The sequence below is a fragment of the Diceros bicornis genome, chromosome 19, assembly GCF_020826845.1.
Source record: "Diceros bicornis minor isolate mBicDic1 chromosome 19, mDicBic1.mat.cur, whole genome shotgun sequence".
Lineage (NCBI taxonomy): Eukaryota > Metazoa > Chordata > Mammalia > Perissodactyla > Rhinocerotidae > Diceros > Diceros bicornis.
In genome coordinates this window covers 33,877,586-34,021,467 of record NC_080758.1, presented here as the reverse complement: position 1 = coordinate 34,021,467, position 143,882 = coordinate 33,877,586, and the positions used below count along the sequence as shown (strand labels likewise).

Below are 143,882 nucleotides of genomic sequence, written 5' to 3'. Positions count from 1 at the left end.
CAAACTGGGTCCCAGAGAAACCAAACCAACCCTTCTTGGGGACTCCTGGATCTGGTTTGAGCCTGCCCCTGCTCCCAGACTCCTTTGAGGACCCTCTCTCCTACCACTTTTTCATCTAAGCCTTCCTATGGACTGGGGCACCTTCCTCCTCATGCTAGCTCACCATTCAGCCTCCAACCATCCCAGGACATGGGAACCACCTGGCAGGAGGATCAGATTCCTGGGAATCTGCCTCACTGCACCCCTTAGCCCTCGGCGCTTGCTTTGGCTGACTCCCTCTGTTTCTCAGGCTTGGAAAGGTAGTGTGAGGCAAGTGAAGATGGGGGAGGGCTGGGAGGAGGTGCCAGGCCTGGAAAGGGGCAGGCACAGGCCCAGAGAGGGAGGAGGAGACAGGCAGTGAGAGTGTTAGCAGAAGATCACACTGTCTCAGTGGGGAAGGAGGAGCTGCAGAGGCTGGGGTATCTCTGGCCCTCTCAGTGGGTGGGGCCAGGGGCAGGGGCACCTGGGAAACAGACTTCCCTCTGGAATTCAGAGTTGAGCTGCTAAGTCACTGGCTCCTGGAATCTAAACGACAGGACTGAAGACTACAAAGGAGCATCCAGGGGTGCCACACTCCAAAAGGACAGCTTCCCGGTGAGTACGACATACTGCTGGACACATGGACTCCTGGCCTCAGTTTCCAGACTCTTTCTCACTGCCTTGACCCCCAACTAGCAAAAGGGAGGCCCTTCCCAGGGAACTTGGGTGGTTGTTCAGAGACCTAGTGGTCAGCAGAGACAGCCCGGGCAGGAATACTCATCTGCAGAAATGGAGGGATGTCAAGCAGTGACCTCAAGGCCAGACCTGGTTGGAAATAGTTTTGCCACTCCCACACCAGCCCCAGCTGTCTGATCTACCCCTGCCTGATCTGCCAGCTTCCCTGTGCAATCCTGGGTGCTCCAGAAACGCCACACCTAGAAGCCTTCAGCCATCCCCCTGGGCAGGGCTGACCTCAGAAGCCCTAGCTTTTGTTAGGACCAACGTGGGACCAGGAAATGCTTGACACAGGTTCCCAAGCCTCACAGGACTCCTTTCTTCCCTGAAGGCAACCCTGAGTGCCCTCCCAAGAAAGAGACCCCAGAACTTATTTTTAAATGTGACCTGCAAACCAGGTCACATGCAAACTGGACTCATCTGTGGCTGCGCAGTTCCAAGGAGAAAAATTAGGGCCACTGAGTTTCACTGGAACTGATAAAACACTTCCTAAAGTCCCATGTTTATATCCCAGCAGAGCTTCTCTTCCCGACTGAGGTCGTTAACTGGCTCGTTATTAATAGACTTGATGCAGCAGCGTCTGGGGACCTGGGGAGTTTACAGGGATAAAGGGCACATTTCCTTCCCTCCGGAAGCTCATGGATGGGGACAAGTAAATGGAGAGAGTTACTGGGAGGTTCAGGTCCAAACCGGACAGATGAGGGAGGTCTTCCGCAAGAGGTCACCTGTGGATTAGCATCCAGAGAATTAGGGGGAATTGGAAGGAAGGGCATCGCTGGAAGAAGGAAGGGCAAGAGGCGCCACGGTGTACGTGGGGCAGATGACGGAGGAAAGCAGACAGGGCAAAGTCACTGCACACCCAGTGACACTGGGGAACGTCCCCCACCCTTCAGGGAACATCCAGGGCCTGTGCTCCTCCGCGGAGCCCGGAAGTAGGGGGGCCTATTCGCTCCTTCGTTCGGGGTTTCCGCTGGATTTAATGACCTGTCCGGCTTTTCTCTCCGCAGCCACGCGCCATGTGGGCCTTGCTGCTGCTGCTGCTGCTGCTGCTGCTGCCGCCGCCGCCCACGGCGCTGCGCCTGAGCCGAGCAGGGCCTCCCCAGGAGAGGGCCCCTCTTTTCCGGCTCACTCAGCAGGGCCCCTGGGGGAGCGGGGCCAGCAAGGCCACGGTCTCGCCCTGCGAGGGGCTCCCCGCTGCGGGGGCCACGACCTTGACCTTCGTGAACCGTAGCCTGGCGCGCCTCCCCGGCTGCCTGCCGCCCGCGCTGCGCAGCCTCGACGGCAGCCACAACCTGCTGCGCGCCCTGAGCGCACCGGAGCTTGGCCACCTGCCGCACCTGGAGGTGCTGACGCTGCGCCACAACCGCATCGCCGTGCTGCGCTGGGGCCCCGGCGGGCCGGCGGGGCTGCACACCCTGGACCTCAGCTACAACCGGCTGGCCGCCCTGCCGCCGTGCGCCGGGCCCGCGCTGCGCAGCCTCCGCGCGCTGGAGCTCGCCGGGAACCCCCTGCAGGCGCTGCAGCCCGGGGCCTTCTCCTGCTTCCCCGCGCTGCGCCTCCTCAACCTCTCCTGCACCGCGCTGGGCCGCGGCGCCCAGGGGGGCATCGCCGACGGGGCCTTCGCTGGAGCGGGCCGCGCGCCCCTGGCCACGCTCGAGGTCCTGGACCTCAGCGGCACGTTCCTCACGCGGGGTGAGTCCGGGGCGCCCCGGGATTTCAGAGCCAGGCTGCGCATGCGCTCCTGGGGCAGGGCCTTGAACTTCCTCGAGGGGTGGTGACCCGGGTGGCTAGCTCAGTGTACCGCTCAAAAATAACCCCACCTGGATTTCCTGAGCCAAGCTAACCCTGTTCGAAGCGCCACACAGGGGTTAACTCCTTGAGTCCTAAGGGGTGGGAATGATTATCTCAGTTTCACATATGAGGGAACCAGGGCACAGAAAGGTCAATGACTGGCCGCGGTCTCACAGCTCGTTACGTGGTGTCTCCAAATCCAAACCCAAGAATTCTGGGTCCAGAACCCAAACGTTTAGCCACTCTATTCTACAGCTACCCAGCGGAGCTGGTAAAGACTTGTAGAATGGAGACGTGGACGCATCGCCCCGGGGCTAGTTAGCATCAAACATGCAGTTAACGTGAAGCAACTGATGCGAGGAGCTCATCTCAGGAGGAATTCAGTGATTTTTCTACTCAGTTGGCTAAAATTGTGTCTGTGACTGTTGAATCATTCAAACAAGACACAGGAGGGAGGTGAGAATACTGGTCCTCCTTTACTTGGCGTGTTTACACTTCGATTCACAAGGTTGGTTTTATTATTTTTTTACAAACCCTTCCTGTTGTCTATAATCACCTCTTCTACCACAAAGAGAAAGAGCCAGAACGGGAAACAGAGAGGAAGGGGCATGTTATCCATTTATTAGCAGAGCCATAAAATTATGTTTCTGGGCCTCCTCCAGGCTTGCTCCTTCTCTTCTCCTTACTGACCTTTCTCAGAAATTTCCCCACTCCTGGAAGTCCTGTGAGTTGAGTTTGGGGTCTTTCTGTGTGAAGCTGAGCAAAAGGGTGGGGCAGCAGGAGAGTTGGAGACAGTCCTGGGTTCAAGTCCTGCTCTGTCCTTTCCCAGCTGTGTGGCCTTGGACCAATCATTCTCCTCTCTGGCCTCAGCCGCCTCAGGCTGGAAGGAAGGACTGGTCATCTCTGAGGGCTCTTCCAGCTGAAATGTCCCATACATCTGAGATTCCCAAAGCTGCCAACTGTGCCTTTGCTCAGCAATGACCTTCATGATTCATCTTGTCACTCTTGTTGTTTCCTCAATGCCGTGCCAGCCTCCTGTGTTTGTGCCTTCCTGGGTAGTGGGCAGTTTTCCCTCTGTGTTTCAGTTCAGTCAGGGTGGATCAGAGACCTGCCAAAGCTGACGTCTCTTTACCTGAGGAAGATGCCCCAGCTGACGAGCCTGGAAGGAGACATTTTCAAGATGACCCCTGACCTGCAGCAGCTGGATTGTCAAGATTCCCCAGCACTTACCTCTGTCCATACACACATCTTTCAAGACACTCCTCGCCTACAGGTCCTTCTTTTCCAGAAGTAAGTGTTTCTGAATCACATGACCGATTTTTGCCCATTACACTATGTTGAATGGGTATAATTATTTTATAGAACAAACCAGATCTTAATTCTCCTCCCACTGCTCCTTCAGATCCTCTCTGGGGTTTTATTTTTCTTCATCCTTTGGGTGATATCTTGGGCAGGTCCCAGATAGTCCATCCAGCCTAAAACCATTCAGTTCAGTCCTGTCCAGAGTAATATTAAAACCCCAAACTCTCATGCATGTGAAGTTTCCTTTAAACCCAGGCTGAGAAACTTACAGTGGGAAGAGGGGATGAGGCATCAGGTTCTTCTCTATTTCTAGATACCCCTGCTTCCCCAGGTGCTTATGTAAGTTAGCCCCTTGCAGGGTTTGAGTCGGTCTAGAGAGGAAATGTAAGTGGGTAGAAGAGTCCTCTTGTAGCTGGATCCTGGGGTTGGTGCCCTCTCGCCCAGTGGATGTCCAGAGTGTCACTACGCCCACCCTCCTTCCCAAGAGCAACTACTGTCCTGACTTCAACAGGAAGGGCAGCGTCCCTTTGAAGATGATCCCTGGCCCCTCCTTTCTTGTGGGCCGTCATCTGGGCCCTGGGAAGCAGGCACCTTTGCCCCAACATCACTGTCAATGTAGCCACCTCTCTCTTTTGTCTGCTAGCCCCAGTCACAACCAGAGCTTCACTTTGGGACTTGTCATGAAGGAAAAGGAGGTAGAACATGCAGAGCAGTTAGCTCAGTGCCTGGCAGGGGGTGTGTGTTCTATAACATTAGTGAAGATGATGGTGGTTGTGATGAAGGTGATGGTGATGATGACGGAGATGGTGGGAATGGTGATGGTGATGATGTTGGTAATGCTGATGAATTGCTGATAGTGATGGTAATGGTAATGATGATGGTGGTGGTGATGATATTGATGAGACTGATATCATCTCTGGCTCAGACTCCTCCTTGGAGCTTCAGACTGATGCGGCGTTGTGTGTAAGGAATGCGATGTGGAGCCAAACTGCCTGGGCTCAAGTTCTGACTCCACCACTTACTAGGTGTGTGAGTTGAGGCAAGTTACTTAACACCTCTGTGACTCATTTTCCTCATCTGTGAAATGGGAATAACAACCAAATCCTCCCCCACTGGATTGTTGTGAGAGGAAATGCTTGGATATGTGCCTAGAACAATGGCTGGCAAAGCACAAGAGGTTCATATTATTATTATTAGCAGGCACTTGCACTGGATGTCTCATAGGTCTCTCAGCGTCACGCAGACAGTTAGATGCCTGAGCCTGGAGCTCATCAGAAGGCCTGGGCTGGAGATACCTAACTGAGCATCCTCAGCACAGAGATGGTGGAGGAAGCATCAGGTGATGACGGTGATGATGCTGATGGAGATAGTGGTGGAGATACTAGTAACAATGATGATGTTGATGGTGCTGATGGTGGTGGTGGTGATGGTGGTGGTGATGATGACAGCAGAGCCCTTGCTTTCAGGGAGCTCACAATTCAGTGTAGGCAGCAGACATCTGCCAATCGTCACAGTACATTGTGATCAGTAACAGAGGCACACACCACGTACTGTGTTATAAGACACGTGGAGTTAATGATCAGACTGGAAGAAGAATATAATTGATCCATACCTTCAAACTCACCAGGTGAATGCCAGCGGAGAAAGGCAACCCAGACTCGAGAGAAGCAGGCATCCCTGGTTCAGAGTGGTGACTGCTTCCTCTCATCCCTGCACTTCTCAGTTCACTGCAATCTGACCACCCGCTTCAGCTGCATGATTGAGTGGAACCAGTGGCATTTCAGCTGCTAAGTCCAGTGGACGCTTCTCTGTCCATTGAGCCCCTTGTTGATTCTTTCCTCCCTATTCATCCTCTCTTCCCGTTGGTCTCAAGATGCTGTCCTGGTGCTTCTCCAGCCCTCCTGAATAGGCCTTCTTAAGGTCCTTGGCTATTTCCACTTCTTCTAACGTTTTTGCATGTCATTTCTCACTCTATGTGCTTACTCCAGCACTGTCTCCACAGCCATGTCTGATGCTTCTTCCACCATCTCTGTGCTGAGGATGCTCAGTTAGGTATCTCCAACCCAGGCCTTCTGATGAGCTCCAGGTTCATGTATCTAATTGTCTGCTGGATGCTGAAACACCTATGAGACATCTAGTGGAAATGTCTAGTAATAGTAATAATATGAACCTCTTGTTCTGTGCTAGGCATTGTTCTAGGCACATAGCAAAGCATTTCCTCTCACAACAATCCAGTGGGGGAGGATTTGGTCATTTCCCCCTTTTCACAGATGAAGAAACTGAGTCACAGAGTCATTAAGTAACTTTCCCCAATTCACACAGCTAGTAAGTGGTGGAGTCAGGGCTTGAGCGAGGCAGTTGGTTCCACATCTGATAACCTTAAACAATGCTGCATCAGTCTGAAGCTCTAATGAAGAGTCTGAGCCAGAGATATAAATTTGGGAGTAGAAAGATGAAATTTGAAGCCATAGAAGTTAATGAGATCACCAGGGAAGGATTTAGAGAAAAGAGGGCCCAGGATTGGGCCTTAAAGAACCCCAACTTTTAAAATCAGGAAGAGGAAGAACCAGGAAAAGAGAGCAAGAAGATATGACCAGTGAGACAGGAGAAAACCCAGGAGGGTGTGATGCCCTGGAGGCCAAGAGAAGAAAGTGTTTCAGGAAAGAGAGAGTGGTTGGAAGAACTGAATGCCATTGGGAGGCCTAGTCAGCTGAGGACAGAGAAGTAACCATAGGGTCTGGCAAAATGTGGAGTGTGGTGACATTCATTCTCAATGGAGTCAGATGGGAGAGGATTGAAGAGTGAGTGTAGGTGTAGACGACTCTTAAATTTGGCTCCCCAGTCTCCAGGTCCTTTCTGGTTTCCATTCTCAACAGCTCCCATGCCAGCCCCTTCCCATGCCAGCCCCTTCCCATCCACCCAAGCTGTAGGTCAAGTTCTCATCATTTCCTACCCCTCTTACCAAGGGCCTTCTAGTCAGTGACTCTGCCTTCAGGGGCCCACCCTTTAGTGCGGGGGTCTTAAACTCTTCTGTGCTGTGGACTTCTTTGGAAGTCTGGTGAAGCCTACAGCCCTTTCTCAGAAGAATATTCTTATATGCATAAAATAAAGTATATACGATTACAAAGAATCCAATTATAGTTATCAACATATTTTTAAATATGTGTTTTAGGAATGTATGTGTGTGTAGTGTGCTCCTTTATTTAACACTTCAAATAACAAAACTCAGCAGCAGGACCAATAACTTCCATAATTTTAATGATTATAAATGACAGGAAACTACTGAAAAGTGATATGGAAATATCTGTGATTTCTATTGGTGATTCACCTCTGGTTTGTTGCCTTCATTCATCATTGAAGCGAATGGTAAATTTCAGTTAGAGGTTTGTGAAAGTAAAGAAGTAATATCCTCCATCCAAGTTCACAGACCCTGTCTTCATGGACCCCACGTTAAAAACTTTTGTAATCCAGTCACTACATTCAGCTAACAGTTCTGTCTAAATTATAATCTGATTGAGTCTCCTGCCAAATGAAAACCTTTCAGTGCTTTCCATGGCCTGAAGGAGAAGGTTTAGCTCCTTGGCTGGCTCATCCTAGCCCCCTTGCCGCACCACCCGTGCTCCAGCTGCAGAGAAGGAGCCACTTCCTTTCTGGGTGCTCTCAAGCCTCCGAAGCTCATTAAATGCCACCTCTCCTGCTGGACCCTCTCTCCCCCTCCTCAGCCTAGCCTGCCCCTGGCTCTCCTTAGCTCCCCCACAACCTAGGCTATCTATGATAAACACTGGGTGACGTTTGGGTGCCCTGGCATAGCCAGCACCCACTGGAGAAGGGCTGGGAGCCTTCCTGACTGCTCTGCCAACCCAGCGTGCCCAAAGCCCTCCACAGCCCCCTCCGACAATGCTATATGCAGGAGGGAGAGGCCCTTGGCAATATTTCAGCAAAGGAGAGAAAAGAGCTTATTGAGGAGAGCAAATGTAAACTTCTTCCACACTAGGGCTCTGTCACTTCAGAAGCAGAGAACACCCAAATGTGGACCCGCATCGGGATGTGAGCTGGGCTCTCGGCTCCTCAGCGTGTGGATGGTAATGCAACTTGTCTTTACCACCTGAAGGTTGCATTGGTGGTAGAAGGGGTAGCCAGATAAGGAGAGGACTCATTTTCCTTATCTGTAAAATATTATCTACCTCAAAATATTATGTGAATTGTCATAATGATATCAATGAGATAATATATGTAAAGCACTCAGCAATGTTACCTGCTCGAAAATATGGTAATCCTTTTCCTCTCCCCCTTCAGACAGTAAGAAAAATATTTCCTTTGCACAATGAAGTGCTAAGTCAACTCCCATTCTAAGAGTTCCACTCTAGCTCTGTGAAATCTGCTAAAAACAAGCGTGCACACATATATATTCATATATGTGGGTGTGGCTTAAGTTTCAATATAAACGGCACACACATATATGTGGTGTTCCAGAGGGGACAACTGTCAGGTCCCCAGCTGCCAGGAGGGTTAGAGCAGATCTGGGTGGTGGGTCTTTCCTCACCCAGCACGTCAGCATCTCCCCCAGAGCAGTAGGAGAAGGCAGATGGTTCCCAGGCAGATGGAGGAAAGCCAGCCTTTGGAGGGCAGAGACCTGAAGGTGAAGTGCAGCTCCCATTGTTCATGAAGAACTATAACTGAGTATGTGTACAAGAGGCCAGGAGACTCGGGGAGTTGAGAGAGTTAAAGCCAAACGCTCTGTGAGACTCTAGGGAAGAAAGAGCAGAGAGTTGGGAGGGGACCTCGCATTGTTAGGTGTAAAAAAATGGCCCCATCCTCCCATCCCTGTAGACACACCCCTTTGCAATGTGACTTTGCAGCTCCTCCCATCAAGAGGTGGAGTCTATTCTCTACTCCTTGAAGCTGGGTTTGGCCATGTAACTTGTTTAGGCTGGTAGGATGTTAGCAAATGTGATGTAAGCAGAGACTTGAAAGCAGTTGAGGATTGGAGCTTTCTCTCCTTTGCTCCACTGTGTGCACAAGCCTGGGGTAGCCTCCTGGGTGATCAGAGACACGTGGAGAGAGGCCCAAGCAAACACAGTTGAGCCTCCATATATGTGAGGCCATCCTAGATCTTCTGGCCCCAGCTGAGCTAGCCCACAAGAACCACTGAGCCAACCCACAGGATCATGAGAAAGGATATTTACTATTTTAAGCTACTAGGTTTTAGGGAAACTCAGCAAGAGCTACCTGATACACTTCAGTAAGGCATCTTCCGAAGGACTGGTGTTCAGTGCCATCAGCTGCAGTTCAACTGCAATAGTATACGTTGAAGAGTGTTCTCATTAATTAAGAATCTCTGCCATTTCTTGTGACTGGCATGTAATAATATCTTACTTTTGTGTAGAGATTTACATTTATAAACACTCTCATCATCACAGATTCTTTCTGATATAACCAGCAGGCAGGAGAGTAGTGTCCCCATTTGATATGAGGGACGATATTGACTGGGTTGGGTTGGTATCTCCACTTTACAGATGAAAAAAAATGAAGTCCAAGGTCATTAAGGGTTTGCCCAAAGTGATATCATCAAAACCCCTACAGCATAATTTTCCCATGACACCACCATGACTCTGGGAAGAGTTTTGACCTGATTGTAAAAGCCTGACTTGATTGATTTTTGTGTATTTCAGCTGCAACTTGAGTTCCTTCCCTCCTTGGAACCTGCATTCTTCCCAGGTCCTATCCATCAACCTCTTTGGCAACCCCCTCACTTGCAGCTGTGAGTTGTCCTGGTTCCTCAAGGATGCAGAGAGGGTTGTCTTAACCAGGTAACACATTCACAAAGCAGATGACTGAGGTGTGCGCTGAAGTTCTTGCAGCTTATATCTTGCTCATGTAACCGTGCTGGGCAGGTTGGCAGTGTTGGGTGGGGCGGCCCTTCTCCTTGTAGTCACACTCAGGGACCCTGATGAAGGAGGCCCTGCCTCCATTACAGCCAGCCAGAGGGGCAGAGAGCACGGAGGAGCAGACGTGGGAGGTTTTAATGGGCCAGGCCAGGAGGAGATGCTCATCACTTCCACTCATATCCCATTGGCCAGAGGGCAGTTAGCTACACCTAACTGCAGTGGAGGCTGGGAAATATAGTCTAGCTGTGTGCCCAGTAGGAAAAGGAAATGGTTTAAGTGAACAGCTAGCTTGTCACTGCCAAAGCGATGTTATCATTGCCCTATTATACAGATGAGCAGATTGGGGCCCAAAGAGGGGAGGTACTTGCTTAGATTCATGCAGCCTCTGGGTGGAGAAGGCAGGATCTACCTTCCTCTAAAACTGCGCTCTTAATTTACCACTGGGCCCCAGTGAGTCCCCACGACAGAGCCTGGCCTCCTGGGTCATTCAGTCCAAGACAGTGGGCTTGCAGAGCTCTTGTGGGGCAGAGGAAGTCCTATGAAGACTTCCCATTGACCGCTGGCTGGAAGAGCTGTTTTTGCAGTGGGGAGCCACGTCCAGCTGGCCACCAGGAGAGGATGAGGGCTGAGGACACCTCTGGTCTCGAACACCCTCAAACCAGCTCCACCAGCTAACCTGTCCTCCTTGCAGCTCACTTTGGGAGACCCCCCCCCAACCTGTGGGGGTTCTTTCTCACCTCCCACTCAAGCCCGGCTGTGAAGTGGGGCTCAGTCTGCCCCCTTCTCCCTTCATGATGCCTCCAAAGACAAGCACCCAGACCCTTTGCAGTGAAGGGTCTCACTGTGGTATTAATGAAGAGGGTTAGAGTGCAGGCTCTTCACACCACTTACTACTGTTGATTTTGGCAGTGTTATTTAACCTCTCTGTGCCTCTACCTCCTCATCTGTAAAATGGGGATACTAGTGCCTACCTCATAAGGTAGTGCAGATTAAATTAGTTGATACAGTAAAGTGCTAACAACAGTCCCTAGCATGTGGCAAGCACTAGGTAAATGTTAGCTAGTATGAGTATTGTCACTAGTACTCACGGCAGGAAGCAGACAGGAGAGAATAGAACGGCAGACTACACTGAGAGAATCTGGACTGCCCTTCACAGCGCTGGCCCCGGGTGTAGCCTCGGGCACTTGCTAGCTATGGTGTCTTGGGTGGTTAGTTCTTCTTTCTGAGCTTCCAGTTCCTTCTCTGCCCAGTGGGAGTGATGAGGGGAACCTCCTCCACAGGTTGCCCTGAGGGTTAGTGGGGTGAAGCATGTAGGGTGTGTACCATGTGAACCTGACAGACGTGGTGGCAAGGCTTGGTGAGAGGCATTGCCCGCACTGAGGACTCAAAGGCCAGCACAGGAGCAGCCCTGATGCCAAATGCCTTCTAACCGGTTGGCCTCCCCTCCAGGGCAGCAGACACAGTGTGCACACCAGCTGCAGGATCCAGCGGCACCTTCTCAGCCCCTCTTTTGCTCTCTCAGCTGCCAGGCGTGTGCCATTCAGACCAAAGCACCACCCTCCTTGATTCCAACCCACCCTCCCCTGTCCTCTCCACCCTGGCACCATCTACGCAGGGTCCCTCCACCCTGAAGGGCACAGCCCCGCCCACTAAACCTGCGGGAGGCCGCCAAAGTGTCACCAAGGCCCCCTCCCTGCCTGTGGATTCCCCCACTGGAGCTGCATGGCAGTACAGCAGTGTCAGGGAGGGGACTACCCCCTCCACCTCCACAGTAGGTTCCAGCAACTCCAGAGATCCCCCCCGGGCTGCAAGCACAGCTGGGACAAAGCACCAAGAAGAACATGCTGCCTGGCTTGCCCTTGAGCCCAATATCTCAGCTGCCTCCACCGCCTCAGCCAGCAAGCTTGGTCTCTTCCCCACCTCCGGGAACTCAGTGAGCACACCCCAGGCCGACGGGAGGACGCAGGCCGCCCTGCAGGCTCCCCACCCGAGTCCTTCTGAGGGCAGCGTTCCCATCTTGCTGTTGGACGACGCCGGTGAGGAGGAGGAGGAGAGGGAGAAGGAGGAGGTTAGAGCGCCTCCTCAGGATGTCCCCTGTGATTACCACCCTTGTAAGCACCTCCAGACCCCGTGCGCAGAGCTGCAGAGGCGCTCGCGGTGCCGGTGCCCTGGCCTCAGCGGGGAAGACACCGTCCCAGACCCTCCCAAGCTGCAAGGGGTGTCAGAGACCACCGACACGTCCGCGCTCGTCCGCTGGTGTGCCCCCAACTCGGTGGTGCACGGGTATCAGATCCGCTACTCCCCGGAGGGCTGGCCGGGGAACCAGTCGGTGGTGGGGGACATCTATGCCACCGCCCGGCAGCACCCTCTGTACGGGCTCTCGCCGGGCACCACGTACCGCGTGTGCGTCCTGGCGGCCAACAGGGCGGGCTTGAGCCCGCCGCGGACCTCGGGCTGGAGGGGGCCGTGCGCCGCCTTCACCACCAAGCCCAGCTTCGTGCTCATCTTCGCGGGGCTGTGCGCCGCCAGCGGCCTACTGCTCGTCAGCGCCCTGCTGTTGGCCGCGTGTCTTTGCAGGCGGGGCCGGACGCCACGCCGGCAGCGCTACGACACGCACGTGGTGGCCTACAAAAACCCAGCCTTTGACTACCCGCTTAGGCTCCAGACCTGCAATTAGCCCAGCTTCCCCTCCTCCAGTCGAACTCGAGCTGAGAACTGGCTGCCACCGCGCAGAGAGGAAGATACAGAGGGTCAAAATGGCCCCGTCAGCTCTGCAAGTCTCTAGTTCCTGTGAAGCCAGCACTGCTTGGGCACACGCGGAACTCGGAACTTGCGGCGCAGAGTTTCTCAGTCCAAGGAACAACTGCCTTCCCTTCCTTCTACTTCAATCTATTTCCAGAAACGTGATGGTTGGTCCACATCAGACCACTGCCACTGGACATTCGTGTGTTGTTTTATTTGGGTTTTTCGGCAATCAGTGCCCCTCAGGGTCCAGCAGAATAGAATTGTGTGTGGAAGTAGGAAGGGATAAAACAAATCTTTTGCCATATTGGAAGTTACATCCTCAAGTCATTTCAGGGATATTCCTCATGGTCAAGCTCTAGCCAAGGGACGTGTTACTCAAGGAATCAACTCCAGTGGATTCTTAATCTGAGAACTGGGGGTGAGGGAGAACTGCTGTTTTATATTGCCTGAGGCCTTTCGGGTTTATTAGTTGCATTTCAGGATATGGCAAAAAATGTGCTTCTACCTTTATCCTGAAAACCAGTCTTTCAACATTTGTGAAACACAGGCAAAGGCTGTCCTGATTAGTCAGTGTTTACTGCATTTCACCCAAGACTAAGTGGACAAAGGAACTGTGAACTTCAGGAAGTTTTTTTTAGACAGAAAAAAGGAGCAAAAGAGAATCTCAAGGCTCTAGCTAGAGGCCAAAGCATCTCTCCGCTTGCAGTTGCATCAGACAATGCCTTTCTGATTTGTATCTCTGTGGGACCTGTCTTACTACATCCTTTTTCACGTTAATACAAACTTAGGGGGGAAAGTGATTTTATGAAATTATAATAGTTTTGCACATTAGCGTTTATGTTTGTTAGTTTCCTGTGGTAAATTACCACAGACTGGATGGCTTAAAACAACAGAAATTTATTCTCTTCCAGTTCAGGACAGAAACCCACAATCAAGGTATCAGCAGGGTTGGTTCCTTCTAGAGACTGAGGGAGAATTGTCCCAGGCCCCTCTCCCAGCTTCTGGTGGAGGCCAGCAATCTTTGGTGTTTCTTGGCTTGCAGATACATCCCTCCAATCTATGCGTCCATTGTCTCATGGCATTTTCTGTGTGTGTCTCTGTGCCCAAATTTCCTTTTAAAAAATTGTTTTTGCCTCCTAGCTTTATTGAGATATAATTGACATGTAACATTGCATTAGTTTAAGGTGTATGTGATTTGATATATGTATATATTACAAAATGATTACAATAAGGTTAGTGAACACATCCATCACCTCACATGGTTACCTTTTTTTGTGTGATGAAAACTTTAAGATCTACTCTCTTAGGAATTTTCAAGTATACTATACAGTATTGTTAACTATAGTCATCATGCTGGCTTCTGGGGATCATTAGAACTGGAAGTTTGTACCCTTTGACCACCTTCACCCATTCCCCCCGACCCCCAAACCCTGGGAATCAATCTACTCTGTTTCTATGAGTTGTTTTTTTAGATTCCATATAAGTGAGATCATACAGAATTTGTCTTTCCGTGACTTATTTCAGTTAGTGTACTGCCCTCAAGGTCCATCCATGTTGTCACAAATAGCAGGATTTCCTTTTTTATGGCTGAATAATATTCCATTATTTATATAAAATCTCACATTTTGTTTGTCCATTCATCCATTGACAGACACTTAGGTTGTTTCCATGTCTTGCCTATTGTAAATAATGCTGCAATGAACATGGGGGTGCAGACATTTCTTCGAGATAGTGATTTCATTTCCTTCGGATATATATCCAGAAGTCAAATTTGCCTCTTCTTATAAGGACACTAGGCATTGGATTGAGGCCCATCAAATCCAGTATGACCTCATCCTAACTTGATTACATCTGCAAAGACCTTATTTCCAAATAAGGTCACATTCACAGGTACTGGGAGTTAGAACTTGAACCTATTTTTTTGAGACACAATTCAACCCAGAGCAGCATTTATTTCTACTGTAAGAAAAAAATTAAGTTTGATGCCCATGTATCTTTGTTTCCAAAATGTGCTGCAGCATGAAAACTTTACTGCAGAAACCGAGCATATGTCCAAGTTTGACCTGAATAACTGAACTGTACTGTATGTCTCTAGGTGTTTGAACTTTTGAAAAAGCTTTCCAATATTCTAAGGTAGATCCTAGTTTCATCACATATGTAACCAAGAGAATTGGATTAAGTGATTTAAAGCCTATCTACCAGCTCCTGATTAAAAATTGCCAAGCAAATGCCAAAAATGTAACTAATTAGCATGAAGTCCTCAGACAAGTAATTAAATTACCCCAATGCTTCTTTTAGCTTACTGTCAAGATTGAGTCTGTTATGTGGAGGCACCAAAATGAATTTGTCATTCTTTGAGTCTGTATCTATCCATGAATACACACTCAAACATTCTTAATACAATTCCAATGTTTTGCAAACTAGCAGAGTTTACATGTTTTACAACAGTTCAGTATCCAAAATCCTGAGGAGACTTGGACGACTTTTATAAGAGTTGAGGTGGAAAAAATATGTTAACCAGAGCCAGATTAAGACCTTAATACTAAAGAGACGATGGATGTCACTCCATACAGCGTCAACACTAAACCACAAATAAGCACAACGAAGCACAGAATTCTAATTTTTCCCGTAACTACTTTATTATTTCACGCTCTCCCTTTTTTAAACATAATTTTTGTGTGCTCACACTGTGCTAGTGCTGAGACATTTCGACATGCCTTTTGAGTGGTCTAGCAGTGGGACTTCCACCTCCAGCCTCACCTCCTCCCAGGCTGAGACTGTACAGGAGGTTCCAGAGGGGAGAACTGCCACCCCATGCCACTCTCCTCCTCCCTCACACCACCCTCCATCCAATTCAGCGGCAGTGTCCCTGGCTGCAGGCTTCAGTATGTGCCAAGCCAAGAGTGGCTCAGCAGCTAGTCCGGGAACAAGAAAGCCAGGACCAGCAAGCAACGAAGGGGCACACTGACCCAAGGATGCCACTGCCAAGGGGCATGAATTGTGCTTATAACGTCCCACTTTTATTTAACACAGCTCAACAGGCTGTGTTTGGATCATCTCACTGCATGATTCCATATTACACTTGGGATAAAACCTGGGACAGTGGGCAGCAATAGGCCTCCACTGTTAAGAGGAAGCAACAAACACAGGCCCTTGTTTTCCTCTTCCCTCTCCCTGCATCCTCCACTCTCCTAAACACGACGGTTTAGCGAGAATAAGGGCTTTTAAGGTGAGATGGTCCCAAACCAATTATTTGTACAATGTAAGTGCAAATGATGTATCTGAATGGACTTTATGAATCAGGAAACTTACACAACAGCAGAGGGCCATAGTACGCTATACAGACAACCCAAGTTGAAGGTATATATATTTTTTCCAGCTCTTTTATTCCTTTAACATCTTAACAAAAGATTTTCCGAAGTTTAAAAAAACCTTTGAAAAATATACAGTTCCGTGTTATTTACATAACATCCAATATCATACAAACATTGCTATGTTAGAAATACAGTGGGAAGGCATGATGTAACTCACTGCCTCTTGGATGGCGGAGGCTAACGGACATGTTTTCATGTCCCAACTACCATTGTTACTTGTTATCCTGATACGTAAACAATTAGGCACCTGAGAGGTTGGAAGACTCCTGAACACGAACTTCAGTACCTTCTATTTTGATCTTATTTATTATTTTCAAAACTTACTGTATTTTAAATCTCTTGACAAGTTTTTACTTCATCCACAACTAAGCTATCTTTATTGTCATTATCCTAAATGATCAAGTATTAACCACATGAACTGTTAATGTGTACACAGATCTAAAAATCAAACATAAAATTGTGTAGCCAAGTTGTGTAGGATAAATATTTAAACTCAGGAAATTCCCTAGTGCTTTGTGAGCAATCTAAATTCTATTAAAGAGAAGTGACAACTCTTCAGTTTCCATGCGCTGGACTATTTTCTTAAAAAACATTAAAAAATGACAGACAATAATTGGAATAATTGGTACCTTATAAATTAATTAAGAAACCTAAGATAAAAAATTCTAAATTATACTTTTATTTATATTTAAAAATACACTGGAAATTCTGCATATGCCCATGATCAAGCTTATTTTCAATGCACATTACTTCAATTTTTGACAACATGGTTTGTTCTGACAAGTCCTTTGTCAAGTTGAACACCAAAACAGGGAAACTCCTGTCGATTTCCACTGGCCTGCCGCCATGATGGATACTGCTTCCTTGCTAACAATGATAGATGGCTTTCATTTGCCTTTTATCACCTGAACAGTTTTCCGACCATAATGATAATAACTGTAAGCTGATGCAGCTGTGGTAAAAGCTGTAAAACACCTTTTATGGAAGGAAAGAAATAAAATTTAGTCTGAAAAAGAGTAACTGTGAGAATAATAAATAATATATTGAAAAGAGTTATTTAAAAAGTAAAAAAGGCAATGAGGTGTAAATTTTTTTAACCAAAAGAAACTAAATACACTGCTTTTCTTTAAGACTCTATTTGAATTAGTAATGTCAAACAGAATTAATCTAGTTAATGAGCCCCAAAGAATAACACTACTAGCAATTGTCATTTTCACCCAGATATTACACTAGGTGTCTAATGTTCTCACTTCATTTTCACAACAGCCTACTCTTGGCCATTCCTCACGGCCACAGAACCATGTTGAAGCCCGGCGTGGTGTGAACTCTAGAGCACGTGCTCTCTCTGCTGCTCCATGCTGCTCAGAGTGTCAGACTATTTCCTACAGATTTTGAGAATTCTAATATCTGAGTCATTTTAAATAAATTTCAGCTTTCTTTACTGATTTTTCCTTAAGTGAATTACCAGATTAAACAGACTCTCTTTGAAATTACACAAGTGATGCTCATGGCTTGCTGAATGCTTGCAGCTAACAGCTTACTTTTTAGGCACCCATACACGGCTCCTTCACCAGGTGAGGTGTAGGATCATCAAGACTCTACTTTTGTTTGATCCCAAACCTGTGTATGCCAGTTTCATATTCTAAATTCATACATAAACCAATGAAATATACATGTAGGAAGAGCTGCTATTTCTTTTTTTCTTTTTTTGTGAGGAAGATCAGCCCTGAGCTAACATCCATGCTAATCCTCCTCTTTTTGCTGAAGAAGACTGGCCCTGAGCTAACATCTATTGCCAATCCTCCTCCTTTTTTTTTCCCCAAAGCCCCAGTAGATAGTTGTATGTCATAGTTGCACATCCTTCTAGTTGCTGTATGTGGGACGCCACCTCAGCATGGCCGGAGAAGCGCTGTGTCGGTGTGCGCCCGGGATCCGAACCTGGCCTGCCAGTAGCGGAGTGCGCACACTTAACCACTAAGCCACGGGGCCGGCCCAAGAGTTGCTATTTCTGAGAACAAAGTTGGATGCTTTGGAAAGACTTGATAACAAGGTGAGTTGCTAAAAAATGGTGTCAAAGTAAGTAGGCAATATAATTGTTAAATATGAGAAAAAATGTTAAAAATCTAGAAAGTTTCTATACTCAGATTGCTTCGTAAATGTCTTAATTCTTCTATCACTTAAAAAGAAGCAGAAATTGAAAATCAGAGAGGTTGTATTATGGACATGATGTAGTCAGTCTATCCAAGAAAGAAAAAACTCCCACTGATGGGCCTATACTCAAAGAAAAATCATTGGTCCTATGTATATCAGAAGACGTAGGACAAATCAGAATAAATGTACACTTATATAATTTAGAAAATGAAATGTTTAGCATGTGTATCATTTTTAAAGCTTCTTTAGCTTAACTGACTTTGGTTAACAACCATTTTCTGGCTCAGACTACATCAAGAAAGGAGGTTTTAATTATCGAGTTTAAAGTGTACTAAAATACAGTGCTTCAAGATCAGTGGGGCACATTTGGACTGTGAAAGTTTGAACTAGACACATTTTCAAGCTATAAATAAGCATAATAAAATAAAATTCAAAGTCCCTTCTCCAAGTTTCTCTCTCACTATGCCCCTTTCACTAGGCTGGATGCACTTTCCCTTACTCACTTTCCTAGCCCTCTGACTTTGCTCAGGGTCTGTCCTTCAGCTGAATGGTCTCCCCTCAGTCTCCCTGTATAAAATCCACCTAGACCTCAGCTCAAAATGCCACTTCCTCCCTGAAGCTTTCCCTCTTCTTCCTACCTGGAAGTACCTTTCGCTCCTATGAAACCCCAACAAATTATGTGTACCTCTCATCCCTTTTAACTTGCGTGAAAGCTCCTATAATATAACTTCTACATTCCACAGGTGATAGTAAGCTTCTTCAGAATGGTATCAATCATAAAATATAGCCCTCAGCTTTACACAGTCGGTGCTCAATAAACACTATAAGAACAAAGTAATTCTACAACTGTCACAATAAGCCATTCAGTTGACATTCTCAGAAAGTAATTCTAAATTTAGCTTACCACAGTATCTGAAGATAAATGCTGTCAGCATAATTGAAAACTGGAGCTGCCAAAGAAGCTGCCACCAAGATTAACTGGACTGCTGTGTTCACCTAAAAAAAAGAAGCCACAAATGAACAGTGCCAACCAGATCCTGTTTCAAGCTCATGAGACAAAGGCATAACCCATCACAGTTTAACACAACATAACCCCAGCAGGCTTCATGTTGTAATATCCTTGCCAAAGAAGCTGGCATTCACAAAAGAGAGAGAACTTCACTAACTGACCCATCTGTGCACACAGCTGCCCTTTAGAGTGAGGGGAAGGGCAACTGTCAGAAAATACTGCTATCTTGAATTTCCATAGCAATTCAATAATGCTGCTGAGTTCTGTGCCTTTTTTTCAGTTGCCCATTAAAACAGTCTTGTGAATATGGAAATAATTAAGCTACCTCTTCACAGGTAAAAGGCAATGAGTTAAGTGACTTGTCTGCAGTCATAGCAGGTTACAGATCCAAATCTAGAACCCAGATTTCCCGGCACTTCATTCAGTGTTCCCTTTACCTGCCTACCTGTCAAATCTATGAGGTTAGAAAATTGAAATGCATTCATCTCCCTGAGAGAGGCTCTCTGGAGGACATGAGTAGGTTTCCCTACCCCAAAAGACAGCATGGAGGAGAAAAGGAAAAATAGAACCAGAAAGACACCGGAGACTCCCTCTCCTCGTTATAAGTGGTCTGGGGAAGAGTGGGTGAAGTATGAATCAGTAGGTGCTGTGCCTAGAGAAGCACCTATGTTCTATCATCCATTCTGCAGCCAAATTACAAGGATTCCACTTTGTTTTAAAAACAAATAATAAGGGCCAGCCCCGTGGCTTAACGGTTAAGTGCACACGCTCCGCTGCCGGCGGCCTGGGTTCGGATCCCAGGCGCACACCGACGCACCGCTTCTCCGGCCATACTGAGGCGGCGTCCCACGTACAGCAACTAGAAGGATGTGCAACTACGACATACAACTATCTACTGGGGCTTTGGGTGAAAAAAAAAAAAGTAGGAGGATTGGCAATAGATGTTAGCTCAGGGCTGGTCCTCCTCAGCAAAAAGAGGAGGATTAGCATGGATGTTAGCTCAGGGCTGATCTTCCTCACAAAAATAAATAAATAAATAAATAAATAATAAAAATTGTCTGGAGAACTTCTTGCAAGACCAAGGATGTAAGGCATTTGTCCCTGCACCTCTTTAAGCCACTTTCTATGTAGTGCTACACTCAAATCGCTGTACTTGATACAAATATAAGTCTCTTGAATCAAAAAACTCCCATCTATGTAGGGAAAAGTCCACCCCAGGGAGTCTCTGGTATAAAAGTAATCACCCCTCTGCCCTAAAGGTGATCAGTATCCCTAACCTGTTAAACCTCTGTCACAAGGGATGGGGCGAAAGAATGACTGGAGCAAACTTATCAAGGCTACTAGAAAAAACAATGTGCCTCGGGAGGCATTAGTAGTATCCTCTGGGCCTGCAAAGATCGGCATACATCTTCCGTGTGAAGAGGGCTCAGGAAAACAGGATGGACAACTAAGAGTAGCAGTTGTTTATCAGTGAATAAAACTTTCTCCTATCCCCTTCCATGTAACAGTTGATCTTAAAAATAAAAGGACCTTGGGGCCGGCCAGGTAGCGCAAGCGGTTAAGTGCGCGTGCTCCGCTGTGGCGGCCCAGGGTTTGCCGGTTCGGATCCAGGGCTCGCAGCTATGCACTGCTTGTCAAGCCATGCTGTGGTGGCATCCCATATAAAGTAGAGGGAGATGGGCACGGATGTTAGCCCAGGGCCAGTCTTCCTCAGCAAAAAGAGGAGGATTGGCAGATGTTAGCTCAGGGCTGATCCTCCTCACAAAAAAAATAAAAAATAAAAAAATAAAAGGACCTTATTACACAGTGTTTTCACCACAGGGAGGGGGGTAGTGAAACCAGAAAGGAATCTTCATAATCTCCTGGTATCTCAATCAAGATGCAATTACATTTCCACTCCCTCTACCTTCCCTAAATGGTGGCCCTAAAAGTTCATTCAGAGACTGAAATTCTCAGACCACGAACAGAAAACATGACACATATACTAAAGATCCAAAGAGCTCAGAGGACAAAAGAATTTGGTTAATGACCCCACTCTCTGTCCCCTATAGTCAATGCATTTAAATCTGTCTCATTTTCAGCTGTTCCAGACTGAGATTTATATTCATTATAATAAATATTCACAAGGGAATAACTTAAAAGAATGTTGTGTGTCTCTTACCTTGCTGATGAAGGTTGGTTTTAACCTCGCAGTGGCATAGCAAGGATTGAAATACTTAGAAAGTGTTCGCTGGCAGAGGACAAAAAAGATAAAGTTTATTCAATTTATTCTTCAAGTTTAAAACAAACATTTTGTTATTATATGTAACAGTTACAGAGTGTTTACCACATGCCTGGCTCTATGCTAGATGAGCCCTTTATCTGCATCTTCTTTTATTATCCTAAATGAGCAGTATTTACATTCTTTATAAGTCATACACAGGTTACTGAAAATAGATTTTTAAAATTTAAATATTTATTTCTCAATTCCTATAAAATTCTAACAATAACTATCATAAAGTCTGCCTGACTATATCTTTTTACTAAGTAAACTCAATAAATCTCCCTTATCACTGTTTTCTTTTATAGACTAAAAAAGAAAATGAATAAAATATTCCTATTTTCCCTGTGTTGTGAACCAAAAGATGAGCATATGCTATGCTTATGTGCTCAAATATTTGTAGAACCAATGAACAAATATGCAGACAAACCATTCCATGCTCATACAACTGTGATTTTAAAACCCAGTTCTACTTAATCCATAGCAGAGGCTAAATTAGACAGGAAAGGGGGCTTGGTTATGCAAAACACTCCTAACAGAGTTTGCTCCTAGGGACAGGGCTAGCTAGTCTAAATTTTATGTGGTATCAACTGAAAAGATTTTGACTTAAAACAAAAACATGGCTTTTTAAAATTGACTATTAATACGTTCACTGGAAAACTACCTTGACGGGTGATTCAAACAGCAAGATGATAGTTATATCTGAGTTTTTTTTCATCCTTGGTTAATGGATCAAAAAAAATTGCCATAAATTATTCCCATAAAGTGAAACTCAGTATACAATCGTGATTTTTTTTTTTGCCTTAAGTTATAAGTAATAGTAAAAATATATTTTTTTGAAACAAACTCACCGGTGTTGGAAGAGTTCGATATCTGACATAAAAAACAGCAGCAATCAACATTACATCTCTTGAAATTATCATATAAGTAAGTGGAACTGAAAATCAAATATAAAGTAATTTGATTGGGATTTTGAAAATTACTAAGATATTATGCATACAATGAAGCCTCATTCAGCCTTACCATAAACTGGTGTTTCACATAAGTAAAAATTTTATAATAAACAATTGCTGATAGTTTAGGATCCTTATAGTGAACCACTGATTTTCATGTTCTTCTTTAACCTGCCCTCAAAACAAAGTGAAAAACAGACTATGGCTTTTAAACTCTATGGCTGCCTTTCAGAATGTTGATCCTCTTGCCTCTTTTTCTATTTTTTTTTTCTTGTGTATGTTTTAAAGCTGCAGTTATCAGTGTCAGCTCTACTCAGCACCCATTATCTCTTTGTTACTTCTGAGCTTTGTGTGTTTGGAAAAGAGATCACCATGCATCCTATAATCACATGGAATGAGACGGTAAAGAGGCTAGAAAGGATGTCAGGACTTCATCTCAGGAGCTTTGACTGTTTGCTTCTGCATTCTAGACTATCTTATGAACAGTAAAATTTGCTGTATGAACCACTTGTGGAGAAACAAAATATCTTCATTCTTGTCTGGCCAGTTCCTACCCAGGCAATTGCTATTTTTTCTCGTGCCCCATTCATTCAATGAATCCTAATTAAATATGAATTCAACTTTTTGATAGTTTTCTCATTATTCCTAAGATTCTACAGCATGGCCCCAGAGCCAGCAGAAGGATATTTTAGATGGATACCCAAGGAACTCCTACTCTCTTTTGAATGAGAATGGGAGGGCAGAGGTCTTGATTCACTAACATCCTTCTGTACTGTAGGAAGTTTTAACCATAACATATATCATTTTTATTTAAAAAAATTACTTTTTTTAAAAAAGGAAAAAAATCCTGAACACTGGGTTCACACTGAGGTTATGCTTATGGTCCTCTGCAGTTTTTTTTTTTTTGTGTGAGGAAGATCAGCCCTGAGCTAACATCTGCCAATCCTCCTCTTTTTGCTGAGGAAGACTGGCCCTGAGCTAAAATCTGTGCCCATCTTCCTCCACTTTATGTGGGATGCCGCCACAGCATGGCTTGACAACCAGTGCATTGGTGCACGCCTGGGATCCGAACCCGTGCCGCCAGCAGCGGAGGGTGCGCACTTAATCGCTACGCCATGGAGCTGGCCCCCTCTACAGTTTTGACATTCTACTGGTTCTGCAATTTAAGAACAATCTCACTAATTAATTACATATTTAAAATTTAAATCTCTGCTGGGCGAGGCATGTGTTGATTCTTGGCCTAGTCCTCGATGACAAGACTCTTCCAAAGAGAAAATGCTTATCCATGCAAGTCACGGCATTTGGAGCACACAGAAGGCATGGCTATATGAGCCAAGTACCAAAACAAGGAAGCCATGATTTTCAGGAGGATTTTTGTGCCTGTAAAACAAACTTTTCTATAGTAATCATTAGCTGGCAAAATCTAATAACAATCAGATTTTAAAACTCATGCAAATTACATATAGTAAACGTCCTAAACACGACTTTAGATGAAAATAAAGACCTGTTATTGTATTTCATCACCGAAGGGAAAAAAGGATACAATTTAATCCTAAATAAGAGGTTTCTGCAGAAGAGGAGATGAGGCAGTTCAACACACGGCAAAGACTTGGGTTCTAGTTCTATTAACTACCAAAATTACCATTTATTGAGCATCTGGCATTGTTTTAAGCATTTCATACATATTATGTCATTTAATCCATATACCAACTCCATGAAATATGGACCATCATTATCCTCATTTTAAAAATATGGTAAAAAAGCCTCAGGCAGATTATATAACTTGGCCAAGGTCACCATTAGTAAGTAGTACAGTCATTCCTCGATTAACAACAGGGATATGTTCTGAGAAATGCGTCATTAGGTGACTTTGTCATTGTGTGAACATCAGTGTATTTGGTATTGCCTACAATACCTAGGATATATGGTACTAGTCTTAGGGGACCACTGTTGTATATGCAGTCTGTCACTGACCAAAATGTCATTATGTGGCATGTGACTGTACAGCCAGGAATGGAACCTAGGTCTATGGAATTCACAGCCTATGCTTGGGGCAGTGCATTAGGCTCTGCCTAATGGGCTGATTAGCAATCAGCGTCTCTGGACTTAGTTTACCACCTGTAACAGGCCGGTGGTAAAAGCACAGACAAAAGCTCCCTCAGGGATTCACATGCACAGCCAGGCTGGGACCCTGCTGCACCACGTGCTCTCTAAGGCCTCTGCCAACTGACAGTATATATACAGGCTCTTAGTCTGGTTCTTTGGGCAATTTTATCCAGTTCCCTAGCTTTCGAATCTTCTAACTGCTCCTGCTTTCTCTCTTGGCCTTCCCTTCCCTTTTCTTCCAGGACTAAGACAGCTTTCATTTTGCCTATCAGAGTATGATAGTGTGTTAGTGGGAGTAAAAGGGTGTAAAAGTGTCGGGGATAGTTCCAAGGTGTTCTTCCCTACTTGCTAACTCTGTATGAAATACAGTTAATGTCTCCAACAAGGAGGTACATCACAGGCAAACTTTATGAGCGTTAAAGGAAAATAATAAAATCAAGTCACTTTTACATATTAAAAGTGGTCACTATCAATATCATGGGTTATTGCATTGAAAATAATTTTTTTTGTTGTTTTTGTGAGGAAGATCAGCCCTGAGCTAACATCCATGCCAATCCTCCTCTTTTTGCTGAGGAAGACTGGCCCTGAGCTAACATCCGTGCCCATCTTCCTCCACTTTATGTGGGACGCCGCCACAGCATGGCCTGACAAGCAGTGCGTCGGTGCGCGCCAGGGATCCGAACCTGGGCCGCCAGCAGCAGAGTGTGCACACTTAACCACTATGCCATGGGGCTGGTCCCATGAAAATAAATTTAACAACAGAATGATTATTCTAGAAATTGACTTAACTAGCAATCAGTATTTGCTATATAATAAACCAATAACATAATGATATGGAAAGGAATCACTATTTGATAAATGTGGCAGAACAAATGTACATAAGCAAGTAGCAATTAACTTAGATTCACATCATACACTTTTGTAAATGTAACAAATCAAAGAATTTGTTTTCATCCTTCTTTCCCCTCCCACAGAAAGAGCAAGAAGATGATCAGAATTATTTATTATTCCAACTGAGAAAGAAACCAAATTTCTTACTCTTGAAGAAACGAGGCTATTCAAATCAAGGTGGATGGAACTTTTACAAAAATGCAGTATAAAAACAAGAAGATGCAAGACTGCATATATGCATCTCTCTCTAAAACCCTTCTAAAATGACAGTAAAGGAATGAAAGGACATAAAGTCACAAAGAGAATGGGTAAAGGAGACAAATCTTAAAGTTTTAACTGAAGCTGATTAGTAATAACTACCTCAACAGAGTGGGGAGAGCTGAAACCCAAGTCCTTCAGAAAGGGATGCTCACAGTAGACCAACTCGCACCACAAAAACCCAGAAAGTCCACAGAAAGAGCAGTTAGATCCCTGTCCACCAAGCCCTCCCTAACACCATTCTGCTAAGTCTCTACACCAGGGCTGTGGCTCCCTGCAGCTAAGGGTGATTTGTACATTGTAAAATTGTTAGGGGGGAAAAAAATCAAAAGAGTACTATTTCACGATACATGAAAATTATATAAAATTCAATTTCTGGTGCCCATAAGCAAAGTTTTATTGGAACATAGCCATATTCATTTACATATTTTCTATGGCTGTCTTCACACTACAGTAATAGCAGAGTTGAGTAACTGCAATAAAGACCACATGGCCCGCATTTACTACCTGGGCCTTCACAGAAAAAGTTTGCCAACCCTCGTTCTACATGTAAATCTCTAAACCTAGGGGTCATTGGGGTTCAGTGGGATCAAGTGAAGAAGGTCAACATACTGAACATTGAGAGCCCCCAGCCTCCTCCCACAGCTTAGCTCCCAAAACACTGGTGGCAAGGCCTCTGCAATCCCTAAGGAGCAGATGGAGAGCTCTTATCTACAGAATAGACCTAAAGGTACTGAGAATTCAGGGCCACGCCTGGTCCCTGCCTATTCACCCTCGAGGGAAGCACAAAACCCAACAAATTCCACTAATAACCAGAGAGCACCAATTAACATTTTATGCGTAACTAAAATGTAAGTGAGCAGCCAAGGATCACCAGACATTTTAGTAAGGTCTACATCATGAAGGAGAGACAAAAACAAATAGAAAAAAATTGGAATTCAAAAGAAAAAGATGTAGTATAGAGGTTAAAAAAAAATCCTTTATATATATATATATATATATATATATATATATATATATATATATATATATAGTATGATTCCATTTATATGAAATGTCCAGAGAAGGAAAATTGAGAGACAGAAAGCAGGTTAGTGGCTGCCTGGGTCTGGGAGTAGGAACAGGGAGTGAGTGCAAATGGGCACAGGGACTCTTCTTGGGTGATGGAAATGTTCTAAAACGGGACGGTAGCGATGGCAGTACAACTCTGTAAATTCACTAAACATCATTGAAATGTACACATAAAATGGGTGATTTTTATGGTATAAAAATAAAGCTATTAAAAAAGGAACTTCTTGGGGCTGGCCCGGTGGCATAGTGGTTAAGTTCGCATGCTCCGCTTCAGTGGCCCAGGATTCTCAGGTTTGGATTCTGGGCGCAGACCTACACACCGCTCATCTAGCCATGCTATGGCAGTGTCCCACATACAAAATAGAGGAAGACTGGCACAGATGTTAGCTCAGGGACAATCTTCCTCAAGCAAAAAGAGGAAGATTGGCAACAGATGTTAGCTCAGGGACAATCCTCCTCAACAAAAAAAAAAAAAAAAAAAAAAAAAGGAACTTCTTAAAATTTAACATATAAATAACATGATTTCAATAAAAATACCCCACGGGGGGAAAATATATATAAACAGATAGATAGATAGATAGAAGACACCCTGAATGATGATACTCATCTATGAAATAAGGAAAGGTGTGTTTTCTAAAAAGAACATGAATACAAGAAGAGCTCTTGAAAATTAAAAATGATAGTAATAAAAATGTCAGTAGGATGGGCAAATGACAAAGTTGGGAAAATCTCCCAGAAAGAGAACAAAAAGACAGAGTTAACAAAATAAAATAGAGAAAAGAAGAGAGTCAATCCATGAAGCTCAATTCTGATTAAGAATTTCAGAAAGAAAAGAATGAAGAAAACGTAGAAAGTTATCAGACATAATTTTCAGAATTGAAGCATGAATTTTCAGACTGAAGGGGCCTACTTAATACCCAGCACAATGAAAGAAAGCCTCACAACAAATTCTAGTAGGATCTAGAGCATATACCATTATGAAATTTCAGAACTACAAGGATAATGAAAAGATCCTGCGGTTCAGCTTCCATTAATATCTGACTAGTAATTCAGAACAATCCTCCTGCTAAGACAACTAAAGAAAAACATTTAAAAAAACCTTGAGGGGGCCGGCCCCGTGGCGTAGCGCTTAAGTGCACACACTCTGCTGCTGGCGGCCCAGGTTCAGATCCCGGGTGCGCGCTGAGGCACCATTTGTCAGGCCACGCTGTGGCGGTGTCCCATATAAAGTGGAGGAAGATGGGCACGGATGTTAGCCCAGAGCCAGTCTTCCTCAGCAAAAAGAGGAGGATTGGCATGGATGTTAGCTCAGGGCTGATCTTCCTCACAAAAAGAAAAAAAAGAAAATCTTGAAAACAAAAAGCTAATATCTGTTAAAGAGTGATAACTCAGAAAAATAAGCGTAGACACTCAAAGCCACTATCCCTGATCCTAAAAAGTAGCCACTAAGCTAAATGGAGCTGTTGGCAGCCTCATGGGGGTGAAGGGACAGGAGTCAAAGCCCAGAGCCCTAATCACCTCCCAGCTTTGAGCTGGGATCTGAACCATAGGGTTGGAAGAGGAGATGGCCCAAAGTAAACTAGGCCTTACAAGAATGTCCCATCATCTGGCAGCGTACACGGTCCCAAACTGTTAGCATTCTTAGGCACCTGGCAGCATTGAACAAAAAATTTTCTCTAGAGAGTGATGTCATCATCCTAAGCATCAAAATATTCCTCCAAATTAGTTTTCAAATATTAATACAACGTCTAAACAGTCAAAACTAACCAAAGACACACGATACCATGAATAAGAATCAATACAAACAACAGACAAACGAAAGAGACCATTAAAAGATATAAGATTTTGGAATAATCAGAGTCTATTAAACAACTAAGCCATGTTCAAAGGGATACAAAAAACAAGACTGAAAATTCCAACAGGAAACTGAAAACTATAAAAGATGATTTAGTAAGTCTGAAGAATAAAATAGAAATTCTCTAAGTGAAAAATACAATAGAAGTTAAGAATTAAATGAATTTGGCATAGCTGCAGAGAGAATTATTGAAATGAAAGAGTAAGCTCATTAGTAATCACCAGAATGGAGCCCAGAAAGATAAGATGAGGTAACATACAGAGAAGAGGCTAACACACTTAGAGGATACAGTGAGAAAGTCTAACGTAGGAACGCTACAATCCCAAAAGAAGAGGAGAAACATAGGCAACAGCAATACCTGAAGATCGTGACTCAATTTTAATCAGAACTGATTAAAGAAATCAATCCACAGATTAAAAAGTCCAACAAATCCCAAGCAGGATGAATAAAAAAGAAACTCATACCAAGAAATATTATTGTGAAGCTGTGAAAAACCAAAGACAAAGGAAATACTAAAAGCACCAAAAGAAAAAAGATTGCCTTCGGGCCGGCCCCGTGGCTTAGTGGTTAAGTGCGCGCACTCCGCTACTGGCGGCCCAGGTTCAGATCCCAGGTGCACACCGACACACTGCTTCTCCAGCCATGCTGAGGTCGCGTCCCACATACAGCAACTAGAAGGATGTGCAACTATGATGTACGACTATCTACTGGGGCTTTGGGGAAAAAAAAGGAGGAGGATTGGCAATAGATGTTAGCTCAGAGTCAGTCTTCCTTAGCAAAAAGAGGAGGATTAGCATGGATGTTAGCTCAGGGCTGATCTTCCTCACAAAAAAAAAAAAAAGAAAAAGAAAAAAGATTGCCTTCAAAACAAAATGGATTAGCAGCAGATTTCTTATTACTGACAATGGAAATGAGAAGACAATTAAATGATACTGTAAATGTGCTGAAAGAAAATAACTACCAACCCAGAATTCTATACTCAACAAAAATATCCTTCAAGAATAAAGGTAAAATCAGAAAGAGGAAAACAAATACTACATGGTATCACCTATATGTGGAATCTAAAAAAAAGTCAAACTCATAGAAATAGAGAGTAAAAATGTGCTTGCTAGAGGCTGGAGGGTGGGGCAAATAGGGAGAGGTTGGTAAAAGGGTACAAACTTTCAATTTTAAGATGAATAAGGGTTCACGATCTAATGTAAAACATAGTGACTATATAGTTGCTAACACTGTATTGTAGAATTGAAATTTGCTGCAAGTAGAAATGAAATGTTCTCACAAAAAAATAAAGGTAAATAAAAATATTTTCAGAAAAACAAAAATGTGCCACAGTAGACCTGATTAAAAGAATTTCTTTTTTTTTTTTTTTTTTTTTGGTGAGGAAGATCAGCCCTGAGCTAACATCTATGCCAATCCTCCTCTTTTTGCCAAGGAAGACCGGCCCTGAGCTAACATCCACGCTCATCTTCCTCCACTTCATATGGGATGCCACCACAGCATGTCCTGACAAGCGGTGCATTGGTGCGCGCCCGGGATCCGAACTCGGGCCGCCAGCAGCAGAGCACAAGCACTTAACCGCTACGCCACGGGGCCGGCCCCTAAAAGAATTTCTGAAGATATACTTTAGACAAAACAATAACAATTCCAGATGGAAGGTCTGAAATACAACAAACGATATAAACCAGAAAAAAGTAAATATGAAGATAAATCTAAATGAATATTGACTTTCTAAACAATAATATCATGTGGGTTTAAGAAATATATAAAACTCAAGTATGACAACAATAACCTAAGTTGAGAAAGGAATAAATGGAGTTAAAGTATTCTAAGGCCCTTCCAGTGCCCAGAACGTGTATAGAGTTGTTAACATTAAGCTTTGATAAGGATGAAAGTTATCATTTTGAGAAAAACTAAATGGAAACAGAGTGTAAAACTTTCAAACTGGTACAGGGAAAACAAATATAATGATAAAAAATACAGGGGCCGGGGGGCCAGCCCCATGGCGTAGTGGTTAAGTGTGCGTGCTCCGCTGCTGGCGGCCTGGGTTCAGATCCCGGTCGCACACCGATGCACTGCTTGTCAGGCCATGCTGTGGCAGCGTCCCATATAAAGTGGAGGAAGATGGGCACAGATGTTGTTAGCCCAGGGCCAGTCTTCCTCAGCAAAAAAAGAAGAAGATTGGCATGGATGTTAGCTCAGGGCTGATCTTCCTCAGGAAAAAAAAAAAAACATACAAAAGTAGGACAGAACATGTGGGTCAAATAAAACATAAAATAAAATGGAAGACTGCTACACAAATATTAGTAATCACAGCAAATGTTAATGGATTAAATGATTCAGTTGAAATATAAAATATTTTTAGGCTAGATAAAATAAAGACAATCCATCCATCTATGTGTTGTTTACAAGAGATAAAGATATGGACAAGTTGAAAGTAAAAGAGTTATCTATCATGCAAACACTGACCAAAAGTAAGCTAGTGTAGCCAGTGTAATACTCAACAAAAGACACTTTAAGTTCAAAATTATTACTAGAGATATAGAGAGTCACTTCATAATAAAACATTTAATTCACCAAAAAGACACAATTCTAATTTATATGCACTTAATAGCATGACTTCAAAAGACACAAGCAAAAATCAGAATTACAAAGAAAAATAACAGAAAAATAGATACACAGTAGGAAACGTTAACATACTCTCTCAGTAACTGACAGAACAAGCAGACCAAAGGGCAAAAAGAAGTCTGTAAAGAAACAGATTTAAACATTAGGATTAAAAACTTGACCAAATGGACACATACAGAACATCATACCCAATGACTACAGAATACACATTCATTTGAAGCATGCATAAAATATTAATAAAATTTGACTGTATACTGGGCTGAAGGGCTAAAAACAGAGCATATTCTCTGAATACAAGGTAATAATGCCAGAAATCAATAACAAAAAGATACCTAGAAATATCCCACAAATTAAGAAATACATTTTTCTTATCCTCCTAGGTCAAAGAAAAAAATCATAACGGAAATAGGATATTTTGAACTCAATAATGACAAAAGTACTAATATCAACATATGAGATGCAGTGAAGGGGATACTTCGAAGAAAATGTATAGTCTTAAATGCAAACTTTAGAAAAGCTGAAAAGAAATGAGCTAAATAGCATCCATCTATAGTTGCACTGTTCAATACAACAGCCACTAGTTAACATGTGAAGAAAAAGCACTTGAAACGTGGCTGGTCTGAATTGAGAGGTGCTGTAATAGCAAACTACACACTGCTTTTCAAAAGCATAGTATGAAACAAAATCTCATTAATAATTTTTTATTGATTACATATTGAAATGACATTTCTGATGTAGTGGGTTAAATAAATTATGTTATTAAAATTATTCTTATGTTTCTTTTTAATATAGCTATTAGAAAATTTTAAATTTCATATATGGCTCTTATTATATTTCTACTAGACAGAACTGATCTAAAGAATTTAGAAAAAGAACAGCAAAGAAAACCCAAAGAAGTTGGAGAAGTCTGACAAAGGCCAAAGTTGGTTCTTTGAAAAGATCATAAAACTGACAAACCTCTGGCAAGACAATTCAAGGGAAAAAAAAAAATCTCCCCCAAAGTGGGGGGGGGCAGGAGTAGACTCCCTAAATCATTTTATGAGATTAGTATAAACTTGATACTAAAACCTAACAAGGATATTTGGAGAAAAAAATTCCAGGCCAATCTCATAAATATAGATATGAAATCTTCAAGAAAACATCAGCAAACCGGCGGCCGGCCCGGTGGCATAGCAGTTAAGTGCGCGCACTCTGCTTCGGCGGTCCGGGGTTCACAGGTTCGGATCCCGGGCGCACACCGATGCACCGCTTGTCAGGCCATGCTGTGGCAGTGTCCCATATAAAGTAGAGGAAGATGGGCATGGACGTTAGCCCAGGGCCAGTCTTCCTCAGCAAAAAGAGGAGGATTGGCATGGATGTTAGCTCAGGGCTGATCTTCCTCACACACACACAAAAAAAGAATGGTACTCGTGCAGACAAACACAACAACGGGGAAAAATTAGACAACTCAGAAATGGACCCATGTATATACGGACATTGCAATGAGTCTGGAAAATACAGATTTTTCAATAAAAAGTGCTGGGATAACTGAGTATCCACAGAAGCAGAAAATAAATTTTTAAGAGAGAACTTTTTTAAAACATCAACTAGGAATAATGTGGAAAAAAAAAAAAAAACCTTAAAAGCTTTCCAATACAAAACATAACTACATATAAAGGAAAAGGTATCAGAATGGCATGAGACTTCTCAACAGCAAGATGGAATCTGTAAGCCTACAGAACAGAGCCTTCAAAATTCTAAGTAGAAATAACCTGCAACTGAAAATTATGCACAGTTCAAATCTTAGTCAAGTATGGAGGGTAGAAGCAAGACACTTTAGATGCCTTTAGAATAAAGACATTGTAGACCTCTAAAATTTTGGCTGCCATGCTGCATCCTTACACAGGAAACAAGTGGAGGCTGCACTCCACCAAAAGGAAGACCTTAACAAGGAAGCCACGGGAGCCTGGAAAAACAGACCCAACACATTAAGAGAAAATGCCAATTCCCAGAATGATAATGGAGGGAAGTCTCAGCTTGGAAAGCAACTTACACCAATATTTAGGTAAAGCTCACAGCAACATAATCTCATAATACCAGAACCTGGAAACAATTTCTATGTTCAACAGGGAAATACCTGGCCAACCTTTGTAAAATACAACAAAACACAAAATATAGCCCTGAAAAATTGGAGGCATGCAACTGCGCACTGGCGCACACACAATCATTTGATTTTTGAATAACGTCAACCGAATGCTGCTTACGTTCTTTTTTCCCCACAATTCTGACTTTCAAACACATAAATATAAACATTAATCCAATTCATTTTTTAATTTGGTATGGGAATTTAAAAGCCTAAAGATAGAGGAGAAAAAGAATCTCTAGATTGAGGACACTATACTAGACTGAAACACCACTACACTTCTTCCTATCAAATGTCAATAATAACACGCTACTGAAAGACCACGTGGCAGCTTCTTTGTTCTCCGACTCTATATTTCTAACTCTTGAAAATAAAAAGTTTATCTAAACTGAGGGAGAAAAAGTGAGAAATACAGCTAAGTAGAAAATGAACAACCAGAAAAGTACATGCAAAATACAAAGCACGAGATCATAAAATTTTGTTAGAAAAAGTATTCACATAATATACAAACTATATGTACGATTTGAAATTGCATAACAATGTCTAAGTAATAATAATAATGTGAAATTTTATAGATATCTTCAGGATTTCAAAGCTCTCATTTATTATGATTAAATTGTACTTGATAAATAATAGGAAAACTTTAAATTGCTTTAAAGGCACTAAGAATATATAATACAGTTTCAAAAGATTCTAGACTAATATGAATTGGCACTGTGAAATAATATTTGCTTAATTTTAACTTTAAATAATCTTACTAAAAAAACAACGGCTTCTACTAATATAACAAGGACATAAATTCTAAAGTAAAACAAATAGCTTGACAAGCAAAATAGCTGAATAGTTCAAAATTAGGGGGGAAACAGTTTAAAGTTGAAAAATATATTTTTGGAACAAAAATTTATCTCTCAATCAAGAGAAATCCTAAGCTGACCAATGTCACTCTTCCCTACGCTACTTAAAAGTATGCATGACGGCATTCTTACCTGGAATAAGATCTGCATAGGTCAAGCTAATATATAAGATACTGATAAGTATTTTATCAGCAAGTGGATCAAGAGCACTTCCCAAAGCTGATTTTTGACTGGCCCAGTTTCGAGCAATAAATCCATCCAACTGAAAATAGAAGTTTTTTTTTTAATAAATGTCATAATAGGTACAGAGTAGATATCTTGAAGGTTAAGAGATACCAGAATAACAACTATACTTTCACAAAATGTTAATAAAACCTCTTCTGTTTCTTACCCCAAAACTTCTCATTCTTTCCCTGGTATACGTTTAGCTTTCAAATTATCAACTGGTCTGAAAATAACTTTTCTACAGTACTTTTCTTTCTCAAAGTCTTCTGGTATTTCTCAATGTTTTCACAATGCCCCTTTGCAGGATGAACCCAGTCACAAATTTAGAGATGTAAAGAACCCAAATAAAACTCACGGCAAGCATGACTGACAGAGCATGGACTAGGAGCCCCCCCTTTTGAGCGTGGGCTAGTTCACTACAGCTGCCTTTACTTGCAAGGACTAGCCTTTAACTGTGAAACTCTCTAACTTCACTCCTACCTACTTTTCTATAATATGATCCAACTCCCTAAGTTTTTCTATAATATGATCCAACTCCCTTTTTGTTTTGTTTAGTGCCACTGTTAGTTCCATGTTTGACTGTATTTGAATAAAAACTCAATCCTCTGTACTTGGCCAACTTAAAATTTTTGATATGCAAATTATTTTTCACTATTCTTGGAAACAAATTATATTTTATTTTATTTTATTGTATTTTATTTATTTTTTTTTGTGTGAGGAAGATCAGCCCTGAGCTAACATCCGTGCTAATCCTCCTCTTTTGGCTGAGGAAGACCAGCTCTGAGCTAACATCTATTGCCAATCCTCCTCCTTTTTTTTTTCTCCCCAAAGCCTCAGTAGATAGTTGTATGTCATAGTTGCACATCCTTCTAGTTGCTGTATGCAGGACGCGGCCTCAGCATGGCCGGAGAAGCGGTGCGTTGGTGCGCGCCCGGGATCCGAACCCTGGGCCGCCAGTAGCGGAGCGCGCGAACTCAACCGCTAAGCCACGGGGCCAGCCCACAAGTTATATTTTAAAGCAGAGGTCATACCTGTTTGCCAGTGGGCCAAATGGGGCCTACAGGCTGCTTTTGTTTGACCTGCCCAGAGCTTTTAAAAATATAAATTAGTTGCCAATATTTAAATATTCAAAGTCTTACCACAAAATTCCAGATCTCTAGCCTCACTTGAGAAATGAAAAGATCTGACCACCCTGGTGCCACAAAATGGATTGAAACCAAGTATTGTCTATCCCCATTAGACAAGACAGATATTTTCTGGTTTTCCAAGTCTCTACCTGGCTTTTACTCATTTTATTTAACTTCAAGCTTCAACAAATGTTTGAATTTTCTAGTCCTATTTCCAAGGAAAAAGATTAAATTAATTTAGATGTAATTTAACACAGTACATTTTAAAGAATAAATAAGTCCTCCATATCTCAAGTACTCCAGTGAGTTAGAGGAGACAGCATAGTACAGGACAACGGTTAAGAAATTGCTCTTTGCAGCAGAACATAACTAGTTCAAGACCTGCCTCAGCCACTTACTAACTGTGTGACCTTGGGCAAGTTATTTGGCCTCTTATTTGGCCTCTCTAAGCCTCAGTTGCCTCACCTGTAAAACAGAGATAATATTACCTACCTCAAAGGGTTGTTTGTCTTCAGCACATAATGTGATTAATACTTGTTCAGCACTCAGCACTTAGTAAATCCTCAACAGAAGCCGTTACTAGCTATTACTACCACAATTGAAGGAAACTATTTTCTTCTTAAGCATACTAGAGGCAACAATGTCTAACAGAAAGTGCCTAGAACCGGGAGTTGGGGCCTTGGAAGATTCAGGTTTCAGTTCAGTTTTTGATCTCAGGGAACTTAATCTCCCAGTTTTTCACCATCATCATCCTCTCATCCTCACTGTTCCTCTACCCACATTAGATTCCAAGGTCATCAACATCATTACTCTTTTGCAAACATCTCTAACTCCCTTGCTTCACTCTCCCTCCACCCAGCTTACACACAACTATCCATGTACTCTAGGCCTGCACACAAGCAGCTGAACATTGCTCAAGAAAAACACCAAAACGTGCTGACTAGTCTCACTTCAAATCCATGACCACGAATCTCCCATGGGTACTCAATACTGCCTGGCAATCCTATACCTGCCTGTTTTACCTTCTCTTTTCACACTGTCTGCTCTCACCTCAAACCTACTCCATTCCTCCCAAAGCCTCTCACTCTAGCTCATGATCGTGTCTGTATTTTCCTTGAAAAACAGAAACAAAGTGTCAGACCCCCTCATGTTCCCACCTCCAAATCCATCACCTACCCGCATCCATTCACATCCTCTCTCTGCCTTCCCTGATCCCTGATCCCAGGCCCTCACCTTCTCTGATTTGCCTCTCCTTCTCCATCTCTCCTGCATCATCAATCTCTTCCATTCTACCCAGTCATTTAACTAATTGATCAGTTAATTAATGACAAAAACTTCCCCAGTGTATATAGCTTTTAAAACTACCCTTCCTTGACGCTATTTCCCTATTGCTCTACAAAGCAAAACTTCCTCAAAGCAATATCGATTGTCATTACCACCTCGCACTTGCTCACCAGCCCAATCTGATTGTCCCCGCTCCTCTAGAGATGGTGCTCATAAAGGTCACCAATGAATTCTACATTTTTAGCTTACTTGACATCAACACAATTGAAGCAATTTCTTCACTTAACTTTTTTTTTTTTTTAAAGATTTTATTTATTCATTTTTTTCCCCCCAAAGCCCCAGTAGATAGTTGCATGTCATAGGTTCACATCCTTCCAGTTGTTGTACGTGGGACTCGGCCTCGGGTTGGACGGAGAAGTGGTGCCTCGGGGCGCGCCCGGGATCCGAACCCGGGCCGCCAGCATCAGAGCACGTGCACTTAACCGCCAAGCCACGGAGCCGGCCCACTTCACTTAACTTCTGTGACACCTTATTGCCTAATTTTCTTCCTTTCTCACCAGCTGTTCCTTCTCAGTGTCCTTTACTGGCTTCTTGTACACTCTCCACTTATTGCTCATTTCTCTGACCCCTTTTCTTCTTCCATCACAGCCTAGACGATTTCATCCAGACTCGACCATCTATATGCTGATAACTCTCAAATCTGTCTCTAACCATGACTTCCTCCAACTCCAAACTACTATATTCAACTACCCAATTGATACCTCCATGTGGACAGGCATAGCAACTCTTGGTGTTTTTCCACAAACCCTGTCCTACTCTGAGTGTTGCCCATCACAGAAGATTTACCTTCATGCACCTGGTTGTTGAAAAGAAAACAAAAGTAACAGCCTACCAGACATATTTAACTCCTCTTTCTCTCACCACACCATGCAATCCATCAACATATCGACTCTATCTTCAAAACATATCTCAAACCCATTCACTTCTCTTCAACTCCAAACTCCCACCCTTGTCCAAGCTATCATCACCACTCCCCTAGGTAACTATAAACATCCTAACCAGCCTCTCTGCTTCCACTCTTGCCTTCCTATAACCTATTTCCCATAGACAACATAAATCCCTCACCTAAACCCTACATGAGTCCAGCCATCTGCCCTGCAGCCAATCTAGAGGCATCAAAACCTCCATGGAGTAAAGGTGAAATATGATGCCAGGTAACACAGGTTTCCACACACATTGCCTTATATATACATATATTTAGAAAAATGTAAATAAGGCCTTTCTCATTCACTGCAATTGAATATTGCAATCTCATGTATAAGCTTAAAAAAACCTAAAAACAAACAAAAAAAAGCAAAAGCAAATCCAGTAACTGAAAAAGATCTTGTCCATTACGTTGGGAAAAAAAATTTCCATTATCAGTAGAATGGTCTTTGACAGAGTTGGAGGCCATATTAATAATGAGTGGAGGCCTGTGGCCTTCAGACATAAAAGCAGGGACAAAAGAAAAGGAGAGAAACTGTGAGAATGGGGAAAAGTGGTGACAAATAGGAGCTAAACTCTGGAAAAAGAGACGTTTCTCTAAAAGCGTATTTTTGATGCATATTTGGAAATGCCATATAGCAATGCAAATGCCCTCCTTTGTTTATCCTGCAAAATCTTCAGTACTTCTATATTGCTCACCAGTGCTACTGGACAGGCGGAATTTTTTTTCTGTGGACCTCAAAGGGAATAGCTGACATTACAAAGAAAGATGCTATACAATGTTTATTAATAGAAAATTAGTTTCTCTTTATCCTCACTAAATAAATATCAAGCAATGTTTTTCAAACACAAATCAGTTTGAAGGGGCACCAAATCATTTTGCCCATCTGGGTGCTCACATGGATCTCAGACCAGGCCTGTACAAGAATATACTGTATCTATTTCTTCATGCTAACTTTGCCCTGATTTAAAATTTTTTCTCTACTTTTCCCCACTTCCTTCAACTGTGTTTTTGTAGGACATGTAGTTTTATAAGCCATTTCAAATCTCTTATGAAACAAGGTGGGTAATAAATACAAATAATGTCATATATGATGATCACTGGTCAGTCCACAAAAAAGCCTATTTAACACACAACGTAGCCTTCTGTTATAAAATTATTTTCCAAGTTCTAATTTGAGATAACCCAGATAAATCCTTCCCTCCCCCAAAACTGACACAGTGGTGTCAAGGACCTCTTTTCTTGTTTGTCCATCTGCTGGGGGAGTACAAGAAAGATGCCTAATGCCTGGCCCAGAGCAAGATCTTCTGCTGAGTGGGCAGAGGGGTGTGGCGCAGGGATCAGGAACCAAACCTGTGGGGTGCCTAAGGCCTCAGGCAGCATAAACCTGAGCAGAGCTCCAGCCTCTACAAGCTCCCTGGTCACAACATCGGCCCACTGTTTTCCCTCTCCACCAGTAAAACCAACTGTAGTTGCAGATCAGAGAGTTTCCACCACAATAAATAGAAAAATAGTCTCATAGCTTCTCTCCTTTATTTCTATCCCTAAAGCAAATACTTAGCTCTTTGGGAATTTCTAAGGGTTTTTCTTTTAAAAAGAAGTTAAAAACCAAGAGTAAAAAGCTCCCTCTCCTATGCTTCCCTATAACCTTCACTTCCTTCCTTAGGTCATATAAAATATAATAGAGTCCCATATAGATGCTAAAGACAAGTCCTTACACAAAGTACTAGGTCAAATTTATCTTGGGGATTTCCTTCCAAGGAAAAGCAGACTAAGGCCGTGCTATTTCAGTGTAGTAGAGACCCTGGGATTTGGAAGGGGAGTAAAACAAGAGGAGTGCATTTACAACTTACCAAATCAGTTAGCCCAGCTAAAGCAAAAACTCCTAGTGCAATATTAAAATCCTCTTCAATAATCAAATAGCCCAAAACTGGGGCCAAGCCAATTCTCGTCATTGACAACATATTTGGGATTGTCCATGGGTTTTCATACTGAAACACAAAGACAACAAAATTTAAATTAAATACTATAAATTCACACCTTAAATAACTATACACATTAGAAAACTATGCTGCCATCAACTTAAAGATCAAAAGCTACATAAACTTTAAATTTAGTACTTTAAATTGAGTTTTTAAATCCCCCTTTTTTTTTTTTTTACAGACACAGCTCTAAAACTGTCAAGAATATAGAAGATGAAGATATGTCATGTACCCAAACACAGACTAAAGTGTCTGCTATATAGAGTTGGTTTTCTTCCTAAAGAAAGAAGGAACAAACATGTATTATCTACCAGATAGGTCAAGCCTCTAATAAATGACTTCATCATTAAAATTCAAAACTTAACAACACTCTGCTTTTAAAAGTGAAACTTCAGGAAGATCTTATATTTCAAGTAGACAAACAGTCTAGAAAGTGTCAGAAAAGAGCCAAATTATCAACCCCCGGCATTTCGGCTTGAAACATTTATCGCAAATAACCTCCCTCACTCCTCTACACATACCTATCAAAGAATGCTAAATGCTATCCAGAGCATGTGGAGATACAAATGAAGAGGGAAAAAAAAATTAATTTCATAACCTCATCACTAAATTGGAAAATTGCTGGAAGAAAATGGAGCTAGGAATAGGGATTGAGATCCTTAAGAAATAAAGATAAAAAGCCTCAGCCTAGCAGACCTAGGATACCCTGCACAATGGGGTACAGAAATAATACCAAGAAAATGTCTTTCCCTAAAGCCTGGATTTTTCTCCAGAGTCAAGCTGCCAATTCTACCCCATGGAACTATCTCCTCACAAGACTAACCCTACTTTCTTAATCAGTAACCAATTTGCCTGAACCTTAATTCTGATTTTTAAAAAAAGTGAGTTTCCATTTCTAAAGACATCTTTCAAAATTCCTTGAACCATCCTATAAGAAAAGGCAGTTCTCTAAAGATACTAACTTTTTTTATAAACGGAACCTGGCAAGAAATGTTCACCTCAGCTGGGAGGGATAATGGGGTTATTGGGGTTAGGTGGCAGAACACTGTCATTGAAAGCTACACAAAAACTTCAAATTCTCCGGGAAACAATCACCAAAAAAGAAGCAACACAAACTTCTACTCAAGGACCTTTTATTGACAGTAGACATTATATAATTAAATGGAAACATTCTTGAAACAGATTCCAAATTCAAGTTCAAAGGTCAGAGTGTTTCCGAGTCCAGAGAAAAAAGATAAGTCTGTTGACCACACTGGTACAGAATAAGTCAAATACTGATCCAAGGTCACAGCAACTCAGAAGGGGGAAAAAAAGATAGTTTACGATTGAGGAAAAAGAATAACAAAGCAAAAGGTCAGAATAAAGACTCCCAAAATTAATCTCAGAGATGTTCTATAGGAAAATTAAAGACAAAATTGCAAACAGCCAGATCATTTCATTTGGTGAATTAATAAACAGGACTCAAGGTTGTTGGAACAGTGAAAGGGGGTTCTTTTTAGCTCCACTTAAATATTTCAGCTAAAACAAAGTACCTCATTAATTTCTAATCATTAAATTTGTAAGAGTTTCTAAATTAAAAGTAAGAGAGCTAATCTCAGATTACCCAACCAGATAACCTGTGGCATACTCGACCAACTACTGCCGTTCTGGGAAGGATTTCAGCCAGGATACGGCAACCTCAAAGCATCCAGCATTAAAACTTCAACATGCTTTAGCTATCAGGAGCTGAGACCCCTGCCAGGATGTGGCCACCTCAACCCATGCTGTACAACTGATGAAAGCAGTACAGGGGCCCACTGAAGACATAACAATTGAAGATGTAATAATTGCATGAGTCTTGCTAACATGACATCAAAAGCCCTCTCACACTCGTGCTCTGGGTGTCTTCTGCTTAGGCAGTATTTCAACAGGTAAGTGTACAAATATTTCCCTCCAGAAGAGAATTTTAATCTTTTTCTATAATTAGAGGTTAAAGGATCTTTGAATTACGACTTATTTAATTATCCTTCATTCTATAATATGTAAGATTACCAAAGGACGAATGATAGTGAACCAAACCTGCACAAGCAAACAAAAAGGTCTATATACCTTTCTGAAGGTTCCCACAGACTTGCCCTAAACACTGGGGACTCGCTTCAGCAGATTAAAAATAGGCTTTTAATAAGGCAAGTGACGGCATTTTTTCCAGTGCAATATCCAGAGGCCGGTCCAACAAAGGGTGCGAATAGAAGGGGGGAAGGGATTCTAACTCGATAACCGAGACTGAAGGTGGACCCCGTTGGTACCCCTCAAATTCATCCCGACCGAATAACCTGGCTGTAACTTCTCTCCAGGGAAGGGTTTTAAAGTTCTGAAGCGGAAGCGTCCGACCCGGACAGGCCAGAGCACGTTACTCGCGTCCAGGACCAAGCCCCGCGGGGCCGGCGACCCCGACCCAGGCTTGCCCCTCCTCTCCTCCTTGGTACCTACCAGGCTGGCGGCGCTCCCGGGCCCGTCCCCAGCCTCGGCGGCGGCAGCGTCTCCGGCCGCGGGCCTGGGGGCCGCCTTCTCCGCGCCCGAGCAGTGGCCGCGCGGGCCGACCCCAGGCAGCCGCAGGCCGAGTGCGGCCGGGCGCAGCCACCAGCGCCCCGCCAGGCAGCCCAGGCAGCTGGGCGCAAGCGGCAAGAGGGCCCCGCGAGCTCGCCCCTTGCCCGGCCGCGCCCCCGGCTCCCAGGCGGCGCTGCGCAGGGCCCCCCACGAGCCGCGCGCCACGCGCGAAGCCAGCATGGCCCTGCGGGCACGCAGGCGGCGAGAGCTCAGCAGCCCGGGGCACCGGCGAGTCGCTCCTCCATCGAGCTCCCACTATATCGAAAAACGTCGGCGGCCTGCATGTTAGTTTTCAAACCCCGGCATGCTCAGCTTATACAGGTGGCCTGGAGCCGCCAAGGACGTTAAGCCTTTGCGCCGCTTTTGCGACACCGTCGCAGCTGGGCTTGCAGCCGGAGGCGCGTGCCGTTAGGCTGCGTGGGCCTCCGGTAGGGACGGGTGCACGGCGCCGCGTCTCTCCTCCAGTAGTCGGGAGCGAAGGTCCACGGGGAGGGGTGGAGAGGAACGAGGAGGGAGGGATGACCGCGAGGCTGACGTGGCGGGGAGAGGACAGGAGCCATCTCAGGCCCCGACCTGAAATCCTCCGAGGCCTGTGACCTGCAGACGGCCCCGTCCGAGGTGCGTGCAGCGCTCTGGGGGCCCTCCTGGGAGGTTTAAGTATTGCTAAAGTGGCTGGTACAGAAAAAGTAATTAATACACACCAGCTCCCTGCTCCTTTCCCTCTTTTGAGCATTGCATATGCCAAAAAATATGGGTATTAGAAAATGTCACCAATAGCAATTACTAATTGTTTACCCGAAAAGAGTGTTTACTATCCAGGCTATAGCGCGTTATCCCATTTAATCCTCCCAACAACTCTGGATAGGTTCCATGATTAACTTTACTTTTACAGATCAGGAAACTTAGGCAGAGGGAGGTTAAGAAACTCGCTTATTAGAGGAATATCCAAAGTAATTAAAAGTCAGTTCATTGTTAATTAACTGGTTAGTATTATTACACATTATTAATATAGTAATTATACATCATACTAGTTATTGATTTTTATTATATTATTAGTATTCATTAATATTGCAATGTTACAGAACTGTTTTGTTGAGTTCTGTGTCAAATTGAATTTGAACAGTTCTTGCTGCCTTGCCAGTAGCCCTCTCAGCCGTGTCTGATGACAGACCTGTCTTAAAGTTGATCTTAAACTCTTAGTTCAGTTAGTTAGGAAAGGGAAAGACCAATTGAATTTGGACATCATTGTAGATCTGGGTATTTATCAAATTTCCTACACACACATTGAAATATGGATATATAGAGAAAAACTAAAAATTTTGTACTAGCAATGTAAAAAGGATAATTGTTTTAAAAACAATCATATTGGACTCAAACACCTGCAGTTCTCACACAGAGACATTCTGGATAACCCTGTCCAGGGGGAGTGGGCAGTATTCTGGTCTCTCCTATACTTGCTGAATTACCTTTATTCACTCTTGCCACTTCTTCGTAATTTGACAGTTTCTCATTGTCTCAGGATTTTTCTTCTCTCTCCTCTGTATGCATTCAGTCTGTGCTGCATCTGCTTTTAATAGTTGGCGCTGAGGATACAATCTTACTTGCTTTTCTCTGTGTTTTTTACATTTCTTGCTCTGATAGGTGTTATTTCTATTCCTTATGGTATTTGTCTAATATTTTCTTAGTTTTTCTAAGTTAATTCTAGTTAACTGTGTTTAATTGTTTCTTCAACTTCTGTACTATCAATTTATGGTCATCTAGTTTTATCCAGGGCCATCAAGAATAATTGCCTGAGCTCTTAGTTTGGAGACAGTCTTTTGCCTATTGTTTGGAGACAACAATTATTACTTATTGTTTGGAGACAGTCTTTTGCCTATTAAAAATAGTCACGCAAGTCATTAAACCATGAAATGTTATTCATGGTTTTCTGTTTAAAATACAATATTAGTAATTTTTTTGGTATATTTCTGTGTATGGAATTACATTATACTGAGTTGTAAATTTTTAAAACAGAACATCCCCCAAGTTATCTGTGTAGCAGATTTCATTATATTCTTCTGTTTTTCACTTCAATATAAAATAGAGAAAAAATTAACCCCAAAGTAAAATAAAACCCCCACTTAAAATATAGTAAACTACGAAATGGGGAGATGTTGATCAGAGGGCATAGACTTCCAGTTATAAGATGAATAAGTTCTGCGGGTCTAATGTACAGCGTGGGGACTATAGTTAACAATACTATAATTATATACAGTCATGCATCATTTAAGGACGGGCATATGTTCTGAGAAATGTGTCATTAGGCAATTTTGTCATTATGTGAACATCACAGAGTGTACTTACACAAATCTAGGTGGTATAGCCTTCTACACACCTAGGCTCTGTGGTACTAATCTTATGGGACCACCATCATATATGTGGTCCATCATTGACAGAAATGCTGTCCTGTGGCGCATGACTGTATGTTGATGGTAAAAACATTAAGTAGTCCTAAACGGTTTATAGTGAGTGTTATGGGTTGAATTGTTTGCTCCAAAATGATATGTTGAAGTCCTGACCTCTGGCACTTATGAAGGTGACCTTTTTTGGAAATAGAGTCTCCGCAGCTACAGTCAAATTACGATGAGGTCTTTAGGGTGCCCATATCCAACATGACCAGTGTCTTTATAAGAAGAAGGAAATTTGGATACAGCGACACACACAGGAGAATGCCATGTGATGACATAGACATAGAGTGAACACAGCCATATGAACATGGTGGCAGAGGTTGGAGCTATGCTGCCACCAGCCAAGAAACGTCTGGGGTCACCAGAAGCTGGAAGGGGCAAAGAAGGATTCTCCCTAGAACTGTCATGGGGAGCATGGCCCTACTGACACCTTGATTTGGGACTTCTGGCCTCCAGAACTGGGAGAGAATAAATTTCTGTTGTTTTAAGCCACCCGGTTTGTGGCACTTGGTTACGGCAGCCCTAGATATCTAATACAGTGAGAAACAAATGGCCTCTGCCTCCCTCTCCCAAAGCCTCCTGCAGATGCAGTCACCTGTATCTCAGAGTCTTTTTCTTATTTGAATACTTTAATTGTTACAGTCTCTAATATTTTATCAAGGAAGAGTTATGCACCGAGATGGGACAGGAGGGGAGAAAGGATCCTATCATTACAAAATGAAAATACATAACACATCATTGTAAAATATAGTATAATTGGGAGATGTCAGGTGCTAAAATAATTAACTAACTACAATAATTACTACTCTGTAGCTCAGGAACCAGACACTTGGACACATAACAGGCCTCGTTGAGAAAGTGAAGACCTAAAGGAAGTGAAGGTGTGAACCATGTGGACATGCTGGGGAAGGACCCTTCAGGCAGAGAGAACAGCGGTTGCAAAGGCCCTGAGGCAGCAACGTGCTTGGCATGTTTGAAAAAAAGCAAGGAGGCCTGTGTGGGGGACAGCATTACTGAACCAGGTTCGTTTTTGCCAGCCGCCCAGAAAGCCAAACACCGAGACGACAAGATTGCAGCAGAGAGAGGGTTTAATCACAAGGCAGCCAAGTGAGGAAACGGGAGAATGAATCTCAAATCCGCTTCCCCGAAAACAGGGACTCAGGGATATTTATTGGGTAGGGGGCAAGGTGGTCTGAAATGTGGAGATAGATGATTGGAGGTGAGGAGAGGTGAGGTAATTGATGATCTGCGCAAGTGTAGTCAGACTTCATGCCTCTTCATAGGATGCATGTTCACAAAATGGCAGTGTTGGCATGACCCAAGGGTGGAGTTTTTAGCCTCTTGACGTCAAAAGGTCACTTATCGGACCTCTGCGCGGGCCCAGTTGATGAGTGGGTGATCTCAACTGGCCTGAAGTGGACAGGGCGTTCTAATTCCTGAAAAACAGCTCAAAGATCCATTAGCATGGTGACCCAGGCTTCAAGGAGATGTTACCTATAAGAATTTAGTGGGAGTCAGATAGCATATTGCCTAAAGAGCGCAGTTAACAATGGGTGGGGGAACACCTAAAAGCTACAATCAGTAATTGCAAAAAGGAAAAAAAAAACTTTAGTTCCTAGCTACTTAATTATCAATGGCTAACTGTTTTCCAGTTTCAACAATCATAGGAGGTGAGGTGACAGGGCCAGATCACACAGGGCTTTGTAGATCCTGGTAAGGATTTTCACTTTTGCAATTGGAGAGTTCTCAGCAGAGGACTGACATGATTTACTCTACATGATAACAACACTCCGGCTGCTGAGTTGAAAGAAGGCTATAGGAGATGCAAAGGCAGAAACACAGAAGCCAGTAAGGAGGCCACTGCAATAATCCTGGTGGGTTATTTTGATGGCTTGGACCAGGGTGGTGGCACCCAGAGTGAAGAGAAGTAGTCAAACTCTGGATCTACTTTGGAGACAGCTGACAGGGCTGATGGATTTAGTGTGGCATGAGGAGAAGAGAGGAGTCAAGGATGATACCAAGGTTTCAGGCCTGAGCAACTGGGAAGAACAGAGATGAGTAAGACTGCAGGAGGGACTGGCTTGGGAGGGGAGGTATGGAGAGTTCAGGTTGGGATATGTTAAGTTTGAGATGTGACTAGAAACCAAGTTGAAGTGTTGAGTTGGGTATAGGGGCCTGGAGCTCAAGGAAAAGGTCTGTGCTAAAGACATAATGTGGGAGTCATCATCATAGAGATGTATTTAAGGCCTTAAGACTGGGTAGATCATCTAGTGTTATATAAATGAGCCAAAGATGGCCTCTGTGCATTGGCCCCTAGGTTGTTTATTTCTTCAACATAGGCTGAGAACGGTTAGCTTAAAAGCCCACCAGCAGCAAACTCAAAATTTTATACATCCATTTATTTTAAACATAGCCCAAATAAGCAAATTTTTAGACATCTAGGGCCTGCCTTCTTTGCATACCTCTGCCAAACTAAACCCAGCATCTTCTGGTGTTACTGAACCAAGTGAGTTCGCCTCCTGGCGAGTTAAATAAGACTCTACACCAGTGGAAGTTGTCTCACAAAGTAAAGTGTATTTGCAGCAAATAGGAGGCCATGAGGAATCATTTCCAAAGTCATGGCACCCCTGAACAAAGGGAAGCAGGGACCTTTATTTCGGATGGGGAATGAATATTCAAAAGGGAGAGGTGGGTATTCGCTTGTTTGGGCTCAGTTGGAAAACATGCTTCCACATACGCTGCAGGTTACGGTAATGAGGCCTAAGCTCCTCCTGGAGAGATCTTAGCATTAAAAATAAGGCAAAGGTCATGGGTGTAGCTCTTGTGGTGAGGCTAGGTCTGGCTCAGGGTGGTTGGTGTTAACATAACAAAAGGGAAAAAAACAACTTGGAAAAACAATTAATGCTTCCAAACCGACCCTTGAGTTCCTGGGGGCACTAGTCGGTGACACTGGCATTAATAAGATAGAACTGTGTGGTTATAAGACCCCAAGCCTTATAAGTTATAAGACTCCTGCCTCTCAGAGCTCTCAGGCACAGCAACTCCCTGCCGTGCTGCCCAGTGTTGTTTCCCAGACACAAGGCCCCTCTCCCTGGGAGTTCCCTTGCCCTCCTCACCTTCTGAGTAGCAACCCTCATAGTGTAGCTTCTGGACAGATTCCTGCTATGAGGGACATCCCCCGCCACCCACCCACCGCAAACCTGTCAGAGCATCATGTCACCCAATAAAGCATGTATGTGCTAATGCTACCTCATGGTCATATCTTTTTCTTTGATCAGTCCCCAAATCCCTGGAACACCCACACTGGGAGTGAGTGTAGACGAAAGGAAAAAGCGTAACTGCTGAGCCCTGGGGCATGCCAATGTTCTAAGCATTCATCTTAGAGATGAAGAGGAAGCAGCAAGAGAGATGAAGGAAGAAAGGCCAGATAATGTAGGAGGGCAACCAAGAGAGTGGTGTCCTAGAAGCCAAGTGAGGAAAACTGTTGCAAGGAGAGGGGTCAACCATGTCAGATGCTGCCAACATGTCTAGAGGACTGAGAAGGAGCTCTGGATTTCACATGACATCTTTTGTTGCTTCTCCTCTGAACCAGCTCCCGGCTGTGCTGTGGCTGCTCCAAAGTGCTGCTCTCCTGTTCTGTTTGCCCCACAGTCCCTCTCATGGCTTCACTAAATCCGTGGTCAGCACAGTTTTTCTTTCTTTCTTTTTTTTTTTTTTTTTTTTTGTGAGGGAGGTCAGCCCTGAGCTAACATCCGTGCTAATCCTCCTCTTTTTGCTGAGGAAGACCGGCTCTGAGCTAACATCTATTGCCAATGCATCTCCTTTTTTTCTTCCCCAAAGCCCCAGTAGATAGTTGTATGTCATAGTTGCACATCCTTCTAGTTGCTGTATGTGGGACGCGGCCTCAGCATGGCCGGAGAAGCGGTGCATGGGTGCATGCCCGGGATCCAAACCCGGGCCGCCAGTAGCAGAGCTCGTGCACTTAACTGCTAAGCCACTGGGCCAGCCCAGCACAGTTTTTCTTAAAGGGCCAAGGAACACATATTTTAGGCTTTGAGGACCATATGGTCTCTGTCACAACTATTCAACTGTGCTATAGTGTGAAAGCAGCACTATATACATAACAACTTAGGAAGGCTGTTGTAGGGGAGGAAGACAAATCCTCTACCCACTCTAGGTCCTTCTGGCTGGGCTATGAATTAAATAGACATGAGACAGAATAACAGGATGAAATCCAACAAAGCTTTATAACGTGTGAGAGAAACCCAGGAAACTGGGTAACTCTCCAAAATGGCCATGGCTCTCATCTTAAATACCATCTTCAGCTAAAGGCAAAGGAGGATGTTGGGGTAGGGGGAGTCAGTTATGGGAGATTACCAGAAAAGCACAGTAAACAAGAGTAAGGATATCATGCAGATTTAAGTCCTTGCCTTCTGCATTGATAAGAGTTTCTAGAGATACACTTATCCCCCTTTCTGGTACACACAGGGAGATACCTTTACAAATGGAGATTTCCCTTACAAATGTAAATGTCTCTTACAAAGGATAACTTCTACTTTTACTTGGTTTTCAGAGCTTTTCCTGTGTCTGCAGTTTTTAAAAGTAACCAGCCCAAAATAATCCTCACACCAGAGACACATTTTGGGGTGGCCAATTCTGATCCCCCACACTGTGTTCCAGTAAAACTTCATTTATGGGCACTGCAATTTGAATTTCATGTAGTTTTCATATGTTACAAAATTATTATTCTTTTGCTTTTCTGAAAACCCCAACCATTTAAAAATGGAAATATCATTTTTTACCTTGCATGGCCATACAGAAAACTGGCAGTGAGCCAGATTGGGCCTGTGGGCTGTATGTAGTTTGCTGACTCCTGATTTAAATCAATCATATTCTTTCTTATCTTTGCCTCCTCTCTTCCTTGAGTCTGTCACCATATGGCTTTAGCTACTTTGTGTCGCTCACAGGTGATGGAAAAGAACTGGGAGAGGCCACTTTACCTACTTAATTATTTGGGGGAAGTACTCCCAGAGGCAAAGAACCTGCTGCTTTCATTTCTTCCACCCTCTGGATTAATTTCTCTGTGTTTTTAAGTTTGTTGGTTTAGTATGATAACACTAAGTGGACCATACAACAGGTTGAGCCCACTCACATTTTGAAACAAAATTTCTTTAGTGCCTTGTTACTTTTCTGTCAATGTGAAAATGAAATGTCACAATCTTTCCAGTCTTGTTTTAATATCTCAGCTAAAGGCCAAAAGCCCAGGTTATTAATGAAACTGTACAAGAGGCAAAAATAAAAGAGTAGGGGGTGGAGAAAGTACATGATATTACTTTCTTATGCTTCAAAGATTTTGCCCTTCCTCATAAAGGGTCAAAAAGCAATGGGTGCCTAATAAATGTTAATAGAGGTAGTTAACAGGTAATCAGTTACTTTTTAAGGAGCTATTCAGGGACTGACATTTCTTGCCATCTGACCTGTGCTACATAAGTCAGTCCAAGAAAACTCTGTAATCTATTTTACAAAAGTTAATACTAGCCTAGAGGCAACATTATATTTCAAGTAAAGATATTAGATATACTAGAGTCCTTTCTAGCACTGCACTTCCAAAATCATACCAATACATTCCAAAATCAGGAACATTTAGAGCAATATGGATCTTAATGATCAGGTTTTTAGGACATGCTTTTTAGTATTTAGTATTGCTTTTGCAATTTTTTACATATTAAAAAAGAATATATTTTTGGCTTTTCCATATACAACTGATAAATGAATGACTGCCCAGAAAGATTTGCTTCATACGAGAAGAGGGGACCAAGATGGTGACATAGGAGGGTCCTGAACTTCCCTCCTCCCACAAATGCACCAAATATACAGCTGCACACAGAGCAACTCCCTCTGAGAAATCCAGAAACTAGCTGAGTGACTCCTACACGTCAGACAAATGAGAAAATACTACATCAGTGTTACCACACCAGGTCCGTTTTTGCCCGCCACCCAGAAAGCCCATCACCGAGACGATGAGATTGTAGAGAGAGAGGGTTTAACCACAAGGCAACCAAATGAGGAAAACGGGAGAACAAGTCTCAAATCTGCCTCTCCGAAAATAGGGACTCGGGTATTTATGGGGACTGGGGCAAGGTGGTCTGAAATGAATGGAGGTGAGGAGAGGTGAGGTAATTGATGATCTGTGCAAGCATAGTCAGCCTTCATGCCTCTTCTTAGGACACATGTTCACAGAATGGCGGCATTAGCATGCCCTGAGGGTGGAGTTTCAACCTCTTGCCATCAAAAGAGCCTACTTGATGGGTTGGTGGTCTCAATCCGCCTGAAGTGGACAGGCAGTTCAGTTCCTGAAAAAAAATAGCTTGAACACCCATTACCATGGTGACCTTGACTCCAGGGGATGTTACCTATAGGAACCTAGTGGGAGTCAGATAGCATATTACCTAAACAGCACAGTTAACAATGGGTAAGTTTATCATGCAGATTTATGTCCTTATCTTCTGTTCTGATAAGTTTCTAGGTAAGGCCATCCCCCTCTTCTTCCTGGTACAGGGAAGAAGATACCTTTACAGATGGAGATTTTCTTTTCAAATGTAAATGTCTCTCATAAAGGGTAACCAGAACTAAGAATGGGCTTAGCATGGACCCACCCAGACACCAGAGATGTCTATGGAGATGGCGTATTCTGGGGGCAGGCCTCCCATCCCAAACTCCTTTAGTTAGTGGGGGTGGGGGCCAAAATATCATTCAGGCAGAGACATATTCTGAGCTGCCAAATTCCAATCCCCCACAGTTACTAGCTGCTGAATCATCAGTGGTTGTTTGCCAGTTTCATCAGAGCAGGTAGGAAAGGCTGAGACTCTCACCATCAACTCCACCCCTGGCCAATCAGGAGGGAACCCCCAACCCCAACTCCCTGAACTTCTCCCTGAGGAGCAAAGGGTTTGGACCACACATCTGGCACCCCAACTTTCAAGATTCCCACTCAAGGGACAGGCCCCTAAAACAGTTAGCTTTGTGTCAACCCTCAAAAACAAACCAGTTTAGGGGCCGGCCTGGTGGCATAGCAGTTAAATTTGCGTGCTGCACTTCGGCAGCCCAGGGTTCACCAGTTCGGATCCTGGGCATGGACCTACGCACCACTCATCAAGCCATGCTGAGGTGGTGTCCCACATAGAGCAACTAGAAGGATGTACAACTATGACATACAAATATCTACTGGGGCTTTGGGAGAAAAAACAAAGAAAAGAGGAAGATTGGCAACAGATGTTAGCTCAGGGCCAATCTTAAAAAAAAAAAACAAAAAAAAATTATAAGAGGCAAAGCAAGGCCGGCCCATTGGCGCAGGTTCAGATCCCAGGTGTGCACCAACGCACTACTTGTCAAGCCATGCTGTGGTGGCGTCCCATATAAAGTGGAGGAAGGTGGGCCCTGATGTTAGCTCAGGGCCGATCTTCCTGAGGGAACAAAGAGGCGGATTGGCATTGGATGTTAGCTCAGGGCTGATCTTCCTCACAAAAGAAAACAAAAAAAGAGGCAAAGTGTTGATTTGAGATCAAAGAATTGGAATTCAGGGAGCACAGATTCAGGTAGAAACCCACATGGTGTCCCACTGATACCAAACCAAGTGGGCTCACCTCCTGGTGAGTTAAATAAGACTACACCAGTGGAAGTTGTCTCACAAAGTAAAGTGTATTTGCAGTAAATAGGAGGCCATGAGGAATCATTTCCAAAGTCATGGCATCCCCGAACAAAAGGAAGGAGGCACTTTTATTTGGTTGGGGAATGAATATTCAAAAGGGAGAGCCAGCTACACTGCAGATTATGGTAATGAGGCTTCATCTCTTGAAGAGATCTTCACATTAAAAATAAGGTAAGGTCATGGGTTGCAGCTCTTGGAGGGAGGCTTGCTTACCTTCAGGGTGGCTACTGGTTGTCTCTTTAACATAACAGTTAAATGCTTCCAAACCCACCCTTGAGTTCCTCGGGGCACTAGTTGGTGACACCACCAGGGAATAAAAGTCTGGGGCTTTTAAAGGCAAAGAAGGGAGGTTTGTATTACCAAGAATTTTTCATTGGAGTTGGAGGTAGAAGCTAGTCTTGGCTAAACATTGACTATTGATTCTATCTTCAAAGTCTACAATCATATATTTGTGATCAGGATGTCAGTTCTCCGTTCTCCTGCTGACTTCTCAAACAATTGCTTGTAAAACAATTGCCTCTTTGACCCAGTCCAAAGGTTTGGCTGAGTCCAAGAATCAAGACAGCAAGGCAGTTTCTCCAGAAAGGCAGCTCCAACTCCATTTTAAAATAGCTCCACTAAAGTAAATTTTGACATCTGAAAGCCAATGGGGTTTGGGTCCACAAGACCCACAGGACTGTAGCAAACAAAGAAGCAGTTCTTAACAGCTCAGGAGCACTTACCCTGTGGCTATGCTATACCCTCAGGGCTCAGTGCAGAGGTAGCAGACAAAAACACCAATCTCTGTCTTTCCCTGAGGGGTGTGACTGCACACTTTACAAGCTGCTGCCTGAGGGTCTGGCTGGCTTCTGATTTACTCATATAGGGGCTGGCTGTAATCCTCCCAGGAGGCCAGGAAAGCTGGTGGGTACTTCCCCTACCTTCTCCCTGTGGTTAGCTCCAATGATAAAATCAGATTGCCAGATTGTATACATGTCTGGCACCCCAGCTTTTGTGGCTGCTGCCTGAGGGACAGGACTCTGGATCACTTGGCTTGAATAGCCAGTGGGAATTGCATTCATGAGTCCCACAGGACTATAGCAAACAAAGAAGAAGTTTTTAAACGGTGTAAGACCACTCCCCTGCTACTGTACATCTGGGCTCAACTTAGAGAGAGCAGGCAGAATGCCCATCTCCTAGTTTTTCCCTGGAAGGGGCTTAACTACATACTTTTTCCATCTGCTGCCTGAGGATCTGGCTTCTAATCAGCCTACATCTACATGCTGACAGCAATTCTCCCCTTTGGGACATTGATGGGTCTTAGCACACCTCAACTACTGGGAGCCACTATGGGCAAAGATGGCAGCTTGGACAATCACAAAATTTTGAGAGACAACCAGGAGCTCACACCAGGCTGATTGACAAGGTTCATCTCCTACTTGAGCCCAGTCTGTCAAGACTGCAAGAGGGGGCTGTTATATCTAATGCACAGGAACCTACACAGAGAGAGAAGAAAAATGAAGAAACAAAGAAATATGTTCCAAACAAAAAAACAAGATAAATCCACAGAAATAGATTTTAATGAAACAGAAATAAGTGATTTACCTAATACAGAGTTCAAAATAATGGTCATAAAGATGCTCACTTGGGGCTGACCTGGTGGCATAGTAGTTAAATTTGTGTGCTCCACTTCTGTGGCCTGGGGTTCATGGGTTCAGATCCCAGGTGCTGACCTAAACACTGCTCATCAAGCCATGCTGTGGCAGTGTCCCACATATAAAATAGAGGAAGATTAGCACAGATGTTAGCTCAGGGACAATCTTCCTCAAGCCAAAAAAGAGGAAGATTGGCAACAGATGTTAGCTCAGGGCCAATCTTCCTCACCAAAAAAAAAAAAAGATGCTTACCAAGATCAGGAGAGCAATGCATGAACAAAGTGAGAATTTCAACAGAGCTAGAAAATATAAGTAAGTACCAAACAGAAATCATAGAGCTGATTAATACAATAATTGAACTGAAAAGTTCACTAGAGGGGTTCAACAACACACTAGATCAAACAGAAGAAAGGATCACTGAACTCAAAGACAGGGCAGTGGAATTCATTCAATCACAGGAGCAAAAAGAAAAAGAGGGAAGATAGCTTAATGAACCTATGAAATGCTGTCAAGTGGACCAATATACACATTATAGGGGTCCCAGAAGGAGAAGAGAAAAAAAGGGACAGAAAGCTTATTCAAAGAAATAATAGCTGAAAAATTCCCTAATCTGGAGATAGAAACAGAAATCCAGATCTAGGAAACCCAAAGAGTACCAAATAAGATGAACCTACACCAAGACACATAATAATTAAATTGTCAAGGCCGGCACCGTGGCTTAGCGGTTAAGTGGGCGCGCTCTGCTGCTGGCGGCCCGGGTTCGGATCCCGGGCGCGCACCGATGCACTGCCTCTCTGGCCATGCTGAGGCCGCGTCCCACATACAGCAACTAGAAGGATGTGCAGCTATGACATACAACTATCTACTGGGGCTTTGGGGAAAAAAAAAAAGGAGGAGGATTGGCAATAGATGTTAGCTCAGAGCCGGTCTTCCTCAGCAAAAAGAGGAGGATTAGCATGGATGTTAGCTCAGGGCTGATCTCCCTCACAAAAAAATAAATAAATAAATAAATAAATAAATAAATAAATAAATAAAACTTAAACAAAAAGAAATGCTAAAGGGAATTCTTCAAGCTGAAATGAAAGCTACTAATCAGCTAATTAGTAATGTGAAAGCATATGAAAATATAAAACTCATTGATAAAGGTAAATATATACAGATCTTCCTCGACTTACAATGGGGTGGAGTCTTGATAAACCCATCATAAGTTGAAAACATCCTAAGTTGAAAATGCATTTAATATACTTAACCTACTGAACATCGTAGCTTAGCCCAGCCTACCTTATACGTGCTATGAACACTTACAGTAGCCTACAGTTGGGCTAATCAACTAACACACCCAACACAGAACCTATTTTATAGTAAAGTGTTGAATATCTCATGTAATTTATTGCATACTGTACTGAAAGTGAAAAACAGAATGGTTGTATGGGTACAGAATTATTGTAAGTGTATTAGTTGTTTACCCTCATAATCAGGTGGCTGACTCGGAGCTGCAGCACACTGCTGCAGCCCAGCATCATGAGAGAGTATCATACTGCATATCACTAGCCTGGGAAAAGATCAAAATTCAAAATTTTAAGTGCAGTTTCTACTGAATGTGTATTGCTTCACCATTGTAAAGTTGAAAAATCATAAGTCAAACCATCGTTAAGTTGGGTACCATCTGTAGTTAAATTCAGAATAATATTGTAATGGTGGTGGGTAAATCACTTATAATTCTAGTATAAAGGTTAAAAGACAAAAGTATTAAACATAACTATAACTAAAATAATTTTTTAATTGATATCCGTTATAAAAATGTAAATTGTGACATCAAAAATATAAAATGTAAGGGGAGTGTAAAAACGTAGACCTTTTGTATGTGAATATATATCTGAAGGAAATGAAATCAGTATCTTGAATAGATATCTGCACCCACATGTTCATTGCAGCATTATTCCCAATAGCCAAGATACAGAAACAACCTAAGTGTCTGTCAACAGATGAATGGATAAAGAAGATATGATACACACACACACTGAAATATTATTCAGCCATGAGAAAGAATAAAATCCTGCCATTTGTGACAACATAGATGGATCTTGAGTGTATTAAGCTAAGTGAAATAAGCCAGACAAATACTGTGTGATGTCACTTATATGTGGAATCTAAAAAAAACAAACTAGTAGAAACAGAGAGTAAAATCGTGGTTGCCAGGGGCTGGGGAAAATGGGGAGATACTGGTCAAAGTGTACAAACTTCAGTTATAAGATGAATAAGTTCTGGGGATCTAATGTACAGCATAGTTAACAATATTGTATTATATACTTGAAACTTGCTGAGAGTAAATCTTAAGTGTTCTCACCACAAAAAAGAAATGGTAATTATGTGAAGGGATGGAGGTGTTAGCTAATGTGGTGGTGGTAATAATTTTGCAATATATAAGTGTTTCAAGTCCACACATTGTACATCTAAACCTAACGTTTTGTTGTTAGTGCTGTAGAGCAGAGCCCTGCCTGGTCTTTTTTGCACCATCCTCTCAATCAGACGATGCTCCACTGTTACTCATAGGGTTTTCATGGCCAATTTTTTCAGAAGTGGGTTGCCAGGTCCTTCCTTGTAGTCTTAGTCTGGAAGCCCCACTGAAACCTGTCTACCATGGGTGACTCTGCTGGTATTTGAAATACTGGTGGCATAGCTTGTAGCATCACAGCAATACACAGCCACCACAGTATGACAACTGACAGACAGGTGGTGTGCTTCCGTGACTGGGAAACGAACCTGGGGCCACAGCGGTGAGAGCACTGAATCTGAACCACTAGACCACCAAACACAATGTTATATGTCAATTATAACTCAATAAAGCTGGGGGTAAAAAAAAGATTTGCTTCATAAATCTTAGTGTACCTCTAAACTAAAAATTCTCTAACTGGCACCACTGTATATTTCCAAGTACCCTAATCCAATGGAGAAATAAGATGGACATTATAAAATGATTTTTGTCTGATTGCTACTCATTAAAGTGCTATTTCACATCACTCTCCTGGTGCCTGGATGTCCAGAAGTCATAGAATTATCCACTCATCTGCTCCAAAGGTGGATACCCATTTTATGAACAAGACCAAAACATCATGTATGTAGCTGCACTCATGACATGGGTGTACACATAGGCGTGTTTCTCAAGGAGTGGTTCCCGGGCCAGGGGCACCAGCCATGACCTGGAAATTTATCAAAAATGCAAATTTTCTGCCCTACCCCATATCTACTGAATCACAAACTTTGGGGGGGGGACCCAACAATCTGTGTTTAACAAGCCCTCCAAGGGATTCTGGTGCATATTAAGTTTTCAAACCACTGAATTAAATTATTAGTATTCAAAGATGAAGTAAGTTATATGAATGAGAAAAAAGCAACAATAGGTTAACTTCAGCTGCTGCTGGTGTGTGGGATGTGTCCACAAGCCAACTCCAGGGGCAGCTGCATGGGCACACAGGGCCATGGCAGTGCAGACCCCCAGACTGAAGGGAATGGAATGGGACTTGGAAACTGGTTGAGTCCCAAGTAGGAGATGGTTCTAACAGTGACCAGTGGAGACCAGCCACTACTGAATCCAGTCTGTGCACATAGTGTATTCTCCTTCAAACTTGACTGGTTGTTATGTGGGTAATAACTTTTTGCAAGGACATCTTCAGTGATATGCCAATCCGGGCATGTTTTCTTATACAGACCATGTGTCACAATTAGCTGGAAGCCAGTGAATGCGGCGTCATTGACAGCATCATTAATGTGAGTCACACAGATCATAGTAGGAAACACTTTTATTCTTTAAAAGCAATTGTTTTAAGAAAACGGAATCAAAACTGTACTTGTTGGCAATCACATTGGCCATTATCAGAATAGTACATGCTATTAGGAAAAAGTGATTTCTTTTTTTCTGAGATGCTCACTGGATGATCCACATCTATTCTCAAATGACGTGAACAATACACATGATGAGCATGTTTAGTGAGCAAGACTAAGATTCTCAAATGGACAAGAGCCTTGGCTTACTCTAAACACTTTTCTTGGCTGCAGAAGATGACTAAATAATTTGACTATATTTTTTCAGAGCTTAGAAAGGCTAACCACCTAATCATGCCAGAGCTCAACAAACCAGCATTAATAATCACCAAAAAAGGCACTTTAAAATACATTTGACAAGGAGTGACACTAATGCAATGAGAACTGGTCTAAGCCCTGCACTAAATTTTGTCATAATTCATATAGGTAGTGCATTCTCTTTCTGTCTCCATGTGTATGTGTGTGTATATATAAATATATATGTATGTGTATATACCAACATCCATATACATATGTGTGTGTGTGTATGTGTATATCCCCATAAGTCTCTGGCGAGCCGAAAAAACCATTTCTGTTTCCTTTATTGAATAGTATACAAAAATTCTAGTTACTTTTTTTTTTTTTTTTGAGGACGATCAGCCCTGAGCTAACATCCATGCCAATCCTACTCTTTTTGCTCAGGAAGACTGGCCCTGAGCTAACATCCGTGCCAATCTTTCTCCACTTTATGTGGGATGCCGCCACAGCATGGCCTGACAAGCGGTGTGTTGGTGCGTGCCCCGGGATCCGAACCCGGGCCGCCAGCAGCAGAGCGTGCGCACTTAACCACTATGCCATGGGGCTGGCCCCTCTAGTTACTTTATTTGGAACAAAGAATGAGGGGACTGGCAAATTAATGCCAAAAAAGTATCCTACTACACCTTTCTGTTGACAAAAAAAAAAAAGCAATAAAATAAATACTCAAAACTTTCCTAGGTTGTCAACTACTAAAATAATAAAATCCAGCATTTTTAAAAAGTTTATTCCACTGCAGGGAACAGGGTGGACATTTTTGGTACTGTAAATCTCACACACTCACACATCCATATTGCTTAGGCTGAAGAGAGCAGAATGAACAGAAGAAATTTCTTCCACAAATTCCTTCCTTTCAGTACCCACTAAGTTTTAGCTATGCTGTGTTATTCTGCTTAGCTTAACATATACACAAAGTCTCGTATAAATATATTTTTAGGATATCTAAATTCTCGAGATACTTGTACAGAGTACTGAAAGTACTGAAGAGGATTTTTGTGAAATAAACAGAATTGGCCGTATACCAGTCCACTGCTTACCCAAGTTTAGGTATTTTGGCTCACGGTTTTGACAGACCAAACCCGTGTGTGTCAGGTGGACAAAAGGCTAACTCGTCCTTCCCAGGAACAGGTGTACAGACACATTCTTATTCTTAGGATATAAAAAAACAATTAGTAATGGCATTTAAATTTAATTACTAACTGTATAATGCCTGAGAACAAAAATCAAAGCAATTTTTGAAAGGTTAAGAGTCAGAATCTGGGCATTTCCGTCTTTTAGCCGCTGGCTCTTCAGTCTTGTGTAATTCTAAAGTGCTCGCACTGGATTTGAGGCTAGGCTCTGCTTTAAGGTTGTCCATGGCAACAGTGAAGCCTGAGAGAAGGTACCCCCCACCTCCGCTCATCAGTAGTTTGGGATGACTTCGGTCTGGCAAAACCTAATCAAGACAGAAAGATAGACATTCATGTTTTCCTAAACAGATAAAGCACATGCTAACAATACACATGCCAGAAACCAGAATTTAAATGACACAGATTCTCTTGAAGATTTAATTGGACAATTCCTACAGACCTTCCTTCACAAGATAGTGCAGATAAAAGTGTAGAAATTAGTTTAAGTGATTTTCTTTTGAAAAATAAAACTGAAGCCATTTTTCTTAAACCTGAAGCAAGTTTCTAGTGGGGAATGGGCAAATGGTTTGTGTAGTGCTCTGGGCTTGTGTGTAGCTTTCTTCATCTTGGCTCTAGGCTTCATGGCCAGCAGTGGAGCTTGGGCCCATGGAGATGTAGCTACTGGACATACATCCAGAGCCTCCCTTCCCTAATACCCTGTCAACTCTGACAAGCCTTCTTCTCTCCCATTACCATGGCTAAATAAGATGACCACCATGAAGGGCAGGGTTGCCGAGGGCTATAGGGTGTCCTGGATTAAGTAAGATATCCAAGCAGCAGGGCAGGGCCTGTGGCAGCCATGGAGGGGCTCCCTCACATCTCTCTTCAAGAGGGAACTGACTGTGAGGAGTTCAAGCAGCAGAAAGCCTCTAGCTGCTGCTCCCTTGGGATCTGCTGTAGCATTCACACTCAGGGTGGCCATGGGCTGCTCCAAGTCTGTAACAAGCATGGGTACCAGGACTGGACCATTTCTGCCCAAGACAGGGCTCCTTTAATGGGCAATCTTTGCTCAGGGGTTCCCCATCATCCTGGCTGAGACTTTCTCAGAGGAGCCCTGTAGGTTTTTCCTCCCCTACCCTCCTTCCTCCCTCTTCTTTCACAGGCACCAGACCTGCACCATGGTCTGATGGCTCTCCCTGTCTAATCCTGCTCCCTCTCCCCATATCTTTCAAAAGCATTTCCCCTGATAAATCTCTTATACTTCTAATTCCATCTTCGCATACGACTCCCAGAGGACCTGAACTACACACCGCCCACCAGTAAATCCTGAAACTTGTTGTGAGACATCCCAGCAGAGTAGAGGCTTGCCTAGGGATTTTGCTCTTATCAGTTATTCCCTCCACAGTGATCTTGAGGCTTTGGGGCAACACGAACCACAGCTGTTTGCATTTTAAAAGTCCCAGAACTGGAGTTACAGAGCAATAGACTCTGACATGAAAGGAGAAAAAAGGGTCAGGAAAGGTCAGGGCACTTTCTCTGAGTTACAGGCATGAGACTCTTTCATCTCTATAGACAGAAAAAGGGATGTCTCTATTTAACAACTTCCGGCACTATTGCAAAGAGCCAAGGACTCAGGAGAACAGCTCCTGGGACGGGCTGTGAGAACACGTACCTGGTAATTTCTGAGCCAGGTTTCAGACAGCCTGAGGTTGATGACCCCTCCTCTTTCTCGCAGTTTTGTATAGCATTCCAACAGAGGCTAAAGGCATAAACAGAGTTCTGTTAAGAATTACTTCGAGTAAATTTGAGAGTCAACTTTCAGGTGCAAGAATTCCTGTTCGTTCCGTTCCAGTATTACCTCTTTATACTGACAGTAGACCACAAACGGCCGTGAAGGGGCCACGAAGTGCAGCAAAGACAGCAGCAGTGGAGTAGGATGGAAACGACTAGCTACAATTAAACTGCAAGGAAAACGTTCGACAAATTATTTCTCTACACCCCCAAAGTCGACCATAAGTTTTAAAATGCGTTTAAAACAATCACGTATTTACTTGCATGACTCACACAAGGAAGAGCTTTAAATACAACATTCTAGAAATTCCAAACAAAATCGTGAGCTATTACTTTCTAGGAAACACAAATTGGATTATAAGCTCTCATGGTGCTTGGCAACTCTAAGTAGCATTTAATGACATTCTTGATTTAAAAAAAAATCATCTGGAAACAAATCCAACATTGTAATACTGGCTCTGCAGAGATCTGAATCTACCTCTCCTGTCAGGTTTTCCTTAGCCCTTGCCATTAGCCAGTATCACATCAGTTTGAATACCCCATCACCTGCACCTAATGGGACTACACAGCCCTGTCTGATGCACCATCATTGGAGAAATTTCAAATTTCTTCTAAAACTCTGAAACTGACACAGTCAATTTCCCACCTCTGCCAAACGCAGCCTCCTTTCTTTAAAAACCCAAGACAGAATCATCATCTCTGCTCCCACTATAACCAAAGCAGACAGAGAATGCTAATCTGTTTGAAGCACAGCCCATGAGCACCAAGACATCTCCTGCCTTCTTTCATCAACGCACCCATCTGCATTTCTTTCACTCAGCAGAGCAGCAGCCTCTAAATGTCTTTTCCTCTGCTCTTCTTGTCTCCTCTGCTTTTCCTGAATCTTCAAGAAGAAAAATAAGAAACCAGCGTACTGAGGTCATTCATCAGGTTTATGGAAACGCTGTCTGTCAAAACATTTCAACAATATTTATCAACTCGAACTAAAGCAACAAATAAAGTTGAAAACACACAAGAAAGCCCACGTGTTATAAAACCATCATTAAGCTACCTATACAATGCTTCTGTATCCTAAAGCTCCATCCCAAAGATTATAAATCACTTACATGGGTACAGCCATGCACACACTCTTTCTCCATCTGTTTTGATATTTATTATCTTGGGAGCTGATGCTCCAAAGCCAAACCAAATCTCACTGCTTCAATGAAGTTAACGGCAGACCTGAGGGGACTATTATGAGAGTAGTGGGGACTTTTAACTTTCTTACATAATCCTTTCTGCTTCCTTTCTCTTCAGGCTCCTTAAATTCTGGATCTTGAGAGACAATCTCCATTGTTTCTTGTTCTTCTGGGTGATTGCTCTCTGGGGCCTCTGCCATACTGTCTTCATTCTCTTGTTCTGAAGCCTGTTTTTCCTCCAGCATGCCATTACTTTCTTCAACCAAAGGATTGTCTTTTGGCTCTGAAGATAACATCTCAGCAGAAAATGTTCCATTTAGGAGACTGTCCACTTTGTTGAGGGGGAATTCATAGAGACCACTGAGGAAAGATTCAGGAAATCCAAAACATGCTGTTGCTGCCCGAACAGGTCCACCTCCAGGGTACAGCTGAATAATGGAGCCAAAACCTGAACAGATAAAAGAAACAAATATCTCTCCATGGAGGTGACTCTAGACTATGCAAACCCTCAGGGTTCTCTACAGTAAGAAGACTGAAAGCCTCTCTACTTTACTTTGTTCAGAGGCTGAAGAATGATGCAGCTCCTTTAGGGGTCTGAGGTAATATAATTCCAAAACAGATAAACAGGAAGCCTTAAAGAAGCTTACCCCTACTTGACACTACAGTAAAACCTTGTGATTGTGCAAATTTGGATGTCAGATGATTGGAGATTGGCTCTTAGCTTCCCCCCAGTCCAATTCTCAAACAGGGCAGTTAACGGTTCTTATCTTCTACAGGGTCAGAGAAAGTACAGGCAAATCAGCCTGTGCTGTATTCTTCCAGGACAGAATATATCCCTAGTATTCTTCCCACCCAATCTCCTCAATCCAGGCCAATAATATGAACACACCAGCTATCCAAGAGTTTACTGAAATCACTTTCTGGGAGGTCCTAGCTAGCTACAGGCTTCAGAACCATCCCCACTGATACTGAGGCTGGAAAGGACAACTGCCATCCAGGAGTGCCAACACAGCAAACGCTGGGAGATGTGGACTGTGCCAGAAGGTCCCAGGGGCCAGAGCTGTGCAGGCCCACCCAAGTCACTTCATTAACCTCACAGTGACTCAGCCTCACTTTCTAGGAGTTTTGAATTTTTTAGACCCCTCTACTCAAATCATGGTGGGGTTTTAATGAACTTGAAAATGTTAAATCTTACCTCCCATTCGTTCCATCATGGCACCCAGCACCAAGCCTGCACACGTTTCCATTACAATCATTTTATTGCCAGCACGGATATTTCCTAACGTCAACATCTGGGCGAGTGTATCATATCTCATGTGGCTAAGGAAAAAAGAATGATTCCTTCATTCTTAGCTAAGCAAAGCCTGCTATTTTAATCATCATTTTTCAAGTTACGTGTGTTTTATAAAAATTATATTGATAAGATTAATGATTGCTTTGGAGGCAACAGTAAAAAGGACTTACAATTTATGAGGTAGGAAGACACTTTATGCAGGTGAGCAAGTTTTTCATTTTACTTAAAATCATGACTTTCTTAAAGATACATTTTTCCCCCAATTATACTTTTGAAAGGAAACAAAGCGTACTTAATTTTTCCAGGTTCTCTGGCATAATACATAATTGAAAGAATGCGGGTGGATGGCTTCACAACAGTAATGATGGCTTCATATCTGGGGGAAGAAAAAAACAGAACACCAATTTAAAAAACTGGTTTAAAAATATTTTTAATAATATATTTTATAAAGCTATGAAAAGATTTAATGTTTTCATCCTTTTCAAACAAAAAATACTTACTTCTTTTTCTTCTTTTTTATATATTTATCTTGAGCAAATTCTGTCTTGTCTCGGAATGTTGTACTATTTTCAATTAACTGCTGAACTATTTCCTATAAGAAAAAGAGCAAGCAGATTTCCTGAAACTTTATTTTCACAGAACAGATAACTTCAAAGGTTTCTTATCCCAGAACGTATCCCAAGGTCTGATTCTCCAGTCTCTTTCCCACTAAAGTCCAAATGGGTGAACTTTACATTTTTTTTACTCTGTCTAGAATTTGTATTAAAATATAAGTGCTTTATAACTCCACTTAAACCGAGGAAAAAGAACAGAGATACACAATAAAGGGAAAAGAGAGGTAAAGGAAATTGTCATTCCTGAAGACACTGGCTGAAAATGAACAAAGCGAAGCTCTGATATGCACTGTTATTAAATTCTCTTTTGCTAACAATATTAGTAATGTCATTCACTTACATTCCTGTATATAAGAAACGAAATCTTTGATATACCTAATTGCATATACATTTCAAACTATTTTTTTTTATAATTTTATTTATTTATTTTTCCCCCCAAAGCCCCAGTAGATAGTTGTATGTCACAACTGCACATCCTTCTAGTTGCTGTATGTGGGATGCGGCCCCAGCATGGCTGGAGAAGCGGTGCGTCGGTGCGCGCCCGGGATCTGAACCCTGGCCGCCAGCAGCGGAGCGTGCGCACTTAACCGCTAAGCCACGGGGCCGGCCCCATTTCAAACTATTTCTAACAGAAGTATACAGAATTTTTACATTTTATCTTAAAGTCTGCTTTAAAAACCAAGCAATTTCCTAAATACCAAACAACAACAAAACGTGACATCCTTTGAATATTACCTCTCCTTTAATGCCCTTGTCCTTTAAAGCTTTTATGTCATCTTGAGTAAGTTTCTGAGATTTCCCATCATCAATTATATTTCGATTATCAGTGCCCGCTTCTTTGGTCTCTAAGGAAGGAAATTGCTTTATGACATTTACGATCTGAAATTATTTTAAAATCTCTCTTCTTCCAAGTTCATATCCACATCCAGCCCATCAGCCACTCAAATTTGGCCTTCCAATTCGATGGCCCCCACCCCAGTCCACTATCCTTTCTTGCCACGACTACTCCAAGCGTCTAACTCATCTTCCTGCTCCCATTCTTGCCCCCTTACAATCCACCTGGACACCAGCGTTCTCTTTCTAAAGTGCAAACTGGCTCATCTACTCTGATGTACAAGACCATACAGTGGCTTCCTATAGCAATTAGGATACATTACAAAGATGACCTGCAAGGGCGCATATGATCTGGCCCCTGTATACCTTTTCTGGCCTCATGTGACTCCTGTACTTCAGCCACATTACCCTTCTTTCTGTTCCTCAAAGACACTAAGCACTGTCTCACTGTGGGCTCTGGCCCTGCTGCTCCCTCTGCCTGGAATACTGTCATGACAGATCTCTGAGTGGCTGGATCCTTTCCATCACTCAGGGCTGAGCTCATCATCTCAGCCAAGTCTCACCTCATCCAATCAGCCTCCAGTATACCTCCCTGCTTTATCATCTTCACAGCATCTGTCACCATCCGAAATTATGTTTTTTGCTTGTCTACTTGATTATTTTTGGTGTTCTCCACTGCTAAGTAAATTTTATGACATGGTCTATCTCATCAACTACTATAGTCACAGTACCTAATCATTCCTGGAACATATTTGTTGTTTAATAAAAATACGGGTGTTAATTTAGAAGTATTTAATTAACGAGTTGGAACCAGAACTTTAATAGTATTTTTTAGTTTAGTATTAATTATTTTGTTATTTTATTAATAAGATATTTTAAGTACATTTATTTTAACAAGTATTTAATTTTAATTAATAACATTAGTTAAAATTATGAGGCCTTTACTACAGGCAAGGCACTGTTAAGAACTTCCCATGTGTCCTATGACTGAATACTTACTACACCTTAAGCATTAAAAGCGTTTATGGCCCCATTTTACAGATGAGGATATAAGTCTCAGAAAAACCAAATAACTTGCCCAAGGTTACAAGGCAAGTGATGAAGCTGGAACATAACCCTAGTCAGTTAAATTCAAAGCCAGACCTCTGAACCTCTACCATATGCTAATTACCTCGCAGCTGTTACTTAACCTCTGGGCACTGAAAGGGCTCTGCACTTACTCTTACACTGCAAAAGCAAAGACTCATGGGATTAAATGCCTGGTCAGAGGGCCAGTTAACGATGGGCTGCAGCCAGAATCCAGGTATCTCAAAGCCAAAGGCAGCCCTTGCTTCATTCCACCAAACTATAGTTCTTAGATTATGAGTTTAGATTTCTTTGGGGACTGCCTGGGCTAGCACTTTAGAATTAATTGGGGTTGACAGGTTTCTGGCTAGCCAGCTCAAGAGAATCTATTTCATACACCCAAAGTAGTGCACCTGAAGTAGGCTCTTCTTTCTTCTTCTTAGGCTGAAGACTTCCTCCATTGGTCACTTCAAATGTGGTTCCGTAACTATGGCCAATGACGTTATCCAGATAGAACCACTGTTTTTCAAAAGTTACTTTTCTGGGGAAGAAAATACAATTAATTAGCTGAATCTCATTTGCATTCAGTATAGAAAAGATATGTTCAATCTAGTTTATTTCAAAACTGGTCTCTACAAAGGATGATCAGCAGCATTATCTCTGAACACAAACTGACAAATGGACTAGAGAGAACTGAGTTGGGGCAGAGACATAAAATTAATAAAGCCAGAAAATCAATGAATTTGGAAGGAGAAACAAGGATAGAGGCATGGGTCTTACTCCAGTTTGCACTGTCTGACAGGATGTCCAAATTCACAGGCTTTGCAGATTTCCTGAATAGCATAAAGGGTCATCAAGACTGCCAGGCCACCAGATACACACTGTGATGCCCCTTGTAACTGACATGAGAAAATCCCAAAACTGAACAATCATTAAGATGATAGGGATTTAATAAATTTATCTGGCCATTTTCTTTGAAAATTATCTAGTAAAAGCAAATTATATTTACAAATAAACATTACTGACAATCTACACATTTGGAAATGGTGCTTAACACTGACAATGCTCTACGTACCGAGGATCAGGCAACTTGAGCCTTTCTCTTACCCAGATTTTTATCTTAATTACAATTTAAAAGGGAAATCCCACAAAGACAAACTCTTTCCTTTCAAAAGAAGGAAACTAACATCTGCTGAGTGTTGATCGGGGCTAGGCAATATATGCCAGGTGTATTTCATACTTTTTGATTTAATTCTCACAGTAATCCTGGGACATAGCTCTTTCCAGATGAATAATCTGAGACTCAGGGAAAGTATCTTGTCCAAGATTCATGGTTACAAGCGTGAGCTAGGATTCAAATCCAGGTCTGCCTGACCCCAAAGCCTGGCTTTCCACTATACCACACAGTCTACCCCAGCAAAGACCAATGGATCTCAGAAGTCCTGCCTAGCTTCAGGACATGGCCCACATCCACAGAACTCTGAATCCTGGAAGACATGTACTAGTTACTTCTGTTTGTGCCCCACCCCACATCTTCTCTTCCTTTCTCTGTGCCCCAGGAGGCTGACAATGACAGAATACACAGACCCCATCACCCAGGTTTCATTGCCGAAGGCTTCCCACCACTGCTAGACCCTGGGTGCATCACCATTCTCTACTGGTTCTGTAAACCCTGTCACACCTCTGTAGGTGTATGTATCACATCTTCATTAGATTTCCTTACTTTAACCATCTGAGTGAATTCTTGCGAGATCCTAAGTGATCCAGGTAGGGTCAATTCTTAGTCTTTGCTGGGTCCCCAGTTACTAACACATAACAGAACATAACAGATACTCAAAATATTTGCTGACATAAACCCCCTCAGAGAAGCTGAAACTCAGTTCAGCCCAGATGTGCACCCTACACCCCTATCCTTTGAGCACCCCAGTGCTAATGAAACTCTGGGTCTGAACTGGGATCGGTTTACCCCTCTGGCAGCGGGTCTGACATGCAAAGAAGGATGTGTTACTCAAACTGATTGGCCTGACAGGAGGTCACCGACCTAGTCAGCAAAGTGGGGCCCAGTCAGAGGGATGTGGAGGCATGTTTTCGCTGGGAAAGAGTGGGATTTGCAGAGTTTCCTTCTCAGAGAGCCAGGACTACTACTGCCCAACGAGATGAGTGCAGCCCCGAGAGAAGACTGAAGGGAAAGTCTGGCCTGGGATGTAGCTGAGCTCAGAGAGTCATTTTCAAAATAAATGGAAACTAATGCTATGGCTTCTGCCAAAAATAGTGATGAAAAGTATTTCCAAATAAATGTCTAAAGAGTACTTTTTAGAAATAAGGATGTTGCTCTCTGTCTCTTTGGTAATGAAAAAGCTCTTGTCTAAAAGAGCACATTATTAAGAAGCACACTCAAACTACTACATTTTAAAATTAAGCAACTTAAAAGGATAGTATGAGAAAGGAAGGAAGGAAGGAGGGAAGGAGGGAAGGAGGGAGGGAGGGAGGGAGGGAAGGAGGAAAGGAAGGAGGGAAGGAAGGGAAGGAAGGAAGGAAGGGAAGGAAGGAAGGGAGAAAGAGAGAAAGAGAGAAAGAAAGACCAAAGTTTCACCTGCTCGGTCTTTATACAGCTGTGTAACTTTGTGCTCATTCATCGAACTTACAACCTAAGGATTTTGCTGCACTGTTACACTTCAATTAAAAAGTTTAAATAATTAGTGCTGGCACTTTACAAAAAATTATGTACTTGGAAGAAGGCACACACTTCTAATCAGAAATTCTGAAAAGAAAAAAAGTACTGGTTTCAAGAATACAAAGTATAGTAGTGATGACAGACAGTTATAAAATTTCTCCTATTTCAACCACCAAAATGAAATATTTTATCAACGGAGAATTTAAAAATGCTTAAGAGCTGGTGCAGAGATTACATTTCCTGACTAAAAGAAATCCCTCCTCCCTTCCATTTTTTTCCTGCACCGAATTGGTGCTTGTGCAAAAAAACCTTGGTTGTCACCAGCTTGGTGCTTTAGGGACTATTGGCTATTTTCTTTTTTTTTTTTTTTTTGTGAGGAAGATCAGCCCTGAGCTAACATCTGTGCTAATCCTCCTCTTTTTGCTGAGGAAGACCAGCTCTGAGCTAACATCTATTGCCAATCCTCCTCCTTTTTTTCCCCCAAAGCCCCAGTAGATAGTTGTATGTCACAGTTGCACATCCTTCTAGTTGTTGTATGTGGGACACGGCCTCAGCATGGCCGGAGAAGCAGTGCCTCCGTGCACGCCCGCAATCTGAACCCGGGCCTCCAGTAGCGGAGCATGCGCACTTAACCACTAAGCCACAGGGCCGGCCTGGCTATTTTCTTTTTTTTCCCCCTTTTTCTTTTTGTGAAGAAGATCAGCCCTGAGCTAACATCCATGTCAATCCTCCTCTTTTTTTGCTGAGGAAGACCGGCCCTGAGCTAACATCTATTGCCAATCCTCCTCCTTTTTTCCCCTAAAGCCCCAGTAGATAGTTGTATGTTGTAGTTGCACATCCCTCTAGTTGCTGTATGTGAGACGCCGCCTCAGCATGGCCCGACAAGCGGTGCGTCGGTGTGCACCTGGGATCCGAACCCGGCCCACAAGTAGCAGAGCGCGTGCACTTAACCGCTAAGCCACGGGGCCAGCCCCTTGGCTATTTTCTAATGACACCTGTTTCCCTTTAAATACCAGTCAACAGTTTGATTCACATAGGAGTAAAAATCCATCTGAAGTGAGCATTTACCAGAATTCCAAGTCTCACAGTACCTAGCCTTATGGTCTGAAGAAAGCTATTCTCCTGACATTGCAGTCAACTTACGCCTTTGTCAAAAGTACTATAATAATACAAGCAAAAGAAAGCTTGGTTGTACTTCTCAGATAATTAACCAAAACATCCCAATACATTTGCTCCATTAATAAGTTATTGAAATTTAACAACCTCTCCCCCAACCAGAAAGTTATCAAAATTCCCACTCCTCTAGTACTAAAACAGAGTGATAACTAATCAGCAGATTCACTAACCAAACCTAATCTCAAGTTCTGAGATCTCGAGCAAACTGCTTTTGGGCAATTTAACTTTCCCAGACCTCACACTTTTGGTGTAAAATGAGGAACGCTAGGATGATCCCACATTCTATAGGAAGTTGTGTCCTAATGTTATTCTGTGTAGACAGGTATTCCTGTTTGGGTAGAGAGAAGAGCCTGGAAGGCCAAAGTTGAAGAGGTTTCATTTTTGTGGGATTCATCCTGGCTGAGAGATTAGGGAGGAAGGAGGGTCTATGGGAAAAGTGAGGGGGAGGACTGTGAGAGGCAAGGATGAGATCAGAGGCTGAAGGGTTGGTTCTATGAGAAAACAGGAGAGAAGATCTCAAGAACCTAAGGGAAGAACCCCAGGACGGGATGGGGTGGGCGTGGAGGGAGGAGGGGGCACCGGGGCACCTCAGGGGCCAAGAATGGTAAAGGGATTCTGTGGCAAGTCGGAGGATGCTGCTGAAGGCAGTGGGCTAGGTATGATACCATGGAAAGGGGGGCTCTGTAAGAAGATAGGAGGGGTAGGGGAAGGGATCCTGGGGGGAAAAGGCCTCTGTGGGAAGACCTGAGAGGAGATAACGAGAGAGGAGGTTGGCGATCCACAGAGCCAAAAATGGGATCCTGGCAGGAGGAGTCTGTGGGAAGACCTGGGTCTCTGGAAGATGGGAGCGAGCGAACCCCATGGCCAGCGACCTGACTTACTTTCTCCGCTGGACTTGCACTGCCTTGAACACATCTTCCCGTTTCAGCACCACAAAGTCGCCGTCGCGGATGCGATGGTCCCCGGGATGCGGTGCCTGTAGGCCCGGCTGCTCCCCTGAGCCCTCCATGACGCTCAGCCAGTCTCGCTGCTCCGCAGCGTCTCTCCTCCCCAGTGCCCTGCCCCTCGTCCTCCGCTGTCACCACTGCCAGCCTCACCTTCTACAAACCGAAGGGACGCAGATCCCTCCGACCGGCACCGCCCCCACGTGCTACGCGCTACTTCCGCTTTCCGGTCGGAACCTCCGGGCAGCTTCCGGTAGCCTCACGGCTTCCGTCTGGCGGAACTCCTTGATTGGCTGGGCTCCGTCCTGCCCCTCAGGTCTTGCAGCTCCTTGGACGGAAGTTGCGTCACAGGAGCGCCGAAAAAGAACTGGGAAGGGGAGTGAACTTCAGCTGGAGGCGTGCGATGTCTTCTCGCTAACCTTCACAACCTCAGTGGGGAAGCTGAGGCCCCGAGCCTCTCCGACAGATGAGACTCGGCCTTGCGCGGGGACGTCAGGAGAACTGTGGCCAAGGAGAACCGCGGGACTTGGGCAGGGGTTACCTGAGGAGCCCGGACCTCGGAGACTCCTCTTGGCCTCCCCGGAGGAAGGGAGAGCGGGCCGGGCGGATCTGCTCCTACCCGGGAGCCGGCCCAGCGGTGAGCTAGGAGAGCTTTGGGACCTCTGTGCTTTGCAAGTAAGAACTTAGCCTGAGGAGACGCAAGTGAAGTAGGGTATTTAACGAAGCACAGCAGGCGGACAGGTGGCTCCTTTACTCATTCTCCAGTCCTACCTCTTGCATTTGTGTTGGAATTTTTACTAGTTATTCTCACCACATTATCTCGTTTGAGAAATATAGGGCACATAGCGTTGTCGAAGGGGCGCTTTAGCTGAGGAGTCTGAAGACGGAGTTTTGAACACAGTACTGTCACGGAACAGCTTTGATGTTCATCAGTTCGCTTAATTTCTCTGGGCTTCTGTTTCTTAATGTATGATGTGGTCTAGATGATTATCAAAGTCCTGTCGTGCCCTAACATTGTGAACTTTAGTTATTAACTTATTTATTAATTAAATCCCTTTAAAGATGGATATGCTGTCTTGTAATGAATTGCACTACAGTGTACGGATATTCTTATTTATTTTTATCTTTAGGACATGAACTATTTTCTTAGATAGACTTATTTTTTAGAACAGTCTTAGGTTTACAGAAAGTAGGGAGAGTTCCCATGTATTTCCTCTTCACTCTCCCCACCTCCAGTTCCTCTGATTGTTAGCATTCTGTGTTAGTGTGATACATTTGTTGCAATTGATGGACCAAAATCGATACATTGTTATTAGCTGAAGTCCATAGTTTACGTTAGGGTTCACTCTGTTGTACAGTTCACTGGGTTTTGGCAAATGCATAATGTTATATATCAGTATCATACGGCATGGTTTCACTGCCTTAAAAATGCCCTGTGCTCCACCTATACGAATTATTTTAAAACCCATTTTTTATAAATTTTTTTTTATAATTTTATTTATTTATTTTTTCCCCCAAAGCCCCAGTAGATAGTTGTATGTCATAGCTGCACATCCTTCTAGTTGCTGCATGTGGGACACGGCCTCAGCATGGCCGGAGAAGCAGTGCGTTGGTGCGCGCCCGGGAACTAAACCCAGGCTGCCAGCAGCGGAGTGCGCGCACTTAACCACTAAGCCACGGGGCCGGCCCTAAAACCCATTTTTTAAAGGTCATTTATATTTCAATTTGTTGCTACTCAGCCAGGAACTATCTTTATGGGATTGAGTTTAATAAAAATTAGTATCTTGGTATGTACAAAATATAAAAAAAATGAGAAGGGCTAATTAACAAAAAAAAGATTATCATTATATTAACAAACATGGATATGCTTTCAAAAAACCTTTACTGCATTTAAACAAATTTATCTAAAAACTGCAAATAATCTGTCTAATCAGTATTCACCTAGAAATGATCTTTCTTCGATAATCTTTTTTTGTGTGTGTGTGTGAGGAAGATTAGCCCTGAGCTAACATCCATGCTAATCCTCCTCTTTTTGCTGAGGAAGACCGGCTCTGAGCTAACATCTATTGCCAATCTTCCTCCTTTTTTTTTCCCCAAAGCCCCAGTAGATAGTTGCATGTCATAGTTGCAACATCCTTCTAGTTGCTGTATGTGGGACGAGGCCTCAGCATGGCCGGAGAAGCGGTGCGTCGGTGCGCGCCTGGGACCGAACCCCAGGCCGCCAGTATCGGAGCGCGCGCACTTAACCACTAAGCCGCGGGGCCAGCCCCTTCCATTATCTTTTTAAGACAGTAGTTGTAAATCTACTGGAAAAGCAACTTTCTCATTTTTGGCCCTACAGAGAAAGAAAGATAAGTTGAAACAGATAATGTACACTGTCCCACTCCAGTGTTTCCCCAGAAGGGTCCACCGTAGATGCCTATGTAAGAATTTCCATGTATCTCTGATAAAAGTGGATATGGTACTGCAGAATTGACTATATAAAGAGCTATTGACTGTATATAAAGATGTATTCCTAGTGTCTCACAGGTGAGGATTATGTTCAACAAGTGCTGCCCTATAATAAGTCTCAAAACGTTGCTAACAATTTAGTTTAGAAGTAATTACTTGTCTTATTTTCATTTTTATTGTGGGAGCTCCTTGAAAATAAGCACAATACCTTTTCTTATTTTTTATAAGCATCTGGTATATTTTTATTGAGCATCCAGTATACTTGGTTAAACATCTATGGTATACCTTAAAAGAGATGGGATTTAGAAGCATAACTGCAGTTTGTAAGAGTAACTGAGGCTTATACCATGGTGTACAATGTTGCACACCTGTTTGCTAGTCTCAAACTAGAAAATATTAATTTTTGCTATTTACTATGTTAATACAGTAGTCTCCCCTTATCCGCAGGGGATATATTCCAAGACCCGCAGTGGATGCCTGAAACCGTGGATAGTACCAAAGCTGTATATACTGTATTTTTTCCTATATGTACATACCTATGATAAAGTTTAATTTTATAAATTAGGCACAGTAAGAGATTAAGAACAATAACTAATAATAGAATAGTTATAACAATACACTGTAATAAAAATTATGTGAATGTGGTCTCTCTCAAAATATTTTATTGTACTGTACTGTCTTTCTTGTGATGATGTGAGATGATAAAATGCCTATGTGGTGAGATGAAGTGAGGTGAATGACATAGGGGTTGTGACGTAGCGTCGGGCTATTACTGACCTTCTGATGATATGTCAAAGGGAGGACCATCTGCTTCTGGACTGAGGTTGACTGTGGGTAACTGAAACCACGGATAAGGGGGGACTACATTTTTAGGAGCACTATTTCCCCTCTAGTTTTTTTTTTCTTTTTCTTTTTGGTGAGGAAAATTGTCACTGAGCTAACATCTGTGCCAATCTCCCTCTATTTTGTATGTGGGATGCCACCACAGCATTGCTTGATGAGCGGTGTGTAGGTCTGCACCCGGGATCCCAACCCACGAACCCTGGGCCGCTGAAGTGTAGCATGCGAACTGAACCACTACGCCACTGGGCCAGCCCCTCCGATAGTTTTGATGAAGACTTTTTCAATCTCTATCTTTTAGAAGACATGAGTGGAGAGTATAGAGGCAGAGGATTTGGACGAGGAAGATTTCAAAACTGGAAAAGAGGAAGAGGTGGTGGAACTTTCTCAGGAAAATGGAGACAAAGAGAACACAGAACTGACCTGAGTAAAACCACAGGAAAACATACTTCTGGTAGGGAAGGTCAACAGTTGTTCAGTTCTTTTTCCTTCGTGAAGGAATCTATCGTGCCTGTCGTACATAGCAGTTTAACTCATATTTCAGCCTTTTATTTTACATTACCCCTTAAGGTAGTATGTGAATGTTAATATCCAAAATTCATACTAAAACTTGTAATTTAGATACTGTTAGTATCGTGTCAGGTTCTTGTTTGGAAGGAGAAGCAAATTGGAAAAAAAATTTGCTCTGTTTTCTGCTAACGTATTATTCTGTCTTTTCCAGAACAAACCCCACAATCTTTGCTACTACAATCAACACTGGATCAATTTATACCATATAAAGGCTGGAAGCTTTATTTCTCTGAAGGTAGAGTTAAAAGTGCAAGAAGTACCATAATTACATTTCCTTAACTTGTCCTTGGATGCTTCATTTCATACTACTATAATTCATTTAGTTAACTGGTGTATACTCTCTTCTTTAATCTTGGTTCATCCAAACAATTAAATCATGTTTATATTTCAAGAGCATTATTTTTAGGTTTTGTATCAGTCAGGAAAACAGAAACTACACTAGGTGTTTCAAAAAGGGGATTTAATACAGGGTATTGGATGTACAGATGGAAGACTAAAAGAGCAAAATGGGAACACTGAGGTAACCCCCAAGATGGTGGTAACTTTGTGAAGCAGCAACCTACTTGTATGACTGAGGGAACAGAAGTTAAGAAGTTCTGAGGTTACCAGAGCGTAGGAATTCAAAGGAGGGGCCACAGCATAGCTGTTTCTTTGAATGCTATGCTTGGACCCCTGAAGGGTACCCTTCAGAGCTGTGCTCAGACTTGTGAGGCAAGTTAAGCTGGTTGCTGCTGGTAACGCTGGTGGGAGGGTGGCACAGTTGGTGCTCAGAGCTCGAGGCTGGAACTGCTGCTATCCTCTATAGCTGGAGAGATGCTAAACAGAGTTAGAGACAAGAATAAATTCCTTTCTTTTTTCTGCCACCTTCCATTCTCCGAAGTGCTTCCAATCAGTAGAGCCTAAAGGGAGTCTAGGAAATGCAGCGTGCAGATCTTGACCATAGGATTGCAGACCAGAAAGTACAAGGGTGGGCCTGGAGCCGGGAGACAATAACAACACAGGTTTGTATAGGAAACGGTTAAAGAATCCCCCTTTTACAGTCAAAAACACCAGCTAACATTATACATCTGTCTGTATAGGTTTGGAGAATTGTCTTTTCTGTGCTCTTATAGTATCTATATGCTTGTTACGTCTCTTATTAGGTAGAGGACATATTTATGTATCTGTGTTTTTTCCCCACTAGACTGTGCACTGCTTGAGGGCAAGGATCTTGCCCCATAACAGACACTCACTATTCCTTTTGTGAATGAATAAAGTGGTTTACAAATATTTTCTGTATTGAGAGTCTTTTTTTTTTTCCTATTATAGAAACAGGTATATTTCATAGGTGATGTGTCTTTTGTTGCTTTAGAATGCATTAGCCACCAGCACCCACAGTATTTCCCCAGCGGTTAGCTCAGAACACTAGAAGTGATCTTTGGACTGGTCCTAAAAATGGAGTTCAGGAGGTGCTTTCGCTGTACTTCCAAACTACTACGTTGTACTGTCTCTCTGTGGGAGGCAAATTCAAAAATGTTGTAGAACTTCAGAGTGTAAAAGATATTATTAAAATTTAGAGACCAGAGTCAAGTGTTGGTCTGTCTTTCCCCAGATCTCAGAAAGGGATTTGACCAGTGGCGTTTTGAACTATTAGAATTTATTGCGATGGCAAAGACTGATTGTCTTCAACTCTGTTTCAGAGTAAGAGTTTAGTTCATGTGTCTAGCTTTGGCTTTATTATAATTTTTGTTTTAGGCTTATTATGTAAGCTGTTTGAACTAATAGGTCCTATTAGGTGTTAAAGGTTCAGTACCAAGATTTCCAGATCTTGGTGCTTTTAGAGACACTTCCTGTCTGCATTTTAGTTTATGCAGACCTAAATTTGTTTTAGGATCTTAAGTATACATTCTATACCAATTCTTATCTAAATGTAATTAGAATGCAAAGCAATTGGAAAAAGTCACGTACCATGTATATAGTGTTTCTTCTGTCTCATGAAAACATGCTTGTACATGTGTGATTATTAATGCTAATGCCATGTTTGTTGGACTAGTTTACAGTGATAACTCTCCTTTTATTGAGAAGATTCAAGCATTTGAAAATTTTTTCACGAGGCGTATTGATTTATATGATAAGGTAAGATTCCTGTACAACAAAGGTACTTGTCCACCTTTGTGTGTCGTCTTATTGAATGATGTATTTGAAGTGCTAGTGATTGTGATCATAGACACTGGAGCCAGACTGCCTTGGTACAGATCCCAGCTCTGCCACTTACCTGCAGGGTGGACTTTGGTGAATTACATACCTTCTTTGTGCCTCGATTTTCTCATCTATCAGCTGGTGATAATAGTATTAACCTACCACCAAGGGATGTTAAGAGGCAGAAATAAGTTAATATATTTTAAATATTAGAACTGTGCTTGGCACAAAACTTATAGAACTTATCCTTATCACCTTATAAACATGCTTTCTCAAAGTGTGTAATTGAATGCTCAGTTATGATACTTGACTCTGAAAAAGCAATCATTGTTTTCATGCCTTAATATTTTATAGGATGAAATAGAAAGAAAGGGAAGTATTTTGGTGGATTTTAAAGAACTGACAAAAGACGACAAAATAGCTAAATTGATACCAAATATAGCAAATGAATTAAGGGATACACCTGAGAAAACCTTGGCTTGCATGGGTCTGGCGATACATCAGGTAAATATTTATTTTTTGTGGACTTTGGTCAAAATTTTAAAGGAAGATTTACAGTAACAGTACGTTCTCTAAAAGATACTTCATTTTTACCAAAAATCGTTGGCTAGAACTGAAAGGTTGCAATCCTGTCCTAAAAGATACCATTCGTTCTATCTACAACAGCTCACCTAAATATAACATTTATTTCTAATTTATTTGAAATAGTTTAATCTTATTAAAGATTGTGTAGAAATTAAAACTTATTTTCAAGGAGCTGTACAATCTCATAGGGAAGGTAAGACAAAGAATCATGATGTTATCAGTTATGAACTTGGAACAGAAAGACCAACCTCAGATCTAGGTTCTGTGGCATGAGGCAAGTCACTTAATCTCTGTGAACGTCCCCATGTATAAATTGAAAATAACATTATATGCTGTGCCTGCCTGAGTTTTTCTCAGGGTCGGATGACATAATATATGAGAAAGCATTTTTTAAGCTGGCAAACAGATAAATGCTTCAGGTAAAGAGTAGTAAATCTCAGGACAGGCACAGATAAAGTGCTGGGTGTGTTCAGAAATAAAGATAAGACCCTCAGCTGTTGGGGAGAAATGGGGAAAGCTCACAGGGAGGCTTTGTAAAGGCGGTGTTTACAAAGGGTCTTAAAAAGGGGTACTGAGGGTGGGACATAGAGCAGGGAGGTAAGGGTCTCCAGGCACAAGGAATAGTTCATTACAAAGATGTGTATACCGCTAGTAACCTTGAATTGGAAACCTTGGCTGTTGTCTTCAGACTCATCTCAATCATTAGTTCTTCGTATCCAAGTCACCACATCTTTTCAGTTCTATTTCTAAAATGTCCACCTCTTTTCCTTGCTTACTATCTCTGTCTTAAGCTTTCATTATCTTTCCTAAATTGTTGCTGTTCATGATAAGACATGATCTGTCCTTGGAAGCTGTGGTGACACTTTTCTACCAAGTGAAATCCAAACCCTTTAGGTAGCATTGAAGGCCCTTCCATGATCTAGTTCAGCTTCTTCTCCTCACTACTCTCCTTCATTCACTACTGTGCAGCTAAACTGAGCTCTCTTCAGGATTCTCTACATACTCCTACCTCTTGCACGTGCTGTCCATTCAGCATGGTATGCCCCTTGCCTTGCATATCCAAATTTTTTGGGCCTAACTCAGTTGTCTCTCTCTGAAACCTTTCTCATGACTCCTTTTCAAAATAGTATTTTGTCTGTAAATCTTTATGGTCCTTATAACACTTAGAGCTATATATGTGCATCTCATTTTCTCTCTTAGATTGTTAGCATACTGCTTTGTACACGTAGATATTAAATATTAATGTCAAATGCCAAGGGAGTGGATATTGGGTATTTCAAAAGTCATCTTTATTTTCCTTATCTTAATCAGTGAATATAGAGAAGTAGAAAATATTTTTCACCAGAACCCATCTAGGAGGTAATAACTTTGGAGGCTACTGTGAGGACTTTTAATATTAAGTTTAGTTAGGACAGAAGGTAGCAGACAGATACTGGAATTTTCCATTCCAGGGACAACAAAATCTCAGATAAAACCTAATCCACTGTAAAATAAGTAGTCATAATTAAATATCAGAGTTTTAAAGGGCTATTAGAGTTCTGTTAATATCCTGAACTGTTTATATTCCTAACTTTATATTCATAAACTTCATATTCTCTCTATAAAAGACTTCTGCTTCTAGAGGATATTTTGTTTTTCAACTTTTGAGTAAATGTCTGTCTTGTTTAGGTATTAACTAAGGACCTTGAAAGGCATGCCGCCGAATTACAAGCTCAAGAAGGGTTGTCTAGAGATGGGGAAACAATGGTAAATGTGCCACATATTCACGCAAGGTGAGGAATTTGCTGGTGTTAAAGTATTATTTAGACTTGGGCATTGGAAACTGTTTAAGAATGAGAACTTTATTTTATAAAGCCAAAGAAATCGGTAAAAAGGGTGTGAGTTTTTTTGCTATCTCATTGGTCATCACATCCAAGTGAACCTGCTGAGAATTCTTGAAAGAGATCATGACAGAAATAAACCTTTTCTCCCCAAATAAGTTAATTTCCCAACCTGCATATTTTTCTAAATGTTGATTTTGGATGTGTACTTATCAAGACTGGTGTTAAAATAATCCGTGTAACACACAAAGTGGTGTGATTATATTTTGTTAAAATTACTAGGTTTCTATTAGACACAGAGAACAAATGGAATTTTGTTTATTTCATCTTTATTGTATCTTAAGATTTTAAATTCTCATTAGAAGAGTTGAATAAGGTAACTATCAGGGGTTTGTTTTTCTTTTCCAGAATTTATAGGAGACATTTCCGCAGTTCTTGAAAAAAGTTAGGAACTCAAAAGTCGCTGAATCTGTAGACCTTCTTTTTGACTTTTTTTTTTTTTTCCTTTTTCTGTAGAGAACAGCCAGAGGGACAAGAAGAAAAGGGAAGATTTAGCATATTTTATTTTTAAGAATGATTTAATTCTTGTGAAATTTCTGATATATAGGGATAATATGGTTTGAGAATTCCATAGTTGCTCCTAAAAGGAACTTGTGAAAATGCAGACAACCTCAACTTTCTGTTCATTGTAAATTCATAGATACATATGTTCCGGTTTTTGTTTTTAGGGTATACAACTATGAGCCCCTGACGCAGCTCAAGAATGTCCGAGCAAATTACTATGGAAAATACATTGCTTTGAGAGGGACAGTGGTTCGTGTCAGTAATATAAAGCCTCTTTGTACCAAGATGGCTTTTCTTTGTGGTGCGTGTGGAGAAGTTCAGAGTTTTTCTCTTCCAGATGGAAAATATAATCTTCCCACAAAGGTGATATCATGTTCTTTAACTCCTTTATTTACCTTGCTAAAGAAGGCAAATCAATTTGGCAGTCAAAGGCAAAACATTTCCTAATGTTTCTGAACACAGGGCTTATTTTTATTTTCAGTTTTTAAATTATGATATTGAAATTGTTAAAGATTTTGTTTACCTTGGTTCAGTCATCAATTTAAATGGAGACTGCAGCCTAGAAATCAAGAGAAGACTGTGACTGGGAAGGGCAGCAATGAAAGAATTAGGAAAGATCATCAAATGTAACAAAGTCGTTAGAGACCAAGGCTAAGATTATCCACACCCAATTACTACGTATAGGTGCAAAAGCTGGACAATGAAGAAGGCTGGCAGGAAAAAAAATTGATTCATTTGAAATATGGTGTTGGAGGAGAGCTCTATGGATATTCTGGACTGTCAGAAAGATGAACAAGTGGGTCCTACAGCAAATTAACCTTGACCTGTTGCTGGAGGCAAAACTGATAGAACTGAGGCTGTCCTACTTTGGGCACATCATGAGAAGGAAAGATTCTTTGGGAAAGATAATAATGCTAGGAACAGTAGAAGGCAGCAGGAAAAGAGGAAGACCAAATAGGAGATGGATTGACTCCATAAAGGAAGCTATAGTCATGAGTCTACAGTTGCTGAGTAGAGCTGTTCAGGACAGGACATTGTGAACATCACTCATTCATAGGGTCACCAGGAGTTGGAGCCAACTTGACAGCATGTAACAACAACAAAACAGAACATAAATAAATAAAACATTCCTCTACCCACCACCCAGAATTTACATTTTGCCAGCTCTAGGTATATTTTTAAAGATAAAAGCATTACTAATGCAATTAGTGTCTCTTTTACAGCTTGCTTGTACCATTCCCAGGGATGATCATTATCCTGAAGTTAATGTGTATCTTTTCCATTCATATTTTTATATTTTGGCTTAATAGGTACAGACATCAAGTTTTCTTTATTCTGCTGTTTGAAAGTGTTGTGTTCCTTCTTTCTTTATTAACTTTTTTTTTTTTTTTAATGAGGAAGATCACCCCTGAGCTAACATCCATGCCAATCCTCCTCTTTTTGGCTAACATCTATTGCCAGTCTTCCTCCTCCCCCCCCCCCCCAACAAAGCCCCAGTAGATAGTTGTATGTCATAGTTGCACATCCTTCTAGTTGCTGTGTGTGGGATGCCGCCTCAGCATGGCTGGACAAGCAGTGCGTCGGTGCGCGCCCAGGATCTGAATCCAGGCTGCCAGTAGCAGAGCGCATGCACTTAACCGCTAAGCCACGGGGCCAGACCCCTTTATAAACTTTTTTTAAATTATAGATTTAAAAAGCGTTGAAAAGTGTAGAGAATAACTAACATCTGTGTACCCACCACTGAAAGTTGGCGAATATTAATATTTTGTGATTTTTAGCTTTTTTTTATCATTTTATTTTTTATTTATTTATTTATTGGTGAGGAAGATTAGCTCTGAGCTAACATCCGTCGCCAATCCTCCTTTTTGCTGAGGAAGATTGGCCCTGGGCTAACATCCACGCCCATCTTCCTCTACTTTGTATGTGGGACATCTGCCACAGCATGGCTTGATAAGCGATGTGTATGGTCAGCGCCCAGGATCCGAACCTGCGAACCCCAGGCCGCCAAAGCGGAGCCTGGGAACTTAACCACTACGCCACAGGGCCAGCCCCTGATTTTAGCTTTTTTTAACAAAAAATATTAAGTAATGATATTTAAAGTTGAAGTCACTCTGTTCCCCTCCCCAGTTCCATTCACTTTGTTCCATCCCTAGAGGCGTGTATTCTTCAGGTGTACATTTTCATACTTGACTATATATGTAGGGTTGCTTTTGTTGTGTGTGTTTACATAAATGGTATGCTGAATGTAACGTTCTGCAGCTTTTTTTTCACTTGGTTATTTTGGAGTTTACCTATCTTGATACATTATCTAGTTCATTTTTACTGTTGGGGAGTATTCTATTAAATGAATAGCCACTGTTTATCCATTCTCCTGGTGGACATTTGTGGTGTTTCCAGTTTTTTACAATTACAAATGACGCTGCAGAGAACGTTCTTGTATATATCTCCTTAGCAGAGGAATTTCTCAGTTATAGGATATGCTTATTTTATTTTTTTTTGTGAGGAAGATCAGCCTTGAGCTAACATCCATGCCAATCCTCCTCTTTTTGCTGAGGAAGATTGGCCCTGGGCTAACACCTGTGCCCATCTTTCTCCACTCTATGTGGGACACTGCCACAGCGTGGCCTGACAAGCGGTGCATTGGTGCGCGCCCGGGATCCGAACCCCGGCCACCAGCAGCAGAGCGCATGCACTTAACTGCTACACCATGGGGCCGGCCCTGGGATATGCTTATTTTTAACTTTATTAGATGTAGCCAAATAACTTCTCAGAGTGTTGGTCCCAACTTTACAACCCTACTGGTAGTATTTTGCAATTACCATTTCCCTATATTTTCATTAACACTTGGTATTGTGTAAAGTACACTTGGTATTTTTGCCAGTCTGATGGGTATAAAGTGATATTTCATCTTTAATATGAATTTCTATGATTTATGTTATGGTTGAGCATCTTTTCACATCTTAATTGGCCATTCAGTTTTGTTATTGAATTTTCTATCTTCTGTTCCTTTTCATGTTTATACTCTTGATACTTCTTTATGTGTTCTAGATGCTAATCATTGATTATATACATTACAGATATCTTCTCCCAGTCTTTGGTTTGTCTTTTAACTTTGTGGTATATTTTTTGTTGTATACTTTTACATTTTGACATGGTTAAATTGATCAGTCTTTTCCGTTATGACTTTTACATTTTATATTCTTCCTCTTTTTTTTTTGGGAGGAAGATTAGCCCTGAGCTAACGTCTGTCACTAATCCTTTTTTTTTTTTTCCTGCTGAAGAAGACTGGCCCTGGGCTAACATCCATGACCATCTTCCTCCATTTTATATGGGACGCCGCCACAGCATGGCTTGACAAGCAGTGCGTCGGTACGCACCCGGGATCCAAATCCCGGGCTGCTGCAGCAGAGCATGCACACTTAACTGCTACGCCACTGGGCTGGCCCATACATTTTATATTCTGCTTAAAAAGGCCTTCTTCACTCGGGCATTATAAATGTATCTCTTCCATTTCTTTCTAATACTTTTTTTTTTTTCCCCCGAAAGCCCCAGTAGATAGTTGTATGTCAGCTGCACATCCCTCCAGTTGCCGTATGTGGGACGCAGCCTCAGCATGGCCGGAGAAGTGGTACGTCGGTGCGTGCCTGGGATCCGAACCCTGGGCCACCAGCAGCGGAGTGCACGCACTTAACCGCTAAGCCACTGGGCCGGCCCTCTAATACTTTTAAGTTTTGTTTTTTATATGTAGCTCTTTTGTCCCTCTGGAATTTAATTTCGTGAATGGCATAAAGCTTGGAATCTAATTTTTTTGTTTTAGGTGAAGAGCCAATTGTCACCATTTATTAATTAAGCCCTCTATTCCTACTGACATGTAATGCTTCCTCGGTAGTACACTGTGCTCCTGTAGACATGTGAGTCTGTTTCATTTCACTGGTCCTGTGCCAGGTCTAAATGATCTTATTTACATTGATCTTATTAAAACTTTTAATAAGTTAGGAGACTTGGCATGTCTATTCTCTTCCAAGATTTGCCTTTAGCATCCTTGAACTTTAATAAACTTAACATTTATTGAATTTTTACTGAAATTGAAATTCCTAATGCTTCCTTATCTTACAGGAAAAACAAGATGTGTTAGATTCAGCTATTGGTTCTGAATAATCAGTGGTGTTGATAAATGGGTGTCATCTACTAGTTCTCTGGGCTTATGGTTCAGGCACTGCCTTTAGCTCAGAGGCCAGAATTTAAATCTTGATTTAAATTGGATATTTCCTGTAAACAGTATTTGGTCAAGGTATTTCCATGCCCTATAACATAATGTGGACTTGTAAGATGAGTGATAGTCTAAGGAGATCTTGCATGTGCTTGAACTTCAGTGAATTGAAATGATCAGACAAATGGTTTTTCTAGGTGATCTCTGTTCCAATCACTACTGCTGCATAACAAACTACCCTAAAACTTAGTGGCTCAAAATAACAACAACATTTTCTTAATTCTCATGGTTTCTGTGGGTTAGGAGTTTAGAAGAACTGCTTGGCTGGGTAGTTGTGGCTCTAGGTCTCTTATGGAGTTGTAGTCGATGGTGGCTGGAGTGACAGGGTTGGCTGGACATCTCTTCTCCATGTGGTCTTTCTGTGTGGGCTGGTTTTTGCTTTTTGCACATAGTATGGCAGCTGAGGACATTTGGTCTGCTCACATGGCTGCTGATAGTTTCAAGAGACAGGTCCAGCTGACAGGCAGAAATGGCTTTGCCTCTTTTGAGCTAGCCTCAGAAGTCAGGCAGCGTCACTTCTGTCACATTCTCTTGGTTACAAAGTGACACTACAAGCCTGTCCAGATTCCAGGAGGGGGAAATTAGACTCTGTTGATGGGGGAATGGCAAGTTTCTAGAAAGGCTCGTGCGGAGATATTGTTGCAACTATATTTGGAAAATATAGTCTGCCACAACCGGAATTTATAAATGCACCTTGAGGTCCAAACAGCCAACAAGTGACTTACAAAAACTTGAACACAACTTACTTATGTAGCTCTTTTGTCCCTTATGTGTTGACAACTGCCTGTGGTACGATAAATATTATACTATACAAACAGTGCAAAAGGAGGCTAGATGGGAAAGCTGGGAATTAAAGAGGACCTAGGAAAGCCTTTTGAAAAGGAGAGGATTTGGGCTGGGTATGTGGGACTGGATGCGAAGGGGCATTCAAGGATCAGGAGACTGCCAGGGCACAAAGGAAGGAACAATTGCTTGGTGTGAGAGACGAGTGAGGAGCCTTGCATACCCACAGTAGAAAGAATAAGAGCAATAATCAAGTGGGACCAGCTGAGAAAATGCCTCAAAAGCTTGTGAGGCAGAATTAATGCAGAAGGAAATAGGAAGTCATTGCAGCTCTTAGTGCATTTTACTTTAATACCCTTCTGAGACCAACTTTTAAAACAATATTAAATGAAGCATGTTATCTTGAATTTTCCTGAGATGTGATTGTAGTTTATCAAAATCTAAATGTGAATTAATCTTGTTGCAGTGTCCTGTGCCTGTATGTCGAGGGAAGTCATTTACTGCTCTCCGTAGCTCTCCTCTCACAGTTACGATGGACTGGCAGTCAATCAAGTAAGCAATCAGACTATTAAATAAAAGGCAGGTTTTAGATCTCTCTTACTGCTGAGTAATATAATATTCCGGTATTATACTGTGATTCTTTTTTTTTTTTTTTTTTTGTGAGGAGGACTAACCCTGAGCTAACATCTGATGCCAGTCCTCCCCTTTTTTCTTGAGGAAGATTGGCCCCAGGCTAACATCTGTGGCCATCTTCCTCTACTTTATATGGGACGCCACCACAGCATTGCTTAACAAGCAGTGTGTTGGTGCACGCCCGGGATCCGAACCTGCGAACCCCAGGCCGCTGCAGTGGAGCCGCACACTTAACCACTGCGCCACTGGGCCGGCCCTATGCTGTGATTCTTATCTGCAGACAGTGATAAAGTGTATAATAAAAGGTTTATTAAGAGTGTATGTGTTGAAATGATAATTGTCTTTATCTGAAATTTGTTCTGTATCAGAGTCCAGAAAGGATTTAATGTACAAGTATTATGTCCTTTTGCTACTGAGAAATAGTTTATTTTATATCTCTTTTTTTTTTTTTTTTTTTTTTTTGTGAGGGAGATCAGCCCTGAGCTAACATCCGTGCTAATCCTCCTCTTTTTGCTGAGGAAGACTGGCTCTGAGCTAACATCCATTGCCAATCCTCCTTTCTTTTTTTTTCCCCCAAATCCCCAGTAGATAGTTGTAAGTGATAGATGCACATCTTTCTAGTTGCTGTATGTGGGATGTGGCCTCAGCATGGCCGGAGAAGCGGTGCGTCGGTGTGTGCCCGGGACCCGAACCCGGGCCACCAGCAGCAGAGCGCGTGCACTTAACCGCTAAGCCACCGGGCCAGCCCCTTTATATCTCTTTTATGTGAGTCATTGAACTGGATATAGAACATAAGCAAAGCTTCATGGTTCATTCCATAATGAGCTGTGATAGAAATAATATTGTTTTGAAGTTTTAAAATACAGAATCCCTTAGAAATGGGCATGTTTCGGGCCGGCCCCGGTGGCGAAAGCGGTTAAGTGCGCGCGCTCCGCTGTGGCGGCCCGGGGTTTGCTGGTTCGGATCCCGGGCGCGCACCGACGCACTGCTTGGCAAGCCATGCTGTGGCAGCATCCCATATAAACTGGAGGAAGATGGGCACGGATGTTAGCCCAGGGCCAGTCTTTCTCAGCAAAAAAAGAGGAGAATTGGCAGATGTTAGCACAGGGCTGATCTCCTCACAAAAAAAAAAAAAAAGAAATGGGCATGTTTCATTTCATGTTCTCGTTATCCATGAGGCATTTTACTATAGGTGTTTAAAAAAAAAAAAAGCTGTTTTTTTTGGTGTGTGTATGAGGAAGATTAGCCCTGAGCTAACATCTGTGCCTATCTTCCTCTATTTTATTTTTAAACTTTATTTGTTTTTCCCCCCAAAACCCCAGTAGATAGTTGTATGTCATAGTTGCACATCCTTCTAGTTGCTGTATGTGGAACTCGGCCTCAGCATGGCTGGAGAAGCAGTGCGTCGGTGCACGCCCGGGATCCGAACCCAGGCCGCCAGCAGCGGAGCGCACATACTTAACCGCTAAGCCACGGGGCCAGCCCGTCTTCCTCTATTTTATATGTGGGACACCTGCTACAGCATGGCTTGATAAGCAGTACATAGGTCCGCACCTGGGATCCGAACCCCGGGCCGCCAAAGTGGAGCATGTGAACTTAACTAACCACTATGCCACCGGGTGGGCCCCTAAAAATCTAATGTTTTAAAGCAAGACGATCTTAGCATGTTGTGTCATTCTGAGACTTCTCGTTGCAGTCTGCCAGTGTTTGAATGTGCATTAAGGGTGATGGTAGTGGGTAACCATGGAGCAGCGTTTGGAGTGGTGCAGGTTACGTGGATGCTGGTGCCTGGGCATGACCTGAAAAGAATTTGGAGGCTAATCCAGATGTGTAATGAATGTATTCCAAAGTCGTTATTTTAATGTTCAATGATTATACTTACATTCATTATTTAAGTGGTTGAAGTTTTAAAGTAATACATAAATGTTTTTAAAAACTCCACCAGTATAGAAGGCCACACTTCCCACAGCTTCTTGTTGCCTTTTACATAATTTTAGATAACATTCTTAGGTCTTTTTCTTCCTTCGCTTTACTTATCCCCTCTGTGTGAGCTGAGGACATTAGAGATGTACTGGCTTTCACTTCTCCCTCTTCTACCTCTAGACTTTTCTTGGCTATGATGTTACTTTTAAGTTGTCAAGATTTACCTTCTGTTTTCTAATCAGAGTTGTCTTTGTTTTATTTATAGGTCATGTCTAACAAAAACAATAAACAGCATTTACATTTTTATCATAATGTAAATATTCAACAGAGAACCAAGTAAGGTGATCAAATGCCAAGCAAAGGAAATGTGATTTATATCACTGGGTTGTTTTGTTGTTTTTTTGCCCCTTAAAGGAAAATGATCTAAGCATCAAAATCAAAATGGATTATCTTTTCTTACACTCCACTGAATTATCTCATATTTTAGTGTGCTTCCTACTTGGACTATAACTTTAGCACTTGGACTATGTTGTTTAGCACTTTTCCCACTCTTTGTAATCTTTTTATCCATGATGTTCTGAAACAGCGAGAGTACATCTAATTGTGTCTTCATCCTCCTTGACGCGGATTGCTCCTTCTAGAGTTATCTTCAACACTAGAATATCTGTTTTCTCTCTCTAGGCTTCCTATCAGATGCATCCATTGGATTGTTCATCTTTCTTTTAACTTTTCCTTCACCCTTTGTTTTCTTTGTGCTGTTTTCTAGATTTCTTTCTCTTGTATCCCTTCTATAAATGTTTGATTTTTATATACATATTTTTAATTTTCCTGATCTTACGCTTGTTTTCCGATAGTTCCCTTTTTATAGCAGCTTATTCTTGTTTTATGACGGTAACATTTTATCAAAAACTCTAAGGCAGTTTTTTGTTTTTAATGCTCTTCTCCTTCCTGAGTTATTGCCATTTCATTCTCAAATATCTGATGAGGAATGAGAAGTTATTTGGAGCAGGTAGGATAGGTATCCTTTGGTATTTTGTACATAAGAGTTTTTCCTTACGAGGCCTCACACCTGGATAAGAAGGTGGGGTTTTGACCATCAGATTTTGCCTCACGAATGTGTTTTTGAATTCTAGTTAAGCTCCTCAAATGCCAGAAAGAGGAGGCTTTATTCTCAAGCTCTTAGATCCTCATGTCTGCCTTAGCTTTCCTCACAGAGTGGGTGGTCCATTTCCTCAGAACAGTGCTCTGGTTTTTGCCGGATGGTAAAGCCTAATGGCTTTGCTGGGATGCCCTCATTCTTCCCCTACCCACCTGCCCACCCACCTTCCAAAAAAATTCTGAACAGCTATCTGTGCTTGTCGTTCAGTTGATTAACCTGTTTTCTGTTAGCCATCTACTCCCACTCTCCATTTCTGTCAGTTCCAACTTAGAAGTGTCTTTAGGCCCCTGCTGAGAACATTAGCTCCCACTTCTCTTGTACCTTTGTAACTTTTTCCTGTGTGTATTCTGGACTTAATTTTGTTTTATCTGTATATACTTTCCCATTTGCTGTTTTCTAAAATTCCATTAATATCTATTGTCTGTTGGTGACACCTCTGTGTGCCCCAAAACTTCTCTTCATTCTTAGTGACTGTCATTTTGGTGGACATTTTGGAGGGAGGATAGGCAAATGCAGGTGCTCATCCTGCCATCCTTAATTGGAAACTGCTGAAGTAATTTTAGATACGTTGTTAACTTTTTTTTTTTTTTTTTACTTATCTGCCCTTTATCTAGCTCAGCACCATGTGGACCCTGAATAGTTAATATGTTGAAAAAATAACCCGAAGTCATTATATGTACTGATTGAAAACTGTTTAACTTTTTAGGATCCAGGAGCTGATGTCTGATGATCAGCGAGAAGCAGGTCGGATTCCACGAACGATAGAATGTGAGCTTGTTCATGATCTAGTGGATAGCTGTGTCCCGGGAGACACAGTGACTATTACCGGAGTTGTCAAAGTCTCAAATGCTGAAGAAGGTATGGTATAACTCTTTTCTCATTTTGATTGTCCCTCAGTAATTTGTCAGCATCCATCTTTTCTCTTTTTAAGATATTTCTGGATCTCTACTAATTTAGGGAATTCTTTGTTTCCTTCATAAAGTGAAACTTTTCCTCTAAAATAAAGGTTTATTTGTAGCTCACTGCGCCTTTCTTTTATGTTCTGCTTGAATCTTTGTTGGGAAAATGAAAATACCAATTATTTGTTATTTCATACTTTGAAATCTACAGGTTCTCGAAATAAGAATGACAAATGCATGTTCCTTTTGTACATTGAAGCAAATTCTGTTAGCAATAGCAAAGGACAGAAAACAAAGGCTTCCCAGGATGGGTGTAAGCATGGAACGTTGATGGAGTTCTCACTTAAAGACCTTTATGCCGTCCAGGAGATTCAAGCTGAAGAACACCTGTTTAAACTCATTGTCAAGTATGTGTGAAGTTATCTGAAGTATTATTACACGTGTGCATGTCAGGGGTGCTCTGGGCTTAGTAACAAAAAACTAGTCAAAATGGTTGCAAACTACAGTTCACGGGCCAAATCTAGCTCACCGCCCATGAGCTAAGAATGGTTTTGACAATTTTTAGTAGCTGAAAAAAATCAAAAGAAGAATATTTCATGACATACAAAATTATATGAAATTCAAATTTCAGTGTTTATAAATAAACTTTTTTTGGAACATGGCCACACTCATTCATTTATGTAGTGTCTGGCTGCTTTTGAGCTGCAATAGAAGAGTTGAGTACTTAGAACAGAGGATGAATGGCTCATAGATATTTACTATCTGGTCCTTTATAGAAAAGTTTGCTGATCTCTAGTTTAAACAAAATTTACTGTTTGGTTACTCAACACAATAGTAATGGACTGTGAATCCCAAAGTCATTTCAGTTAGTTGTATGTATATATGTAGGAGGTGGGTTGTTTACTTTACTTTTTTTTATTGAGGTAACATTGAGATATAACATATATAAAAGTTTCAGATATACAGCATTATAATTTGATGTCTGTATATACTCCAAAGTGATCACCACCAAAAGGATTGTTTACTTTTTTTTTAATTTTTATTTATTTTTTCCCTTTTTCTCCCCAAAGCCCCAGTATGTCATAGTTGCACATCCTTCTGGTTCCTGTATGTGGGACGTGACCTCAGCATGGCCGGACAAGCAGTGCGTCTGTGCGTGCCCGGGATCCGAACCCTGAGCCGGCAGTAGCGGAGCATGCGCACTTAACTGCTAAGCCACAGGGCCGGCCAGGATTGTTTACTTTTATTTATTTATTTTTGTGAGGAAGATCAGCCCTGAGCTAACATCCATGCTAATCCTCCTCTTTTTGCTGAGGAAGACCGGCTCTGAGCTAATCTATTGCCAATCCTCCTCCTTTTTTTTGTTTCCCAAAAGCCCCAGCAGATAGTTGTATGTCATAGTTGCACATCCTTCTAGTTGCTATATGTGGGACGCGGCCTCAGCATGGCCGGAGAAGCGGTGCGTCGGTGCGCGCCCAGGATCTGAACCCGGGCCGTCGGTAGCGGAGCGCACGCACTTAACCGCTAAGCCCCGGGGCCGGCCCCAGGATTGTTTACTTTTAAAAGCAGAAAAGATTCACATAGAAGTCACTTACATTCAATAAGTATTTCATTAATATTACTTTATTTCCATGTTATTGCCATGCAGTAGAGAAGAATCAAGGTAGAGGCATTTTTGCTTTAGTGGTTAAGAGCTTTTTGGGGACTAAGTTAGAATCCTGCTTCAGCCACTTCCAGTGTGATCCGGGGCACTTAATTTCTCCTTGATTTTTATTATGTTAAAATGGAAATAGTAATACCTACTTCAGAAGGTTTTTCTGAAGATTAAATGAGATTTTATAAGGTATCTAACATAATTAATACAATGTGCTGTTATTTTGATACTTTTTGACAATTTGGGGGATAATTTTGAAGAAATGGGGGGAATGAGAGTGATTGAATAATAGATATACCTAAGAGAGGTAAAGAACTGAGGTTTTGAAATGCATTGTATTAGAAAAATTGATCTTGTCATGCTTTCCCATTTATCTAGGCTCTGGGCTCTAGGAGAATTTGACACTTTTTCTTCCTGCCTATAATGTATTAATTAGCAGACTGAGGAAAGTAGAAAGTTCTTCAGGAGTTCTTTGTCCTTAAACCCTCAGGGACTTCCTGTGAATAGATAGCCATCCAAACCCACGTGGGAGGGAGTGCTCTGAGCTAGGGCGGGAGCATGATCTGGTGGTAAGTGATGGTGTGGTGAGGTCTGTGAGCAGGGGCTGAGGAGCAACTTGGTTGAGGACCAAAATACCTCTTTGATTGGTTCCTCTGACTGGTTATAAATAAAAATGAACATTTGCAGAGGTCCTTCTGCCATACTTATAGAAGGTAAGTTAGTATGAAAAGTTAGTATGGGTTTTCTTCCCATGGTTTGCTTTTACCTTTTAATTCTGAGTTTGTGATTTCAACCTGAGAACTACTAGAGTTTCTCATAGTCCTCCATTTGTTAATCTTGCAGGGATTGGCAAACTAGGCAGGCTGCCGTTTTTGTAAATAAAGTTTTATTAGAACACAGCCCCACTCATTCATTTACATATTGTTGATGTTGCTTTCACACAAGTTGAGTAGTTGTGAGCAAGACAGTAAAACTGAAAACACATACTTTCTGGCCCTTTAAGAAAAAGTTTGTTGATCCTCGCCAGATTAACAAGTGGAGGACCATGAAAGGAGAAGGAAGACGACAGTGGAATGTTATATTTTAGTTTAAGTTCCTTCAGAAGCAATGATTTGAGTAAGCGTAGTTTATTTGGGAGATGATTCCCGGAAATAATGGTAGAGGAATGGCGAAGTGAGACAGAGAAGGGATGGCAGTCAGAGTATGATGCCTTAATGTATGGGTTACTACCAGCATCCGGGGCTTAAACCCTCTGAGGCCTCTGGGACACTAGACTCTGTAGAACTAACCTCGGTGTTTTTCCATCTAAGGGTCTAAATTTGGGGCTGCTCCTGGGAATGTTAGCCACCCCAGCACTTCCAGCCAGACCAGCCTGTTTGCTAATGAGGCTTCTATGGCCATAAAGAGCCCTTTGGCAGACAGCTGCAGGTGCTTGGTAGGAAGCCAGCAGTGATTATGCAGAACATGCTGAACAATGAGTGCCAAGGGGGTATGGCAGGACATCAACTTATGTGTTTACGTAATTAAAAGGGATAATGATTCTTAGTCTACTCCTAGTTATATCTCTTCCACCCTGTCCATTTTTGTTTGTTCCTTGTTTGTCCAATTGATAAATATAAATATGCTTTATATCCATATAAGGTCTTATTTATTTTGATCCTTTGAATTGAAAAAATAAGATTTGATTTTATCTTAAAATATTATGTACTCAGTTCGTCTTTTAGTCTCCTTTCAATGACTTGGCTGCACAGGTCTAAAGATGTCTATTCACGTAAAATACAATATAATTCTGTATCCTAAAGTGGAAGACCATGATTATGATGCATTTTTTTAATTTTTATTGTTTATAATTTTATTTATTTATTTTTTCCCCCCAAAGCCCCAGTAGATAGTTGTATGTCATAGCTGCACATCCTTCTAGTTGCTGTATGTGGGACGTGGCCTCAGCATGGCCAGAGAAGCGGTGCATCGGTGCATGCCCGGGTTCCGAACCCCGGGCCGCCAGCAGCGGAGTGCGCGCACTTAACCGCTAAGCCATGGGGCCGGCCGCTGTGATGCCTTTTTAAAGGCTAGTAATGTAAAAAGATCGACAGTATATCGGTTACTTTAAAATGCTTTGCAAGTATCCTGTCTCCCTTAACACAGACACAATTTTTAAAGCATTCTTCCCTATATAGATTAACCAAGAATTTACTGTTAGAATAAAATTTCTTGAGTTGTTTGAGGGGGTGCAAATTTTTTATTTTTGTCTTTTTTTGATGCTAAATAAACCAAGTTAAGCAATTTGTAAAATATATCTTCTAATAGATCAATGAAGTGTAAGTTAGAATTTATAAGATGTATTCTGTTTTTCAGCTCGCTTTGCCCTGTCATATTTGGCCATGAAGTAAGTATTTTACTTCATTTTTGCTCAAAAATATATAAAATTGGCAAAGATAAAATATAAGGAGTTCACAAAAAATAGCTAATTTCTGTTGGCCAGTTATTGATATTTTAATATGAATTATTATTCTCCATAAATGAATGATATGAAAGGCAAACTACAGCCCCTTGTAAGAAAAAGCTGCTTACCAATTAGAGTTAATAGGAATGGGCTTCTTTTGAGGTGACTGGACACTGTAAATGTTAAAGCAGAAGCTAACAAATATTTTTTATTTTTGTGGAATGGATTTATGCCTTGCAAGGTAGGTCTTCATTCAGCGGCTTTTAAGACACTGCTCTGATTTTATGTGCTTTCTAGTTTTTGCTTTTTAATCATTTACATTATAGAAGTTTATATTATTAGACTTACTTTTCTTAGAAAACAAGTATAGTTCAATCATGCTTTAAAAAAAAAAAACCCCAAACAAATACATGTTGAAAACATAGAAGGAGGAGGAAGAGCAGCCCTTTTGCTAGTCATTTTATGTTTTTTTCACTTCTGTCCTTTTTTCCTTCTTTCACACTTGAGCTTGTTAAAGCAGGTTTGGCGTTAGCACTCTTTGGAGGAAGCCAGAAATATGCAGATGACAAAAACAGAATTCCAATTCGAGGAGACCCGCATGTCCTTGTTGTTGGAGATCCAGGCTTGGGAAAGAGTCAGATGCTACAGGTAGGAGATCAATCATTTAGTATTTGACCTTTTGCTTATAAAATGCATAGATAATTCGCAAGTGAATTTTCTCAAAGCATGTAGTGATTGTGTTTCAGAGGATATAGTTTGTCTGGTGGTATAAGTGAATTGGGGTTTGTGTGAGTAATATGTAACTTGTGTCTGACCAGCCTTTCAAATTGAGCCAGTCTTCTGTCACACAGGCCACACAGGCATGCTATTGTATGGAGACATCAACTATTGTGAAACATTAGCCATTTCTTTAACCCCTTTTTTGTATCTAGCATTGCCTTGCTAGTCTTTATTGTTGTGACCTTACCTATGAACAGAGTAGTTAAGACAGCAAAGCAGGGTCACCCATTCTCTCTTCACACAACTACATACATTCTGTCCTGGGCTTTAAGAACAATCTGATAAAGGTAAGAGATCGGTCCATATACATTTCTACTGCTTCCGAGTCCAAAGCAAGGCAACTTCTGTGACCAGTCCGTTGTTAGTCCCCAAGAGGTTTCTGCCTGTGCCAATCAGAGCCTGGGAGTTCTCCCTTCTAGGGCTGATGATGGCCCTAGAAGGTGCTACTTATTGGAATTTATTATGGTTTCCTTGGAGTGACACTGGTAAGCCAGCCAGAATGTCCTTTATGAGAATGCGCATGTTCTCCCTCCATACCCTCTGTCCCCGACGTGGAAAAATGTGACCAGACCAGGGGCTTCCTGGCTCTTTGGTAAATTTTAGTCCTGTGGCCACTGAATCTTTGTCCAAGTGCTGGGAACCCTGCCTGCATGTCAGAATCACCTTTGGAGTTCTTTTGAAAATGCTGTGGCCTACCCTAGGCCAATTGAATTAAGAGTCTCTGGGTTAGGGTCCTAGTGTTTGTGTTTGTATAAACCTCCATGGGTGATTCTGATGTGCAGCCAGAATTGAGAGCTGCTTTGATCTAGTCGTTGTACTATAAACTCATTGTCCTTCATGTCAGAGTGATTCTTTATTTCCTGTGGTTGATTGTTAAACCGATCATCATTTAATTCCTAAGCTGATATTTAATCCATGTTTCTGTATTTTGTTCCTAACTGGGCCTAATTTTTAGAAAAAAAAATTCTGTTCTGAGCCCTTGCTATAAGACTGACAACTAAGGCACAGAGTACTCAGTTGTAGGTGAAACAAAGTTGCTGATAAAAATGAAAACAATTGTTGATAAAGATGATGAAAAGTGAAAAATGAAAAATAAAAAATAGCAAGAATATGCATGCAAAAGGTGCATATGGGGATCTGAATTGTTACAGATTTCTTTTCTATCTTTTTTAGCATTGTGTATGTGTGTGACTTGAATTACGGTCATGCGTTGCTTAGCGACAGGGATACATTCTGAGAAATGCATCATTGGGTGATTTCGTCGTTGGGTGAACATCATAAAGTGCACTTGCACAAACCTAGATGGTACAGCCTACTGTAGACCTAGGCTTTATGGTACTACTTTTATAGGACCAACATCATATACGTGGTCCGTCGTTGACCAAAACATCATTATATGGTGCACGACTGTATTGAATTTCTATTTATTACTCATCACCTTTGGAATTGATCACAACAGTATTAAAGCTGCTTAATATTCTGAACTGAACATCAAAGATGTTACTCTCCAGTGCTTTCGTGGGTCACTAGAAATAGGTACCCTAAAAGGAAAAGCCAAATAAATAAGGTTACTAGGGGGCCGGCCCAGTGGCTTAGCGGTTAAGTGCACGTGCTCCGCTACTGGCGGCCCGGGTTCGGATCCCGGGTGCGCACCAACGCACCGCTTGTCCGGCCATGCTGAAGCCGCGTCCCACATACAGCAACTAGAAGGATGTGCAGCTGTGACATACAACTATCTACTGGGGCTTTGGGGGAAAAAAATAAAATAAATTTAAAAAAAAATAAAAATAAAAAAAATAAGGTTACTGGGGGAGGAATATAAGATCCTTGGAAACTAGAAAGTGGCTACAGCAAACCAAACAGCACAAGAAAACCTCAAACAACACTAATTAGAAATAAAATAGGAGGGCATTATTGACATGATAATAAAAATTATAGCTACCCCTTAATTTGGCATCTACTAAATTGCAAGTACCATAATTACATGATTTCACTCAGTCTGCATAACAAGATAGGTGGTATTCACATTTTACAGATGAGGAAATGGAGACTTTACGAGAGGTTGGCTTACATTACACAGGTTATTTCTAACTTTGGAGCCTGTTCTCTCTCTTTTTTTTAATGTATGTAATTGTTTTTATATTGTATGTAATATTTTTATATATCTGTTTTTCTGGGGAGAGGGTCCATAGATGTCATAAGATTCTCTAAGGGGTTCCTAGTAAAAAGAAAGCCTAAGAACCACTAAAACTCCTCACTGTGAGTTCACTGCATTTATTATGAGAAACAAAGTAACTCTGAGGTGGTTTGGCTGAGTCAATCAAATGAATAAATATGGAGAAGCTAGATAGATAAGTAAAATTCTGATTCAGCTAATATTTATTGAGTTCCTGTTATGTACCAGCTGTAGAGATTATATAGTACTATTTCTCAATGTAGAATAATATAGGAACACCGTGTAAGAATTGTTGTGTTTATTATCACATTATCCTTATGTGCTATGTGCAAATAGAAAACTTGGTGTAACCTATGCTGATAGCTCTTTTTAACTATTAAATTGAAAAAATAGAAATTAAAACATTTAAAATTAATAACATTAATTTTAATGTAACAAAGAATATTATTTTGCTGAGCCTAAATCATCATTGGAATGATAATAGAGCACAGATTTATTTTGTTTTATTTTATTTTTATTTTTTGTTTATTGCAGTAACATTGGTTTATAACATTGTATAAATTTCAGGTGTACGTCATTATACTTCTATTTCTGCATAGATTACATCATGTTCACCACCCAAATACTAATTACAACCCATCACCACACACAGGTGCCGAATTATCCCTTTCGCCCTCCTCCCTCCCCCCTTCCCCTCTGGTAACCACCAATCCAATCTCTGTCTCTATGTGTTTGTTTATTGTTGTTATTATCTACTACTTAATGAAGGAAATCGTATGGTATTTGACCTTCTCCTTCTGACTTATTTCACTTTGCATAATACCCTGAGTGTCCATCCACGTTGTCACAAATGGCTGGATTTCATTGTTTCTTATGGCTGAGTAGTATTCCATTGTGTATATATACCACATCTTCTTTATCCATTCGTCCCTTGATGGGCACTTAGGTTGCTTTCAAGTATTGGCTGTTGTGAATAATGCTGCAATGAACCCAGGGGTGCATGTATCTTTATGCATTGGTGTTTTCAAGTTCTTTGATTAAATACCCAGCAGTGGAATAGCTGGATCATATGGTAGTCCTATCCTTGATTTTTTGAGGAATCTTCATACTGTGTTCCATAGTGGCTGCACCAGTTTGCACTCCCACCAGCAGTGTATGAGAGTTCCCTTCTCTCCACATCCTCTCCAACATATGTTGTTTCCTGTCTTGTTAATTATAGCCATTCTGACGGTCGTGAGGTGATATGTCATTGTAGTTTTGATTTGCATTTCCCTGATAGTTAATGATTTTGAACATCTTTTCCTGTGTCTGTTGGCCATCTGTATATCTTCTTTGGAGAAATGTCTGTTCAGGTCTTTTGCCCATTTTTTAATTTGGTTGGTAGTTTTTTGTTGTTGAGATGCATGAGTTCTTTATATATTTTGAAGATTAAGCCCTTATGAGATGTATGGTTTGCAAATATCTTCTGCCAATTGTTAGGTTGTCTTTTTGTTTTGTTGATGGTTTCCTTTGCTGTGCAGAAGCTTTTTAGTTTGATATAGTCCCATTTGTTTATTTTTTCTATGGTTTTTCTTGCCCGGTCGGACATGGTGCTTGAAAATATGTTGCTAAGAACGATGTCGAAGAGCGTACTGCCTATGTTTTCTTCTAGAAGTTTCATAGTTTCAGGTCTTACATGCAAGTCTTTAATCCATTTTGAGTTAATTTTTGTGTATGGTATAAGATAAGGGTCTACTTTCATTTTTTTGCATGTGGCTGTCCAGTTTTCCCAACACCATTTGTTGAAGAGACTTTCTTTTCTCCATTGTATGTTCTTGGCTCCTTTGTCAAAGATTAGCTGTCCATAGATGTGTGGGTTTATTTCTGGGCTTTCGATTCTATTCCATTGATCTGTGTGTCTGTTTTTGTGCCAGTACCATGCTGTTTTGGTTACTATAGCTTTGTAGTATATTTTGAAATCAGGGAGTGTGATGCCTCCAACTTTGTTCTTTTTTCTCAGGATTCCTTTACTTATTCAGGGTCTTTTGTTGTTCCAAATAAATTTTAGGATTCTTTGTTCTATTTCTGTGAAAAATGTTGTTGGAAGTTTGATAGGGATTGCCTTGAATCTATAGATGGCTTTAGGAAGTATGGACATCTTAACTATGTTAATTCTTCCAATGCAAGAGCACGGAATATCTTTCCATTTCTTTGTGTCTTCTTCAATTTCTTTCAGCAACGTTTTATAGTTTTCCGTGTACAGCTCTTTCACCTCTTTGGTTAAGTTTATTCCTAGGTATTTTATTCTTTTTGTTGCAATTGTAAATGTCATGGTATTCTTAATTTCTCTTTCTGCTACTTCGTTGTTAGTGTATAGAAATGCAACTGATTTTTGTATGTTGATTTTGTATCCTGCAACTTTACCATATTCGTTTATTACTTCTAAAAGTTTTCTGGTGGATTCTTTAGGGTTTTCTGTATATAAAATCATGTCATCTGCAAATAGTGACAGTTTCACTTCTTCCTTTCCAATTTGGATCCCTTTTATTTCTTTCTCTTGCCTGATTGCTCTGGCTAGGACTTTCAGTACTATGTTAAATAGGAGTGGTGAGAGTGGGCATCCTTGTCTGGTTCCTGTTCTTAGAGGGATAGCTTTCAGTTTTTCACCATTGAGGATGATATTAGCTGTGGGTTTCTCATATATGGCCTTTATTATGTTGAGGTACTTTCTTTTATACCCATTTTATTCAGAGTTTTTATCATAAATGGATGCTATATCTTGTCAAATGCTTTCTCTGCATCTATTGAGATGATCATGTGATTTTTATTCTTCATTTTATTAATGTGGTGTATCACGTTGGTTGATTTGCGAATGTTAAACCATCCCTGCATACCTGGAATAAATCCCACTTGATCATGGTGTATAATCTTTTTAACGTATTGTTGTATGCGATTTGCTAGTATTTTGTTGAGGATTTTTGCATCGATGTTCATCAGTGATATTGGCCTGTAGTTTTCTTTTTTTGTGTTGTCCTTGTCTGGTTTTGGTATCAGGGTAATGTCAGCTTCGTAGAGTGAGTTAGGGAGCTTCCCCCCCTCCTCAATTTTTTGGAAGAGTTTGAGAAGGATAGGTATTAAGTCTTCTTTGAATGTTTGGTAGAACACCAGGGAAGCCGTCTGGTCCTGGACTTTTATTTTTTGGGGGGTTTTTGATTACTGTTTCAATCTCCTTATTGGTGATTGGTCTATTCAAATTCTCTACTTCTTCTTGATCCAGTTTTGGAAGGTTGTATGATTCTAAGAATTTATCCATTTCTTCCAGATTGTCAAATTGGTTGGCATATAGCTTTTCATAGTATTCTCTTATAATCTTTTGTATTTCTGAAGTGTCTGTTGTAATTTCTCCTCTTTCATTTCTGATTTTACTTATTTGTGCCTTCTCTCTTTTTTTGTTGGTGGGACTAGCTAAAGGTTTGTCAATTTTGTTTATCTTTTCAAAGAACCAGCTCTTGGTTTTATTAATTTTTTCTATTTTTTTTTTTTTTGGTCTCTATTTCATTTATTTCTGCTCTGATTTTTATTATTTCCCTTCTTCTACTGATTTGGGGCTTGGTTTCTTCTTCTTTTTCCAGTTCCTTTAGGTGCATTGTTAGATTGTTTATTTGAGATTTTTCTTGTTTGTTGAGATAGGCCTGTATTGCTATAACTTCTCTCTTAGAACCGCTTTCGGTGGATCCCATAAATTCTGGCATGTTGTATTTTCATTTTCATTTGTCTCCAGGTATTTTTTTATTTCTTCTTTGATTTCTTCATTGACCCAGTCGTTGTTCAGTAGCATTTTGTTTAATCTCCACGTATTTGTGGCTTTTCTGATTTTCTTCCTGTAGTTGATTTCTAGTTTCATACCATTGTGGTCAGAAAAGATGCTTGGTATTATTTCAGTCTTCTTAAATTTATGGAGACTTGTTTTGTGGCCTAATATGTGATCAGTCCTGGAGAATGTTCCATGTGCATATGAAAAGAACGTGTATTCTTCGGTTTTTGGATGGAATGCTCTGTATATATCTACTAGGTCCATCTGTTCTAGTGTATCATTTAAGGCCAATGTTTCCTTATTGATCGTCTGTTTGGATGATCTATCCGTTGGTGTAAGTGGAGTGTTAAAGTCCCCTACTATTATTGTGTTACTGTCTATTTCTGTTTTTATGTCTGTTAATAATTGCTTTATATATTTAGGTGCACCTACATTGGGTGCGTAAATATTTACAAGTGTTATATCCTCTTGTTGGATTGTTCCCTTGATCATTATGTAAAGCCCTTCTGTGTCTCTTTTTACAGTTTTTGTTTTAAAGTCTATTTTGTCTGATATGAGTACTGCTACCCCAGCTTTCTTTTCATTGCCATTTGTATAGAGTATCTTTTTCCATCCCTTCACTTTCAGTTTGTGAGTGTCTTTAGGTCTGAAGTGTGTCTCTTGTATGCAGCATATATATGGGTCTTGTTTTTTTATCCAATCAGCCACCCTATGCCTTTTAATTGGAGCATTTAGTCCATTGACGTTTAAAGTAGCGATGGATAAGTATGTACTTACTGCCATTTTTTAACTTTTTTTCTCAGTGTTGTAGTAGTCCTTCTCTGTTCCTTCCTTCTTCTATACAGAATTGATGGTCTCTTTAGTTTGACCTCTGTCTGAAAGCTGTACTCTTTAACTCCCTCCTCCCTCCTTTTATGTTTTTGATGTCATATCTAACCTCTTTTTTGTGCATTTGTATCCATTACCCTCTTATCATGGAAATAGATAATTTTTCCTATTTGTGGTCTTCTCTTTTCCCCTTAAATCAGTCCCTTTAACATTTCTTGTAGCACTGGTTTCTTGGTGAGAAACTCCTTTAATTTTTGCTTGTCTGGGAAATTTTTGATCTCTCCTTCCATTTTGAATGATAACCTTGCTGGGTAGAGTATTCTTGGCTGTAAGTTTTTTCCTTTTAGCACTTTAAATATATCGTGCCACCCTCTTCTAGCCTGTAAGGTTTCTGCTGAGAAGTCAGCTGATAGCCTTATGGGGTTTCCTTTGTATGTAACTTGACTTTGTCTTGTGGCTTTTAGGATTCTCTCTTTATCTTTAATTCTGGACATTTTGATTATGATGTGTCTTGGTGTGGGCCTCTTTGGGTTTATCTTGTTTGGGGCTCTCTGGAGCACAGATTTATTTTAATTTGGGATACTTATATTGGTATGTGATAACTCAATTTTCCCGCCATTTTTCTCTATTGTAATTTTTTTTAAAACCTTTGTTCCAGAAGCAGGCAGTCACAATATTTGGCCTTTACCTGGCATGTATGCATCATTCATTTGTTTGTTTCTATTCTTTCCTACAGCCCAGGGCAATTTAAGTTTTATAGCTTGGCTCCAACTCACTTATAAACACAAACAAAAACATGGGCATTCAAATCAGGTGGAAGTACTTATTTATATAGTGGTCTTCCCTGTGATCCAAAGTATGGTTATATTAATTTTTAAATTATTTTCAAAACAAAATTTCAAAACTAAAGATTTTTGTTGAGAAATCAGAGATAATCAAGAATATGTTAGTGAAGCACCAGGGATTTGAGAAGCAAAGGTTAAGAGCTTGGGGTTTTAGAATAGCTCAGACCTGGAATTTTATGCAACTGAAAACATGCAAGCTAAGTACCCTTAGGCAAGATGCTTAACCTCCCCAAGCCTCAGTTTTGTTACTTGAAAACTGTATGTGGAAATGTTATCATGCCTTTCAAGGTCGTTAAAGTTTTTGTGAGGTGATCTGTGTAAATGCTTAGCATAATGTATGGAATAAAGCAAACACACAAAAAATAGTTGCTATGATGATGATGATATTTTTATGTGAAATACCACATGTAATCTAAGAATTTTAAATAAAGAGAGAAGCATAATGATTAAGGGAACATCTGAAAGGGAAAATGCAAGAAAATGGTTGACTATATAAATGGCCATTTAAGAAAACAGCACAAACATAAATGTGTTAGTGAGCTGTTCCATATTTTCTATTAAGAAAAATAAATCAGGTAAGGTAGGAAAGTGAAACATATTCTTAAATGATTACATTTCATAGCATCAACTAGTGATTATGTTTTATTTTGCTACTGTAAGAATAATATTATTTTTTAAAAATACAGTCGTGTCACTTAACAACAGGGATACATTCTGAGAAATGTGTCATTAGGCGGACATCATCGAGTGTACTTACACAAACCTAAATGGTAGAGCCAACTATACACCTAGGCTCTATGGTAACTAACCTTAGGGAACCATCTTTGTATGTGTGGTCCATCGTTGACTGAAATGTTACACAGTGCATTACTGTAGTGTATTATAGGTGGAAAAGTGGTTTACCTCCACAGTATCTGATTATTTATACAAATAAATCTTACAATTTAATTTATACATTTTTTTTTTACAGTATACAAAACTTCATTTTTCTCTCTTACTCCTTTTTTATTTAAGAAATGCATCTTGGCAGATAATGGTTCCAAAATAACATTCAGTGGCACTGAAAAAGTTTTAATACCAAGAAATGACATTTGCCATTTTTCATATTTTTCAGACCTGGAATAATGCCTTTCAAACCCCTGGCTCAATTTAAAAATAGAAGCCATAACATTAGTGGAAATTAAATCTTGTCAATAATGGAGGGTATTGCGTATAAGTCTGCTAGCCCCACTAAGCCATGGTTTTTTAAAAATTGGTCTAACACTAACAGTTGAGTCATTTACTTTATATTTTTAGTTCCATTTTCCTCTGACCATTAGTAACCCATCATACTCTCAGACTAACAACTAAGGAATTACAAGTAACAAAAATCATGATAGCTACTGTTTATAAGCCAGACACCATAGGGTCGCTTGGGTCGTGCACTGCACAAGTCCAGAGCTGACTGACATAGAGAACAGTGTGAGTGCTGTCTCCTGGAGTTGTGCAGTGCACAGCCGTATACAGCGGCCTCGCATTGGGCACTTGTATGCCAGGTACCGGGTTAAGTGCCTTGCATACATGATCTCATTTATTCCTCAGGGCAGTATGTGATAAAACATAAGGAAGCTGAGGCGCAGAGAGATCCGAGAGCAGCACAGCCAGTACATGGTAGAACCAGGATTAAAACAGGTCTGCCAGACTCTGGAGGTTCATGCTTTTAACTGTTGTGCTGTTGAACTACTTTTCTGACCTGGCTGTAGCTTATTTACTCAGAAGGTGAGCATTACTGAGCCATTTTATTACCTGATGTTTAAAGAAGCATTGGAGCCTTTGAAATTAAAATGAGTACGGACATTTTTGCTATTTGAACTTGAAAATGAAGCATAAAATGGAATTGTGTAGTGTATTCGCGTGACCACAGACATCAGAGTCATGCTGCCTGGGTTTGACTGAGTCTGGACTTCACACCTTCATAGCTGTATGAGTTACTCACTCTCTCCTGGCGCTGGCTTCTACATCAGTAAAAAGGAGTGTAATAATGCCTTCCTCTTATCGTGGTGGTGAAGATGTACAGTAAAGCCCTTAGAAGAATAGCTGGCATGTAGGTAACATTTGTAAGCGATTACTATTAGCTATTATTTCCCTTTTACTTTGGCTGATTCTCTTAAACTTTTTGTTTCCTTAGGCAGTATGCAACGTTGCTCCGCGTGGTGTGTATGTTTGTGGTAATACCACGACCACCTCTGGTTTGACTGTAACTCTTTCAAAAGATAGCTCCTCTGGAGATTTTGCTCTGGAAGCTGGTGCCCTGGTACTTGGTGATCAAGGTAGGAGACCAAAGGGAATAATAGTAATTCTGGGGCTTATGTTTTTTTTTTTAAGCTTCTTCTTTCTAATTAGTTCTTTTACATTCTGTTCAAGAGGCATTTGGACAGCACTGTCCCAAGTAGTGAGTTGAGAATAAGTGCCATAGAAAATAACTAGAAATACAGTACTATCGTTTTTATTTGTACTGCAGAATTGAAACTGGTACTTTATGTCATTCATTTTCTGAATCTTGCAGCAGATACAATTAAATGTAAAAATTAAATAATCAGGTCAAATAGTTGTAGCTCCCTACACTTCCCATTTCATACCACCCATCACATTTGAGATCATTTGTTTTAAAGCCTTATCGTAAGTTCCCAGTGGGGTGGGATTTGGTTATTTTGTTGACTGCCATATTCCTATTGCCTAGCACATAGGTGCACAGTAAATATTTGTTGAATGCATTACTGTTACTTAGTTCAGAATAGTTCTAGATGCCTTGGAACTGAAAAGAAGGTGAATGTTATTCTTTGTTCTTGGAGGACTTGCAGTCAGAGTTTAGAGCTGTTACTTTAGAATGAGAAGTTTTGCTGTATTTTAACCTATCTCCTAGGGGTTTTTTTTTAAGGATTTGACTGATAGTTTATAAGAAACCCATTTGGAGGGCTCAGCAAGAAGGGATTTCCAATTGGGCTTTGCTACCTAGCTTCTCTTTGTGTTGCTATAACTCTATTGGAAAAACATGTTCTTATGCACGTGCCAGGCAGTGCCCAGATTCCAGGCCAATTAAGGTCATTCATTCCTTCCAGTTTGCCAGGGACCTCCACATTTCTACATCCAGTACCTGTCAGCCATGTTTGACACAGCTGATCACTGCCCCCTCCATGAAATACTTTATCTCCTTGGTTTCCAGGACACTACAGTCTTCTGGTTTTCTTCTTACTTCATTCAGTATTCCTCCTCAGTCTTTACTTGTTCTTCATCTCTTCACCTCTTCACTGGTTGGCACCTCAGGGTCCTTAGAGTTTGTACCTTTTTTCTTCTTAGTCTGTACTTACCTTCATGGTGATCTTATCTAGTCTCATGGCTTTACCTACCTATATGCTGAAAATTTCCAAATTTATATTTCTTCTCCCCTGAACTCCAGACACATACTTCTTATTGCCTATGCAGTATCTCCACAATGTACTCAATCTTAACATGTCGAAAACCAAAATCCTGATCTTCCCCTTCAAACCTATTTTCTTGCGGTCTGTCTCATCTCAGTAAATGACAGTTCCATCCTTTCATTTGCTGAAATCAGAAAATGTGGAGTCATCCTTGACTTTTTCTCATACCCCACATCCAGTCTATCAGCAAATCTTGTTGGCTCTGCCTTCCAAATATATGCAGTATCCAACCTCTTCACTGCTACTACCCCGATCCAAGACACCATCTTCTCTCACGTGGATGATTACTGTGATCTCCTAGTTGGCATGCTTGTGACCACCCTTGCCCTTCCTGTTATTTTTAACAAGTCAGGGCAGTCCCATTAAAACTTAAATCACATTATTCTTTTGCTCAGAATCCTCCAGTGGCTCCCCACCTTACTCAGTGAAAGCCCAAGTCTTGATAGTGTCCTAGGGCCATTCACATTCTGGCCTTTAATCACCTCTTTTGCCTCATTACCTACTACTCCTCTCTTATTTCCTCTTCTCCAGCAGTACTGGCCTCCTTGCTGTACCTCGACCACCAGCAGCACACCAGGCACATCACATTCCTGCATCAGGGCCTTTGTACCTGCTAGTCCCTTTGCTTGGAATGTTGTTACCCTTGCAGATATGTCTGCAAGACTTGTTCCCTTTCCTCCAAATTTTTGCTCAAATATCCTGACTCCGGGGCCTGCCCGGTAGCGTAGTGGTTAAGTTCACGTGCTCTGCTTCAGTGGCCCGAAGTTCACGGCTTCAGATCCCAGGCGTGGACCTATACACTGCTCATCAAGCCATGCTGTGGTGGCATCCCACATACAAAATGGAGGAAGATTGGCACAGATGTTAGCTCAGGGCCAATCTTCCTCACCAAAAAACAAAAAAAAAAGTCCTGACCCCAGTGAGACCTTCCCTAAATATCATATATTACATTGTAACCCCTCCCCCACCAGCAGACCCTGTTCTTAGTCCACTCTATTTTTTCTTTCCATAGCACTTATTACCTTCTAATACTATATAGTTTAGTATTTTATTGTCTGTCTCCCTACACCGAGTAGAATGTAAGCTTCAAAAGGGCAGAGAATTTTGTCTTTTCTGTGCTATATCCTGCATGCCTACAACATAGTACTGATATATAGAAGGTATTCAGTAAATATTTGCTGAATGAATAAATTCAACAGACATTTATCTGATTATCATATAGCTCGTTAAAAGTGACAGTGCTTTTGCTGAGTTACCCTGTGAAGAAATAATAAGAGAATACTCATTGTTAAACAGATTTTCCATTAATTAGAATTCTAGTTGAAGGTGATGTGGGGTTTAGCTATACAGATAGCTAATGTTATTTAAGATGTGGAGTGTTAAAAGCTGACTCCCATCTCTTTCAAATATAGGTAGATAAGCCAAGCACTATGATGGTAAAAGTAGCACTGTTAAAATACAAAAGATTATTAGTCGGCAGAGACTGGATTCTAGAAACAAATACAAGGTCGTGCTAAAATCTTTACTGAAGACTTACAGGGAAAAAAGGAGAAATAGCGCTGTTTTATATTTCCTTTCTTTAATATCTGATGAAATGACCAAAAAATTGTTTACAAAAAAAGTGACAGGATATACAAATTGTAGCCAAACAAGACAAAGAGTTTAAAATTTTCAAAGTTTAAACTTTATGCTTTAAAACCAGGGGTCAGCAACTTTAGTCCACAGGTCAACCCAGCTTTCAGCCTATTTGAGTATAGTCCACAAGCCAAAAATGGCTTTTATATTTTTAAAGGATTGTAAAGAACAACCAAAAAAACCAAGACTGGTTTTTTTGTCTTGACTGTGACAGACTATATATGTGGCCCACAAAATGTCAAGTATTTACATCTGCCCCTTTACGGAAAAGGTTTGCCAACTCCTACTTTAAACTTTGAAAAGTGACAGTCAAAGAAAGAAGTAGCTTGGCTTTGTTCCTACCCTGTCCCCACCTCTGAGGAACTGTATTAGTAATCTTGAGAATTTCCAGTAATACTGTCAGTTCCAGAGAGTCATGGACTGACCTTAAGCTGGCGTGGCTTACTTGGTCATAGAGTAGATATAGAGGGGTTTAAATACAGCAAAGCCCTCTGGAGATGACCACGTAATTGCCTATGATATGGGGAGGAGGAGAAGAAGACTATTGCAAGGTCACGTTAGAGGGTCTCCAGTAACTTGTGGATTAGACATAATATACCTGGCACATAAAATGCCTTCATCTGTGGTGGATCTTCATATTTTGTTTAAAGAGGTTAAGTGAATTCCCTACAGTTGTACAGTCAATACCTGGTATTGCTGAGAACTGTCCTCGAGTCTTCTGGCTTTAGAGCCCATGCTTTTCTTCCCAAATCATGCTGCCCTACTGTTCCTGAAAAACCCAGCTCAAATGGCACTTTTTTCTTGAAACCTTTCCAGATTCCCCTTCCTCTTTTTCTTTTTCTTTCTTTTTTTAATTTTTTTGTTTGTTTGATCTTGTTGAGGAAGATTAGCCCTGAGCTAACATCTGTGCCAGTCTTCCTCTATTTTGTATGTGGGTCACCACCAGAGCATGGCTGATGAGTGGTGTAGGTCCACACTCGGGATCCGTACGCATGAATCCGGGCTGCTGAAGAGGAGGACACCAAACTTGACCACTAGGCCACAGGGCGGGCCCCTCCCCTTCCTCTTTTAACCTCTCCCCACTCCCAGAAAACTCAACTTATATAATTATGCATATCTATTATAGTTGAAATATACTATCTTGAATGTGTATATATCTTATCTCACCTATTTGAATTTAAGTCTTTAAGCTTTTTGAGGGTCACTGTCATATCTCCTTCATTTTTGTAACCCCCACAACCATAGCGCCTTGCCTACAGAAAATGCTGAATGAACAAATATTACATAAAAGTTAGTTAAATAAGACAAATGTTTTCTTTGCTATAAAACAAGCAGAAATTCTCTACTGTATGACATTTTATAATTTTAACTGCTGGAAAAAAATGGAACTAATTTTTTATTGTAGAATAATTTCCATCCTGTAAGATTTGAAACTTGACCAAAGGAACATTTTCTGTCTGTATTATTCTACTGTGATTGTAGGTATCTGTGGAATAGATGAATTTGATAAGATGGGAAATCAACATCAAGCCTTGTTAGAAGCCATGGAACAGCAAAGTATTAGTCTTGCTAAGGCTGGCGTGGTTTGTAGCCTCCCTGCAAGAACCTCCATTATTGCTGCTGCCAATCCAGTCGGAGGACACTACAACAAAGCCAAGACAGTTTCTGAGAATTTAAAGTAAGTCTCTTCAAATATTTATACCTTTAATATATTGAATCCCTATATATACATCAATAAGAAAAAGATAACTGAAGATGTAATGAATAGTTCCCAGAAGTTATGAGTTTCCAATAAATATATAAAAATATGTTTGAACACTACAAATTAAAACAATGAAGTACCATTGATATCTTCTAGATTGGCAAACATTTTAAATAGTAATGATCATTATTGGCAAAGGGGTGAGGAAATGGGTCCTCACATACGCAGTTTAGCATTTTGAAGGACAAGTTGGCATGTTTATCAGTATTTTAAATGTACATTCCGTTCCAGCCAATTCTACTTTCAGGAATTATACTCACAGAAATAGGCACACAAGTGCACAAAGATGTGTTTACAGGGTGGGAATTACGGCATTGTTTATCACTGCCAAAGACTGGAAACAACTTAAAATGCTCACTGGTAGGGACGTGGTTCAACTATAGAGTAAGCTCCTACAGCAGAAAGTTGCGATCATGAGAAAGAAAGTAATTTTGTGTGTGCTGACAGGGAAACAGGTCTGTGCTTGACTGTTAAGTGAAAAGAGGACATTATATACTTATATATGTAGTATGATCCCACTTTTTTCCAAAAACAATGTTATATTTGTATATGTGTGTGCTTTATCTTCTAATTTGTTCAGTACAGTTTGGACAAAATGTATGGGAAGGGGAAAATAGATTAAAGTGATGCAAAAGTGAGAAAAGTACAAAGGAATACCTTGTATGAAAAATTGCAACCTTGAATTCCAATGGGGGAAAAAAGCTAATTTCCTAATGTTTAATAATATATACCTTTAATATAGAAATGGTACATAGTAAAATACACAATTGTACCTTGAGATTCTGGGTATTTCTGTACCACCACTACCAAAAGAATCAATCTGTTAGTTTTTCTTAGTGAAATGACAAAGTGCTATATTAGAAAGATCCTATTGAGGGCCAGCTCCATGGCTTAGCGGTTAAGTGCACGCGCTCCGCTACTGGCGGCCCAGGTTTGGATCCCGGGCGCGCACTGACGCACTGCTTCTCTGGCCATGCTGAGGCTGCGTCCCACATACAGCAACAAGAAGGATGTGCAACTATGACATACAACTGTCTACTGGGGCTCTGGGGGAAAAAAAAAGGAGGATCGGCAATAGATGTTAGCCGGCCTTCCTGAGCAAAATAAAAAAGAGGAGGATTAGCATGGATGTTGGCTCAGGGCTGACCTTCCTCAGAAAAAAAAAAAAAGAAAGATCCTATTGAACAAAGATCCAGGGGACTTGGATTCTGGTTTTTGGTGGTACCACAGGTACGTTGGTCAAATTCTTTAATTGCTCTGGATTTCAGTTTTTTTGGTCTCAGTGTAGAGGAGTTATCTGATTGGTAGATTCAGAGAAGATGACTAGGTAGAATACTGCATTTTTATTGTAATGACTGGTAGACATATAGATTCCTCTTTAAGAAGAACTGGTCTTTTTGCTTCTAAATGGGCATAGATGCTTTGAGAGACTCAATGTTTTGGTGAGACGAAAAATACAAAAGATAAAGAACTACTCAACTAGATAACCTCTGATGTATCATGTAGCATTTTAGCTTAAAAATTTAATGATTCAAATCATAGATAGGGATATAGAACATAGAGAAGAATTGAGAAGAATTCCGTGGTTTTGATAGTGGTGTGACAAAGGGCATGTCCTCAACATACCAAAAGTAGGTACACATAAGGCTGTACACATGTTGAAGGGCATGTGGCCTAGTATCTCTCTGGAGTTAGTGGGTATATTGAATCCAAAAGCTATTGCTTATTTCCTTAGCTTAAAACTTTATTTTTTGTGTGTGTGACATGGAACTTGAGTAGTAAACAAGTGAGTAATCAGTTTTCTAGGTTTTCTGTTTGTTTTGATTCCAATCACTGTTTTGTCTTTCTTTCACACCTCCTAGAATGGGGAGTGCCCTGCTATCCAGATTTGATCTGGTCTTTATCCTGTTAGACACCCCAAATGAGGATCATGATCATTTACTCTCTGAACACGTCATTGCAATAAGAGCTGGAAAGCAGAGAACTGTTAGCAGTGCCACAGTAGCTCGTATGAATAGTCAAGATCCAAATACTTCTGTACTTGAGGTGGTTTCTGATAAACCGTTATCAGAAAGACTAAAGGTATAAATGTTTCTTCTCCTTAATCATTCAGTTCCGTTCTGTTAGAATGTCAGAGTTCAGCTGGTTGCTAGTTGTAGAACAGTAGTATATAAACTTTCATGCCAAAACCTTTCATATTATAATACTGAAATTTATGTAAACTTCAGTTGAAATGATCTAAGTCAACTAGACAGAGAGCTAGAACTACAGCGTTTGGCTTATTTGGAGAGTCTTTTAGAATATTATATTTATCTAAACAAGTTATTTTAGCAGAAAGATTTTATTTGTAACTTATCCTTGTAATCTTGGGCCTTTTTATCATGCTTTAGGTGCTTCCCGGAGAGACAATAGATCCAATTCCCCACCAGCTATTGAGAAAGTACATTGGTTACGCTCGGCAGTATGTCTATCCAAGGCTATCCACAGACGCTGCTCAGATTCTTCAAGATTTTTACCTTGAGCTGCGAAAACAGAGCCAGTGGTTAAACAGCTCACCAATCACTACTAGGCAGCTGGAATCTTTGATTCGTCTAACAGAGGTTTGTTTAAGTTCATGCTTTTTTGGCTTAAAAAGGGGAGCAGGAGATAATATGATTTCTCTCAATTTTGTGTATAATTGATTTGGTTTTTCTTTCTACTGAGAAACATTAGAAATGGATGGATAAAAGTTTTTTAAAAGGTTTGGTCCTGTCTTTAACTCATCGGTCAAAGTATAGCCACTTCTTTCTAGACACAGGACCAGTTACCATGCAACATTTTTTTACCTTTAATGACACTTAGGAGACTCCTGAAGTGTGAAGAGTGGTTAGGATTTTGGGATTCAAAGTCGAGTATGCGGGAACATGGAATGTTCTTGAGTATTTGGTTTGATACCCGACAGGTCCATAGGGACAGTGCCTGTTTCTCTAACAGCAGTAACATCTCTTCACAGCTGTGGAATGCTAAGAGAACTCTGGCAGTTAAAATTAGCTGGGTCAGAGTTTGGGCTTTTTGCTTCTAAAATCTGATTAACTCCTCTTTGTTGTTTTAACAAATTAGTTAAATTAGTCATGATTTCCGGAAAGTAAAAAGCAAGGAAAGACAAGTGTATTTCATAATCAGATCTTCTGAAATGAACGCTCAGAAAGATATGTTAGTAGATAACAGTAGGTGTTAACCCATATTTAAAGTGAGTGATTATTTTCATACCCAAGTGTTCAGATTTTTTTTAATTCTGATTTTTCATATTACAGCTGCCCCCCCAAAAGTCATTTTTTGTGTAAGATGAATAAATGAAATAAGCTTAGACATACTATTCCTGCTCAAAAAATGTCAAATATATTTGTTTTTTGTTATCTGAAAATGGTTATTTTCTTTAAAAGGCACGAGCAAGGTTAGAATTGAGAGAGGAAGCAACCAAAGAAGATGCTGAGGACATAGTTGAAATTATGAAATATAGGTAAGATTAAAATTTTAAATGCTGTTTTAAATTAAATAGTGGTCATCTTTCCATCTCAAATTATATATTTAATTAGGCCAAGTAAAATTATTTTTATTTAGCCCCTTTGATCACTTATTTTTCTCTGAACAAACTGCTTTCTTGGTTTAAAATATTCTTGTGTAAATAATCTTTACATTAAAAAATATTTTTTGAATGGGTAATACTTTCACATAAAGTAATATGTGGGTAATTAAAGTAAAATAATGGGTAATACTTTCACTTTCTAAAATCAATTCAAAAATACATATTTTGAGAAAGCTTCCTCCATTCTGTTTACCATCCACCCTTTCTCTCCACCAAGACACCCATTACTTTCTTGTAAATAGCACATGACTTACGCTGTTCTGTACCTTTTTTTTAATTGAGATATAATTGACATATGACATTATTAGTTTCAGGTGTACAATATAATGATTCAATATATGTATACATTGTGAAATGATCACAATAAGCCTAGTTAATGTCCATCACCACACATAGTTACAATTTTTTTTTCTTGTGATGAGAAGTTTTAAGATCTGCTTTCTTAGCAACTTTCAAGTGTACAGTATAGTATTATTAATTATAGTTAGCATGCTGTACATTACATCCTCAGCACTTTATTTATTTTATAACTGGAAGTTTGTACCTTTTGATCACCCTCACCCATTTTGCCCACTCTTCAGCCCACCTTTGGCAACTGCCAATCTGTTCTCTTGTACCTTTGCTTTTTAATATGACAGTATTTCCAGAGATCTTTCCTTGCTAGGACATAGAGACTTCCTCCATTTTTACAGCTACATAGTATTCTATTGTTTAGATACACCATAGTTTATTTGTTCAGTCCCCCATTGCTAGATACATGAATATTTTCCGTTCTTTTGCTATTACAAACAATGCTGCAATGAGTAATCTCTGTCAGATACTTCATATGTGGCTAAGTGTATACCTGTGTGAGAAATTCTCATAAATGATACTTTTGAGTCCAAGGGTAGATGAATACATTAGGATTTTGACAAATATTGCTAATCTCTGTCCTTTGTGTTTTATATCATTTGGTAGATCATGATTCCTAGAAGGTAGAAAAGAAAAAAATTTATATTTTAACTGATCATATGTGACTAACTTATTCATGGATTTTTTTTAATCAATAAAAGCTAAAGCTGATTATTTTAGGTAGGTTTTTTTCTTTCAATTAAAAAAAATTTTTTAATAGGTTCACACATTCATGTGCTTCAAAATTCCAAAGTTCAAAAAGTATACAGTGGAAAAGGTTCCCCCTACCCTGTTGACTAGCTACCTAATTCTCCCTCCTCTTGCCCCAGTGGCAACAAATATCAATTTTTTTATGTGACTTTCAGTTATGAAATACACATCACAACTCTGTCTGTATACTCTTTTTCCTCTTGTATAGACAAATGGCAGCATGCCACACACATTCTATACCTTGCTTTTTTCACTTAAAATGTATCTTGGAGATCATTCCATATCAGTGCCTAAAGAGCTTCCTTTTATTTTTCACAACTGCACAGTGTGAATACGTTGTGTGGATGTATCATAATTTAGCAACTAGCTCTTTTTAATATGCTCTCAGAGCACTTAAAATACAAATCTGTTAGGAATCTATTTTTCCAAGGCCAAAAAATACTAATTTAAAGGTAAATTGTTTTGTTAAGTAATTTCTATTTCTTTAAAAGGAGATGGATTTTTTTTCCTAAGAGCTGCTATTCTGGGGTTTGCTTGGAGTCAGAACCAGGTGACTGCCCAGTCGTTACTCTCTGGCTCTGAGTAAAAGCGGTACAGCATAGCTGCAAGAGCACGGGCTTTAGCACCTGACCTGGAGCTGCCATGGCAAGTTACCCTCTGCTTCTCAGTCTCCTTTTGTGTAAAACACACCACAGAGGATTGTGCTCTGAGGTGTCATGCAGCGATGCTATATAAAGTGACCAGTGTGGTTCTGGTACAGTAGTGGGCACTCAGTAAACACTATTTATGATCAGTAGTGCTGGCTTTGATGATACTAAGATGAGACTGAGCAGAAACCCTTTTCTCTGACTCATACCACACACTGAAGTCTTCAAACTGGCAGATCTCACATCACAGATTAAAAGTTTCCAAAATTACCCTTTTGAAAGAATTCCTTGGTTCTAGTCTTCAGTGCTCTCCATCAAATTGCCCAGTAGCTCTGAGCTGCAGATCCTTTTTCCCCTTTCCTTTTAGGGAGAGACTTTCCCGAGTTGTCTCTTCGTCCCTAGGCTGGTACTGGCCTGTCCCTGGAGGCCACTCTGTTCCTTCTGCTTTTTAGGTAGAAGGGCACCCATGCTACCTCCTGAAGGTCTACACATTAACCTGCAACTTGTTTCTTGCACTTATAGGCAGCCTGTGGAAGAAGGCGAACCTTTCTCTTTAAATCAGTGTGTCAGTTTGTCAGCAACAGTGAGGTTACGTTTTATGGCCTTTGAAAGCTTTAAAGACTCTAGAATTGACAGCTCTTAATTTTTTATTGCTGGCCCCAAAGCAGCTGCCTTGTAATGAGTAAAACCATTAACAATTAATGACTATCAACTCTTTCAACCAGTTCCTAACATATTACCCTCTTTGTCTGAATATCCTATTGGTTTACCATCACACAGTGTTTGAACCGTCAGTTTTCTCTTTTATGTGATTCAGTACTAGGGTTTCGGGGATCTTGTAGGTGAAAATTTGACCAAGCTGGCTTCATTCCCTCTCCAGTTGACTTCATTGTGTTGGAGACCCTCCAGTTGCCATTTATAAGCACCAGATAGTCTAGGAGTTACTAGACTTTCTCATACAGCATGCTGCCAGGGGCTCAGTGTGCTAGTGTGTGAAATAAAGGAATGGCCCCAAATACCAGTTGCCTGCCTGACTTCTGGGAGGCCAGACCGTGTAAGAAACCTAGAGTTTGCCCTAACAGAGATCCTTTTTTCACTCGGAAACTAAGTCACTGAACCCAACCAAAGTTCCAGAAAACTTAGATTCTAACTTTTCTTCTCAATTAAAAACAAGGACTAACAATAGGGACTTCTTGTTTAATGACAAGATGTTGCCTCTTTGCTTTCAATCTAGAGTGTGTGTATTTTTCTCTTTCTGTGCATCCTGTGCTTAAACTCTCTACCTTTGAGAGTGGGGCTAAGATTGCCACTCTAGGTTTCCTTTTCCTTGTAATGATCTCTCGCCCTTTGGGTCTTTTGGTGCCCGGCTCTGCTGAAGAACCTCATGTGCTTCTACTTCATAGACTGTTGGCTGTCAAGCAAATCAAGTGTCAGACAACCCCCATCACCCCCTCTCTTACCGGTAACATTCTCTTTTTGAGGCTTTACCCTTAGTCAGTTTCCCTAGGCCTCAGACCCCAGACTTTGTCTCAAGCAGCCATCACGTGTTTCTCCACAATAAATCCACTGGTCTGTGGACACCATGGATTAGTTCTCATATCTGAGCATTATACTTAAGCAAGGTGAATTATGCTCTAATCACCTTTTCAATGAAAATGCCACAGTGCTCATTTACCATTAGTTCTGTGTGTCTGAATACTCATGTCAGACGGTGTTTGCATGTGCTTTTCCGTCCGAGAGGAGCTCTTGGGCATTTCCTTGTGGAACTTTGTATTGATTTCTAGTATTTCTTAAAGTTGGCTTGCAGATAAATCCGAATTCGTTTCAGGCTGTCAGTGTACTTCTGGGATCCTGAAAAAAAGAGGTCTGATTATTAAGTATAAACAGCACCCACATCAGATTACCAGTTTGTTTCCCTAAATTGCTGAAGTGTAAAGTTTTTATAAAAATTTTCAGGAAAGAGAGAATAGTTTGATTCCAAATAATTAGAATTACCTGGCATTATTTCCGTGGTAGAGATCAAGACCCAGTTCAACACACTGAGACTAGCTTGTGAGTTATCTGCCTTGTTATACTTAACATGCTTTCTGGCCTTAGTCTACATTCTAATGAGAGCAGGGACCTTATCTGTTGTGTTACCAGTTTATTCCCAGGGCCCAGAATCATGCTTAGCACACAGTAGGCCGTCAGTAAATGTACTGCATTAAGGGTACAGTTGACCTTAGTAATCATCTTTTGTTCATTAAATCTTCCATTTCAGAGTTTCTGTCTTTTCACCTTTTGAATGTTTGCCCTTAATATGGTTTTTTTTTTTTGCCAAGGAAGATTCGCCCTTAGCTAACATCTATTGCCAGTCTTCCTCTTTTTTTGCTGAGGAAGATTCGCCCTTAGCTAACATCTGTTGCCAGTCTTCCTTTATTTTGTATGTGGGCCGCTACCACAGCATGGCCAGTGATGAGTGGTGTAGGTTTGTGCCCGGGAACTGAACCCGGGCTGCTGAAGTGGAGCACGCCAAACTTAACCACTAGGCCACCGGGGCTGGCCCCCTTAATGTGGTTGTGTTTTTTGTTTTTTGTTTTTTTGTGTGTGTGAGGAAGATCAGCCCTGAGCTAACATCCACGATAATCCTCCTCTTTTTGCTGAGGAAGACCGGCTCTGAGCTAACATCTGTTGCCAATCCTCCTTTTTTTTCCTCAAAGCCCCAGTAGATAGTTGTATGTCATCGTTGCATATCCTTCTAGTTGCTGTATGTGGGACGCGTGGCCTCAGCATGGCCGGAGAAGCTGTGCATCAGTGCGTGCCCGGGATCCGAACCCGGGCTGCCAGTAGTGGAGCGCGCGCACTTAACCACTAAGCCACGGGGCCGGCCCCTTAATGTGGTTTTGAACCTGTAAAATTACATTTTAACTGGGAAACAGAAGCCTAAATAAGAAAAATCTAAACAGTGACACAATTCATCATAGTTATCAGAGCACAAAGCTATAAAAACTGAATGTTTGTGGGCAACAATTCACATACGATTTCTCTTAAAATTGAAAATATGCTAGGAAGCAGAATGGAGTAGAGCCACCTTCAAAGGTGAGAGATCATTGTGAGTTTTTTCTATTTCAAGAAAGTAGCTCAAATATTTTACATACCTTTCTTCAAATCTGGAGCAGCATAGCTCATATTGAAATCCCAGATATGCTGCTCATTAGCTGTGTAACTTTTGGCAAGTCACTTAACCTTACTAGACTTTGTTTCTTCATCTGTAAAATAGGAATATGGATAGTCCCTAAGTCATAGGATTGCTGGGAGGACTAAATGGGATAGCATATGGTAAATAAATGTAATTAAGATAAATATTAGTTATTATAATTAATGTAGTAGCTTAAAGCACTTTTGACAACTGTCTTATGAGAAATAAGCATATGGCAAATTATATGGTAGAGTAGTTAATCATAAAAACCTTAACTAAGATTATGCTGCATTTCGGGGAGAAGCACACATTCATCTATCGTATTATCAGTCATTAGAGACTTATTTGGATGACTCATATTCCTGTTTGTACAGCTGAGTCTCTTTCATGCAGGCTCTTATCTATTCAGGAAACAAAACAAAGCTGTTTTTTTAGTAACCCTTTAGACTCATTCCTGTGAGCTCCTTCAGGGCAGAGATTGCACCTATTTTGTTCACCACTGTAAGCCTACTGCCTAGCAGGTGACCAGTTTATACTTGATTAATTCCTGATTAAATAACATCTTTGCCTACAAACCTGGCTGTGAGACTCGCTCCCATTTATAGGCGGAGAATCCGCAATAGGGCTAGGTTAGAGGATGGCTAATTGTATCTGTAACTTTCAGACTTCAGGCTAAAATTCACTGTCAAGTGCATATTTCTTTCCTTGATATTGTGAAAATAGGAGGAAGCAGCAGAGAACTGGAGGTAATAGGTGTATCCTTTAATATTTAACCATCATTACTACAAGTCAGCAGAATCCTTCTAGTTCATTCCCAGAGTATTTTTAAACACCTTTTATTTGCCAGATACTGCAGTAGCAGCTGGGACTACATCTTTGCCCAGTAAAGCCTAAATTTAGTATGTTTAGAATTTCTTTTTTTCATGAATCAAAAAGAATGTCCAAGGTATTTATATTGTAGTCTATCAACTTTGTGTTTTTATGCATTTCTCTTTTCAAATTTAGAAGTTTCTTAGAAGTGGTAACTGTGTCCAAAATATTTTTGTCCTCAAACAGGACAAAATGTTCTATGTCTGTACCATAGTGAATTTCATATTGGCCACTCAATAAATATGTGTTTAAATCTTTGCTATGTGAGCCTCATGTCTACTTCCACATTTTTCTTCTTATAACCTGGAGGTCTGGGACAAAAATTTCTGTAGCTGTGCCACATTGGCTAACTTTCTTTTTCTTCTCCTCTCATTAAGCATGCTAGGAACTTACTCTGATGAATTTGGGAACCTAGATTTTGAGCGATCCCAGCACGGTTCTGGAATGAGCAACAGGTCAACAGCAAAAAGATTTATTTCTGCTCTCAACAACATTGCTGAAAGAACTTACAATAATTTATTTCAGTTTCATCAACTTCGACAGATTGCCAAAGAGCTAAACATTCAGGTATGATAAACCAAGAACTTAATAAATCTGTTTTATAATAATTTCAGGAGGTCTTTATTAATATATAGTAGAACTTTTAAATATCAGAAGATTTGGATTAAAAGAACAGAATAGGCATTTTTTGGAATATTTGAAAATGCAAGCTTGTTTTCTCTAAGCTATGAAATTAGCTGCTCAGAGCTTACAAAAACAATTTTTATCTAAAATTTATACCTACCTCTTTTCAAAACAGTTTTCAGCATCTTGTCAGGGGGAAACATTTGTAGCAAGACTCAGGTTCCATGTTTTTCTGACAATCCCTTATAGGCAAATCATCTGAACGTCTTTGAACCTCAGTTTCCTCATTTGTTAAAGGGACATGATTCTACCTGTTCCACCTACTTAAAAGTTTTAGTGAAAATGGCTGTTACAGCACTTTAAACATGTAAAACAGTTTGGAAAATTGCCCACTTAATTTCAAAAGCTGATCTAATTTTTGTTTTGAAGATTCTCTGCATACTAGAGTTTTTATTTTTGATTAACTTCACATTATAGAATCCAAAGTTCACAGGTAGGCAATTTTCTCAGTAAGAAGTACAAATAATTTTATTTACCCAAGAAACTTGATAATTGTATATTGCTAAGACATTAATTTTAAAAATCATATTTTTGCATATTACTTAATGGGCTAACTCTTTTGATGTTTTCTGCCAGGTTGCTGATTTTGAAAATTTTATTGGATCCCTAAATGACCAAGGTTACCTCTTGAAAAAAGGCCCAAAGGTTTATCAGCTTCAAACCATGTGAAAGGAGTACCAACCAGGACCTCCTGGGTTTATTAGCAGTTTAAAGCCATCTCAATAATGATTGACCTCCCAAAAGTAATGTAATAGGAAAAGAATGTCAAACTAATTTAAGAAGTGATAAAGTCGTGTTAATTTTTTACAACTTCTCCAAAAGAGTGAAGATAGATTGTGTACATTTTTTTAATCTAAATGATATGTTATTTATAGTTTTGTTTTTGACCTGTCTTTTGTTGTTATAAATATTTCATAGTTTTGCATATCAAATGTCTATCTGTGTAAGCATTCACAAAGTTACATTTTAATGTTTAAATAGCTCTGATACACACAAAAAATGAATGAATATCTTTCAGAAATAAAACCAACTTTTAATTCCAAAAAAAATTGGAAATATTTTATAGACATATTAAGCTTGACATCTTAGCTACTGAAAAATGTTTTAAGATGTATTATTTTTTATTACCAAAGTTAAACATGTGCCTTTTTAAAATAAATAGGTGTGCAAAGCTTATATTAAAACCTAGCAGCCTCTGTTCCATTCTTCTACATGCCCCCATTTTCTGCTCAATTTCAACTGTTCTCCCGTTTACCTCCATTTTTCTAAAAAACATGCTGGTATGCTAATTCTTGAATTTTCAGTTTTAAAAATTATATTAACTTTTTACTACAGAAGGTGAGAATGTTGGTCTCTTAAACCCTTATACGTATGTATATACATCTCACTTCCCCATTTCTTTCCAATTTCATTATATATTATAATTTTTAGTTAGATCTGTATTTAGCCTTTATGTTATTATGATTGAACATTATTCGTTTCCTTTCTTCTACAACTTTTTGTTTTCCCTAGAATTAATAATTTGTTTTCCATTTACTTAGCTTTCTATGTCTCTAGCACTGATTTGACCCCAGGGCTCCACTGCAAGTCTGAGTCTCCTCTCAGAACATGCAAACAAATAGTTCATTTTAACTTCTTGGAGACCTCTTTCCCGGAATTCTCTGGCCTTTTCCAGTCTGAACTGCACAGCTGTCATCTTGGAACTTCTCATTTTCTCTCCCATTCCCTGGCTCCAGTGTCTTCCTCTTTCTTGTTTTACTCCCTTCTTTTGGTGGAACCCATCTTCTAGTAGCTTCCTAAGAAAGCTTTTAAAAGGCATATTCTACCCTCACCCCTGGATTGATAGTTTGGGCATAGAATTTTAGATATTGCTGTATTGTTTTTAGTTTTCAGTGTTGCTGTTCAGAAATCCAAAGCCATTCTGATTTTTGTTCTTGGTACGTGACCTTTTTTTCCTCTCCTGAGAAGCTATTTGAATCTTCCCTTTTCCCATGGTGTTCTGAAATTTTATAGTGTTTAATAACTCTATCCTGCTGGTTTCTCATGCCAAAAATGTTGGAGTTATCTTTACCTCTCCTTTCTCTTATCCCCATATCAGTCCATCAACAGATCCTCTGAGTGCTATCTTCAAAATACCTGAAATCTGATTACTCTTCATGACTTACAGTTCCACTGTCCTGGCCCAGCCACCACCACTTGTCCAGCTTTGTAAGGACGAAGACTGCTTTGTCCAGTACTACTGCCCTAGCAGGTATAGCAGATTTTGATCGCATACCGCTATGAGGGAGATACACGTAAAGTGGGTGATTATACCGCTTATAAATGAGGACACAGTGGTACAGAACTTAACCAAAGTGGTTAAGCAACTTGATTTAAGAGTATAGAAAAAGAACAAGAAAATAAAAGGAGAATTTCTCGTAACAAGTTGGAGGCATTCTTCCCCTTCTCTCCTGGGAAGTTGCTCAAAAGTGTTAAGGAAACTGAGAAACAAAAATATGTAGTCCATCTTCTTCTGTGAACTAGGAAACAACTGAGACCCCAAACTCCAACACACTAAGAAGAGCTGCCAAAAGCTGTCAAGATGGTCCACCAGCCTTGCATGAGGGAGGAGGCAGAGATGATGCCTGTGGCTGACACTTTAGAAGGAACCAGCAAAGTATATTTCTCAAAGTATATTTTGCATACCTCTTGGAGCAAAAAGTAAAATCCCATGTTTGCAATAGTGTGAATATGGCATACAGGTTGGCGGCAGCAGCTTCTCTAGAACTTGCTGGAGTATAAGAAGTAAAAGAGAAGCTAAATGAGAAGACACACTAATAAGCCATTCAGAAGGAGAAAAAAATGTCTGTCCTCAAATTTCTCCAAAGCAACATTCATCACTAAAACAATGGAGCAATGTCTACAAATTTTTTTAAGAAACAATCTTATACCCAGATATTTCAGTCAGGTTTCTTAGTTGCAAACCAAGAGTCAACAAACTTTTTCTGTAAAGGGCCAGATAGGAAAAATTTTAGACTTTCTGGGCCATATGGCCTTTGTCACAAATGCTCAACTGTGCCACTGTAGCATTAAAGCAGCCATAAGTAATACATAAACGAGCGTGGCTGTGTTCCGATGAAACTTTATTTACGGACGCTGAAATTTGAATTTCATAAAATTTTCCTGTGTCAAGAATACTAAATATTCTTTATTTTTTTAATCCATTTAATAATAACAAGTAGTGGGTCAGATTTGGCCCATGAGCTGAAATTTGCAGACTCCTGGTTGCAAACAATAGAAAATGACTGACTTGAAGCAGAAAAAGGAGTTTTCTGTAAGAATTTTGGTAGCTCACGGAATTGTTGGAGGGCTGGTGAACTAAGAGGATAAGCTTCAAAGAGCAGTTTCTAAAACCACGCTGTAGAACTGGCCTGAAGAGGAAGCCGCTCCCACCCTACTGCCACACAGGGCGCCAGAGGAACGTGCTGCTGCCTCCGTGCCCCACCGATGCTGCTTCTGTACCAGGAACACTGGGAAACACACTGCCCCTGCAGAAGGTGAGGAATGCCCCCACCCACACCACAACAGCAACGAAGAATTCTTCGTGGGGCCTCCTTAAATTGCTGAATTCAAAATAGAAATCTCATCCAGAAACATCTTATTGAAGACAGCTGGGTTACATGCCCCTTTCATAGAATGCTAAGGAGTTTTCTGGGTTTGCTTTGGGGAGACAGGACCAATAAAGCCAGACCTTCCCATATGTTATGAGAGTTCAAATGGTACTGGGCTGCCAGACAAATATCATTCATGTATAAAGCCAAGAAACTTCCTTACATAAGAGAAGTCAGAAAGTATGAACCTTTCTTGGATAATCTACTAAAATACAACTTAACAGCAAACCAGATGAATGGAAAATTAAAAAAGCAAAAAACAGGACTGGCAATGTGCACTGAACGTTTAACTGTAGGACCAAAACGAAAAGTGATTATTGCCGTAGAACAGAATATAAATATTAAATCCTAATTTAAAAAAATAGAAGGGGGAAAGGTAGTAGTGTAAATATGATGTTTTTAAAGGCTGGGGTGGAGGGTTAAAAGGTATTTAAAGATGATAAATCTATTAATAGTATTAAAAGCATATTGTACAAAAGTCAATGCAGATAACATCAACTAAAATAAAGTGGTAGACGTGAGAGAAGGAAGAGGAAATATACTACATAAATAGTACAGACTATATGTATATACTGTATATGTATATGGTATATATGTAGTATAAATATGTATAAATCTACTACATAAATATACATTATTGAAAGAGGAGAATAATAGATGCCATTTAAAAAGTCAAATGTTAAGACTATGATATGAAGTTTTATAGAAGAAAGATAGTATAAACCTAAATTATCAGAAGAAACTCGTCTGTGTTTCTTAGATTCCATGTAGTCTATCTGGCATCCATTAATCACAAGGCCAAGCAAATGGCCAAAGTTGTTTACATCTCCCCTGCGATCAGCTTTACTGGATTACAAACCGTCTGATCACAAACCCCAACATCTGTGTTTCACTTCCTGCCCGATAGGGGACGTCCCCAACCAACAACTTCCCACCACTATAGCAGTAAAGGCTTAGGGGTTCCCCTCGCTCTTGCTTCCTGGCCGACCATTGTGCTTCCCCATGTGGCCCTTTGTGGCATGGTATGCCCACTTCTCTTGGGAAATGTAAGTAATAAATTCTTTCAAAGTCAGTTGTCTCATGTCTGTCAACTTTCCAAACCTGATTAAAATAAATGCCAGGTACAAATTTTAAAACAGAAACGTACAAAGCAAAGCAAGAAAAAATTACATCATGAAAAGTTTTTAAAATAAGAAGAGAGCCTAACATTCATGCCAGAAGTAAACCTAAACCTAAATATGTCGTATTAGTAAATGCAAATGAGCTAAACTCACTTATTGAAACAGAAAGACTTTCAGATGGGATCACAAACTCTTGTATGCAAGATTCACCTAAAACAAAGTCAATTAGAAGGTTAAAAGTATGGACAAAGGTGTACCAAGAAAATACAAACAAAGAAAGCAAGGGTGTTATCTTAATATAAAAAGAGGTTGAAATCAGGGAAAAGCTTATTAAACAAAGGAGGATATTTATAATGTGAGGGGGAGCAATTCATAATAATTGTACAGTCATATACCACAAAACATTTCGGTCAACGATGGACCACATGTACGATGGTGGTCCCATAAGATTAGTACCCTATAGCCTAGGTGTGTAGTGGGCTATACCGTCTAGGTTTGTGTGCGTACACTACGATGTTTGCACAAGGACGAAATCGCCTAACGACCCCTTTCTCAGAACACATCCCCGGGGTTAAGTGATGCGTGGCTGTATATTATTTTGACTAAAAGAGGGGAAAACAGTGGCCCGGGTAGCCCTGGACTTCCTCTTGAAGGAATGGTGGCATCCCCAGAGATCCTAATTGCACTCTGCTGGGCACCATAGGTCAGGTGGGATTCTCTTGGATGTCTCCTGCATCCTTGATAGGTCATCTGGGCCTGCACATTCCCCTGCCCTGAAGCGTTTGCAAACTAAAATGAAAGGATGTGCTGGGGCACAGGGCATTGACATGGTGGGCCAGGAGTAAGCTGTGTGAACCATCTCCAAGCTTGGGGCACCATGCAGTGCTGTTCTCCATCTGCCAGCGCTTCTCCTCGTGAGCAGTGCCTGCTGTGGTGTGTGTGTGTGTGTGTGTGTGTGTGACTGAGCAGTGCCTGCCGTTGTGTGTGTGTGAGACTGAGCAGTGCCTGCCGTGTGTGTGTGTGTGTGTGTGTGTGTGTGTGTGTGACTTGCAACATTTTGCCTTCTCTCATCCAATGAGTAAATGCCTATTCATCTTGGGCCCCTGTAATTCTCTTTATTTAGGAAATGATTTTGTTTTCTACTAGACTGCGGTAGAGAAAAAGGAGAGACATACTGCATTGTGTATTGCAATGTGTTAAGCATTTCCCAGCATCTGTATCAAGATGCAGTATCACAAAGAGTTACAACTGTGATATATTACAACTGTAGTTGTAGTATTTGCCGTAATACAAACTTGGCTTTGGATGGTTTCTTAGATTGGAGTCTCCCAGAAGCAAACCCTAAGATAAGAAGTTGAGGACAGTTTATTTGAGAGGTGATCCCACGAAACACCAGTAGGGTCACCAGTAGGAAGTGGGACAGGGAGGTAAAGACACTGAGAAGGTCACCGCTGTGGCACCTGGGCTCAATCCCCTGAGGAGTTCGGGAAAGTATAGAATATGTGGCTCGGAGATATGCCACCTGAGGGGTGTGGGAGCTGGCCTGCCTTGTTATGGGTTGAAATTTTGCCACCAGTAAAAGATAATGTTGAAGTCCCAACCTCCAGTACCTCAGAATGTGAGCTTATTTAGAAATAGGGTTGTTGCAGGTGTAATTAGTTAAGATGAGGTCATACTGGGGTAGGGTGGGACCTTAATCCAATACGACTGGTGTCCTTATAAAAAGAATGTCGTGTGAACAGACGGAAACTCATAGGCAGAAGATGGCCATGTGAAGATGGAGGCAGAGCGGGGAGTTATGCTGCCACAAGCCAAGGAGTGCCTGGGGCCACTGGAAGCTAGGAAGAGGCAAGGAGGGATCTTCCTCTACAAGCTTCAGAGGGAGCGTGGCCCTGCCAATGCCTTAATTTTGGACTTCTGGACTCTAGAACTGTGAGAGAGTAAATTTCTGTTGCTTTAAGCCACCCAGTTTGTGGCACCTTGTTATGGCAGCCCCAGGAAACCAGTACAATATCGATATACCAACTCCTGGTCCACCATGAGGACTGCCTCCAGCAGCTGCTATCTCCCCAGCACTTCTCTCGTGCCTTTGCAAACAGCCCATCATGATCCCATGGCCAGAAAAAAAGACCCCAGGCAGAGAGAGAATAAGCAGCCTTCTAGAAGCATGTGCCCAGATTTAGAACAACTTGCCATCAAATGCATAGCACTTGCTCCCCATGTAATAAAGCTGAAACTCCTGGAAAAGCATGTCACTGAAAGTTAACCTGAAAAGAATCTGGTTAAATTAGCACAGGCAATTCTTGATTTAGCCAGCAGGAGGAGAATCAGGCCTTCCCGGATGAATAAAAGTCATGCATGGGGCCGGCCCCGTGGCTTAGCAGTTAAGTGCGTGCAATCCGCTACTGGAGGCCCGGGTTCGGATCTGGGCGCGCACCGACGCGCCACTTCTCTGGCCACGCTGAGGCCTGTCCCACATGCAGCAACTAGAAGGATGTGCAACTATGACATACAACTATCTACCGGGACTTTGGGGAGGAAAAAAGGAGGAGGATTGGCAATGGATGTTAGCTCAGAGCCAGTCTTCCTCAGCAAAAAAAGAGGAGGATTAGCATGGATGTTAGCTCAGGGCTGATCTTCCTCAAAATAAATAAATAAAATTAATTAATTAATTAATTAATTAATTTAAAAAAAAAAAGGAAGGAGAAGGGAAAATTGTCCAACTGTCTTGCTCTAAGAAGCTGCAGGGATAATAATGGTAGCAGCCAATATTTCCTGCACCATGCCATATGCCAGACATTACTCTGAGTGTTTTGCATATCATTCTCATAACAACCCAGTGAGACAGGCACCCTTATTTTACTGATGAATCTGAGGTCCAGAGAGGGAAAGTAACTTACCTGAAGTCATACAGCTACTTAGTAACAGAGTCAGAGCCCTGTCTTCTTACAGAGTAGAAATTGACAGGCCCTGAGGGTCCAGGCATCTGTCTGGACCAGCCCACATGTAATTGCCAATCTGGAGTTCTTCTCATTATCCAAGCTTTCTCCTCAGCCCTGAAAAATCACCCTTGGCCAGTTACTCCCGGAGCTCTCCAGATAACAGGATTTAAAAAGTAGTGTCTTATGATCATTTGGAAACAAGTTCTTCAAGCCTATTTAATCTTTCTCCAGACTGGGGAACAGATGTCTTTCCTGATCTCTTTCTCTTTATATCCTGTACATTGTTTTACTTCAAAGTTTTGTTTTTTTTCCTATTCTGCTTCCAAAGACCAACAAATCCTAGTGCTATCTTTTGGAATTTACTTTAAAGAATGGATTTGAAAACCACACTCCTCCCTTTTAGCCCAAAGGAAGCTGAGAACATGAAGCTTTTGGCCTCAGGTGAATCTTTTATTGTTTCAAACCAAGACAAACATATTTTTTCAAGGACGGTAGCACAGTCATTGTCACAAGCATGTTAATATGTCTATTTTGCGAGAAAGAGTATGCTACAAGTCATGCTATTCATATTCTCAATAGCATTCTGGCAAAAATTAAAGACATTTTCAGTTGTGTCAAACATTTAATGAATAGTACATTCTACTTTCTGCCTTTGTGTAAATAAACAGTGTCTTTCAGTGAAGTGGTGGAAAATAGGTAATGTGAGGGCTGCTTCTTAAAACTGCCCTTTGCTCCAACGACCTTCAGCCCCTTCGGTTACCACTGAACTTCTCAGCTATTTTCTGTAGTTCCAAATCCATTGCAGCCAAGTTTTCAAGTTCTTTTTCCTAGAAAATACAGAAAAGTGGAGGTGTGAGGTCCTCGATTAGTTTATTTTGTTATGGTTTGAGGGAGTGTGAGCAGAAGGGGGGAATTTTGGTATGTCAGAGGCTACGTGAGGCACCTTCATCAGTGGTTCTCACAGTGTGGTCCCCTGACCAGCAGCGTCAGCATCACCCAGGAACTTGTCAGAAAGGCAGATTCTCGGACCCCACCTGGGAATCCACTGTATCAGAAACTCTGAGGGCTAGGAATCCCTCGTGATTCTGATGCACAACCAAGTTTGAGAAGAGTTGACCTACATAATCAATATTAGAAAGAACCACTGTTTAGGCAGGTACAGCCCTGATACTGGTACCTCTCCCAGATGTAAATTTCTGATTGTTGCAGGCCACGAGCTGATAAAGATAGACCAAATCAGCTAATTTCTGTGTCATCTGTCCTTTCCTACCCTGGGAAGTCGTGATGAAAATCAAATGACCAAAGTGAAGACACCAGAACAGTGGTTGTCAGCCTTGGCTGAACAATGAAACCACTTGGGAGCTTTAAAAAGTCCTCATACCCAGGCAGCAGCCAGTATCAAATAGATAGAATTTCTAGGGGTAGATCCCAGGCTCTAGCAATTTTGCAAGCTCTCCAGGTGATTTCAATGTGCAACCAAGGTTGAGATGCACTGCACTAGGAGGAAGTGGGCAGGCATGTGGACAACGGCTAGATGCTATGTGGACGTCAAACCCAGAGGTTGTCTCCACTCCCTTACTAGAGGTACATTCTCATGTGATTAATTCCCACCAATTTCTCCCCATTAATATGCTGAACATATTAACATTAACCATCTTAAGTTAATTTTAAACAAAAGCCCCACACTGTACCTCCTCCTCCGTCAGAACTCCCTGGCCAGCCCTGTCTTTTTCATTTTCCGCGGTGTGGCGTGGGGCCATCTGCTCCTCGGAGTCATAGAAGTCTGGAAATTCGGCTGATTTCTTCCTGTAGTGGAGGAGCTGGTCCAGTTCAGCCACTCGGTCGTACTGCCTTTTCAGATCCAGTTTGGGGGCGAGGTTTCTCTTCTCATATTCCCAATTCACATCCTCCTCGAAGGGCTTTTTCTCCCACCAGTCATAGTTGTACTCTGGGAAGAAATTCTTCTCATTCAAGGTCAGCCCATTTTCCTCTTCACCCTCAAGAAAATTGTCATCCACGTTGGCTTTTCTCTCAAAACGGCTGCTCTCCCACTGGCGCGGGGCGTAGTATGGATTGAGCAGCACCCCTAATCTCTTCCTCTTCTCAGTGGTGTGATGGGGAGCATACTGTTTGCCTTGAAGCCTAGCTTCCTCCCTGTTCTCTTTAGTGTCTTGCAGGTCCTGCTGCTGCCACTTCCCCTGGGCTCCTTCCTCACCCTTTTCCTCACCATAGTTGAGGTAATTTCTCAACTCGCCTTGTGGATGCCTCCTTGCCTTGTCCATCTGGCTTTCTTGAACACGGTGGTGTCCTTCACCCAAGAACCGTTTCTCTTTTGTGTCTGGAGTGGAATAGGCTGGTTGCCCTCCCCTGGCTCTGTGGTGGCGTCCCCCCTCAGGGCCCCTCTCTTCCTCACTTTCTTCACTATACCCGTGTGCCATGTTGCCAACCTCTGAGCTGGGGCGATTTCTCTTGTCCTCCTCCTCCTGGTTCTCCTCACTGGGAGGCCTTGGAGCCCTGTACTCCTCACTTCCTCTGCCCCCGTGTTGTCCCCCCTCCAGGTCCGCGGGAGCCTGGACAGCCGGGTAACTCCTCACTTCTTCCCCATATTCGGGTTCTTCCTCTGAAGCCTTGTACTGGGTCAAATGGTGGTCCCTCTTTTCCCCTAAGCTGGCTATGTCCATGTTTGACTCCTCAGATTCCTCACGGGGGTGTCCCCTTTCCTCAGAGGGAGGATTCCTTTCTTGAGAGGACCTGTCAGGCCTGGTCCTCCCGTGGTGGTGTCTTGGCCTCAAGCGTCGTTTGTCTACCTCAGGGCTGGCATCTTCTTCACTTTCCTCAGATTCTTCCTGGCTCCTGGGTTGGCTTTTAGACTCTCGGGGGCGTTTCTCCTGGTTCCTTGTCTCCTCTCCACTCTCCTGGCTACTCCTCTCCCGGCTGTGTGTCTTCTCCTCAAGGCCCTCAACAGAGTGTGTATCGTATCTGGACACTAACTCCTCTTTTTTCTTAGCTGTAGCCTGGTTTCTTTGGTTGAGAAAGGCATTTTGTATCTCTCCTGGCTCTTCAAGGTGTTGCTCTTTACTGCCATCTTCCCCATTCTCCCTTTTCTGGTATTTCTCTCTCTCTTCTTCCTCCCTGTCCTCTCCTTCACTCTTCTCAGAATGGCGTGTCTTTGCTTCTTTGGAGACTTGGTTGTCAGAGGGATAGAGGCTCCCTTGGAGCTCGCCTACTCCCTCTCGGCTGTGCCCACCTCCCTCTGTGTCTGCCATTGTCTGGCCTTGGGGGTCCTCTTCCTCTGGGGCTCCTGCTTCCTCCCTACCAGAGGGCTTGTGGGCTTCTGAGACATCAACTGGGTCTCTTAACAATCTTACTTCAAACCTTGTGTTTTCATTTTCACTTTTCTCTTCATCTTTGACCTCTTTTCCATCTATAATGAAAACAAAAAAGAGTAAGTATAACTTCAGAATTGCTTGTGGTTCAACAAGCACCAGCCTCAGCGATCACTACAAACCCTAAGGACCTTGAAAATCGCTTGGATAATTTTTTAAGTTAATAAAGAACATACTCAGATTCCTTTTGAAAGCAAATGGGATGAAGGCTCCTTCGCTGTGTTTAAATCTAATAATAAACTCTCTATATTTTTATTTTTGCATAACACCCATCAGCATCTCTCATTTGATCAATGATCAAATTGAAATCCAAATTAGATTTATGAAATATTAGAATTTAGAACCAGAATAAACCTTAAAATGCATCTAGTTCAACTTCCTCTTTTTGCAGACGAAGACACTGAGACTCAGAAAAGTGTAATTCAGGACTATTCTTTCCATATTTACTCTAAGTAGGGGTTAAAAAGTTACCATTGTGTAAATAGCTCTAACTAGAATTTAGCTAAATAAAGTTAAATAGCCAAAATGGGAAATATCAGAATTCAGAGGAGAATTTAAAATTTTTTAATTGTTAGTTTATCAAACTTTTATTATCCAATCAACCATGTAGACTCAACCTAGCAGTAAGTGACAATGTAACTTAGTAACTGGTGATAAGAAGCATGGATATTTCTTCCCTGAGTGGAAAGGACCATCTCTTCCTTTAGTCAGGTCCCATCCACCCAACATGTGCTCAGATGTTGAGAATGAACTTCAGTATACTGAGTGATCTTTGTATCTCATGAGTCAACAGTAGCTGGTATAACTGATATTTTAATTGAATGCTGTTCTCACCCATCTCTTCCAAATGTCGATAGCTCCTTTACTAAATCCTCCTTAATTCAAGGGTATCCGCTGAAAGGAGATATGCAGTTAACACTGTCTGATTGTTAGCTGAGAGGGCTTGTATTTCAACTCATGTCCCTGAGATCGGAGAGAACACCTGAACACAAGGCCACTCACAGCTCTGGGCCCACATCTGCGCTGTCCACCGGGGGAGCCACTAGCCCTCTGAGGCTATTGAGCACTTGAAACGTGGCTGGTCCGAAATGAGACATGCCGTAAATATAAGACACTTACCAGATTTCAAAGACTTCATATGAAAAAAAAAAAGGGATGTAAAATATCTCAAATTTTCCTATTATATATGTTGAAATGATAATATTTTAGATGTAGTGGATAATATATATTATAAATATATTGGATGCATATAAATTATATATTGAATAAAATATATTGGATAAAATTAAATATATTATTAAAGTTAATTTTACCTGTCTCTTTTTACTTTTACTTGTCTCTTTTTACTTTTCTAATGTGGCTACTAGAAAATTGGAAATTATATTTGTGGTTCACACTATCTTCCTATTGAATGGCTCTGATGAGTCATTTTGAACTGACATTTGCAAAATAGAAAAATTGGTCTCTTTTGTAAAAATGTCCAAGAAACAGTGGACAGTCTATACCTCTTCGCTTAAAGCCTAGCATTCTCATGTTTTATGAGGTGACTGAAATGTCCCTGATCTTTCACCCCTAGGCACCTGAGGGCTGGCCCCTCACCGGGGCCTTTGCCTTTTAAGAGGCCCTGGTGGCGTCTGCAGCACTGACAGGGCTGGCCGGGCAGGCGGGGAGGCAGGGAGGCTTGGGCAGATACTGACGTCGTTCTGAGAGTCAGCTGAAATAGCGCCAGCCATCAGACAGGACCTCAGCTTCCCGGGGCAGAGGCTGTGGCCTCTTTCCTACTGCCTGCTGGTCACAAATAGAAGTATTTTCTTTTTTCCCAGTTAAATGTGCGCTGCCTGTAGCAGCTTGCCTGAGGCTTAGCACTTCCTCCTAAATTTAGCTTTAAGCCCCCGCAGGTGAGATCAGAGGAGGACTGTGATTAGCAGCACACAGTCATTGTCAATCTGTAAAACCGAGGTGTAAAGCTCACCCTTACTTTCAAGTAAAAAGAGGAAAATGCACCCTCCATCCCTAACTGTCACATTGCAAGGATGACCAGATCAACCCCAGTCAAAGAGATTCTTATACATGTTAAGAAACTGGACTATGTATTCCCTAAGATCTCTTCAAGCCATGAAACAGTGATTCTTCCCAACCCCCCAAATGTTCATTTGCTCAATGAGTGTATGCTGCTCCAGAGACGTGTGGGAGAGAGTGGGAGTAGAGATGGAGATAAGCTAGGGGTGGGAGGGAGGTCACCTGAAGGAATTCATCCATCCAGTTGGCTGAAAGCTCCACCAGTCTTCTGATCAGCTTAAGACATATCAGCAGGAGAGAACAAACTAGAATAGGATGGAAGTCACAAACTGGTAGCCTAGAGGTGAGTTCTGTTTGGCCTAAATAACATTTTTTAGTAAATTTGAATTCAGAGGCAACACTTAAATACCAAGAGATATTGCTTAAAATCCAATTTGAATATCTTTTGACAAATCCCAAATCTGGTAGTGGAGTCTGTATTTCTCTACAATAGGGTTGGAGCTGAGAAATATCTGCTCCCCCTTAGAAGGGGCATGTATCCTCCAGTTTGTTTCACTTCCTTCCTATAACTCCTTCATGTTACCTGTCCGTCTGGCCCTGGCTGGTGTTTGGGTCTGCAACCCCAGAGGAGCTCTTAAACCATCTTAGCATTGTATGGTTCTCTAGATATGATGTCTCCAGGGTCCCGATAGTGGATGTTTTGATTGTTACCAGTTTCCCTGGGGCTTTCTCAACAGACATCAAAAGACACCAGGGCACAATCAATGACGAGCAGAGGCTCGAATTCTATGGCCACAGCCTAACAGCTAAGAATATGCTGTTGGCAGGCAAGCAGAGCCCTACATTCAACAGCTCTTCCTAAGCAATCATGGTTCCTTGATGACCTAGCATGACAGACTCCACACTTTTGCATCCATCTGGTAAACAAAGAAAGGGGAAGGGCAATAGTGAGATGGGTTTGCCCAAAGGAGCAGCCTTTAGTTCCTGCCTGGAGACCACTCTGCTCCCGCTCATTCCTTGTAATGGCTGAAAAAGAAAGCTGGGGAGAAATTCAGAAAGAGGTACGTAGCCTGGGAGCGGTAGGGAAGCTTCTTTCCACTGTTCATGGGGCCCTACAGGCTCAGGGCCCCACACCTACTGTGGTTACCCTGAAGCCCCCAATGGTGGATTGAGTGCCCCCAGGTTACTCTTTGGCCAGTTGCTCATATTTGTGTTTACCATTTTATGCATGAGGGCTCATGTGCAGCAACAGCAAGAGAGTATTATCTAGCAATGAAAGATTTTGAAGGTGAAAAGAAAAAAAAAATCCACTATTCACAACCTGGCTAAAAATTTAAAAGCAGAGAAAAATGTTGAAGAGAAGTGTTTTTGGATCTATTTGAATCAGTTTGATTCACGCATAAAAGAGACAGCATAGTTTTGAAAAATTGATCTCTTAATGTCAACTCCCAATGGATACTGCTCATATTACTGTTCAAATTTTGTTTCCAACAGAAGCTGATTTGTAAAGAGAAAACATCCCAATCTAGATTCAGAAGGTCATTGCTCTGACTCATCGGATGCTCTGCCTCTACCCTCATCCCTTCCAGTTTTCAGGCACACAATTCCTGGTGCCCTTTGGTAGTACCTCCCAATCCAATAAGCTCTGCATTAAAATGGCTTAAACAATCTGTCATATAAAGAGGCTAGAAGTTTCCAAGTCACCTTTCCAAGCTTCTAACTTCTCATTGTCAGAAGAGTAGAAGGCAAAGAGAAGAATACTCTTAAAATCTCCTTCTGTCCTTTCGTCTTCCAACACTCCCAGAGCACTTAATCCCCCCATCTAATCACAAACAAGCACTCCCCAACCTCCTCCCACCCAAATGAAAGCCTGTTCTAAAAATCCAAACTCTGGAACCAAGGAACTTTAGAACTGATAGACATCTCAAAGACTCCGAGTTTAACTCCTCATTTTACCTTGAGGAAATAAGCCCAGAAAGGCAAGGGGTCTTTCCCCATGGTCACACAGCTACTAAGAGGCAGAGCAGGGACTAGAAGCCATATGTTCTATCTCCCTAGATACTAGTCTGTACTCTCCCCACTGCATTATGCACCCCCTCCCCGTTCATTTGGAGGTGAAGTGGAAGGTGAAGTGGAGGGAGCAGGAGGAAGGACCATTCAAGGGACAAAGACCTCCTGCAGCGCAGGACACTTACTCTTCTTCAGAACTTCTCGGCACTCAGGGGTGATGGGTGGAGTGTTGGACTTCGACAGGGCATTTGAGAGGACCTCAATGATGCAGCGAGTCACCTGGGGGGAAACCCAAAAGCAGGTTGGCAAAAGCCGGTGTCACTAGGACAACAGACTACTCAACCAGAGCTGCTGTTGAGAGAGGCTTGGCTATGTGACCTGTACTGATGCAGCATCCTTGGGGCAGGAAGGCAGATTTACAGGACCATAATGAAACCTCCCAGGCCTCTCCACAGAGCAATGAAGAAGACATTGGGTCAAGACTACCCAGAGAAGAGAAATAAACACCCATTTCTGAACAGGTTGGAAGGAAAATGGTGTGATTACACAGCTATCCTCAGGGGCACTAAAACATCTGCGAAGGAGATGAGAGCCCAAGGCAGGAAGGGCATCCGTTGCCCCTATTCCCTCAGGGATGAAAATTTGGCTTTGTAAGACTATGTTGTGTTATTGTTGTTTGTTTGTTTTTGTTTTTTATTTTGTTGGTTTGGTATGACAAGGAGTGGGAGAATCCAGAGTCTAGATATAAGTCTAGATTCTAGACTTCCATTTCAACTTACCATTTCTTCATTGCGGTTCCTGTTATCCGCTGGCATAGAACTGACAACTTGGAAGGAGAAAGAGAACGGGAAATGACTTCAGTTGATTTTTGGAAGCTGTGTGACCCAAACTCACCAACCACCCCCACTCCCCGCACATTACTTGGAAAGAGGGGCAGAGTTGGAGCTGAGCAGGATGGAGATAGCTGGGAGTGATTGCCCCAGGGGCCATAATTGCCCCAGTTGCATGTAAACACACACACACACACACACACACACACACACACACAGTGGTTTTCCTTAGCAATGTCTTAAACATGATTTGGAAATGAATGCTATCCTATATCCAATATAAATCAAATCCAGACCACAGACGAGGGGCACTTCTGGGTGTTAATTACACAGGTGTGCTCAATGAGTGAAAAATCCATTAAGCTGTATACTTATGATCTGTGCAGTTTTTGATGTGAATATTATACTTCAATAAAAAGTTAAAACAAACCTAGTTTACATGAAACCAGAGTACCTTCTCAACTCTTCTGCCTATCCCACATGGGTAAAGATCTCTGGTTCCCTCTGCCTCTTCCTGTCCCCAAGAAAATATCCTCCCCCAAACTCACTTACTTTACAAAAACATGGCTGTGATTATCTTACACAATTAATTACCTCGTTTTTACCCCCAGGCCTTTGCCTGAACAGGCTTGCTTATGCATCTGTATCAGTGTTGTGTTTCCCTTCTCCCCTTTTGTCTGCAACCATGTAAAGAACATGGGAGGTATCTAATTCTATTACTACAGCATCAAGTCCATAATAACATATGCAAATAGGTGTTTAACAACTGGTTTATGAAGATACACTAAAAGTTTAAATTTTAATTTATTTAAGTTAAATTTCATGAGATTCTGCTTATTTTAAACCAGCAATTGAAGTGCTTTTGTCAGTTTAGGAAATGCTTCAGGTGATTTTAATTTCCATTAAAGGGCCCTTTTTTTTTCATTTTTCTCTTTCAAAGCTGGTTTCTCTTACCTTTCACTTTGACTTTGTTCTGTCTACACCCTTTCTATTGGGGAAGCTCACAGCATTTACATATAGGCCATCTCCACAGTTATCCTGGCATTCCCTGGAATACACAACTGCTATTACGGAGGGAGAAGCTCAGCGCAGAAAATTCCAGGTCCCTGAGACAAGAGAAGAGCTAGCTGGAGCAAGAGCAAAACTTTCAGACACTAGAGATGGAAGCTACTGAAATGCAGCTTCTCTATAACAAGCTACTTGACCTTCCCTCCCAAAATGTTTGCTCTCTAAGTCTCTTTACCTCCCTCCAGTCAATTACACATCATAGGGCTCAATCTAGAAATAAAACACTTATTTCATTTATTGGCCTTACTGAATTCTCCTTTTCAAAGCATGGCCTGGGATCTACTGCAATTGTTTCAAGAGGCCCAAAGTTATCCAGCATGTTAAAATCATTTGTAAAAGGTTTAAGAAGTGGCTAACAAGGTATGAAGACCACATGATCTTCCTGAAATGTAGTTCACACAAGATCCCGATGGCCCGCCTTTGCACACAGGGTCCAATATGGTGGGCCTTATTTTATCCCCCAAATGGCTGTCATTTGGAAACATTCCCACTTTGGCACTTACTCTTTCCACCTGAAATCTGTAAAATCCTCTGGAAATAAACAACTGAGAGAATTACTCCTTTAATAAACTAGAAGGTGCCTTTTTAAAATCTAGCTTTACTAAACCTTCTTTGGTAATGCAGTTTCTTGCTAATAACTTTTCTTTTTCACAAATGTAAAATAGGTGCTTTTATTAACTACTGAGATTGCCCAAGTATTAACAGTCATCAGATCTGGGAGGAGAGAAATATTTTTCTTTTATTACTCTAAACAATTTGTAGCTCATATTTGTTGTTACAGAACAGTCCTGTTTCTCTAACTGAGGCTCTTCAGTCATCTTTTTGATGGAAAGGGACTAAGGTCTCTGTATGAATGTACATTATGCATCTTGGGGAGACATCTAAGTTTCACTGCATATTTCCAACAGAATCTGTGACAGCAAAGTAATAAGCAAAGACATGTTGGTTTCCCTAAAGTAGTCTAACCTATTTTTGTATAAAGTAAGATTCAGGGGGCACAAAAGAAAACCCAATGATTATGATAAAAATGAAGTAGTCAAATGGCAGAAAAAATTTTAAATAATATTGTATGATAAATCTGAGGATAACTTCCAAAGTATTAATATTTTATAAGACTATCAAGGTTTGATCCCAGATAGAAAATGCTATAAGATAGCAAGTTAAAGCAAGCTCTTTTGAATGCAGAAACCATCTTACCTAGTATGATATGGATACCATGTAGCTACTTCACTCATATTAATTTTTAGAGTGCACAGTAGCTACTGTAGAAAGACGTGGATCTCCCTTCAGAAGCTCTTAAGGGTAGGAAATGAACCAGATGGTTTCCTGAGGTCTCCCCCAGCCCTGTGATTTTGCTAAATAACAAACTCTGCTTGAAGGCTACCTTGTCTCGTTTCCAGACCTTGGGGGGAGGTGGGAATGGGGAATGACTGCTAATGGGTATGGGTTCCTTTCTGGGGTGATGAAAATGTTCTGAAATTTGATAGTGGTTATACAATCTGTGAATAGACTAAAAATCACCCAATTATGCACTTTAAAAGGGTGGATTTTATGGTGTGTGAATTATAGCTCAATGAAAAAATTTTTAAAAGAATAGTGTCTCCATTTTAGCTAATATTAAAATATAAACCCTTCTTAAAATATTCTCTTGCATAAGAGAGCTGTATCTTACCATTATAGTTAAGTAGGTCTCACAAATGACACTGTTTTTGTAGAGTATAGCACAATGTTTAGCATAGCTTTAGCCTTTTAAGTAATTCTTTTGTGAAAACATTTTTGACCAGAAAGGACTCTAAATATTCATTTGGTTATTAAGGACATTTATAGGCAATTTGTAAGAGTGACAAGAATTTTAGAAAATTCTGAATGTATGTAGCTTGCAATAAAATAAACCCACCACTGGCTTTCGTGTTGTCTCTTTACTTTTGGGATCCAATAATTGCTGTCAATGAAAGCTTCATATACATGGATGACAATACCCCAGTTCTAGTTAGGAATCTCAATCTCAGATAAGAACAATATTCTATGAGGTCATTATACAGTCAAAGAAATCCTCCAGTTTAATCTGCTGGTGGCATATTTACTTCTCAATGGTTTCAATACTCAGAGTGACTTTACTTCAACAGACACACACACACACACACACACACACACACACACACACACACACTTTTTCAAATCTCCAGAGATCATTTCTTTGAGATTCAGAGTACTTTGAAAGATTAATCCCCCAATCTTCCACACGTAAAGAGACACTGTCAAATATCTACTACTCAAAATTTCATCCTCCCAATTGACTAAAATGATTTTTTTTACTACTTCAAGAATATTTTTGTGGTTATTTTTTACTCGTTATTTTTCTGGAGTATAAAAATCAAAATATCTACTGCAGTTTCCATTCATAACTTAAAAATGGATTCAACTGAGTTGGAAATTACCTCTCCCCAGAGACAGAAATATAAAATATAGAAAAATATTACATTAAACCTGTATATACATATACATGAACACACATACATATGTATTATAAATGAACATGTTAAGAAAAAAGATATGATATCTTTGGTACATACCAGACTTACTTTTATCTCATCATGTTTAAATAATAATAATAATAAAGGAAATTAAGCAGGTGCCAACTAATATCATAATACATGTACTCTTGTCTCTCTGTGGTGATCTGGCTTTAAAAAACCAAACAAATACTTAATGACAGATGCAGAGTAAGACTGTAACAGCGTCTCTCCAGACAGGTAGAGAGAGCATGACATTTTAGAAGTGAGCACAAAATGTGGGGTCTCCTTGGAGGCGTAGCACGTTTTCTATCTACAGGAAAACTCAGATCTGAAAAGACTGAGACTCTTCTGGTTGGGCTAGGAAGCCCTCTGGCTTTTTCCAAGTCACACGATGGGGTGGGGAGTTGAAGGGAAATACCCAGGGAACAGAAGAAATGAAGAACCTCAAGCAAGAGGCAGAAACCTTCCACCCCATCCTCCCTCTCTGCCGGTATCCGCCAGCCTATCTGCCCGGAGCGGCTGTGAAGACAGAGGCCGGCGCTGTCCGCGGTGCTGAATGGCCCGCCACGCCCACTCACCGGCCACCACCGCCGCACCCAGGAGGCCGAGAAGCACGGCCGGCTGCATGGCCCGGCTCGCCCGAATCTGCGCGGAGAAGAGGATGGCGGCTGGACCGGTGAGTGAGATGCGGACGGAACGCAAGATAAAGACGCTCCGAGAAAGCAGCTGTGCGTCCTGGTCCCCGCGGTGTGGCGCGGTTGGCGCAGGCCCCGCTCTTTTAAAGGGCAAGCCGGGGCCGCAGGGCCGGGAGGGGCGGGCACCCAGGAGGCGGCGCCCCCTCGCTCAGCCCTGACGTCACGAGGCGGCCCCCGGGGCTATGGCGCAAGTAAGGGGAAATTGACGCCAGTCCATTCGCCTGGGTGCTCTGGGTTTGGAGTGGGGGAGGGGAATAGGTGGACGAAAGAATAGAAAGGCGACGGGAGGCCCTGCAAATCTGAGACTCCGAGACCCCGGAGAGGCCGGAGGTCCCGCTTAGATTGCCCAAGTTTATTCTTCATCTCCCTTCCCCGGCCCACTTCCAAATCTAAAAACGTGTGTTTGAGGCTGTGTTTGGTGTGCGGTTCTGTTGAGAATGCGTCTATGATTAAGTCTGTTTTGTGTCTCCACTACCCGAAGGAGAATAAGACCCCTACTAACTAGAGAGGAATAAACGGTGGGCAAAAATGGAAAAGGGAATGATGGCTTTAAAAATAAAAGGTGTAGGGCCGGCCCGTGGCTTAGCGGTTAAGTACTTGCACTCTGCTACTGGCGGCCTGGGGTCGGATCCCCAGCGTGCACCAGCTGAGGCCGTGTCCCACATACAGCAACTAGAAGGATGTGCAACTGTGACATACAACTATCTACTGGGGCTTTGGGGGACAAAAAGGAGGAGGATTGGCAATAGATGTTAGCTCAGAGCCGGTCTTCCTCAGCAAAAAGAGGAGGATTAGCACAGATGTTAGCTCAGGGCTGATCTTCCTCACAAAAAAAAAATAAATAAATAAACTAAAAATAAAAGGTGCAGCTGGAGAATATGGAACCTGCTGTTCCTTCAAACTTTTGGTCTTAAATCTATCTACCTACTCATGATCTTGTCTATCTATCATCTATCTACCTATGTACTATTCATGACTCTCTCTCTCTCACATGTGATAGGGACACGTAAACTACACACATGGTAAAAATTTTAAAAATCAGATGGTACAAAAGGGTTTACTATAAATGTCTCCCTTCCACCTCTGTCTCCCCAAGTTTGGCAATTCCCCTCGGCAGAGCCAACAAGACTTAACCAGTTTCTGTTGTTTGGGCTTAATTTATTTTGGAACATACACAGATGCAGCTTCTTTTGATTGGCTGCACTGTATTACCTTGACTGTATGAACTAGAATTTATTTAACCAGTCCCCTTTCTGATGGGCAATTTTTTAGGTTGTTACCATTTGGCCTTTAATAACTCCTTTACAACAGAGCCCTACTGCCAGGGGCAGGTATTAGAATAACCTGCTTGTAGGGTCTAGTATATCCCCCAAGTACTGTGCATCCTCTATTGCTTTAAAATTGAAATAGGAAGTATTTTGTTATTATATGTGAGAGGAAGGTGAAAACATCTTCCAGGATATTTTTGATTTGGGTTCTCTCAGTCTATTGAGGAATCAGGAAAAAGCAGCAGGCAAGTGCCCTGCACTGAAGAGAAACAGTCCAGAATCTTCTCTGATAGTACAGGCTTTTGGGAATAGAGTGAGCCTTCATTTGGGGTCTTTTTCAGGGAAGGCAGATGTCTGTATGCACAGCTAGAAGGAGGTTTCAGTGTCCTTTTCCTGAAAATCAATGAGGCTCAAATTCTTTTTGTGTGTGCTAAGTGATGGCTACATCTTCCTGGAATGGCTGGGAATTGCTTCACCAAGAGCACAGCCACAGAATATTTAAAAGAAGAGTCTTAGAAAGGATATTAGTGGGACAATTGGTAAAATCTGAATAAGATCTGTAGACTACCTAATAAATATTGTATGAGTGTTAATTTCCTGAGTGTGAAAATTGTACTGTGATTATATAAGGGAATGTCCTTGTTTTTAGGAAATACACATTGAAATATCTAGAGGTAAAAGGATGCTATGTGTCCAACTTACTCTCAAATGTTTTAGAAAAAATATAAAGATAGAGGAAAAGAGAGAATATTAAAGTAAGCAGGGCAATGTGTTTACATTTGGGAAATTGGGGTGAAAAGTGTATGGAAATTTTTAACACTATTTTTGCATTTTTCCAAAATCTGATATTATTTTAAAACAAACAGAAAAAGATGTTCTTGGCACAAAAGACTCTGTTTAAAACCTCTGCAAAGCACTGGCTATAGAAAGAGAAGGTGTTGAGTGAGGGCCCTTTCTTGGGTGCTAATCTGGGAGAAGTTCTTCCTCTACTGTTGAAATTATGTAAGAATTGCAACTGCTCTGTGAAATGCACTGATTGCCAATAGTACTTTGAAATCACCACTTTCCAGGAGCAACTGTATTCCAGTTTTCCAGCAATTTCTCTCTCTTCTTGCTCCCTTGAAAAGCACAGGATTAAGAATGTTAACGTCATCTTGTAGCTTCTCCGACTGGGCTTGGGGTGAGTTTGTTACTTGTCAAGAAAAGTCTTCTCATTATTGTCGGTTGGCTCACAGCCAGTTCCTATATTCAGTTTTACCTTTCCTTTTTCTCATTATTTTATAAAGTTTTTATTGTTTTGCCATTCACATTTAGATCTCCACGTACCAGAAAAAAAAAAAAAAGGCTTTGGGAGGAGCATGTCTCAGGAATTCTCTCAAAGCAGGATGATTGGGAATTTTTTTATTGAAGTGACCATCCTTTCCCACCTGTTCTATAGAGTCACTGAAAAAAATCTAGAGTCCATATGTGCGTGGGTCTGTTTCTGGACTCTTCCAGGATATTGATCCATTCTGTTACACTGGTCTATTTGTTTATGCTTGGATCCACACCACACTTTCTCTATCACCATAGCTTTTTTATTTATTTATTTTTTTATTATTTTTTTTGTGAGGAAGATCAGCCCTGAGCTAACATCCATACCAATCCTCCTCTTTTTGCTGAGAAAGACTGGCCCTGGGCTAACATCCGTGCCCATCTTCCTCCACTTTATACGGGATACCACCACAGCATGGCCTGACATGCAGTGCGTCTATGCGCGCCTGGGATCAGAACCAGCGAACCCTGGGCTGCCGAAGCGGAGCGTGCGCACTTAACCACTACGCCACGGGGCCGGCCCCCACCATAGCTTTTTAATAAGTCTTGATATGTGGTGGAAAAGGTCTTCTCACCTTATTTTTCTTTAGGAGAGTATTGGTCATTCTTGGCCCTTGGCATTTTCATGTAAATTTTAGCATCAGTTGTCAGTTTCCATGAAAAAAAAATCTGTTAGGATTTTGAGAGGAATTGCATCAAATCTATAGATCAATTTGAGAACAGCTGACATCTTTACAATATTGGGCAGACTTAGCCTTTTGATTGCTGATAATGTTCTGAATATAATCTTATCTCAAGTAGTACAAAATACTATTACCATAGGAAAAGAAAAGAAGCCATAGGGAAGAGCATTTCTCAGAAACGCTCTCAAAGAAGAATTAAGGAGGAAAACATATATCTCCTTTAGGAACCAGGGTTTAGAATAAACCATAGTTTTGTACATGGCTCTTGAAATAGGTTATCCATCAGGGTCCAGCCAGCAAAATGAAACCACTAGAAGGCATTTAAGACAGGAAATAATACACAGGGATTAGAAAAGCTGAAACAGCAAATAGAAGAAGATGAGGAGACCCAGAGATTAGTAACTGCAGCTGCTACACCCCTAGGGAATGGAAGGATAAAGGAAGGATGTGTCCTCACTGGAGCCCAGAAAAACGGGCCACTTGGTAGGAGTGGGAACCTTTGCAGGCTAGGAAGGTAGGATTCGGCGCCACGGAGGACGGGCTGTCTGGTGGGAGCCAGAACCACAGAAGAGAAGCAGCCATGCTTAGAGACACATCCCCCTCCTCCCAAGAAGAGAAAGGGAGAGAAATACCCTGGCTTCTCCTTTCTTTCAGGGCCAGTGCCTCTTAGTGGCTGAACATATCTGGCAATGACAGACAGGCAAGCCAGGGAAATATGGTTTGCAAAGGCCAGTCCTTCCAGTGACACAGAACAGAGGAAGGAATCAGAAAGCAGACAGATAGACGAATGGCATATAGATCAAAATCATCTAGCAATACAGGTACTAAATTTAGATTTTCTCTCAAAATTCATTTCATTTGCTTTGCAAATGTTTACTATGTGTTAAGCACTGTGGTAGATGCATATTCCATTGGCTACGGCAAATTACACGGTCAATCCCAACACTAATGGCAAAAGGAAATGCACTCCTCTTCCTCTAGCAGAGTTCACCAGCCAGTCAGGGAGTAAGGCTAGGAGAGGTGTAGGTAGACTCCAGGTCTACAGAGGAGGGTGAGAGAGCATGGCATGCCAGGAAAGTGGCACTACCATGGAAACGGCTGCCCTGCAAATGCACACCTACAGAATTCCCTGTGTTCGTTAACACAGGACAAATGTTTATCTCTTGTGACTTGAAGGATTTCTCCTAATAAAGAGCACCATGTCAACAAGTAGTTTTCCTTAGGTAGTTTGGTCCTAGAATACATTTAGTACCTGGTTTATTGTGTCAGGTCAGATTCCTAATATACTTTGACATAATTAAGAAATCACAAACCAAATCTTTATCTTAAGAGAAGATAGAAACTATTTTTTTAATCCACTAAATTGTGGGTAATGTAACTCTATATAGCTTGCGTGTAGATACATATTAACAAAAATTAACATTTCTCAAAAGAAATCAAGAGAT

The 143,882-nt window shown here is 41.3% G+C and overlaps 5 protein-coding genes across 8 annotated transcripts; 2 read left to right on the top strand and 3 right to left on the bottom strand.

Moving 5' to 3' along the window:
* The first annotated feature begins 478 nt into the window (after positions 1–478).
* On the top strand, positions 479–13,316 carry LRRN4 (leucine rich repeat neuronal 4). Its single transcript, XM_058563185.1, has 5 exons — positions 479–633; positions 1,761–2,445; positions 3,630–3,834; positions 9,519–9,656; positions 11,184–13,316. The coding sequence occupies exons 2-5, from the start codon at positions 1,770–1,772 to the stop codon at positions 12,409–12,411; spliced, it is 2,247 nt and encodes a 748-aa protein (XP_058419168.1). The 5' UTR covers positions 479–633; positions 1,761–1,769; the 3' UTR covers positions 12,412–13,316.
* A 2,530-nt stretch (positions 13,317–15,846) lies between these two features.
* On the bottom strand, positions 15,847–42,573 carry CRLS1 (cardiolipin synthase 1). The gene is made up of 7 exons (XM_058563183.1): positions 42,081–42,573; positions 39,483–39,620; positions 34,141–34,270; positions 22,125–22,210; positions 21,175–21,243; positions 18,909–19,000; positions 15,847–16,828 (listed from the first exon to the last, which is right to left on the bottom strand). The coding sequence occupies exons 1-7, from the start codon at positions 42,375–42,377 to the stop codon at positions 16,741–16,743; spliced, it is 900 nt and encodes a 299-aa protein (XP_058419166.1). The 5' UTR covers positions 42,378–42,573; the 3' UTR covers positions 15,847–16,740.
* Positions 42,574–57,771: 15,198 nt separating this feature from the next.
* Positions 57,772–70,986, bottom strand: TRMT6 (tRNA methyltransferase 6 non-catalytic subunit). Its single transcript, XM_058563182.1, has 11 exons — positions 70,719–70,986; positions 66,401–66,528; positions 64,824–64,933; positions 63,975–64,066; positions 63,767–63,850; positions 63,376–63,500; positions 62,270–62,628; positions 61,800–61,885; positions 61,070–61,172; positions 60,884–60,970; positions 57,772–59,537 (listed from the first exon to the last, which is right to left on the bottom strand). Exons 1-11 carry the CDS (start codon positions 70,844–70,846, stop codon positions 59,346–59,348), a joined length of 1,494 nt encoding a protein of 497 aa, XP_058419165.1. The 5' UTR covers positions 70,847–70,986; the 3' UTR covers positions 57,772–59,345.
* Positions 70,987–71,133: 147 nt separating this feature from the next.
* Positions 71,134–120,123, top strand: MCM8 (minichromosome maintenance 8 homologous recombination repair factor). Of its 4 annotated transcripts, none has more exons than XM_058563178.1 (19): positions 71,135–71,418; positions 74,374–74,535; positions 74,794–74,877; positions 76,675–76,757; positions 77,175–77,324; positions 79,074–79,177; positions 79,954–80,152; positions 85,309–85,394; positions 89,264–89,415; positions 89,668–89,863; positions 93,466–93,496; positions 94,061–94,201; positions 104,143–104,284; positions 108,551–108,746; positions 110,693–110,912; positions 111,221–111,430; positions 112,253–112,329; positions 118,629–118,818; positions 119,512–120,123. In XM_058563178.1, exons 2-19 carry the CDS (start codon positions 74,379–74,381, stop codon positions 119,602–119,604), a joined length of 2,511 nt encoding a protein of 836 aa, XP_058419161.1. In that variant the 5' UTR covers positions 71,135–71,418; positions 74,374–74,378; the 3' UTR covers positions 119,605–120,123. The 4 variants fall into 4 exon arrangements, with proteins under 4 accessions (XP_058419163.1, XP_058419161.1, XP_058419162.1 ...); XM_058563179.1 differs by having other exon boundaries at positions 71,135–71,456; positions 74,374–74,526; XM_058563177.1 differs by having other exon boundaries at positions 71,135–71,456.
* Positions 120,124–127,083: 6,960 nt separating this feature from the next.
* On the bottom strand, positions 127,084–139,196 carry CHGB (chromogranin B). The gene is made up of 5 exons (XM_058563181.1): positions 139,056–139,196; positions 134,843–134,889; positions 134,249–134,342; positions 128,340–130,072; positions 127,084–127,475 (listed from the first exon to the last, which is right to left on the bottom strand). The coding sequence occupies exons 1-5, from the start codon at positions 139,102–139,104 to the stop codon at positions 127,392–127,394; spliced, it is 2,007 nt and encodes a 668-aa protein (XP_058419164.1). The 5' UTR covers positions 139,105–139,196; the 3' UTR covers positions 127,084–127,391.
* Positions 139,197–143,882: the final 4,686 nt, after the last annotated feature.

Bases quoted from the DNA above. Each gene is read 5' to 3' on its own strand.
- LRRN4 (XM_058563185.1), top strand. From the start codon at position 1,770: ATGTGGGCCTTGCTGCTGCTGCTGCTGCTGCTGCTGCTGCCGCCGCCG. The intron at 2,446-3,629 runs GTGAGTCCGGGG...TCTGTGTTTCAG, and splicing joins CGGCACGTTCCTCACGCGGG to TTCAGTCAGGGTGGATCAGA. The intron at 3,835-9,518 runs GTAAGTGTTTCT...TGTGTATTTCAG, and splicing joins CAGGTCCTTCTTTTCCAGAA to CTGCAACTTGAGTTCCTTCC.
- CRLS1 (XM_058563183.1), bottom strand. From the start codon at position 42,377: ATGCTGGCTTCGCGCGTGGCGCGCGGCTCGTGGGGGGCCCTGCGCAGC. The intron at 21,244-22,124 runs GTGAGTTTGTTT...GTCCTCTGCCAG, and splicing joins ATCGAACTCTTCCAACACCG to CGAACACTTTCTAAGTATTT. The intron at 19,001-21,174 runs GTAAGAGACACA...TCTTTTTTTTAG, and splicing joins AACCAACCTTCATCAGCAAG to GTGAACACAGCAGTCCAGTT.
- TRMT6 (XM_058563182.1), bottom strand. From the start codon at position 70,846: ATGGAGGGCTCAGGGGAGCAGCCGGGCCTACAGGCACCGCATCCCGGG. The intron at 63,851-63,974 runs GTAAGTATTTTT...TTCTTCCCCCAG, and splicing joins ATAAAAAAGAAGAAAAAGAA to ATATGAAGCCATCATTACTG. The intron at 63,501-63,766 runs GTACGCTTTGTT...TTTTTTCCTTAG, and splicing joins AGAGAACCTGGAAAAATTAA to CCACATGAGATATGATACAC.
- MCM8 (XM_058563178.1), top strand. From the start codon at position 74,379: ATGAGTGGAGAGTATAGAGGCAGAGGATTTGGACGAGGAAGATTTCAA. The intron at 74,878-76,674 runs GTAGAGTTAAAA...TTGTTGGACTAG, and splicing joins GAAGCTTTATTTCTCTGAAG to TTTACAGTGATAACTCTCCT. The intron at 89,416-89,667 runs GTATGGTATAAC...TGAAATCTACAG, and splicing joins AGTCTCAAATGCTGAAGAAG to GTTCTCGAAATAAGAATGAC.
- CHGB (XM_058563181.1), bottom strand. From the start codon at position 139,104: ATGCAGCCGGCCGTGCTTCTCGGCCTCCTGGGTGCGGCGGTGGTGGCC. The intron at 134,343-134,842 runs GTAAGTTGAAAT...GTTTCCCCCCAG, and splicing joins GGAACCGCAATGAAGAAATG to GTGACTCGCTGCATCATTGA. The intron at 130,073-134,248 runs GTAAGTGTCCTG...TTTTCATTATAG, and splicing joins CCGAGAAGTTCTGAAGAAGA to ATGGAAAAGAGGTCAAAGAT.